Raw genomic sequence first — 133,311 nt, 5'->3', positions numbered from 1 at the left:
CAGGGTAAAAATCAACCCTTCCTGATCCAGTTCAATATGAATAGAGTACTCATTCTGAATATATCGAGATGCATTATAAGTTAGAATACTTATAGTTAATTACATGTTCAAGCTCTATAAAACTATGTCTCTCAAGCTATAAAACTTCATTGTTATACTGTTTGATGAGTATTGGTACTTATCTACATGGTTTCTGTATAATATTATCTCTACTAGTTCTCTTACGAGTACATTTACTGAAGATCAGCTACTTCATTGTTGTATCTTCTGTTGAAACTTTATGATGTTTGTTTACACCTTCATGATCGTAATGTTCAATGGTTTTTTTATGCGTATCTTCTGTTGTATTTCTCTTTACATTTTCGTCATTGCTTTTGGTTTACAAAATGTCTGACTATTGGCTTCTAAATTCTATTTCCAATGACCTTGCTCTTGGTTGCCATCCGTGCTATCCAGAATATGCATACACACTGAAGGTCGATGAGAAGAGCGATGTCTATAGCTTTGGCGTTGTGCTTCTTGAGCTTGTCACTGGAAGGAAGCCTGTAGGTGAGTTTGGCGATGGTGTTGACATTGTCCAATGGGCAAAGATGATGACAGACTCAAGCAAAGAACAAGTGATGAAGATCCTGGACCCAAGGCTCTCAACTGTGCCGCTGCACGAGGTGATGCATGTCTTCTATCTTGCATTGCTCTGCACTGAGGAGCAAAGCGTGCAGCGCCCGACGATGAGGGAGGTTGTGCAGATCCTAAGTGAGCTACCAAAGCCATCTACCAAGCAAGGAGAGGAGGTTCCAAATTCCAGTGACGGCTCTGCATCCAGTCCTCTACATCCAGCACCAGTTGGGACCAATGAAGCACCAACCGTTGAAGCAAGAGGTCAGCAGCAGCAGCAGCAAACAAGCTCCCCGTCATCGCCACCTCCAGATCTCATCAGCATCTGAGTGTGAAAATGTTACCATTCCTTGCAAAATCTGCACTTCGATCTCGCAAGCTTAGGTCGTAATTTAGGATGCAGTAAGTTTGGCCTCCTGTGCTTGTACATATTCAAGTTGGTTGGTTGGTTGTTTCCAATTTGCCATATTTCATTTGCTGCTGCAATGTAGGAGTCTGTAGCGAGTTGAGTTACATTGCTAGAGCCTTTGATTTCCCTTCTCCAATAGTATTGTAGTAGGCACTAAAGTATCAAGTGCACTCTCTGTCCAATTTAGCGCCAGAATCTTTGTTGTGGAACCAAGATCTTTTAAGTACTTTCTGCTTCTTTGTAAACACTGGAAGTGGGCCATAACTAAAGGTCTTGAAGTCAGATCTTAAGCTACATTGGTCCCAAAGAAAAAGCCTGTTTGCAAGATGAATTGATAGATACCCTACCGGAGCATCTGATTGTTGCTTTCTCTCACTTTTTTTATCGTCTTTTGTTGTTGCACAAAAGAAGTTGATCTGTATCTCTTCAAAGCAGACGCCTGGCCCAGAATTTCAAAGGAGCGCATGAAAGAAACGGCTCGGTAAGCAGATGCTTTGCCCTCTGCGTAACGTCAACAGCAGCTGCAGATCAGCAGTTAGCAGATGCTTCCGCCGTATTAAGGACTTGTTTAAATTCAGAGATAAAGTTTTTGAGTGTCACATCGGGTGTTGCGCGGTGTTCGGATACTAATAAATAAACAAATTACAAAATCTGTCATTAATCCACGAGACGAATTTATTAAACCTAATTAATCCATCATTAGCACATATATACTATAGCACCACATTATCAAATCATGGAATAATTAGGCTTAAAAGATTCGTCTCGTAAATTAGTCGCAAACTGTATAATTAGTTATTTTTTGAGTCTATGTTTAATACTTTATGCAAGTGTGATAGGATTTTGAGTAAACTTTGGGAGGCAAGTGAAAGCGAGTGGAGCATTGTTCAAAGCGAACGAACCTGATCACCTCGTCAAGTACTACTGTACTACTAGTGCACTAGCCTAACTGAGATGATGCAACTAGTTCGTACATAGGTCTGTCCATATCCTATTGTTAGGTGATCACGAGTGACTATCAGGTTCAGGAATCTGTTCAGTACGACAAATTGCGAAATAACCACCCTTCTCTGTCACCACGCGTTCATTCAAGTGCAGCAATGGCTAATGATCTTCTGGAAAAAAAAACTTTGTTGAATCGTTGTTGTTTTTTAAAAAAAAACAACGATTCAACAAAGTTTTTTTTACACGCACACACACACAAAGCAGATGACAAAAGGCAACCGAAAAAGAATTCTTTGCGAAGAAAAAGTAGTAAGGGAAATAAAGAGAGAGAAAAGGGAATCATTTGATCTGAACAATGGCCCCTCCTGCGATTTCTGCGTGCACTGTCGCTGTTTCTCCACAGCAGTGTAGGCCCTAGTTTGGCTAAGGGCTCTGTTTAGAATCCAAAAATTTTGCGCAGTAACCGTCACATCGAATCTTGCGGCACATGCATGGAGTACTAAATGTAGACGAAAAAAAAAAACTATTACACAGTTGGTCGAGAAATCGCGAGACGAAACTTTTGAACCTAATTAGTCCATAATTAGACACTAATTACCAAATACAAATGAAATGCTACAGTGAGCCAAAATCCAAAAATTTTTGGATCTAAACGGGGCCTAAGTTGGCCACCTCATTGAAGAAAAGAAAGAAGGCCCGCCAAGCCGGCAAGCCCCCTACCACGGGTACCACCACGTGAGCGCGCGAATCCATGCCGCGCTCGTCGTGTCGTCCCTGCCGCCGGGGTGGACAACAAGGGCAACAACGCTTCCTTTGCCCTCACTTCAGCCTCACTTTGATCGGTGCCTGCTATATTGCTCTGTCCAAAACACAGCTAGCTTGGACCACGGCCTTCTCCCTGGGCAGCAGCAGCAGCACTACACTACTTGCTGCTGCCTCAGAATCTGAAAAAAAGTAATACTTCCCTTTGAGAGGGGTGCAAATGGCGAGATCAGTGCGGCACATGGGAGGACTCTTCGGAGTTGGTGTGTGTTCAAAATGCTTCAGCTCAGCGTTAATGCAGGGATCCAAGGCAGTGTTGGTGTGTAGTACAGTTTGGGCTCTCCAGGACTGATGGGCAGTTCAGAGCTCCTTATGAATCCGGCAATCCCCATGACCATGAATCGAGTGTCAAGCTGTTTTTATTAGTGCGTGGATGGAGAAGACATGGAGCAGGAAAAAGCGAAATGTTTTGGCAGGAAGCTGGAAGTGGTGGAAAGTTGTACCTGTGGTAAACGGCCGTGCGGTAAACAGTGAAGGGCAGGGTTGGGTGTTGGTCTGATGCCATCCATGGACCATGGTACCTCTGACCCTATCGTCTTACCTCATATTTGGCTTGATCAGCTTATTTTTTTCAGCCGGAACAGTGTTTTTCTCTCACAACAATTCAGCCAGAACAGTGTTTTTCAGCCAGTTTCAGCCAAGTTTCAGACCAGCGAACGAGGCCTGAAAATGGAAGCGGTTCGATTCAGAATGTTTTTACATTTTAGCAATTAAGAGTATAAAAAAATGGTTGTGAAATCAATTGAAAATAACAAATTTTTATGTTTGCGAAATTCAAAAACGGTATCATAATATAGAAATGAAAGCGGATGTTTCGAGCTATTTCCGTACCGTTTTCATCCTCCACAGCCACAGGTGAAGCTGGTGTACTGTTGTTGCGTCGAAATAATGGCGGTAGGGTTACCTGCTTGCTCCACGGGAGGACCAACCAAACCAAAGCTCCATCGGAGGCATGAGAGGTTTTGATCGTTCATACTATTCCTGATTTCCTGGTTCATTTTTGTACTACCACATGAATCAACCTTAATCGTTTCGGTGATTCATGATTGGAGTGCGAAACATATGCAAATTAAAGCGAGTTGTCAGCAGCGCCGTAATTGCTCCTGTTATGACTTATGACTAGCTCCATAAATCAAATTATTTAAGTTTAATTAACTATACAAAATAATATTAGCACTATAATATCAAATAAATAGTATTGATTAATCATAAAATGCTTCAAATTAAATATATAATAATTTTAATAAATTCAGTTAAATTAAGAAAGTTTAACTTAATCTAAATCTAAACTTACATTTTTTAATACATAAATAGAGAGGGGGTAGTATATATACAATACTACCACTCCTAGTATGTCATTACTCCGTTGTTTTGATTGGGGCAATCCAGGAACAGCGAGGCCAGGTTCAGGCCCCTTTGGGTTCTGCAGTCGGCACTGATGCCCTGATGAACGTCAACCGTTGCTGTCACCCGTTCGTACAGGGGCAGACGAGGGCTTCCGCGCCAGAAAAGGCCATGCCATGCATGATGCATTGCATGCCCTATGCCCATGCTCTGGTGTTCATCTGCCTGCAGTTCTGCACCCGTCCCCGTCTTGTGGAGTTGTGGGTACGCGCGTGTTCAGGCTTTCCCTCCAAACGTTAATTTTTTCTTCGTCATATCGAATCTTTAGACACATGCATGAAGCTATTAAATATAAATAAAAAATAAAACTAATTACACAGTTTAGACGAAATCAACGAGACGAATCTTTTAAGCCTAATTAGACTATGATTGGACACTAATTGCCAAATAACAATAAAAATGCTACAGTGTCGTTTTGCCAAAATTTTCGGCAACTAAACTCGGCCTCAGAGTTCCTGATCGTCTGACGGACGACGACGCAGATGCACTGATGCGATAGTAGTGGCGCGCCTGAGTGCCTGACGAAGGCTCAGTGCTTTCTGGCTACTGGCTCCCTGATCGCGCCCACGTGCATGCATGCCGTGGGCGCAGTGGCGAGCCGCGCCGGTGACGGAGGTGATGAGCCGAGCCAGGCATGACTGCCTTGCCGTTGTCACAGGGGAGCGGAGGCAGGCAAGCAGGCACCAGGAAGGCAGCATCATCGCGCGGATGGGCTGGTACCAGGCCATTTTTTCGTGGGGATGGACGGGAAGGACGAGGGCAAAATCGTACGAGCATAGCAAATGTGATGAAGGCATGCGGATCCGATCCGGAACGGCAAAGATAGCCCAGGCAGGAGCAGGGTGCGAGTTGGTCAGAATCACAGAATGAGACATGGTTATGTGGACGTGATGATCACCGGGCAGGGCACCGGGCGCTGGATTTGTTTGCAAGTTGCGACGCGGGTCAAAAAAGTCGACCAATCTCGATCTCCCTTCTCCCGTGCACTACTCCCTCGTAGTCGTAGACTCATAGGACAGTACTTGGCCACTTGGGAGGTGTTTTGATGGGTCATGGGCATCCACGGTGATGAGCAGAGATACGGCAACGTGCCGGCCTGCCGTTGTGCACGGACACATCAGGCTGGGCAGTAGGCAGGGCTCCGGTTGGCTGCAGCCTGAGTTGGGCACCAGCAGCGATCAGTGTGTGTGTCAGGCCGAAAGCGCGGTGCAGCGCAGCGCAGTTGTGGGCTTCCGTTCCGTGCCAGCAAGGAAAGCCATGCATGCCGTTCCCGACTCCCCGTTGGCGTTCGTGGATGGAACCGTGGTGGTGTCAGGTTGCTGCCCCTGCCCGCCTGCGTGCGCGCGCTCTGGTCGCCTGACCGATCGACGACGCAGCAGCAAGTGCTCGTGGGCCCTGGCGCGGCCGCGGTCAATGCTAGCTTTCACCCGCCCCGGCTGCCTGCCGCTGCAATAGTTCGGCGAGCAGAGCACTCGGCGTCTCCGCCCGGCCCCCGGGGAGCGACGACGAAGCCAATAATGATTGCCGATGCCAGCCACCGGGGAGCGCCGGAGCGGCATCATCATCATCGGAAAGCGTAAAAGTGCACGCACCACCGAAAAAACAGAAGAGGACCGTGGGGGAGGATTCTGCAGCGTTTACAGGCCAGCCTTTGGACGATCCTTTGGTGACATGCACGCACACACTCCCCACGTCTGGACCCCGTCCAAAACGGGGATTTATTATGGCTTCCAGAGACCGGCCCCGCCGCCGTCCCGGCGATGCGAGGCACGCATGGATGCACTACGGGCTACGGCTACGAGATGAACGCTACGCGACACGAGGCCGGGTGTGCGTGGTGCGCGGCGACCTGCTGCGCGAGTGGGCACGGGACCGATCGAGCGGCGGCAGTGAACGCAGGTCAAACGTACTGTTACAAGGCCTCAAGGCCCCGGTCCGGAGCAGCTGTGTTAGGGGACGGAGGAATTCACGTGCCGGTCGGTTGGGTGTCCTGTCATCCTGTGCGTGTGACTGTGAGGTGGATGCGGCGTGAGTGCAAGCAGTTGAGCTGAACAAGCCTTCCCCGCTCCCGGCAGGGACCATATGGATATGGATCTGCCTTGCTATGCATGGCAGCGACAGCATGCAAGTGGCACGGCATGGGGACGGCAGACGGCCGTGCTGTAAGGGACTGGTCTATTGGGCGATGGATGGCTCTTCTTCACTCTTCAGCACACAAAGGATTATTCAAGTAGGCAGGCGTGTAATCTTTTGAAAGTACGTTGGAGTGCTGCCTGCCATGCCCATTATAGTCTGACTGCCTGAGAGTTTATGGACGCGAGACGCGACTTTTCTCCTCTACTTTTGCGTTCGATCGCCAGCCGGTCTGAGCTTTTAATCCTGTGGGGTTCGGTTTGGGACAGGACACATTAGCTTATGTATTGTATCAACGTACTCACATGGAAATGTTTAGTGGAAACGTGTAGTGTATAGTGTATAGTGGAAACGTATAGTGTAGGTGGGGGTGGTAAGCTCCGCGCGAGGCAGTGCATGAGGTCTTAGGTTCGAATCTCAGAGAGCGCAGCGGTGGGAGGCATTATTAGTCTCGGATCGCTAGTCCCGGTTGGGAAACCGGGACTAAAACCAGTTCCCAACCGGGACAAGATATCAAATCTGTAGTAGTGCCTTGTACACCGAGGAAAACACACCAAGGCGCTACACGCAAGGCGGGCGAGGCTTTAAATAGAAAGGTACTGCTCCCTCCGTTTCAAATTATAAATTATTTTAACTTTGCTACAAAGTAAAAACATTTCAAGTTTGATCATAATTATAGGAAAAATTTAAAGATTTATAACATTGAATAGGTATACTATAAAAATATAATTAATGAAGAATCCGAAGGTACTTATTTGGTATAGTAGATGTTATTATTTTATTATATAAACTTAGTTAGATTTGAGATGCTTTGACTCTCTAAGAAAGTTAGAATAACTTATAATTTGAGATGAAGGGAGTACATGGTTTAGGATAGTCTCCTCTGGGTGCTACAAAAAGTTCAGGATATGCGATGCCAATTTTTGGTTAGCTCTTTTTTCAAGAGAAACATGGAAATGTTTAATTTTATTACAACAACCCTCAAATACATATCTTTTTCCTAATGGAAGGAGGAATTATTACATTAAAACTTGGTACAATACATCCCTAAATTACATATGAAAATTCTAAATAAATAAGGTATAATAGTCTATTTAGATTCTTTTCATCGTCTTTTTCCCTAGTGGCTTTTTCAATGCAGCTGATGCTCTAGATGAACACAACCTTGTTGAACACCAAAGACAAAGTGCAGTTTTTATGCTAAATCCAATGATAAACCCCTAAACATTAGACATGCCGTAAGATCCAACATTTCAGAACTAGTCCAAAACGTATCTGAATCGATGAAAGACGACAGTTGCATCGTTGGCTACAGCATAGGATGCAAATTCATTACCTACAATCTTGATTTTCTCTTTGCGACTATTAACGATAAGATTGATGGCCTGGAGTAACTATCCTCTTTGCAAATTATGGCTACAAATTGACCGCCTAATGAAATCGATGTCTGCAAGCGATCTCATCGTACCAATCACCGAAGTCATTGCAAGTAACAAGATCCTAACAAAAAAGCATCTGATTTTGTCGGTAGATTTATTTGGGCTAAACCCTAAACAAACTGGGTATAAAAACCGTGGAAAAGAGAGATGGTCTCCCTCTCCTTCCTACCTCCAGCAAACGTACCAGAGAAGAAGAACGAAAGGGGCTCTAGGAGTGCTCACATTATAGCCTGAGAGAGGAATTTTTATGGACGCGACTTTTCTCCTCTACTATACTTTTGCATTCGGTCGCCGGTCTATCACCCTGTTCGTTTCGCTGAAATTTGGCTTATGCTGATATTTTTGCTGAAATGCTGTGAGAGGAAAATACGGTCCATGCGCTGAAAAATACTGCTGAATTAGTGCTTATTTCCTAATTACTGTGGTGTTCGGTTTGGCACAACAACAGCTTCTGTGTTGTATCAACGAGCTCTTCCAATGCTTGTCTAAATTTAGAATAGATGGAGTACAATTCTAACTTTGAATTTAAAAAAAAATGCTTGTCTAAATTTAAAACTAGAATTACGATGTTCTAGGGACGGAGGAAGTACATCACAAGGAAATATTTAGTGGAAATGTGCAGTGTATAGTGTGTATACCATTGTACATCGAGGAAGACACACGAAGGCGCTACACGCAAGACGACCAAGGGTTTTAAATAGAACGGTAAATGGTTTAGGACTGTCTCCTCTGAATGCTATAAAAAAATATAGCAGGATATGTGGTCCACGTTTTCCGTTAGCGGTTTTGTTGAAAAAATATGAAAATGTTTAATTATTTATGAACGGAAATATGTCAAGCTATGAAAATTTTATTTAACATAGATACTCAAATACATATTCTGAGCTGTACAAGTACACATCTACAAATCCATTACTTCACAATAATTCAATCAGCCAACATAATCATGTCCATAATGAGCATTTCGTATCTATTCATAGATTAGCAACTGAAGATAGAAATAGATTCCAGACATTCAGAAATCAGAATAGAGAATAAATATTTGTCTTGGTCACATGATGTTGGTGACCTTTACTAGAGCCTAGAGGTAGCCCTAGTTGAACCATGGCTGCAAACTCAACGGTCGAAGCATGAAATATTGGTTGTCAAATTCCTGCCAAGCTTTATGGACGGTGCCTCAACTTGTTAAGGAGTGCCACTTAAATCCACAAACTATGAAAATACCTTTTCAGCAAACTAAACTTGTTAAATAATATACCACATGTCCATATCGACCACATCAGCAATTTATCTGACACGGCATTGCCACGGTGGCGCTGACGGTGTCTTTTACTTTTGATTTTAACCCCTCACGTCCTTGCACCAGCCGCCGCATCTGCATGCCATCGCGCCGCCCTCCAGCAACACCACGCATGCAGTGCCAGTGCCATCGCTCGCGCTGCGCCTACGCGCGCGTCGTGCGGCTATCGACGGCCCACGCGCCTCGCTGCCGGCCTCACTCGCACCATGCCTATATGTGCCTCCCCGCTGTTGGCAAGCCGGCCGGGCCACACCTGTGCGCTGCCCGCATTCTGCGCCTACGCTGCGAGCTCTGGCCGCCAAGCCTCGCCCAAATCCACTGGGCCAAAACAGTAGACATTCATGATGTTGCAAGTTAGCTACGGTAGAAGCTAAGCTAGCACTTGATGCGCTGAGAAATGGAACGGCAGCATCTTACAGAGCTCCTAAAAATGGACTGCATTGCTAGAGCTTGGCAAGAACTAGGAAAATGCATTTTCATATCCCAAGGATCCAGCTATTTACAGAAAAAAAAATCGCAGCTGAGAAATTCCACTCCTCAGTTTCGTAGTCTATACAAACATGCCGTGCATGTGCCGTAGCCTAGAGACGTCATACATACTCTGTACCACTACCATGGTTGCAAAATTAGCGTTCTGAACACCACGAGCAACGTAAAGAGCCTGCTGCCGGGCCGCTGCTCCCGTGCTACTCTCCCTTGGCGCCGGCGACGTTGGGCTGCCCCGCCCATCGCACCGACACCGTGAAGCTCTGCTTCTCTTTCAGCTCCGTGAACCGGAGCATCGGGGGCTGCACGATCACCGACACGTCCTTGAGCATGTCCACCACGGCGGTGTGCACGGAGTTTGCCTTGCCCACGTTGGTCACCGTGCGGTTCACTGTGATGGGCTGGGACAGCAGGTTGACGACGAGGGACGGGTAGTTCAGCTCTGCTTCGGTGATGGCCTTGAGGCTGCCGCAGGTGACGGGCCGGTGGGCGATCTCGGTGTCCGTGACGAATGCATGTCTCTTGTCTTACTCTCAGTCTAGAAGTGACGAAGCTTTATTCGCTCAAGCTACAGCAGAGTTTTCTAGTGTTTCGCACACACGCATCCCGCTTGAAACCTAAGTACACCGAAGCCATCAGCTGGGGTCATCTTCAGGATACGTTTCTCTCCGAAGTAGTCTTTTCCTAGCGAAATGAGCAACTCCGGAAGAAAACTACGCTGCTACGTATCCTACCGTCTATTCCCTCACCGGTTGCTTGAGAAGACCCCTTTGAATTACTCAATGAAAAGAAGCTAGATATCTCTTTTTTTCTGGTTGTTTGGTTATAAATGCTACATCTATAAAAAATGGCAACACCTATGAAAATTTTAAAGACGTCATGATATTGGCTTCTTACTTAGTTATTCATTGACGTCCAAAGTATATCGAGTATTCAACCATGCAACTGGCTTGGTAGAAGAAAACATATGATGTGGAGTTTGATGAATCTAACGGTTCCTAAGGAGCACATGAGAATCTTGATAATATAGGTGATGAACCATTAAATAAGGCTATAAAGAACATGCTGGTTGGATCCATCAAACCCAAAGAAGATAAAGATGATGTGCAAGTGATTGATATGCCCTCTTCATTAAATGTGCCATAAGATGATAACAAAGATGGAAGACGACAACCAAATGAAGATCCATATGTTTCCTAAGATTAAATGGTGGCACAAGCGCAAGATGTTGATGCTTCGCAACTTCCTCCCCGTGTGGTTGATAGAAGAAGCACGTCACTACTTCAAGCTCACCCATAAGACCTTATCATCGGGGGTCTTTCAAGGGGTGTGATGATTCGTTCTCAAAAGTTTACTTCATTTATTGAACATCACTCTTTTATTTCTTGCATTGAGCCTACTTGCATAGATAAAGCTCTCAAGGATCCGGATTGAGTGAGTGTCATGTACGAAGAATTGAACAACTTCATCCGCAATAAAGTTTGGACACTTAAGAATAACTAGAAGGCTTATCCGATTTCTCATACCGTGCTCTCAGGCTGTACCTCCACTATCACACCACGAGGTTGCAGAACACCCACTGCAAGAATGAACAGGGACTCTGATTTCTTGTACCGTGCTCTCCGGGCGTAGCTTCACTAACACACTTCCTAACACACGATTGCGGAACATGTCACCAATGTCATAGCTCCTGGCTCCGCGAAAATACCGGGCCTGTTTGATATGGAGCCCTGGGCTGTCCCTGCGCTTCGGGGCTGCGACCTCGCTTGTTTGATTCATTTGGCCCATGACCGAGCCCGGCTCGCCAGCTGCAAAAGACCCTCTCTCTCTCTCATGGCTCCCAGGCAACGAAGAAAAGGTCTGTTTCTCGGTGGCCAGGCCGGCGTGAGCGCTCGCGTGCGGCTTCGAGTCACCTCCCGAGTCCGTCTGTTTCACCCACCGCTCCTTTTCTTCTCCGTTGCGCGATGCCGCCCCCGCTTCCGGCATATCCTGCTCGAGGAATCAGCACATGGTGGCCACATCCACGTCACGCTCGGCGAAGGCGAGGACGAACATGTCGAAGAACCCCGACGCGACGCCGGGCGTGGCCCAGAGGTACGACACGGTGGCGAGCGCGAGCGCGACGCCGGGGACCGTGATGGTGAGCCTGTCGTTCTGGGGGAGCTGCCTCCCGCACGCTCGCCACCGCGTCTGGCCGCGCGCCGTCAACGCCAGTGCCGAGTCCGCCGCCGCCTTCATGGAGGTGCTCGCTGCGCTGTGCCTGTGCCTGTGCGACTGCGAGCAGGGAGCCGCGGCTGCGCGTGCAAAGCGGCGTGGCTACGCAGGACGCGGTGGGGGTGGCCTAGCATGTGTTCGACGAAATGACTGAGTAAAGAGCAAGGGTAGGATGGGTGGTAACGCTACCTCTTCCTGGATGCAAGGTAGCCGTATCCACTGGTACAGGTAAAACAAACACAATCTCAACACAGCCTGGCTCATTTGGTCTAGTGAATCAAACAAAAGCATATGTGCTCTCTGGCCTGGGGCTGACCGACAGGACGAGAACAGGTCCACTATTGCAGAGCTAGAGCCATGCTATACCCGCTATCTGGAATCTTACGCGAGACGCAACAGCGGTTCATGTGAAAATTGCGAGTTGGATGAGAATTCAAAATTAGGCTTGAGAGTTCAGAATTTCTGGAACTGGAATACTGGATGGCTTTTTTTATGGTTGGGCCGAGATACACAGCAACCTCTACAACGGCCCACCAGTTGGGCCGGGATACACTACCACCTCTACGACAGCCCATAGTGGCCTGACTTACATCGGTTTTATTAGGTCTGGCAATCGTCGTCGCGTTCGCGTACCACGACTGTCCAGTCTCCACTGCTAATCTGTTGTTCCTGCGGCGCCGTGGCTCACCCACCGTCCAGCACAGCACACAACAGGCACGGCACCGTCGGCACGTAGCCACGAACTCATCCGTGGCCGGTTGCAATCGGCACCGCACGTAGGCACGTACTCAATACTCATCGCGACCATACTCAATACTCGTACGCACGTGCGGGGAGTGGAGCAGAGCAGGAGAAAGAGGAGGGAAGGAAGAATAAGACCCAGACGATGACATGTGGGCTCCATGTGTCAGCGGTTCAACCCTTCTCAACCCATAAACTAACCCCTAACCAAACAAGAAATCGGTCCAACCCATCCCTAAAAACTCGGTTAGACACAACCCAACCACTTGGTCCTCAAACCAAACACATGGCTAATGTACCACCACTCCAACTCGGCGCCTCTTGAGTCTGAGTCCCTCGGCTCGGCGAACACGCGAGACCCGACCATTTCCCGCAGGAACGAGATGCCACGGGCTAGTGAAGAAGCTACTAGTGGCAGCACCTTTGTTATATGCTAATGAAGACGAAAGATTTATTCCATGCCCTGAAATGGTTACAGTTGCTAAAGGGTAATTAGCCTTTTCTTTACTTTCGTCTTACAAAAGTGGTATTACAGGTATTAGGAGCACTATATCACAACACTCTTTAACGGATGCTTTCTCTCACAGTAAATCAGCCATGGCCGGCTTATCAGCTGAACAGTATTTTTCTCAGGGACGATCCCTTCGTATCACTTCACTTGCTCATGAAAGCGATGCCCTTCTGAATGCTCTCGCGCAGTTCCTTCTTTGCCGCTTCCAGACCAGCTCTGTTTCCCCAGAGATCGAAGAAGCATTAGGCCAATGAATTTCGGAGATCGAGAGAATTCATCATCTAACAATTTTGACGCAATGGAACCACATTATTAAGCTACTGAGTGTGTATAGCAAGGGTACCTCTCAAAATCATTCAAAGGTCCAAGAGGGAGGATCTCCTCGGCTCCACCACGGCCAAGCCTCACTTTTGTTGCAAAGAACGGCAGTTCTATAACCTGATGCCAAATGCAAAAACAGAAATAAGTACAGCCCCCCCGTGAACTAAGATAAGGTCGATGTTAGGATGGTATGTTATGGACAAAATATACAGATTTCGTGTGAGGATACCTCGGATGCAACATATGAGCATTCCACAATGCCAGCTTCGCCCCGCATAGCTCGCAAGCATGCATCAGCGAATTTTGCAGCAGCAAAAGCCTGAGGTTTTTCTTTTGTTAGTATAGAGAGTAAACTTGGTTACCTAAAGTAAGCTATCATGTATAAGTATAACCTACCATTGACAGAGTCGCAGAACCTGATCCAGCCTTTGCCTGAAATCAATGAAAACAATATTCAGTACTCATACATTTTTTTCAGTTAACTGGAAATTACTTCAGGAAGCAGGCAAAATGGACTTGTGGCAGTTTCACACATGCATAATGCATGAGGATATGCAACTCCAGGTATGCAATTTTGAGATGACATCATCAGTTTCATTGTGGTTGTTTAAAGCCATTCTGTTACATTTGTGATATTTTCCTCAAACTCATATTAAATATTGCGAAATTGTTAGAACTAATGTGTAATGCATAAGGGCATGCAAAAGGGTATGCCGTAGGCCTTCAGCTAGAAGAATCTCATTGTTTATCAATGTTGCAACCTCAGCTAGCCCTCAAAACTCAAGCATGGTCAAATACTTAGTCTTGCTGTCACGACCCCCGGCAAATAAAACAAGTGCATTCAACTGAAATCAATCAATTTATTGACATAAATCATATATACATGACAGCACTGAAAGATGGATTTGTGCTATATATTTCTCCACTAGCAACATCACTATGTAAGCTTTATGCAGAGAAAATAATACATCATAATACGTATCAGTTAGAGATGCATGTTCACCAAATGTTTGATGGACAAAAAAATCGATCATGTAAAGCTCATCTCTGTTTTGGCACAGAGAATATCAGATGAAGAGCTTAGACTAGAGCAGAGCAATATTCGTTATACCGGTTCGGTTAGACCCAACTTCAGGCAGTAAAGTCAAATAGCATTGTACCTCCACAACTTCTGTGCCACCATTCTGTATGCGGTCTGTCAAATATTTGATTTCATCCTGAGTGAATGAGCTTGGAGGTGTGACCTGCAGATAATCAGGTTTTAAATCAGGACCTAGTGTCATAGAAGCTAGATAATATTTCAATGTTAACATTCCCATGTGATGAAATCAGAATATGATCAGTACCTGGGAGAGGAGAGGCAATATAGTTACCCCAGCATGCCCACCAACAACAGGAACATTGACATCTCTTGGATCAACTCCAAGCACTTCGGCCTACAATATGTAATATGAAGCAGAAATGCAAATTACCAATTGAGAAGTACAACGACCCTACTACTACTAGAGTACACAAGTATTCCAGGTTCTTAAGAGATGCTAAGTATTAGGCTTCATACCACAAAGGTGTTGGCCCTTGCAACATCGAGCGTTGTCACTCCAAGAAGACGCTTGGGATCATAAGTTCCAGCTTTCTTGAAAACCTCAGCAGCAATGGGGACAGTTGAGTTCACTGGGTTGCTGATTAAATTCACAATTGCATAAGGACAGCATCTTGCAATGCCTTCACAAAGTGTCCGAACAATCCCAGCATTTTTGTTGAATAAATCATCCCTTGTCATTCCTGGTTTCCTAGGCAGACCAGCGGGTATGATTACAAGGTCCATTCCTGTAAGTGCTGCATCAAGCTGCTGTGCCCCAAGGAAGCCACGGACCTGAAAAGAAGTTTTACCAGAGTTATTATCTGGACTAAGTGGATGTTCACATTTGAAGTTTTTTGCACCTAGGTAATTTTGGCCAAGGAAACAGTGTATAATCAATTTAAGCTGTTTGAAAAATATTGGAGTTCAAATACATTTTTTGCACCTAGGTACTATGACACTATTTTCTTTTTCTTTTCAAACTCCAGAGAGTAATTGTATCTTTTTTCCCTTTTCTTTGTGCTCTGTTTCTTTTAGGCATTACAGACACCAAGACCTGAACTATATACTCAATTGGCATGTGTAACATAATTATAAACAGAAGTTCTAGTTGGTTTTCTTTTTAAGTACAACAACAATGTTGTGAACGGTGTTCTGAAAACATCAGTAGCCTAACAACTACAATCAGCGAAACATAATGATTCACAATAACAAGTAACATAATAATAACATAACGAGCTGGTGAATCCAACTAGTAGAAAACTAAAAAGCCGCAGAGTTGATCAATTGGGTGCCTATTGTGACAAATCAATTAACTAAGTGCCTAACCTGCCAAATCCATCAGTTGGCACATAGAACAATCAAACCCTGCTGTCTTGCTGATTGTATAGCAGCATCACAGAGGTTGTAGCCATCACTCCCGAAAGTACAGTACCACGGATCGAGTGCGAAGCACCAGGGAGGGGGAGAAAACGTTACCACAGCGCTGGTGTCCATGTGGCTGATATCGGCGGTGACCCCGGGCGTGTTGACGACGTCGTAAAGGTGCAGCACGGACAAGAGAGGATTCATCTTCATGAGCAGCGACAGCGGCTGTCCGATCCCGCCCGCGGCGCCCAGGATCGCGGCCTTGAACCCCGGCGCGCCGCCCTTGGCGCGGCACACCGCGGGCCTCAGCGCGGACGCGCCCGCGCCTTCCTCCATCTGCGGGCGCTGGGGGTTCAGGTGCGCGGCGACGCGAGCGAGGCGGTGGGAGGGAGCGCTGGAGTCGGGCTGCATGGCGGCTCCTACTTCCGCGGAAGCCGGGGGGGGGGGGGGGGGGGGGGCGCGCGGGTGGGAGGCGGCGGAGGGGAGAGCGTGAGTTGCTGCTGCAGTGCTGCTCCCGGCGTTGTTGGTTGGCGCGATGCGGGTGGGGTTTTGACGGGGAAAAGCTCCCGCGTTTTTGGATGGTTCCGCCGTGCGTTATCCGGTGCTCTGTGGCTGCGGGCCGTCGCGGAATCGGGAGGCGGCGATGGCTCCCCGCCCCCGGCTGACTCATCATCTTCTTTGTCTTTTCTCCGCACCTACTACTTGCCGGTGTGGTATGCCGTATGCGCCAGGTGTCGAGCCTCGTTTTCGGCCTCGGCCGCTGCGCCTGCACTGGGGTCATCGGGTCCGGAAGGTTGGTTTGAACTATCCGGAAGGTTGGTTTGAACTATCCGGTTTGCCGTGTTGTCAAACAAACCACTATAGTTTCTTTTAAAGAAAAAACTAGAAAGTGGAGCTTGCCTTCAATGCCTTGGGCTCCATCATTGGTAGCAAGAGAATTGTTGTCAGCCAACGTAGCAACACGGCCCAAGATGGAGCGCTCGGAAACCGGCCCAAAGGAAGAAGGCCCAGGAAGCCCAACCCATGAGTAGTCGGTGAGCAATGGGTTTGATCTGTTCGGCGCTTGCATGCGTGACTGAGGCAAAGCCTCTGTAATGATATATCAACTGGTGTGAGGAAGGGAGAGAATCATCTGATATTTTGTACTCTGAACCCGTTCCTAAAACTAAGAACTCTTCAGCGCTGCCTCTGGTTCCTTCTTCTTCTTCCTCCGATTCTACTTCCCAGTTCTTCCCGTCTCCAACTCCTGTCGCTCATAAGTGGTATCAGAGACACCGATTCTCGGCACCAGTACGGTTCGGCGCACTCTCTCCATCGATTGCTCGCACTTCACCGGATTTGGTTGGTCTAACCCTGAATCGGAGCTGTGAGCTACAGTTCCCTTTGGGGATTCTGTAATTCCAGTCCTGGAGTCACAATTTTGTGGTGTGTTCCGCCGATCTGGATCCTGCCCTTTTTTCCCACCCACGACCACTACACCCGTCTTCAACGTCACCGTGGTGCCATGGGTCCCGACCAGAAGGCCCTGCTGGCCGAGCTCGACAAGCGTTTCGCCTCCCAGGACAAGCGATTCGATGGTCTGGAGCGGAAGCTCGATTCAACTGCGGTGTCTTCTTCCACCCTCTGGATGCCTCGGAGTCTGCAGCCAAGGTGTTCGACGAATGGCGCCCGGGGGTCGACAGCGTCATCGACGACCTTCGCCTCGAAGTCACCAAGCTCGCAACTCTCAAGCTGGAAGTGGGGAAGATCTCCAAGTACATGGAATGCTCCATGGTGGACGACTCGTCAGCGACTCCCGGGGTGATCGCGGCAGCGTCCGCAACCAAGTCTACTTCGGCTCCTGCGTCGCCCTGCGCCTCGCTCTGCGACGCCAAGCCAGTCGTCACTCCGCACTTCAGGTCCGCCGGCTTCGGTGACATTCTAGCTGCCCTGCGCCCATCTGTGGGATCCGTAGCCCCTCGGCCCAGCGGGCACCGCGTCGACAACATGAACCGGGAAGGTGCATTCGGAGTGGTTACCACTCTGATTCCACCTCCCGGCAAGGGTACGTTTCCTTGCCCTCATTTTTCACCGCATCCATTACCAAGCCCTCATCCCCGCCCATCACCACCGCGTCCACCTCAGCCACACCTAGGGGGCTCTTACGAGTCCAGCTATCAGGGGGGTTCTAGGGGTGGCCATACTGGCAAGCTTCCCAAGTTTAATTTCCCTAGGTTCGAGGAGGATCATCCTAAGCTATGGATCAAGCAAGCCGTTCACTATTTTGAACTTTATCGTGTGGAGTTCAAGATTTGGGTGCAGGCGGCCACTATGCACTTTCATGGTGCAGCCAAACGTTGGCTATCTTCTATTGGGGATCAGCTTACGACAATCCCTTGGTCTGAATTTTGTTCCCAATTGCTTTTGCGCTTTGCCAGGGATGAGCACGAGCTCCTGCTACGTCGCTTGTTTAAGATTCAGCAAACCAGACCTGTCAATGAATACATCAATCGGTTTTGTTGCTCTAGTAGATGATCTAAAAGCCTATACCAAACACCTAGACCCCCTCTACTATACCCAACGTTTTCTGGATGGCTTGCATGATGAAATCAAAGCTGTTCTTCTTGTTCAACGTCCATCTACTTTGGATACTGCTTGTGTTCTTGCTCAATTATAGGAAGAGGCGCTAGGACTCAACAAGAGACCTATTCGGCATTTGGATATATCCCCGGCATATAAGTCGGGGTGGCCTAGTGCCCTGGCGCGGCCTCCACCGCCACCGAAGCTTGCTGATGGCAAGAGTAAGCGGCTACCCCAAGCTCTGCCCACCTCGGCGGAAGACAAGTTCAAAGCCTTATGAGCCTCTCGCCGTGCCCAGGGTCTGTGCATCCGGTGTGGCGCCAAGTGGAGCCGTGACCACAAGTGTTCAGACATGGTTCAGTTGCATCTGGTGCAAGAATTGATGGATTTATTTTCGAAGTCTGATGCAGCTGAGTTTTTTGAGGATTCATCACCGGACGATCAGATCATGATGCACCTCTTGGTGGCAGCGGTAGTGGGCTTAGCTTCCCCTAAGACATTTAGCTTGTCTGGACACATCCAAGGTCACCCTCGGTCTATTTTGGTGGATTCTGGTTCATCTCATACCTTCTTGAACTCTACATTGGCTCAGTCGCTCACCGGCATCAAGGATCTTCTGTCCCCAGTTCAGGTGCAAGTAGCTAATGGGGCCATTTTACAATGCACATCCTTCTTGCCCAGTGCTCATTGGTCAGTGCAAGGCTGCTCCTTTTCCACCGATCTTAAGTTGTTGCCTCTTTCATCTTATGATATGATCCTTGGTCTTGATTGGCTGACCAGTTTTAGCCCGATGCAAGTCCACTGGGCTCAGAAATGGATCTCCATTCCTTACGAGGGAGCTACAGCTATCCTGATTGGGAATATTCCAGACCTTCCGGTGGGCTCTGTCATTCAACTCTATTTGGTACAGCCTCTTGAGTCTTCCCAGTCAGTTTCCTCATTGCATTCGGCTATGTCAGCATTGCTGGATGAATATGCTCATCTCTTTGAGCCAGTTTTAGGATTGCCTCCTAGCCGGCACTGTGACCACTCCATTCCTTTGATCTCCAGGGCTCAACCAGTCTTTGTGCGGCCTTACCGATATGCTCCTATTCTGAAAACATAAATTGAGCGACAAGTTAATGACATGCTTCAGCAGGGAATCATTCAGAAGAGTACCAGTTCTTTTGCCTCTCCGATTCTCTTAGTAAAGAAAAAGGATCAGTCCTAGAGGTTTTGTGTCGATTACCGTCAACTGAATGCAATTATAGTCAAAGGCAAATATCCTATTCCTATCATTGACGAATTGTTGGATGAGTTGTCTAGGGCAGCCTATTTCACAACATTGGACTTATAGTTCGGCTTCCACCAAATCCACATAAAATCAGGTGATGAATTCAAAACCACCTTCCAAACACACTTTGGTCAATTTGAATTTCGGGTTATGTCCTTCGGACTCACAGGAGCCCCGGGTACCTTCCAAGATACCATGAATACCACACTGGCTCCCTGTCTTTGGTAGTTTGTCTTGGTCTTCTTTGATGATATCCTGGTCTATAGCAGAACATGGGAGGAGCACCTCGCGCATGTACGCACTATGTTTGAGTTGTTGTCTAAGGATCAATGGAAGCTGAAAATGTCCAAATGCTCCTTCGCTTAGACCAAGCTTTCTTATCTTGGTCATGTCATCAGTCAGGCTGGTGTGGGTACTGATCCATCCAAGCTGGAGTCTATTTCCTCTTGGCCAACTCCTAGTTCAGTCAAAGAACTCCGTTCCTTTCTAGGGCTTGCCGGCTATTACCGGCGCTTTGTTCACCACTTTGGCATCATTTCAAAACCTCTGACCAATCTCCTGAAGAAGCATGCCTTGTTCATTTGGACTCCTAATCGTGTCTCTGCCTTTCAGACCTTGAAAACTCCCCTCTGTCAAGCTCCAGTGTTGGCTCTTCCCAATTTTGCCAAACCTTTCTCCATTGAAATTAATGCATCGGAGTTGGGTGTCGGTGCGGTTCTCATGCAGGACGGTCACCCCCTGGCATTCCTCAGTAAAGCATTGGGCTCCAAGTCATGTGGCTTATCAACGTATGAAAAGGAATTCATGGCCATCTTGCTTGCTGTACAATTGTGGCGTCCTTACTTGCAGTTTCAGGAGTTTGTGATTCTTACCGATCAGAAAAGCCTGACCTAGCTCACTGATCAGTGACTGCATACTCACTGGCAACAAAGGGTTTTCTCCAAACTGCTGGGCCTCCAATACCGCATTGTATACCGCTTAGGTTCGGATAACAGGGTAGCGGATGCATTGTCTCGTCACCCCTCCCGTCCAGCTGTGTGTGCGGCCGTCACCTCTTTGGTACCCTCCTGGATCTCTGCAGTGCTGGCCAGTTATCGACAGGACTCTTTTGCTGCCTCCTTGCTGACCAAGTTGTGAGTGGACTCGGTGGCTATACCTCATTATTCCCTACAGTCTGGCTTACTCCGTTATAAGGGCCGCGTCTGGATTGGCGATGACCCGGCATTCCAACAACAGCTTATCTCCCTATTTCACTTTAGTTCATGGGGCGGCCATTCTGGCATACCAGTCACATATATGAGGATCAAGCAATGTTTTGCATGGAGAGGTATGAAAACTACAGTCAAGCATTTTGCGTAGTCCTGTGCCATCTGTCAACAGTCCAAGTATGATAGAACCAGATCTCCAGGCCTCTTGCAGCCCTTGTTGATTCCTGATTTGGCGTGGCAAGTGATATCGATGGATTTCATCGAGGGACTTCCATTATCTCAATCCTTCAACTGTGTGCTGGTAATAGTCGATCTATTGACCAAGTATGGCCATTTCATTCCCCTCCGTCACCCTTTCACTGCTGTCACAGTTGCTAAGTCGTTCTTTCAGCATGTTTATCGATTACATGGCCTTCCGAGCTCTATCATTTCGGATCATGACCGTATCTTTACAAGTCACTTTTAGTCAGAGCTGTTCAAGCTTGTGGATGTCTCCCTTTGCCACAGCACCGCTTATCACCCCCAATCCGATGGTCAGACAGAGCGGCTTAACCAGTGCCTAAAAACTTATTTGTGGTGCTTTGTCCATGCCTGCCCCAACAAATGGAGTCAGTGGTTGCCATCTGCGGAATTTTGGTATAATTCCTGCTTCCATTCGGCCATCGGTCGCTCGCCCTTTGAGGCGCTCTATGGATATCCTCCGCGTTTCCTGGCTCTTGACATTTCTGCTGTCTCACATCCAAAAGTCATTGGCTGGGCTTTAGACCGTCAGTGGATGGACCAGCTTCTTCAACATCACCTCAACCGGGCCAAGCAACAAATGAAGAAACAGTCTTATCAACATCGGTTAGAGCGCAGTTTTGCAGTAGGTGATCTCGTCTACCTTAAGCTACAGCCGTATGTCCAAACTTCCCTGGCACCTCGTTCCCATCAAAAACGTGCTTTCCGCTTCTTCGGACCATTCCGTATTCTGGCTTGGATCGACTCAGTGGCTTATAAGCTTGACTTGCCTACTCACTCGGTGATTCATCCGGTTTTTCATGTTTCACAATTGAAGAAGGCTGTTGGTGCCAATCATCAGGTAATCCCCACCCTATCGTCTAACTTTGCCATCCACTTGGCTCTAGAACAGGTTCTACAGACTCGTATGGTCGCCCGTGGTTCTTCTACTATACCTCAGGTCCTTGTCAAATGGAACAATCTACCGTCGGCATTAGCTACCTAGGAAGATTTTGAAGTTGTTCACCAGGAGTATCCACGCGCCACTGCTTGGGGGCAAGCAGTGTTCCAAGGGGGAGGGGATGTCAGCCACCGTAGCAACACAACCCAAGATGGAGCGCTCGGAAACTAGCCCAGAGGAAGAAGGCCCAGGAAGCCCAACCCGCGGGTAGTCGACGAGCAATGGGTTTGATCTGTTCGGTGCTTGCATGCGTGACTGAGGCAGAGCCTCTGTAATGATATATCAACTGGTGTGAGGAAGGGAGAGAATCATCTAACATTTTGTAAACTCTGAACCCGTTCATAAAACTAAGAACTCTTCAGCGCTGCCTCTGGTTCCTTCTTCTTCTTCCTCTGATTCTACTTCCTAGTTCTTCCTGTCTCCAACTCCTATCGCTCACAGTTGTTTCTTTGATCGATGTGCCTGAGCCACCATCAACTGAAGAGAGATCCATGCATGTGGGCACCAGACCTAGAACTCCCCACTCGATGGTGATCAAGGCCTTGTTCAGTTCCTCTCTTTAAAGTATAGTCCCTATCACACTGTATGGTGTATGTTTGGTATTTAAATAGAGTATTAAATATAGACTAAAAATAACTAATTGTATAGATTATAAATTTTTTAAGCCTAATTAGTCTATGATTTGACAATGTGGTGCTACAGTAAAGCTACAGCCAGATTAATTAGGCTTAATAAATTCGGCTCGCGAGGACTTTTGTAATTTATTTTATTATTACTATCCGAACACTCTCATATGACAACCCTAAACTTTAGCCCTGAATTTAAACACCACCCAAATATGGTAGCACACATGAGAATATAGTGTCAGATGGTAAGGTCTCACGATAGATAGAATTAAGACAAAAGATGATCTTGCTTGCTACTATTTCCATCCAAATTATAAGATGTCTTGACTTTTTTAATACATAACTTTTGTTATGAACTTAGATATATGATAGAGTAAAATGCACCAGAGGTTCATTAACTTTCCTTGAGTTGTCATCTAGGTCCATCAACTTTGAAACTGCATTTTTGAGTCCATGAACTTTTAAAATGGTTCACTGCAGATCCATGCCATTTATTTAACCTTAAATCTAACGTATATTTGTAGAAACCCCCCTACCTTTCTATGTCGAGCAAGCTCAGGTCCTGACGCCTCACGCAACGGCACCAACACCAAATGTACACTGGCGTGCGTGTGCGTGTGCGTGGTGCGTGTGTGAAAGGTCCTAATGGCTAGAGGGGGGGTGAATAGCCTAATAAAATTTCTATAACAACACTTAACAAAATAGTTAGACAATTATGAGCCGAAGCAAGTGTTGCGCTAGCCTACTCAAAATGCAAGCCACCTACCATAATTCTAGTTTAGATAGTGTCGATTCACACAAGAGCTATGACACTACCCTATGTTAGTGTGCTCTCAAAGACTAACTAAAGAGCCACACCAACCAAGCAAGCAAGCTCTCACAACTAGCTACACTAAAGAGCTTGTCAACTAGTTTGCGGTAAAGTAAAGAGAGTGATTAAGAGGGTTATACCGCCGTGTAGATGAAAGAACCAATCAATCACAAGGATGAATAACAATAGAGACTAATCACCTCGGAATCAATGATGAACACAATGATTTTTACCGAGGTTCACTTGCTTGCCGGCAAGCTAGTCCTCGTTGTGGTGATTCACTCACTTGGAGGTTCACGCGCTAATTGGCTTCACACGCCAAACCCTCAATAGGGTGCCGCACAACCAACACAAGATGAGGATCACACAAGCCATGAGCAATCCACTAGAGTACCTTTTGGCGCTCCGCCGGGGAAAGGTCAAGAACCCCTCACAATCACCATGATTAGAGCCAGAGACAATCACCACCCTCCGCTCGACGATCCTCGCTGCTCCAAGCGTCTAGGTGGTGGCAACCACCAAGAGTAACAAGCGAAACCCACAGCGAAACACGAACATCAAGTGCCTCTAGATGCAAATACTCAAGCAATGCACTTGGATTCACTCCTAATCTCACTATGATGATGAATCAATGATAGAGATGAGTGGGAGGGCTTTGGCTAAGCTCACAAGGTTGCTATGTCAATGAAAATGGCCAAAGATGGTGAACTATAGTCGGCCATGGGGCTTAAATAGAAGCCTCCATGAAATAGAGCCGTTATACCCCTTCGCTGGGCATAACACGAGCCGACCGGATGCTCCGGTCCAACTGACCGGACATAGCTCCTCAGCGTCCGGTCGCCCGATGGCGGCCACGTGTCCCTTGCGTTCAACTGTGAACGTTTGATCTCAACGGTCGACATGTTGATCGGATGCTCCGACAGAGCTGACTGGACGCTGGACCCCTAGCGTCCAGTCGTTTACAGTAAGGGTCCAAAACATGTTTTTACCGACCGGACGCGTCCAGTCATGCTTGACCGGACACTGCCCAGCGTCCGATGCTTAACCCTAATCACTATGCCGACCGACAACACAACCGGATCCAGCCCTTCAGCGTCCGGTCGCAGAGCGACCCAGCGTCCGGTCAGTTGACCGACGCCAGCATCATTGCGACCAACTCCATTTCACTTCTAACTTCTCCACCCTTGCTCAAATGTGCCAACCAACAAGTGTATCACCTTGTGCACATGTGTTAGCATATTTTCACAAACATTTTTAAGGGTGTTAGCATTCCACTAGATCCTAAATGCATATGCAATGAGTTAGAGCATCTAGTGGCACTTTGATAACCGCATTCCGATACGAGTTTCACCCCTCTTAATAGTACGGCTATCAAACCTAAATGTGATCACACTCTCTAAGTGTCTTGATCACTAAAACAAAATAGCTTCTATGGTTTATACCTTTGCCTTGAGCTTTTTGTTTTTCTCTTTCTTCTTTCCAAGTCCAAGCACTTGATCATCATTATGATATCAACATCATCATGCTATGATCTTCATTTGCTTCATCACTTGGAGTGTGCTACCTATCTCATGATCACTTGATAAACTAGGTTAGCACTTAGGGTTTCATCAATTCACCAAAACCAAACTAGAGCTTTCAGTGTGCACGCTCTGGCGTGCGGTCGTGGACGACCGAGGGCTCCTCCTCCCGCACGCACTCCGTCCATGCTCGTTCCCGGGCTTCTTCGCCAATGTCGTCTACGCCGCCACCAAACCGTGGAGGCCTCACCCTCACCCACGGCGAGCCCGTGGAGGCACCCCGCGAGGGCGGCGCCGCCGCTGCCGCCCGGGAGTGCCGAGGCCGACCTGGTCGTCGCGGCGAGCTCGAGCGCGCCCGGCCGGAGGCCCTCGGCCAGCATATGCCCAATGTGCTGCGCGGCAGGGGTAGCGAGCCCGAGCGGCGCGCTACCGCGCTGACTCTGCATGTGACCGAAAGCGGGCACCGCCGCGTGGAGCGCGCGACGCGCCGCCTTGCGAGAAGAAGCAGATGCTGCTGCATAGCTCGTGCGGCCGAGGCTATGATAGCGTGCGTGCATGGGAGGGAGGCTATCGTCTCACGTCTGGGAGGGAGTGGCCAGGGCGAAGAGAAGGAGCGAAGCTACGGGCTCGCGCAGGTGGGAAGTTGGAGGCATGGGGTGAGCGCCGACACCGTACGATTTGCGTGGTGATGAAACGTTTGTTTGGCCATCACAGCCAGGAGCCAGCGAAATACACGATCTTTGTTAATTTAATAATAGCGAATTAGCGATATATAGACGTACTCCGGTGGATTTTCAAAAGGAAAAAAAAACTCTGCACAAATCATGAAGCAAACTAGTAGTCTAATTAATTTTAATCCAAACAAAAATCTCATGCTACTGCTACATAAAGTAGCACACCCAAATCCAAGTAACAGCAAATTAACAGAACTAGTAGTACTAGAAACTGAAACTGAAGTCTTTGCAGGCTAGCAGCCGCTGCGGTCCAATCGACAAGTCTTGTTGTTGTTGGCGGCCTCCAGGGATGGGAAAGGGCTGAACATGAACAAGGGTGAAATTCGATTAGGTCGAGTCGGAAACATACAATTGGGTACACATGAATCGATAACTTCTCTAATACAAAAACGGCAGTGCACAAATGTTTCAGTGTGATCTACTTCCAGCTATATATATCAGATGTTCAATTTGCTAGTTATGGACAAGCTCGATTTTGCAGTATGTGTGAAAGGCTAAAAGTTCAAAATAAACATTGCACACGGTTTGAATTGATTTCAAATCTTGCTGCTAGTCGTTGAGCACATTTTTGTTAACGGTCTTTGCTGTGATCAGGGGGAAGAAAATGACTTCGCTCATGCGAAGAGAAGACTCACCAGGTGTAGCTGGAGAGGGCGTCGACAGTGCACGGGCGGTAAGGGATCGCGGCCTCAACATGGTCACCATCGCCCAGCGACATAATACGACCCAGGTATTGCACCTTCCATCGCTGAGATGGTACGCCACGACGTGGAACGCGCTGGCGATGAGGAAGATCACCTCCTTGCTCCGGTGACACCCCAGGATCGAGAACTGAGTCTGGGCGCCAGCCCCGACGTTGAGCACCTCATCCACCGCTAGGAGGCGGAGCACCCGTCACCCACGTCACCACTGCCAACTTCCTCGGTGTCCTCGTCGGAGAACCAGACGCTCTTGCCTCGGCCTCCACCTCTCCCTTCTCCAGTGGAGAGCGGAACGCAGTTGGACGGTGCGTGATGAAGTAGGTCCCGCATGCGCGCGTGCACGGCGAGGTCCTTGTCGTGCGTCAGCGTCCACTCTAGCTGTCCACCGCCATCCGCCGATTCTTGCAGCGCCCACACCTTCACGCGGAACGCGTCGACGCTCGCGTACCGCAGCAGCACCCTGTCGTTGGTTCTCGCGAAGATAGAGTCCACGGGGAGGCCCGACGAGACGTGGAGTTCTGCCTCGTCGGTCGGGAGCTTGACCATGTCGTACGTGCCCTCCGAGCAGTGGAGCACCACCAGGATGCGCTTCTCGCAGTGCGCATACGATGTTGGAGGCCGGTGGGGGCAGGAAACCGGGGTGAGGGTGAGGCCTCCACGGTTTGGTGGCGGCGCGGACGACGTTGGCGAAGAAGCCCGTGAACGAGCGCGGACGGAGCGCTTGCGGGAGGAGGAGCCCTCGGTCGTCCACGACCGACGCCAAAGCGTGCACATGCACCACGCACACGCACACGCACGCCAGCGTACATTTGGTGTTGGTGTCGTTGCGGCGCCAGGACCTGAGCTTGCTCCACATAGAAAGGTAGGGAGGTTTTCTGCACATATACGTTGGATTTAAGGTTAAATAAATAGCATGGACTTGCAGTGAACCATTTTAAAAATTCATGGACCAAAAAATACAGTTTCAAAGTTGATGGACCTAGATGACACCCCAACAAAAATTAATGGACCTCCGATATATTTTACTCTATATGATATGTATAGATATATGGTAAAAGCAATGGTTGTGCTCACTATAGCTTTTTTATCTGTTCCTACAGTAAGTCGTGAGAGGAGTTTATGTAGCTGCAGCCAACAGTTGAATGTATCTAGAAAAAATAAAATATCTTATAATATTTTACGATCGGAAAATATAGCCCGTTTTTCATTAAAATGAGTAAACTACATGACACAGCAGTAAGAGAGCCCTCATAGCATAGATTACAAACCACTATGCTAGTGGCGAGTAACCTGGAATACGACTTAAGAAACAATAAAAGAAGAAAGAAAAAGAGCGACTACCTTCAATACCCAAAACCTACCAACCGAGCCTGTAGGAATAAAAAACAACAACACAGTGGTTACCTATAAACTAGACAATACCTTGGTAGTAAAGTATCCAACTAATGAAGAGAGACAAGCATCTAACAACAACAGCGACGAAGCATCCGCCAACAAAGACCACGGTGGCCAAGCCTCCGCCAAGAAGAGAGCCAACTGAATGTATCTAGAAAAAATAAAATATCTTATAATATTTTACGATCAGAAAATATAGCCCGCTTTTCATTAAAATGAGTAAACTACATGACACAGCAGTAAGAGAGCTCTCATAGCATAGATTACAAACCACTAGTGGCGAGTAACCTGGAATACGACTTAAGAAACAATAAAAGAAGAAAGAAAAAGAGCGACTACCTTCAATACCCAAAACCTACCAACCGAGCCTGTAGGAATAAAAAACAACAACACAATGGTTACCTATAAACTAGACAATATCTTGGTAGTAAAGTATCCAACCAATGAAGAGAGACAAGCATCTAACAACAACAGCGACGAAGCATCCGCCAACAAAGACCACGGTGGCCAAGACTCCGCCAAGAAGAGAGCCAACACGCTCTCGACAACAAATGTGCCAGAGAGGGGACCAAAGATCTAGTTGCAGCAAAGCATCCGTCAGGATTCCACCGACGACTAAGCATGCGTCGAAGAAGAAGCGAAGGTTCCCACTGCAGCGAAGCGTCTGTATGGAGAACAATTATGGCACACTCAGCATGCAGCAAAGCATCTGCCAGTGGGAGGCCAACAACAACTGCGACAAAGTATCAGCCGGATAAACCAATAACGTCAAGTGTCTGTCACGGAGAAAGCAATAGAAGGAGTTTGGGTGCTGTGGATGGTGCTACAGTCGTCAGACATGAACAAAGGCAATGCAAACGAAGGAACATGCAGAGGTAATTACCTCATTCATCCTGGTCCTGGGTGAATCATCATCATATACGACGTTCCCCCAAATTAAAGCGATTGATTGAAGCCTCGTGGTGCTAATCTTATACGATCCAGTACTGGGTTGAGCTGGAAAGCTCTCGACAAGCTGTTCTTCCATGAGGGCACCAGCAACAGTGCTTAGCTCATAGAAGGTCATCATTTTGCTCAGGTGGAGGAGGGAGAACAGAAAAAAAAAATGAAGAGCTAGCTCTTGTTTCGGCGCTATACTCGAATGCAGTACGAGGCACGCAGGCCCACCCATGCGCACATCACACGAAGCCAGCGGGGGGGCTACCCGTGCTCCAGCCCCCCCTACGGCCATGATTTACATGGAGCCCGGGCTTAGCCCGGGCTACCGCCATGAGGAGGAAGAAGAAGGCAAGGAGGGGCTGGAGGAAGAAGAAGAGGAAGCCAGCCCTGGCTTCGTCGATTCCTGGCTTCGTCGCTGCACGAAGCCACGAACCCCCGACGACAGCGGACCGGTGGGAGGAACGAGGCCACCAGCGAAACCACGGCGGGGAGGGACGAGGCCGCCGGCGTGCAGCAGCAGCGGACCGGTGGCGGCGGCGCGCAGTATGCGAGGCGAGGCCGCCAGTGATGAACCACGGCGGGGAGGGACGAGACCGTCGGCGTGCAGCAGGCATCAGCGGCAGACCGGTGGCGGCGGCGCGTAGTATCCGAGGCGAGGCCACCAGCGATGAACCACGGCGGGGAGGAACGAGGCCGCCGGCATGCAGCAGCGGCAGACCGGTGGCGGCGGCGCACAGTATGCGAGGCGAGCGCGGGATGGCGGAGACCGGATGCGGCGCGACTGCGCGAGCCTGTGGCAGCGGCACGACTGCTCAGTGAACCGGCATGAGCACAGTGCAGAGCAGCACGAGCATGGCTACATGCCTACCAACAACCATGGCTAGAGCTTCAGGAGCTTTGAGCTAGACAGCTGGACAGGAATACATGATGTCTCATGTACTGCTATCTCTTAGGCTATCCACAGCATCTAAAATACAAAACTCATTTATTTTTTGACAGTGTTATAGACAAAATATTCAATACCCATTCGGCATCTTCTTCGACAACAAGATTTAGAAGAGTATACTTTTTATAAATAAGTTTTTAGGAGAGAAGATGTCTATATTTGGGTTGTGCCTCTTAGACAACCCAAAATAGATCTCCCGTATAGATATTCTGTTAAAGACTGATTTTGAATATCTTGCTATTTATTTTGAGTTTAGATGTCTATATAAGTTACTTGTTGGCTATCCATGAGCTAGCAAGCTGGCTCAACTATTGCGGGTGCCCTCAGACATCCTGCTCCTCCAACACCCGCTGCAACCGGTTTGCAGCCTGTTCGGTTGGCTGGTTCGTATCATTGCTGGTTCGTGAAGAAGTACTGCTGACCAGTTTGTATGAGAGAAAAATACTATTTTGGCTAGAAATTTACAATCATTTACGATAAGCCACGGCCAAACGAACAGAGCGTTTGACTCGTCCTCGCTGCTCAAACATCAGTGATGCTAACAATTAATCCAGTTGCTCCGACTCCTGCAGTATAGCACTGTGCAATGTGTAACACTATCGCAAGCCAAAAAATGGCTCTGGTTTCTTCCAAAAACATGGAAAAAAAGAAGCCACCGCCGGAACCATGGTTCTGAGGGTCCGCCAGCTCCGCTCAATGGACGCTACAGTGACGTAGCTGGAATGCGCTGTTGGTTTCTACTCTACATTCTTTTTTCTGTATCCTAAATCAACCTTTGATCACCAATTCTAAGAAATCGATGTAGTTTTACATGTAAATTATATATTATGAAAGTATTCATCCTAGTGAATCTTAAAACATAAATCTTATGGCCCTGTTTGTTTATCTTATAATCCGTCTTTTTCAGTTGGTTTTTTTAGTTGTAACAGTGTTTTTCTCTCACAACAAATAAGCCAGAATAGTGTTTCGACTTGTTTTTTCAGCGAAGCGAATGAGGCCTATGTTGTCAACAAGTACAAAATTTTAAAATTGATGGTTGAAGTTAGAAAAGTTTTCAACGCCGGTTTTTCTTTTGAATCGACAGTGAAAATAATTTTCACCGTTCGGCATAAGACCATATAGGCCTTGTTTAGTTGGGTGAAGTTTGAGATTTTGGCTACTGTAGCACTTTCGTTTTTATTTGGCAATTAGTATTCAATCATGGACCAATTAGGCTCAAAACTTTCATCTCGCCATTTCCAACCAAACTGTGCAATTAATTTTTTTTGTCTACATTTAATGCTCCATGCACGTATCGTAAGATTTGATGTGATAACTACTGTAGCACTTTTTAGAAAAAGTTTTTAGAACTAAATAAGGCCATAGTAGGTCGCCGCGAGAGGGAATAGATGCACGGTCCCATTATCCTCCCTTTCTCTCCCTCTCTCTCCCTCCCTGCCGGTCACTAGCGCATAGGGAAGGCGCCAGAAGGCGATCTCCAGCCTGCGGTCGCCTGACACACGACGCCCTAGCAATGGCTGCCCAGCGTGCGACCCTTTGGTGCACGGTTGGGGAGTTGCACATGAGAATACCCAGTCTCTACTCATATGTCTAGGCTAGCTCAGTCCAGGCAAATAAATAGGCCCTAGATTTTTGCGTATTTGACAATGCATATTTGCATAAGTTCATGGACGCATAAAACTAATTTTTTTCGCATTCTCTACTTTAAGGCCCCGTTCGCTGGTCTGAAACTTGGCTGAAACTGGCTGAAAAACACTGTTCCGGCTAAATTGTTGTGAGAGAAAAACACTGTTCCGGCTGAAAAAAGAAGCCGAACAAGCCATTTTTAAGACAAGCGAACTGGGCCTTTAGTAGAAATATGAGATGTCTAGTAGAATATATAATGTGACTATATGCAATAAAATGTAAACGAACAGACACGATTTATCGGACACGGCTTACCCGTGCAGGACAATCAAATCAAATCTAGGCTAGGTCTAATACGTACAACTAATCTACCCTATCCTATAATACACCAGTTAGAATAAATCTATAGCCACACAATAAATGTTTGCTCCACAGTCATGACTAATGCTATATCCACACCTATGAATACACCCAGAAAATATAACACCATCAAAACAGATGCACCAAATTATCTCTTAGCCATTCTCTCTTATTACTCGTCCAAATCCGACGGCTCAGGTTTAGCGTGTCTGCCCTCCGCGGACCTCCCACGCGCATGCGCCTGTAGGCTCGCGTTGATTTCAGTTGCCCCGTCGTGCTGATGCCGATCCCTCTTCTCCCCATCATCCTCTTCTCTCTTCCAGATCGACATCGCAACACCGCACGAGCGGTGGCCGCCGGCCGTGCATGCTGGATCGCCGCCACAGGGGCTCGGAAGCCGCGCTTGGCCACGCCTGGCCCTAGCGAGGAGCCGGCGCGGGGCCAACCGCAGGGGCCGTAGGGGGCCGGCGGCCGCCGAATTGGGCTGCAGGGCCGCGAGCGCGGGGCTGTCAGCGGCTCAGCTCTGCGGGCGAGATCTAGGCTCGCGCGTTTCCTGCTGTTCGAGAAGGTGGACTATCTCCGGTGGATAGTCGCCGCCGCCGCCTTCTTCTTCGTCGCCATCGTCTTCGTCGCGTTTCTCTCGCGCCGCGCGGGACCAGGACCCGTGGGAGCGGAAGCCGAGTGTAATCCCCCACCACAGCACGCCGCCAGCAAGCCCGTGACCACGGCAAGGGCGCAGCCCATCTCCGCAACGTAGTTCCTCTCCCGGAAGCAGCGCAAGGTCCTTCCTTTCTCCCTTCCCCCACTAAAATTCCTGGAAGCAGTGCAGGGACTGTTTGCTCATTTCTATCCATGCACGTGCTCATTCAGTTGAATTCTCAGGATGGGGGGCGAAATTCATTAGATTTGGGAGATAGGCAGTGTGTTTTGCATATTAAATCAGCTTGGGATCTTGCATACATTCTATTGACAGCTCTGTGTTAGCAGTGGTTCTGACCCCAAGTAAAATGTCTGAATTTTTATCATACTTCTTGATACGTGAGCACCCTGTGTCTCATGATTTATTTGTGTTTTTTTTGCTCTGCTTAGAACTATTTATAGATTGATACTTTACTCCACTGCAAATAAGAACCACAAACCAATGCAACTCTGAAATGTTAAATTTTGTCAAATTCATTGATACTGGTCAGGGCCATTTACAATTGGTATGTATTTCTTCAATTCAGATTAACCTATTGTTTTATTTGGTTCATTAATATTCTTTCATATTTCATTCGAATTTTTTTGTCTCCATATCTCTAAATTATACTAGCTTGGGATTATTCTTCATGAGTTTGCACATGGTTTATTTTTGGAGGAAAAACTAGAATGCTTCAGGTCATGAAGTATGACACTGAAGTTGAGAGTTTATCAAAGTAAGGTCAAGGACCTGGAAAGGTATAAACTCTGGCATGCCCATCCAGTATTTTCATTTTATTTTATTATTACCACTTTACCAGAGCTGAATAGTGTTATCCATTATTTGTAGTGACTTGCTTATGCTACTTTAACATGTAATTAAACTTCTTTATTTTCAGGTCCAGACCCGAACTAGGAAAATGAATTCTCAGGGTGCTAGAGCAATTGTCAGGGAAGTCCTTTTCCTTCTTTTTTGTATTCAGCTAGGAGTGGCACATAACAATGATCTGGTTTTGCAATGCTCTAGCCCTATTAAGCTCTTTCCTTGTCTGAAGCCAAGGGGTGCTCACTGCTGCTTGTTACGGGAAATCGGGAACGACCTTGCTCATGGCCATAGGCATGGTATGCGGCTAGCTCATGAGAGGGGAGGGATCACTGAATGGAAATTTCCTAAAAAAAAGGAGTGCATGGGAACGTTGCATTGAACTCTGCCATTAAGCATGGATCACTGAATGAAATTTCCAGCTTTGCAGTCATCGTCCTGGAGATCTAAACCAAGAGGTTTCAGTTCAAGATTATTGTGGTGACCAACAATGTGGTAAGCTACATAGAAACACTGCGATTAAAATTATATATTGCCTGTCAAAGTTCTAGGATATGCTGGCAATTTTTTAAAACTTTCATATCACACTGAGCCAACAAAGAGCTTGCTGACCAACTTAAGAAAAAAATTTACAAAGCACTAGAAGGACTACTCCATGATAGAAGAAAATCCCAATTAAAATTGTGTAATATGCTGGTTTAAACATCTGCAGTACCATTTCCAAGCAATAAATATCAATTGTGCTCTCTGGTTTATATATCAATTGACACGGACATATCATGATTTGCATTTTGACTTTTATTTACGTGAATGAATATAGAATTTGACGTTATTCTAATTATTGGATTATGTGTGGAGCTCTATGGTTTTTAATATGAAGACGGCTAACTAGAACTTTTTAACAGAAATGTTTTGCTCCAATTTTCTGGTAAACATCGTAGCAACAGAGAAAGCTGAGTTCAGGATCTCAGCTCAGCCAAGTCCGTCAGCACCAGTATTGCATAAAGTGAACAGGTAAGTAGCTAATCGGCTAGCCTGTATCTTCTTTGTTTAGTTGCAGCAGATTGCGTTTTGTTTAGGCCAATCATCTTGGTTTTTTCAGCTAATCAGTTCAATTTTTTATGCAATACAAAAAATTGTATGAAACCTGAACATATGTGCAGATGACAATTTTGATAGCTAAATAAATATTGAAACTAATCTTTACTTTGTGCTACACACATATCATTCCGTTCTTAATTGATTGGAATTTCCTCTGTTGATTTGTAGTGTGGCATTAGTTAATGGGACTGTACTGCTAGCTTAGTTCTGTTCGGCTGAAGAGGGGATAGTAACTGTTCTTCCAAATCCAGTCAGTTTCACAAATCCTGAAATCCATAAAGAGGGTGCACGTACTGACTAATTTACACCATGCATGTCATTATTTTTTTTCCAAGTTTATGTTGTTGTGTCCATTAATAAGCATGCTTATTGGAGTTTCTTTTTCTTAAAAAGAATCGTATCCAGTGGCTGGCTGAAGTCTAATTCATGGGTGTTCTTGGATTCAGAAGCAGGCAAGCACATGCTGTTGTTCTCTACAAGTACATGCCCAACAAAAGCTTGGATGACCCACCCGTTCTACTAAAGCTCATCCTACCCTTTCTTGGAGATTGTGCCGTACAAGGTCTCGAATACCTCCACGAATGAGTCTCTACCAGTATATAATGCACCGGTCGGAGATCGCTTTCTTGCTGCGTAAAGCTCCCATTCATTCATCATATGGAAATCCTGGATAAAAGTATTCGCTTGCTGCTAACCTACTCTTCTTTGATTGGTTGGTGACGGCGAAAATGCTGACCTCTTGCTGCATGAACTCAGATCAATGTGCTAGAATTAGATCAGTGCATTCTAACTAGGATTCCTGTGGTCCTAATCAGTGGTGTTAGATAATTTGAGTTTTGATTGCATACGAAGTTTTATCATAAAAAAGACTTGCAAGGTTTGTTAGGAGGGTGGGGTTGGTATGCTTTTGTGAGATAGATGTCTTTGTCAAATAGGTGCGATTGTTGATTTGCATTAAAACGACAAATCCAGACAGTTTTAATTTGTTGAGTGCAGGTGCTGAATGTAACTTTGAGGATGACTCTGTTACCTGTATTCCTGCAATGTCATGAATCATGATCCTAATGTCAGTAGAGTTTCCAAAGTAGACCATTTCAGATGACTTGGCTTTCTTTATTTATGAGCAGATTGTGCTTGATGCAGGTGGTCACTTTCTGAGGAAACTTTTGCTGGATGGCAGGAGATGCATCTCGATCTACAGCAGTTTCTTTAGGTATGAGTTCTCTCTCAAGTTGTGTTGCTTATAATTTGGCTTTCAAGTTCTCAAAAAGTGTGGTTTCTTGATTTCAGTTAATCTATGGAACAGAAGTCATAGGCTCTCAATTTTTGTCTGTGTAGGTTGTTTCTCACGGTGAACAAGTATTCCCCCGTGTGACGGAAAAAATGTGCGAGCAAGAGTTGGTTCACGACTGGAGATATAGCTGCCTTTGGGAGTGGGTGTGTGCACTACCACATCGAGCTTGTGCTTATGATGGCGATTTGAGTGTTCATTTGTCTAAGCTTCTAAGCTTGTCGTTCTTAATTCAACTTTATTTTGTTTTCACTAATCTGTAGTACTGATAGAGTATATAGCCATTGCAGGTCCAAAAGGTCAGTCGAATGTTTTTGATGCCTGGACATCACCTGAAGCAAGAAGACAACATTGGCAGATCGATAGCGGTAGCTAGAATTGAGAATTTATGTTTTATAGCTGGCTAAATGTTTCTGTTGTTTTTTTTTGTTAAATTTAGCTGTATAATACACATTATCTGAATGGCGTATGTATAGGACAAATTTCTATAATATACTGAAAATGATGCAATGAATTGGAATCTCTCTTAATTGTATTGATATACTCTATTTATGTGACGAAGTACCACCGTAGTTTGGTTATCTTCATATACATCCCTGAAATGAAGCCGTGGCGTTAGCACGGGCACTATACTAGTTAGACTCTAGTAGACCTGCTTTGACCATAAGAGACTACATGCAACCAAACATGAGAGCCTATTCGTTTCGTCGTAAACGATCGTAGATTATTTACTGCTGGTTGATTTGGTGTGAGAGAAAAATAGTGTTCCAGCTTATAATCCACGATCGTATACGAGCAAGCGAACATGCTGAAGAAAATTGCACTTGACAAGTCTGAATATAGGCTAATGCAGATGTCCAATTAAACCTCGTATGTATCATCAGTTCAAATTAAAAAAAATGATAAATCCACTCTTATCATTTGTGACTCCTTTACATCAAATACTTGTGGAATTCTAAACATATCGGTCAACAACCGTTGCTCGTTGGTGAAGGGTTGAATTATAATACCCTGTTTTGTCATTTTGATGGTTAGATTTAATATAAAAATATAAAAAGATGTAGTTGATTCAAACAATCTAGCAGTTCAAACTATCAAATCATCCGGCCATAGTCATCCTAAGTTTTCTAAGGCGGTGTTTAAATCCAGGGAGTAAAGTTTTGAAATATCACATCGGATGTCATATTAGGGTGTCACATGGAAGTATTCGGATAGTAATAATAAAATAAATTACGGAAGTCCTCAGTAATCCGCGAGACGAATTTATTAAGCCTAATTAATCCATTATTAGCACATGTTACTGTAGCACCACATTGTCAAATTATGGACTAATTAGGCTTAAAAATTCATCTCATGGACTAATTAGGCTTAAAAAATTCGTCTCGAAAATTAGTCGTAATATGTACAATTAGTTATTTTTTTAAGTCTATATTTAATACTGTATACATGTGTCAAACATTCGATATGATAAGTAGTAAACTTTAAGAAGATGAACACCAGGCCTAGAACTACACACCTCACATCTAGGCGCCATTTGAAAGAAAACGCTCCAGCGTGTAGTTTATCGTGCAAGGCTAGTCCTTCGCTCCTTCCAGGTAAAAGGAATCCTTCTCTATCTCTCCAGCGCATGAAGGCAAGCCGAATTCTTGAATCTTGAGTTCTTGACACAGAATATATATAGCATGGTGCTAGATTTTTTCTAGTTAGTAGTATCCACTTGCGTATTGCACGCTCTCTAGTATTTTCTGATTTTCTCTCTTTTGCAAGCACTAATTACGCTAAGTTCAGGGGCGTCCAAATTTACACTAAGTACTACGTAATTAACAATAGCTAATCCTTTAGATAGAAAAAAATTCTTGTTACTATTTTAGCTAACTCTTTCCCGGATGTTGTTGTTGCATATAGAATTTTGTTTACAACTCCTGTTAATGTTGCATCTGCGGAAAGTATTTTTTCTAAACTCAAATTATTAAAATCCTACTTGCGATCTACAACGATACAAAAAAGACTTAATAGATCGCACTTGAAAAATGGTATCTTGGAGATGATCAAGTAGGAAGATATAATTGAATGTTTCATTTCAAAGAATAATAAAAGAATGATGCTTTTCATTAGAACGTAAGGTCAGTTTGTTGCTTGAATATATACTATTTTTATTGTTTTAGCGTCAAGATTTGATATGTTCTAAGTAGCGTAAGAACCACATATTTTGAAGTTTTAAAATCAAGTGAAAGTATGTTTTGGTTATGTTGTTTTCTTGGATTTTAGGGCTCCATCACGTATTTCGTTCAGGAGCCCGAAAATCGTAGGTACAACCCTAATCATCGACATCACCTTCACTTTGTCGCATCACTCTCTGAATGTTTAATCAAATAAGAAAATAGGATAAAGAGCAATGTGGTTGCAAAAGGCATTTGATTTCTCACCGGTCGAAACAACCATCATCAATTGTAGACCTAACTTCTGAGCTATCTTGCATGGACAATCAGAAATCGAACAAAAAGAATGGAGCTGTGTGTGAGAAAGACAAGAGGAATTAGTTACTTCACTTTGTTTTTTATTTATCATGTGGGCAGCCAGTGATGCCTTCGCATCGCAGCACTTGGGGCCTGTTTAGTTCCACCCCAAAACGCCAAATTTTTCAAGATTCCCCGTCACATCGAATCTTTGGACGCATGCATGAAGTATTAAATATAAATAAAAAATAAAACTAATTACACAGTTTAGACGAAATCCACGAGACGAATCTTTTAAGCCTAATTAGACTATGATTGGACACTATTTACCAAATAACAACGAAAATGCTACAGTGCCCATTTTGCCAAAAATTTTGGATCTAAACCAGGCCTTGAAGTGAGATTCTATTTTGTTTTTTTTTTATCATGGGACCTGATTTTCTTTGGCTTAACTCCCACGCTCCAGAAGGCCTTTGATCCATGCACATATACATGGCCGTTACGGTTGCAACTGGCCGGCCATTCCATAGGCCCAAGAGCCGAAGGGTAACCATGTACTTTCCCGCGACGGTGCGATACAAAGTTTCAAATTTCAAAATTTGAAACGGCCGGCCAACAGAACCCGCCGCTCCCCTCCATTCCCCTGACGTCCTCCCATATCAATGCTCCATGGGGCCCAAATATTTCTTTCCATCATTTGGTCCCACGTGTCCGTGTCACAATATCCACGGCCGCCGGTAAAAATCGCCGAGACCCCGAGCGCGCCGGCTCCGCGGGACCCGCCCTCCACAGCTCATTCACACCGTTGCCGGCCGCTGATCACGCAAGCCTCAGAGCCGTTCGAAGCCAAACGGTCGTTAACCCCTCGTTGTCTCCGCCCCGCCCACCACCCAGAGGCTGTGCCATGGGCCACCATCACGCCGTCAGCCCCGAACCAGACGGAGGCTAGGTCTACCGCGCCGCGCCACACCATCACGGGCCGGCCGCGGCCGCCTCTCCCACGCTGCCTATAAAAGCCGTCGCGGGGCTGGGCGGCACTTATCGCTTCCCCTCGGCGTCTTCACAAACGCCGGCGCTTCCACTCTCGATCGATCGATCCTCGACCGCCCTTTCCGTCCTTCCCTGATCGATCCTCGACCATTCCCCTTTCCGCCCTCCCCCGATCGACGCGCGGTTGTTTGAGAGGAGAGGAGGAAGATGAGGGAGTGCATCTCCGTCCACATCGGGCAGGCCGGCATCCAAGTCGGCAACGCGTGCTGGGAACTTTACTGCCTCGAGCACGGCATCCAGGTGCGATCGCCTCGTATTCTCTTCCTCGCTAGGCATCCCCATCATCGTCTTCGATTGATTTCTGATTTGTTGTCGAGGAGTTCTGCGATTTGTAGTCGCAGGGCGCTATACTCGAATCGGGGTGAAGTGGTTAGGGTTTTTTTGTCAGATCTGTTGGTAGTACTAGTAGAGTAGGGTTCGAAATTTCCTGCGCGATTTGAACTGCGAATCATCCTGTGTTTGGGCGTATTGTGGATTTCGTTTGCGATTAATACTTTGCGGCGGAGATAACATGCCGTTCCGATCGAATTTTACATCTCGTATGCACCCGTCTGTTGCTGGTCACGCCTATTCTCAGACGGGTTGCGATGTCGCAATTAGTCATCGGCCTTTCGTGGTCGGTTTGGATCTGTTCTGTGCGTGGATGAACTGCGCTATCTCTGTATCTGTTATTGTCGAATAGGAGTTGATTGAATTCTCCTTATTGTTTCGTGAATCAAGCTCTGATTCTGTAAATTTTACTCATGTTGTTTCATTTCTTTGATCTGATTCCAAATTAGTATAGGAGAATCATGCTTTAGTTTGTGCTGTGCAACTGTAATAAAATGTCTCCTTGAACGGCGCTATCTCTGTATCTGTCTCTGTATCTGTTATTGTCGACTAGGAGTTGATTGAATTCTCCTTGTATTATTTCGTGAATTAAGCTCTGATTCTGTAAATTATAGTCATGTTGTTTTCATTTCCTCGATCTGATTCCAAATTGGTCTAGGGGAATGAAATTTTAGTTTGTCCTGTGCAACTGTAATTTGACTGTAATGAAATTTCTCTTTCCTATGAACTGCGATATCTCTGTTTCTGCTGTTGCCATCTAGGGGCTGTTTGAATTCTACTAGTATTATTTCGTGAATCAAGCTGATACTGTAAATTTATCCATGTCATTTCCATTTCTTCGATCTGATCCCAAATGAGAATATGGGAATGCCGCTTTAGTTTGTGCTGTGCAACTATGACTGAACTGAAATTTCCCTTTCCTATGAATTTGAGTTGCCATCATCCCTTTTGAATCAAATACTAATTAAATTGATGGTATGCTGAACCCTTGCAACCAGGCTCCTTTGATCCTTTCACGATATGATCTGAATTGCATTTAACACCTTTCTGTTCTATGCAGCCTGATGGCCAAGTGCCTGGAGACAAGACTGCGGGACACCAGGATGACGCCTTCAGCACCTTCTTCAGCCAGACTGGTGCAGGGAAGCACGTGCCCCGTGCAATCTTCGTTGATCTTGAGCCCACTGTGATCGACGAGGTGCGCACTGGCACTTACCGCCAGCTCTTCCACCCTGAGCAGCTCATCAGCGGCAAGGAGGATGCTGCTAACAACTTTGCCCGTGGCCACTACACAAGTAATTGCCCATCAAAAAACTTTGTGTTCCACAGAATAAGCTCATCGCAACTCATTTATGTTTTGCATACTCTTGTTCATGCAGTTGGCAAGGAGATTGTTGATCTGTGCCTTGACCGCATCCGCAAGCTCGCTGACAACTGCACTGGGCTTCAGGGCTTCCTGGTCTTCAATGCTGTTGGTGGTGGAACCGGCTCTGGCCTTGGTTCACTCCTCCTTGAGCGCCTGTCTGTGGAGTACGGCAAGAAATCCAAGCTGGGCTTCACTGTGTACCCATCTCCCCAGGTGTCAACCTCTGTTGTGGAGCCCTACAACAGCGTGCTCTCCACCCACTCCTTGCTGGAGCACACAGATGTCTCCATCCTGCTCGACAATGAGGCCATCTATGACATCTGCAGGCGCTCGCTCGACATTGAGAGACCCAACTACTCCAACCTGAATCGCCTTGTGTCTCAGGTAGAACAATTGCATTACACTGGGTGGGGATGTGCTGGTTTTGTTCATACATATGTGCTCTGGTTTTGTTCATACATCCTTGAAACCGATGCTAAAATGTATGCCTTGAACTGTTTTGGTGTGCAGGTGATCTCATCACTTACTGCTTCCCTGAGGTTCGATGGTGCCCTCAATGTGGATGTGAATGAGTTCCAGACCAACCTGGTTCCTTACCCGAGGATCCACTTCATGCTCTCCTCATACGCGCCAGTGATCTCTTCGGCGAAGGCCTTCCACGAGCAGCTGTCGGTGGCAGAGATCACCAGCAGCGCGTTCGAGCCGGCTTCCATGATGGTCAAGTGCGACCCGCGGCACGGCAAGTACATGGCGTGCTGCCTGATGTACCGCGGCGACGTGGTGCCCAAGGACGTGAACGCCGCGGTGGCCCTCATCAAGACGAAGCGCACCATCCAGTTCGTGGACTGGTGCCCGACTGGGTTCAAGTGTGGCATCAACTACCAGGCACCGACGGTGGTGCCGGGGGCCGACCTCGCCAAGGTGCAGCGCGCCGTGTGCATGATCTCCAACTCTACCAGCGTCGTCGAGGTGTTCTCCCGCATCAACAGCAAGTTCGACCTCATGTACGCCAAGCGCGCGTTCGTGCACTGGTACGTCGGCGAGGGCATGGAGGAGGGGGAGTTCTCCGAGGCACGTGAGGACCTGGCCGCCCTGGAGAAGGACTACGAGGAGGTTGCTGCTGAGGGTGGCGGTGATGACGGTGAGGAGGACGAGGAGTACTGATCTGCTTGCATGAATCTGTTCGGCCATGATATAGTGTTTTTCTCTCGCAACAAAACAGCATCAGTCGACTTATAAGCCATAGAAACGATCAGCGAACAGGGTGTTGGGTAATGTTGGTTTTTGCTTTCATGTCGCTTGTTGAACTGCTCTAGTAGTTGCATGTCATAATTGAAGTATCTCGCTTAAGCCCTGTTGGTTTTAAAGATATGTTGTGTGTACTTTTGAGGGTTTGTTTGTTCCTCGTTTCCTTGATGGGACGATCTCCTTTTTTTCACGTTTGATCGGGCCGAACCACCCTTTCGACACGAGCGGACGCGGCGTCATGTGTAGCGTGCCTGCGACGCCCGTCGCCACTCTGCCAGACTAGCGCACCTCCTTCCCCGGCCGCCGCAGTCAACGCTACACCCAAATCGCGCAACTCCGAACTCCGTCATCGGAGCGAAGCGCGCGGGCGACTGTACGTGCGCGGGCGCGGCGCCGCCCAGCACAACGTGGAAGAGACCCGTGCGGGCGGAGGGTGTGGGGTTGAAGCATCGAAGAGATAATGTTAGGGGCTTTGGGGTCCACGTGCGATTAATGAGAGTGGAAGAGGTGGTCACCAGGGGTCCAGAACACATGGGGCCAAAAGCTCATTTACCTTTTTTTTTTTAAAAAAAAGTTACCTCATATAACTTTATTTTAGGACCTGTTTGATATATAGGAGCTAATTGCCAGTATAGCTAATTAAAAATTAGCTCAAATTAGCCCTAGTGCATTTATAGAGAAGAATTAATAGGTGAACTAATTTCTTAGACAAGTCTTCAGCTAGCTCTTATCTAACTAGCTAGCCAACCATAACTAATTTTGACTAATTTTTAGCTCCAACTAGTAAATAACCATGTGTATCTAAACAAGTCCTTGGTCATGGCCAATGTGATTAATTAATGCAAGAATTTTAATTTCTAAGTACAAATTGCGATTATGACATTACTCCCTCCGTCTCCAAAAGAATGCAATTTTGAAACAGTGTCATATTTAAGTACATCAAGTTTGATCAATTTTAGAAAAAAATATAAATATTTATAATATAAAATAAATATCATTAGATTAATTATGATATATTTTTTCATAATAAATTAATTTGGGACCATAAATGTGAATACTATTTACTAGAAATTTAGTCAAACGTGAATTGCTTTAACTGGCACGCAACTAATAGTTGCATCATTTTAGGGACAGATGTAGTACGTGAGAGATTTAAATAGGGTAACCTTAATAATTTGATGAGGAGGTAATCACATCTAGCGATACCGTCATCATCCTTTTATCCAAACAAAAGACAGATCATTCCATTCCTCGCCATCCCCGACCAAGCAGAAAAAAAGAATCATCCCATCTATATATATGTAACCAAACCAGAACTAAACCGACCATTCCATAAAACTAGAGACATGACTATCACACCTCACATTGTCTCCGAAACAAAACAAACGCAACACTATGTTGCTTTTCCTTGTACAATTGAAAATTGATGCTCCAGGTATAGAACGTAGTACTAGATTGTCCGGTCTGCCTTGTTAAATACCTCTTTCCCTTTTGAAAACTAGTTCTTTTGCTTAGCGCGTGGAACGTAGGACTTGTTTGGTCGTAGGCCACGATAAGCCAAGCTAAAATTTAGCCAAGGCTAAACGGGGCAGGGACAAAACAGTGTGGTTTAGTTAATAATCATGCCAAATTTTGGGCAGGACGAGTTAAAATATTGTTTCGATAAGAGCCAAGCCAAATTTTATCACAACCATGAGTATGATGTGTAGAGTTCATGTCATTATTTTTTTCTTCATCAGAATATAGACATGGATGGTCTTGTTTTGTAGATAAAATCTCGATAAGAATACAATGGTGAAATCAAACTGAAAATCAGATATTTAGTTTAAATAGATATTTCTATTTAAAGTCTCATAACGAAAAAACATTCGATGCATGTGCAACCAACCACAGCTTGACACCTCAAGTTGGGGGTGGGTGATCCATGGAGCGAACCGCAATCGATCCAGCGATCCAACTGATTTCCGGAGGAGCACTGGTTGCTCCATCTGTATTAGCCGCTGACCCAATGGGGCCCAATGGTTATTATGGATAGCTCCAAAATTACTCAGACGCACGGCGAGGGGTGAGAACAAAAGAGAAGTCGCACACTTTGGGAACCAGTACGGCGGGGGCCTTGGGCGGCGCGGTCCCACTCGGCATAGGCGGAGTAATAGACGAGCTGGTAGAGCTCGTGCGAGTGCTCCGGCTGCAGCACCTCCGCTGCCGCCACCGCCGCCCATACGGCGTCCCCGGCGGCACCCGCGGCGGAGCGGAGCGCGGCGAGGAACGCGGCTGCGTCGGCTGCTACGGAGGCTCGGGTGCGGCGACATCGGGACGGTGTACCTATCCGAGCTCCGCGGCGGAGGCGCCGGCAACAGCGGCGTGGGGAGGCCCTGCTGGTTCCCGATGAAGGTGATGGACAAGGCGGCGCTGGAGAGCCGGCGGAAGCTGAGTTGTGCGCAGACAGAGCGGGAGATCCTCCAGCTGCACCCGAGCCATTAGCATGGTGGCTTGTGTCCTGTCGTCGCGCCATGCGTCCTGGCCGCCCTGGGTAGACCACGTACGATGACAGCTCACCGGCAGCAACTACGAGCGAGAACGAGCAGAGGAAGCAGCGAGGACGGTCACTAGCGAGAGCAAGGTTGTTGCACCGGCCGCAGCGCCCTCATCGGCGGCTGGCCAGGGTCCGAGATCCGAGGTACAAGCACTGAGCCAGAGGTTGCGCCGTATGTACTGCCAGACGGGGAGGATCGAACCGTTGGATCTTTCGGTTCTCTGGTTTCCGATCCATCGATCCAAATCCTTTGACTGATATTAGCATGAGCATGTTCGGCTGGAACTGAAACAACGATCGTATATGATCATGGATTATTACTGTCGGCTGGTTTAGTATGAGAGAAAAATACTATTCTGACTAAAAATTTATGATCGTTTACGACCAAACGAACAGACTGTTGGTTAAATTTTATGGACCGGTTCAATGAACCGCTCCACTGATCCGAACCACGCCCATCTTTATTGACACCCCACCCAGGTGCATTGCATTCAACCGACCAAAAGGAGGCGGCCAATTTTGTTGCCCGCGTGAGTGCCCGTATCGGCAGTTGACTGTAGCTGGCGCAGTGGCGCACGCCAAAGTTTCTAGGCTAACCAAATATGAGCCTAGAACTAAATGATGGCTAAATTTCTATGACAGACTAAAATTTGGCTTGGCTAACTCTGGTCTACAACTAAACATGACCACGCAGAGCTTAGCTCAAAGAAATCCAAAAAAAGATAATTAATTTAGTTTTTAGTTTGGACTATATATAAATATATTTAAACTACTTTAGATTAATTTTGATCTACGAGCTACAGATACAAGAGCTACAGCTCTACAACCTTTTAATAACCTAAAGCGAACACTTACAGCCAATGACGATGCTAGCAAGATTACGAAGTTATCGATACTCTATTGATTTTGTGTAAATGTAGTCATGACACTGGCGGTCTATCAGCCAGAACTGAGCAGAACAGAAAACTTTGCAAAAGGTTCCCAAAAGGCCAAAACTTCAGCTGAACTGCCGAGAAGAAAAGCAAAAAAAAAACTCACATTTCAGCTGAACTGCCAAAAAGTAGAGCAATAAAGAAAAACCATTCAGCTGAACTGCAAAAAAAGGGGAAAAAAGTTGAATTAAAAAAAAACAAAGTTAAGAGCAATAAAGAAAAACCCTTCAGGTGGACTAAAAAAAACAAAGTTGCAAAACAAAGAAAATTGCTTGAGCAATAAAGAAAAACCCTTCAAATGAACTGAAAAAAAGCAACGAATAAAAACCCTCAGCCTGTTCGTTTCGTCGTAAACGACCGTGGATTATTTACTGCTGACTGGTTTGGTGTAAGAGAAAAATACTATTCCCGATCGTATACGAGCGAGCGAACATGCTCCTTCAGCTGGACTGAAAATAAAAAACAGAGTTACAAAACAAAGAAAATTGCTTGAGAAATAAAAAAGTGTATATCTCCTCAGCAGGTGACTGATGGAAACTTTATCCATCAGTCACCACTCCTCCTCATCGGACGAGTGGACAGGACAAATAAGGCGAGCGGGTGAGCTGATGTAGATTTATGTGTGACGCCGGCGTGCTTGACCTTGACCTGGATGGTGGGCACCGGCTTCATGTTGGGCGACGGCTTGTCGTTGCCTGCCCCCCGCCGCCGCCCCTCTTCTGCACGAGCATCCCGCCAGGCCGCACCGCCCATACCTCCTCCGCCGGCACCTCCTACGTCGACCCCAGATTCACCGGTGCGCCCTGCTCTTGGGATTTGCCCTCAGCTTGCGGGAGGAAAAAATCGGACGGAGGGGTGAGGTGCCTGGGGGATTCCTGCTCTTGGGATTTGTAGGATAGCAGGCAACTGCCGTCTGTAAAGAAAAACCCTTCAGCTAAACTGAAAAAATGGCCAAACCGAAGCTGTAAATCTGTTACGAAAAACCCTTCAGCTAAACTGAAAAAATGGCCAACCGAAGCTGTAAATCTGTTACGAAAAACCCTTCAGCTAAACTGAAAAAATGGCCAAACCAAAGCTGAAAAAACAAATTATTTGCTTTCGTTGAGAGTCGAACTCAAGACCTCCCGCTTACTAAACGGGTGCTCTAACCAACTGAGCTACGAAAGCTTTTATTTTAGGTTCTTAAAATATTTTATAAGTTAGATACTTTCAACAGGATTTAAAATAATACGAAATAGATGTTATATCAGAGACACGACACTCAGATTTACCAGTCAAATTTTGAAGGACATAGATAGGCAGACACGTATAGACTCTCCAATATATAAAAATGATATTTATGTTCCTGCCGCTTCATGATCTGCAAGGTCATAGATAGGCAGACACGTACATAGACTAACCCTCCAGGACCCAACGGTTTCCTGCAACATCCCAAGTTCAAAAATTTGGTACTACCTCCGTTTGTTTTTAAATAAACGACATTTACAGCAAGCTAATTAGTTCAAACGTTGTTTGTTTAAAAACAGAGTGAGAAACAAGCATGTTAACATTCACCAAATCACTGAGCCGTGAGCACAGTGTCCTGTTTCATTGTATACAAAATAAGGTCTGACTGAAAACAGTTCAGTGCTACAGAAGGAATTTTCCCACTAAACAACATTCGGTGCCACCTTTGGCAAGGCAATGAACAAAACAGACAGATGGTGCCGAGGTACAAAAACATGGTACCTGGGATCTAAGTTATGACACATTGTGTGCTTATTCATCAGCTAGTTGAGCAAAATATGGAAAATGGAAGAACCCAGTTTATCAACCACAATGGAAGACAGATTCAGCGATAAAGGCTCTCAGATCTCAAGTTCTCAGCAATCTCAGTCTCCCAGCGATCACCATTCTCAAGCAATTTCTCCTTGTCGTACAGTAGTTCCTGCATCGTTGTATGTCAAGGCTTAGCAGCAAGACATCAAAAACTTGAGATCAAACCTACAGTGGAATCAAGTAGTTTACCTCGTGTGTCTCGGTAGCAAACTCAAAGTTAGGCCCCTCAACAATAGCATCGACTGGGCAAGCCTCTTGGCAGAACCCACAGTAAATGCATTTGGTCATGTCAATATCATATCTGTGATGAGATAAAAGCAACACAAGTTCAGATTGTTAAAGTTTAATTGCAGAACACAGTAAATCATAGTTCTATAGACAAAAAGAGAGAGAAAAAGCTTCATTTTCATTACCTTGTGGTTCGGCGACTGCCGTCTTCACGTTCTTCAGCCTCAATTGTAATTGCCTGAGCTGGGCATATCTGGACATCGTTCATATCATGTGAGCAATAGTTTTTTCTCAAATAGGCAGAGTTATATCAATAAGTGCCACCTTAGTTACCACAAGAACCATCAACAATCCAACCATCATAAGCCAAACCTACCCCACTACACTAGTATAACAAAGGCCATTTCACTATACTTAATTACTCAGAAACACCACATGTTGAAGCAAGCATATACCAAAGTGTTTGGTAAATCTAGTATGAGTTAGTGGAGACAAGGAGCCTATAAATTTTTATCTCTATATCATGAATTGCTGGTATTCAAAATTGAATGTATAATGCTGGTATTTCACAATTGAATGTATAATGCCCCCTCCAAAATTTTCATAGCCACCTTATATGAACTTGCTATACAACCGCAAGATGATAAGGAGCACCTAAAACATTGGGCAGCAATATGACAAAACTGATTTTGCTTTCAAGTGACTTACATTTCAAATATATTTTTATGACAAGATACATTAAAATATTAAAATCATAGTAACTCTTATGAACTCAAAAGGACCCACAATCAGGGTTTTGCGTTCCAGTTTAGCTAAAAATCTCAGACCCTGGCAGCACAGATACCAGTAGGTAACTGGTACTTTTGGAATTTGATTTGACAACTATTATTCGGGTAAGATGGGAAAACAACTGGTTCCTAGCTGTATTTGATGTTCATCGTCTAAAGTAAGAAAACTTTAAACATAAGTACAACTTACAGCTTCACATAGTTTACAAGCAATGCAACGCTCTTCCCCAGATTCGTAACGTCTGAGAGCGTGCTCACCACGGAAGCGGGGACTCAGAGGACCCTTCTCAAATGGATAGTTAATCTGCAATGTGGTGAGATAAAAACAGTCAATGGAAGCATACAACTACAGTACAGATAACGTCATATGTCAAATTCACCACTTACTGTAACGTTTCTATCGAAGAAGTACTTGAGAGTTAGCATCAAGCCACGGACCATTTCAGTTAAAAACAATGTATTGATGCTCCTTTCAAAGACTGAAACAAGAAAATCACAATGAGAGAGGGAGAACAACAATATATCGGCAGCAATGAACAAAATTGCCAATGATCATACTCTTGTCCAATGCACACAAAAAAAACATCATCAGAAACTCACCAGCATTCCAATCTTTTGCGACATCTTTTGCAAGCTGTTCTTTCTCCTCATCCTCTGGTCATTAAATAGGATTAAACACTCAGAGAACAGTAACACTGAGCAAACTCAAATTATGTATGTAAACACATAGGAGGACATGGAAATCTAAGTGTGAAGAAATACAACTCATATAGTAATCTGCCTAATCACTCATCAACTTCAAATGTGAAGTTCAACAGACCATCCTAAAAATAAACCAAGACGGCAAGGCACAACATCATATTTGAGAATTTCGTGTTGGCTGAAACTTGAAAGTCGAATTTAACTGGTAACCAAAAACTCATCCTGAAAAGTTTCATATACTGCTCTTTCCGAAGGTACCAAAACCCATCGACAGACAACTAATTGCAAACCAGACGCTCATATAGAACTGCACCGAATTATCCTCATCAATTTCTGATTTCAAATTCACCAGTCTGTCCTATTTGAGCATGTCATGTTGACTGAAACTTGAAAGGCATACAATCAATCAATAACCCAAGACCAAACAGTTTCATGCATCCCTCAATTCAGTGCTCTTGCAAACTACTCGTAACATATACAACATATAGGAAACCAGCTCAACATGAATCGCATTATTTTTTGTGGTACCGATACTGGCAAACAGCGCAATAGAAAGGGGGACAGCAGTGACCTTTGAACCGCTTGGGAATCCCCGCGTTCATGTAGGTACGGAGGTGCCCCTGCATCGCCGACGCGGCCGGCCCGAGCTGCGCCTGCAACAACACCGGCACCACAGAGTCACACACGCATCCGCAACGCCAGCACCCAGGAATGACAAGGCTCTCGATCTGAGAATCCGCGAGCGGATAGAGGGGATCTGGACTCTGGAAGCGCCGGGCACGGGAGGATACGGCTAGGGATTCGTACCGTCTGCCTCGCGCGGAGCGCCTGCGCTGCCTGCCGGGCTAGGAGCGCCGCCATGGTGGTGCGACCTCGACGGCGACGAAGCGGCGGAGGCGATGGGCTCGTCGGACCGAAACGAGGGGGGTGGAGGCGTGGAGCGGCCGGTGCTGGGCTGCGGGTTAGTGGCTGCGGAGATGGCCGGGTGGACGAGGAAAGGAGGAGACGCGCTGCGGGTCGCGAGTGGGCTGAGCTGTGTCGGAGAGAGCGGCAGGGGGCCCAACGGATCAAGGCGGTTCGTTCCTGGGGTCGGTTTGGAGTTGGGACCCTGTACCCGTAGACCGTAGCCGTAGCTGGTTTCTCTTCTTGGTAGGGAGGGCCTGTTAGGCTCTAGTTGGTAGAGCTCTCAAAGTTTTCTCAGCTGAATCCAGCATGAGCTCTGCCAAATAGTTTTTTCAAAGAGAAGTGATTCTCTGCTAATTCTATAAAGTGATTCTCTGAAATATACTAAGAGGCTGGGAGAGATGATTCTGATTCTCTGAGAGAAGTGATTCTGTGGCTGAAAGTAATTCTCTTTGATTCTTTAACATAAACTCTCAAAATCACGATGGGGAATCACTTCACGGAATCAGCAGAGAATCACTTCTCTCTGATAAACTGTTTGGCAGAGCTCCTACTGGATTTAGCAGAGAATCAGCTCTGGGAGCTCTACCAAACAGTGCCTAGACACATCTATAAATGTCCATGCAGCCCGAGGCACGACGACACGGCACGAAGCCTATTTTTTTAGCCCGACACAAGCATGGCCTAGCCCGAGGGTGCAGGTCATGCTGGGGCGCTGCTTAGGCCCGTGGGCTGGCACGGCATGGCCCGGCCTTCGACGGTCGGCCCGACCTGCCCCTCCCCCTCCTGGGCCTCCTCACTCCTTCCTCCCCTCCCCACGGCCCAGTGCGCCCCACCGTCCCCGCCTCCCCCCTCGGCTCGGCTAACCCTAACACCCCATCGCCTCCACGTCCGCGCAGCCTGGTGCCGACTAACCCTAACACCCCCTCCCGAGAAGCACGGGCAGCCACGCAGCCGCAACCCCTCGGCCCTCGCTCCCTCCCCGAGTCGTCGGCCGGCCTCAACTCCTCCCCCCTCCCCAAGGCCGACTGGGTCTTCCCCCTTCGGCCCTTCTCCATCCTCTCTCTCTGAATCCGTCACCAGCCATGCCCGAATCTGTCGTCCCCTTGGCCGGATACGGCCTGTAGGCACGCAGATGTGTGGTGCCATGGTGAGAGGCGGCTGCGGTGGAGCGGTGGTGCAGTGGCAGGGCTATGGTGCAGCGGCAGCGCCGCGGGAGCCACGCGGGCTACTCCGGTGGCCCTACTGCGCCGTCCGTGGCCCAGCTGCTCCGGTGGCCGTAGCTCATGGAGCTGCGGGCGGCATCGAGGCCGGTGCCGCGCGGGACGCCCCTCCCTCCCCTCGGCCCTCGTGCACGGGCGCCGATGTCGCGCCCCCACGCGGGCGCCCCCTCCCCGCCTCCACTCCGGCGGCCCACGCTTCCTCCCTTTCCCCCTCTCTCTGGCTGCTCGCGCTTCATCATGGGCCTAGGCTGGCCCGGCATGCTGGATTGACCGTGCTTCTCGGGCCGGCCCGGCCCGATAAACGGCCCAGCAGGCCGTGCCTGGGCCGTAGGTCAGGCACGGCCCGGTAGGCACGACGTGTCGTGCCGGCCCGAACACTGTTCGGCCGTACCTGGCACGGGCCCATGCCGTGTCGGGCCAGGCCGGCCCGTTGAACATCTATAGACAGATCCAGCAAGAATTCCGGTTCTAGGTCATTCTAAGTCTCAGCCATAAATTATATGATTTATATGCCCATTAATTAATGTATTAATAACTATGTAAATTGTTGATGTGCATTATAGGTCTTGTTTAGCTGCAACTCGCAGCACTTAGGGTCCCTTTAGTTGGATTTTTAGGAGTTGCTTTTGCTTAGAAAAAGCGAAAAGACAACCAGAAGGGTGGGAATCTTAGGAGCTGAGGCAAAAGTAGCTTTTTCTCTAGTGCAAAACACATAACAACTCTCTCCTGCTTTCTCCATCTGTGAAAACGGTAACTTTAAAAAAATATCCACCTGCCACTAGTTTACGAAGGTACCCATTCATTTTCCCTCTTTCTTTTATCATTCGTGTGAACTGCCTTACAGAAGCCTTGCGAGGAGCGAAGAGAGTGTCGGCGCTATGGTTCCTCCGGTTGCTGCGCTCCCCACCGGTGGGCCGTTCCGCTGTAGGGTCGGTCCGCCGCGGCCATGATGCTCCACGGTCGGCCACTCCGCTCTAGGGTTGGTGCCCGTAGTCCAGCGCGCCTACGCCGGCAGCCCCCGGAATCTGCCCTAGGTGGAAGAGGCCCCTGCGCCTCTCTCCCTCGTCGGTGCACCCTGCAAGACACATAGCGCCTCCTCCCCGGGAACAGACACGCAACGCCATTTGGATGAATATGAGACCCAAACATATTTTAAGGTCGAATGACATGCTTTTTGGGTTCGGGGACCGGGATGACACACTCCAACAAATTCGAGGACCGGCTATGGCCCCGTTCGGCTGGCAGAATTTTGGCTGAAACTGGCTGAAAACACTGTTCTAGCTGAATTGTTGTGAGTGAAAAACACTGTTCCGGCTGAAAAAAGAAGCCGAACAGGCCGAATATGGGGTAAGCCGAACAGGCCTATGAACTTTACTTTATATATATTTATTGGCCTATGGAGAATAGCAGTGATCGTGACACATCCTAATATACACAAGTAAGCCCCTACCATTGTATCAAGCACTAAAATTCTCTTCTTTTGACATTCAATTGCAGCATTTTCTCTTGATTGCGCCCATCGATTAAGCTTCACGCGCTGACACTACATATGGCGACTTCGTCAATCTCAAGATCAGTCGGCTCAGTCTCTCAGAAAATGGTTATAAAGTAAGTTATGTGTTCATATGGGTGAGCGCGCATACATGTATGTGAGCGTATGCTATGTTTTAGAGAGAAAAAAAAGATAAACTCACGTGATCGAGACATACTCACACGCATATATGCAGTAGTGTGTGGAACACTTTTTTGTTGTGGTGTGTGTGAAACATGTTTGTACAGCTATGTGTGTAAGACACATTTGTAGGAGTGATCGTTGTCTTTTCTCTTTCGCACGCATATGCAGTAGTGTGTGGAACACTTTTTTTTTCTACGAATGTGTGTGAGATACACTTGTATAGCTATGTGTGTGTGACACATTTGTAGGAGTGACCGTTGCCTTTTCTCTTCTACGTGGCTTGTACTTTTTTCAATTACAGGGATGACGCACATGTTTGAACACCATCACGAACGCACAACACACTCCCACACCCCACAAGTCTACTACTTATCGCGCGCTTGCAAATAATATGTAGTTTTCCCATCGTGTTAATGAAAATAGGCTTCTCTGGACCGTTGCGTGCCTCTTTTTTACGTGGTTTGGTCTTTTTTCGATTACAAGGATGACGCGCACATTTGCACATCATCACAAACGCACAACACACTCCTAGACACCATAAGTCTACTACTCTTATCGCATGCTCACAAATAATACTCATCACTAGAGTTTATATCGGTTAAGGGGGGGTGGGGGTGGGGGGGGGGGGGGGGGGGGGGTTGAATATTTAAATCCTGACAGGTGAAGTCAGTGCCCTCTCAAGCACACAAAGAGGGGTAACCGGACAAGCACTCAAAGAGGGGTCCTTTGCTTCGGGTTGAAACGCCACCGACTTTGCAACGCTAACCTTTGAAGCTGAAAGATTAAGTCAGAAGTTGCCACGTTGTGCGTACTAGACCCCGTTCGCTTGTCTTATGAGCCGTAATATTTCAGCGAACGAACAGTGTTTTTCTCTCACAATAAATCATCAAACAATACTTTCAGCCATAACTTTTCAGCGAAGCGAACATGGCCTAAACAAGCTTTTTTCAGCGAAACATCAGCCTGACTTGCATGCTAGCAATGGTTATGGTTGGGACACTTAACAAAACGCTGAATTCAAAATGTTCACTCCAGACATGATTGGGACTGCTTTCCTTTGCCTCCTAAACTAGTTATGGACATATTTATATACAGGTAAAGTTACTGTTATATGTAGAACTGTGGTTACTATAGTTATACCTTCGCTCCTTCACAATGGGTGAAGCTTTCTGTCTATAAATACGGAAACTACATTGTCACAACTAAAATCACCCTCCTATCCTGCTGCGGGTCAATTACAACGGGTAACTCAGAGCAGCAGCAGGGACTGCTCCTACAGCCCAAGCACATCAAACTCGTGGGGCATGTAATCTTCGCTCGGACGATAGTACTTATTGGGGGAATACAAACCGAAGTTTGTAACCTGGCTGCTGTACAAGCATGCAAATCTCTCAACCTGCGGAAACAAGTGAAAATAAAATCTTGTGTCAGTCCACACATTGCTGCCCGTAACATTCTAAGCACTCACTGTCAAGTATGGTTGAACGTTCTGCCACCTGATGAGCAAATCTGGAATTTTGGTACCCAGTCTTCATGAGCTGTCCCCACACCTTATGAAACTGAACTCAAACGGAAAGCAAACAATTAGAAAGATAAAAAGCGCAGGGAACAAATTCAGCAGTCGTGTAACTGAGAACATTACCTTCTGATGATGTTGCCTCTGAGCCTCCTGATGAAGGCGGCGAACATGCTCTCTCTGTTTCTGCAATTAAAAATGAAAATAAAAAGTCCCCATCAAAGAAAAAAGAATTTTTACCAACATGTACCAATTGTTTTAAGGAGCATGAATCATTTTTTTTATCTAGTGTATGTGTATGGAATGCACATATATGTCAATGCTTTAACATTGTAGAGCTCTACTCTCTACTCTCTCACTCTCTCTCTCTCTCACACACACGTGTTACTTACACGTTGAAACATCCAATGTCATTTGTTCAATTCGACCCTTTCTCAGAATAACTCCCACTGTGTTGCAGACATCTATGCCGACAAATATACATAGACGTTTACAAACACACGCACACGCATAACCAACCCAAGACCATCATACCTCTGAAACACATAGAGCATGTTTTCTATGTTATTCGTGCGCAAAGGCTTATTTTATCCTGAATTCCTGATTGCTTTGTTATTTTTCTGTCTTCCGATTTCTTTGTTATTTAGCTCACATAGAGTATGTTTTGGCCCAATTTAAAGTGAAAAAATAGCCTCCGTGTTATATTCTTGACTATCCCCATCTGTGACAATTTTGTTGTTCCGCTAGTACAACTTAATTGTTCCCCACATCTTTGTTTGTACTAAAAAGCAGAAGCTAGATCCTCTTCTCTATCAATATATTTGCCTGGCATAATCGTGCCAGCAATTTTTTTAAAAAAAACAGAAGCTAGATCAAAACAACTTAGTCGTACTTTTTCTATGCTTGTGATTGCTACCAAACAGGGCCATGGTGAACCGATTATAAGCGAAAACAAACAGACGGCCTATAAATATTAAAGTAATAGAAGATAAAAGAAATTAGACGCTCTAACTGGGCCTAAATCCTATTAAGATTCGAGCCAACCACACTCTCGGTTTGGACCTGAATGCTGAGAACTCTCCTCTCTCCCTGACACACCCTCCTCCCAACTCTCTCTGGGCGGCTAGGACGCTGCCCATCAGGCCATCAAAGCCTAGGGCAGCTGGGTTATAACGGCCGCCAATCTCCACCGAATAATTGCCCATTCTCCCGTATAGGAGTCCACACTTTGCTATATCAAGTAGGTATAGGAGTCGATACTTTGCTATATCAAGTCGACACTTTGGAATGGAGGGAATTGACAACGAAATGAATCAAAATAAGGACCAACCAGCAGATTGTCATGTTCAGAGAACAACTTCTCCTGATTTTCTGTGACATCATCAAGTCTGAACAAAGAGCGGCAAATCAATTAGGAAACTACAGCCATCAAGGAAAACAACACTTGTTTTATATACCACATGGCGAATAGTAGTGGATGGAACACAAAACCAGAGCATAAGAATGTGTTTGATCAGCGTAACTTTCTTGTAAGCATATTGCATGCATTTTGCAGGACCACTGGAAGTGCTAACAGCAAATGTGGCTGAGCAAATTTATTAGTATAAAATCTTCCTGGAAATTCTCCTTAGAAAGATCCAAGGCTACTTTGATGCAAAAGTACAATTATGTTAGAAGATTCAAGTTAGTTCTTCAAAGCTAAAGCAATAGAATGTGGAGTAACTGCATAACAGTAAAAATAGAATTTAACTTAAATAAACTTTCTCAACTTACTTAAGAGACCATTCAAGATGATGGATTCTGTCTTCAATTGAATCACGCTCCATTCTAAGATGTCTAAGCTCCTGAAATAGATAGCACGTAAAAAAAAGGCCACGAGCATGTTTGTGACAATAGACCACATGAACTTGGCAATATCAGTATGTCCAAGTCTGAGAACAATATCACATAATGAAAGGGATATGAACAAGCCGCTAATACTTTTTTGGTCAAGATAGTTTCTACTTACATAACATGTTGGCCTCAAGTTGAGTATTTTTTTTTCTGAAAGAACTCAAGTTGAGTAGGTAAACCTCAAATATTTTGGCAAGCTGCTTCTGCTACAATATTTTGGTTTACCTTCAGTATAACTAGTCCTAGAGAACAAATCTCAATAGAAAACAACCATGAAAATTATTGGTTTTAGGGAAGTGCTGATCATGCACAGGAATATCTCAAAGCCTGAGCCCAGTTGATAAATAATATCTCATTGTTAGGAATTAATTTGTTACAAGCAACTGAGCGTCATTCATACCTTCCGAGTAGACTTTGATTCTGAGAGAAGCTTCACCTCTTGTTCTAGTTCTGGAATCACTAGCATAGTCCGCCAGCCTTTAAGAAATGGATGAAATATAGTGGACAAATGCAATAAGGAAAGGGAAGTGCCCCACAGGAAATATAGATAATGTGTAAAACTACTACAACAAGAAATAACTAGTAAAAAGTGTGTGTGACACACACACACACTATACGTTTTGACGTTTTTTGTGTCTGTTACATTAAATGCTTTAGATGTCACGCAGTGCACGGCGTCAATGCATGCATTTGGATGGATCGGCACCGCGCTAGTTGGGGTTTGGACGCACAAAAGGAGAGGGATGCCAGCAGCAGCAGCAGCAGCACAACAAGACCTGTGCCCGTAAAAACGAGTTTTACTATTTGTCTGTATCATATACTAGTACTGTATTGTATAAGGTGTCTTGTCCTTTATGAACTTAATTGCAATATCTGAGGATGAAGTTTGGACATGTGTTATGATGGATCAAATCCTATTAAGATTCGAGTCAACCACACTGTCGGTGTTTCGGACCGGCGGGCCCTCAACCAACTAGTAAAAATGCACTGCGTGCCCCTAATCCCGGATGGTGATGCAAAGAGACACAAGGTTTATACTGGTTCGGACGATGGGTGCCCTACGTCCAGTCTGAGATATCGATCTTGTATTCCTTGCACCGAAATGCTCGTAGTAGGGGGTTACAAGCAAGGCGAGAGAGGGAGTTAGTCCCAGGCCTCTGCGTGGAGCGGTGTGAGTTGCTTGAGATGCTGATCTCAGGCAGCGGGTAAACGTGCGTGTTACAGAGTGTTGCTTGCGCGTGAGTGAGTTCGTCCGTCTGCCTATGCGTCTCCTAGAAACGGCCTCGGTCCCTCCCTTTTATAGTTGAAGGGGGGTCAGGGGTGATACATGCGTTCGCTATGCGGCGTCCTGCGAACAGAGGCGGCATGTCCGAGCCCTATAGCCTGTTACTGTGGCGGTATGGTCGACGGAGTGGTCCTGTCCTTGATGCACTGGAGCAACGCGCCGGCCACGCCCGATCCTGTGCGACGTGGGAGCTCCAATGATAGCCTGACGCAGGGCATGGCGGACGACGTGCTGGTTGCTGTGTGCTGATAGTGTAAAGAGCCGAGGCTCAGTTGGTGCCGAGGCCGAGCCGTCGTGGGGGGCTCGGCGGGCGCGAATCCCGAGGTTGCCGAGACCCTGAAGTAGACTGCCGAGGCGTGGAGAGAGCAGTTGGTCTTGTACACTGATTCCGAGGCTATAGTAACCCGGACCTGACTCCGCACGCCGCGTTGTCCCTGGAGTAGGAGTTAGGTAGCACAGCGCAGTACGGGCGCCGGTCGTGGGCACAACACCGAGCATAGTGGCCGGTAACCCCCGCCCTGTCCTGTCCTGGACGGCATGGCTTCGATGTGACTGGCATCCAGTCGGCCACGCCGCTGTGTCGAGCCGTCGTTCGGCTGATATCGCGGGAGCGGTCGAACGCGCCGGGCGGACGTGACATCTTGTCCGAGAAGTTGGTCGAGGCGGAGGCGGCGGGGTTGTCTTGCCGAGCCGGCCTTGAGCGAGGCGGAGAATCGGCGTCTCGTCCGAGGCTGTACGCGCGGGGCCTCGGGCGAGACGGAGAATCGGTTCCCCGGCCGAGGCCTTTCGCGCGAGGCCTCGAGCGAGGCGGAAAATCGGTAGGCCGTCCGAGGCCTTCCATGCGAGGCCTCTAGCGAGGCGGAGATTCGGTAGGCCGTCCGAGGCCTTCCGTGCGAGGCCTCTAGCGAGGCAGAGAGTAGGTGGCTTCGGACATGGCCGGGGTTTGGCCAATAGTTGTCCCTCGGCTTTGACTTTGACGGGGTCTAAGCGATTTTTTTCGATTGTTGCTTAGGGGACCCCTTCTCGTGGTACCCGGCACACACTCTCTCGGTTTGGGCCTGAAAGCTGGGAACACTACTCTTGAAAACCTCTCTCTGGGGCTGCCCATCAGAGCCAGCTGGGGCCGCGCCGCTGCAGGGTAACACTTGTAACGGCCGGCGAATAATTCCCCATTCCCAAACCCAATTCCTTAACTATCTGACAGGTCACAGTCTCTCTATCGCTCGCATCGCCGATGGAGAAGCCCCCCCAGCCCGGGGCAGTCACCGGTGCCCTGGCTCTGTAGCGCTGAGACGGCTGGTGCATCGACGATGACACGACGGGAAGCACCATCGGAAGGAGGTGCACTCCGTAAGGGAAAGTACTTGTTGGCACGTGCACGGCGTTGCGCCAGTCTTTGCAGACGCCCGCAATGCTCATGAGCTCGGCGAAGCACTGCAGATAGGTGAAGATGAGGACGAGGATCTCTACAGGGACGATGGCCAAGGAGGCCATGGCGGAGGGAGCACATGGGCATTGGAGCGTGAGGTGGGTGGGGACCAGTTTCTAGTTCTCCCTTCCTCGGTGTGGGTGGTGGGGCCGTGGGGCTATAGATAGAGACTAGAGAGATGAATAGGGATTTGCCGAACAGCTAGTGGTTTCGGTCTCCCTTTCTCTGCTGGGACTACTTACCGTAGATTTACGACACGTGTCGTTTATAGTGAACCATAAGCTGCAATATACTCAAACTTGAATACATGGTCAAGATGTTCTGATCAGTATGTTGTCAAATTCGTGGATGCTATATTAGCCAGTACTTACGAATTTATGGTCTTATGCTATTGAAATTTTGTTTTTCTGATCAATATATATAATGAATGGATGTTCTTCCTCAGTTGAAGAAAATAAGCATAACATACTAGGCATAATCTTTGTAGGTAACATGATATTGGCTGCAAGAACCATTTGATGTGGGTGAGAGCTGAGCTGTCTCAAGCATTTGCTGGAAATATACTGCAAGAAGCTGATGTTAGTAGTTTGCTTCAAGTTGACAAATTCTTTTTGAAGCAAGCCTACATACTGCAGTCCCATTTTTGAACAAGGAGGGCATAGAGAATTAATTGGATGCCACTTAGCTTCCATTTCACAGTTCAGATTGGATTTTGTTTAAGATGAAATGGCACTTGATTCCCGTTTTTCACCTTATTACTCTTACGGGAAGCAACATCGGCAGGAAGAGGTGCGCTTCGTAAGAACTAGTAAAAGTACTACCACAAGAATAACAAGTACTTACCACAAGAAATCACTAGTAAAAAGGGTAGCGTGAGTGTGATTGTGTGATTTTGTGTGTGTGTGACACACGTTCACCTTTTGTGTTTGTGTTATGTTACATGCTTTACATTAGACACAGTGCAATGGCGAAGCACCGCAGGCAGGTGAAGATGAGGATCTCTACAGGGACGCTGGCCAAGGAGGCCATGGCGGAGGGAGTATGCGTGCAATGGAGCGTGAGGTGGGTGGGAATCAGTTTCCAGTTCTCTCTTCCTCGGGGTATAGATAGAGACTACAGAGAGGAATAGGGATTTGCTAGAGACTGGAGACTGGAGAGGATCTGGGAGATGGCGGCGGCGAGAGCGTCATCGTCTGCGGGGAATCTAGGGAGGTCGTGGCAGTCGAGGTAGAGCAAGGCGGAGCGCCATAGGTGCTTCCATCGTTTAGCTAGGGTTGGGACACGACCGGCGTCCTTGGTGGGCAGAAGGGAGATGATATCACCGAGAACGCCGTCGGGGAAGGCGCTGATGTAATCGACGAGAACGCCGTCGGGGAGAGCGCTGATGTAATCAACGCCCTTTCCTTGTCATCGTCTCTCCCAGCTGACGACAGTTTGTGTCGACAGGAGGTGATCCGAAGGAGGGAGATTGACAGGCCGCTTGCCAGCGTTCTCGACACATACCAGCCAATCCGGTTCTGTGTGTTTGGGGAGAGCAGTGGAACATCTGGACGGAGAGGATTGGGCCCGTCCACCTCAACCTTGGGACTAAGAAGGCCCTAGTGCTCTAAAGGAACAGTGAACACAACAGCGATGCTTCACAGGCACTCTTGTATGAGATTGACCTGATATCTGTTCTTAGATGTATCGGATCTTCCTGAATTTGCTTGTTCCAAGTACTTGTTGGCACGTGCACGGCATTGCGCCAGTCTTTGCAGACGCCCGCAATGCTCAAGAGGTCGGCGAAGCACTGAAGGTAGGTGAAGATGAGGACGAGTATCTCTGCAGGGACGCTGGCCAAGGAGGCAATGGCAGAGGGAGCGCGCAAGCAATGGAGCGTGAGGTTGGTGGGGATCAGTTTCCAGTTCTCCCTTCCTCGGTGTGGGAGGTGGGGGTATAGATAGAGACTTGAAAAAGGGTAGTGTGTGTGTGTGACACAAGTTCACCTTTTGTGTTTGTGTTATTAGCTCAGGGTCGCTCGAGGAAATCATGTTGAGGGCCGTGCTTGTTCCTGTTGTGGATGTCACGCCACAGCGTCTTAACGTCCAAGCAGCCGAGCTCAACAAATTCAGGCTGCAATCCAGTGGGAACCGTGACTTGATCACGTCGTTCGAGGAGCCCACGGTCGATTCGCTCTTGTTCTTGTATTTCTCCACATTATCTCGTTTCATTGGATTTGGTCTCAATTTGCACCTTATGAGTTTGTCCACCTCCATGGAATGGAGCAGCAAATACACAGAGCTCAATAATCCTGCTGGCTTACGCATCCGTGTGCTATGCATGGTGATACTTGCCAGCGGCTATGTACGTGTGTTGATCTACTGCACAATTTAATTTCCCAACCTTCAATGAATTTTGTCATTTTTATTTGCACAACATATGATAATCACATTGTTTAGCAGGTACGTCTGTAGAAGCAAGACGGAGTTTTACGGAAGAAATAATACGCCCTTCCAATAAACAATTTTTCTATTTCTATGCTTCATCTCCGAATGGAGGACCGGTGTGCTTTAGCTTTTGGAACACTTGTGTTGGAGCTGCTCAAGACTCTGAATGTCATACAAAACCTCCAGCTCATCCTTCCTCAAGTCAGTGTATATAACTTCACTTCATACACCTTAGCTAAGTTCTCTAGCTAGCTAATACTAAACATCAGTGGCTAATGTGGTGTACTTTATTGACTCTTTTGTAGGAGCGTGGCATTTGCTCAACTAAGAAAGAATATGGCCATTACATGGAGGACATCAGGAGAAATCGACACATCTCATTGACTAATCTCGAGGTGGTGGAAATCAAAGGATTCAATGGATCACGACCTTGGTTTCTTAAACATTCCGATCAAATCTGCGCCAATGCTAAAGATAGTGCGGATGGAACTATCCAAGGGGGTTCGACGCATACCAGCCAATCCGGTTCCGTGTGTTTGGGGAGAGCAGTGGAACATCTGGACGGAGAGGATTGGGCCCGTCCACCTCAACCTTGGGACTAAGAAGGCCCTAGTGCTCTAAAGGAACAGTGAACACAACAGCGATGCTTCACAGGCACTCTTGTATGAGATTGACTTGATATCTGTTCTTAGATGTATCGGATCTTCCTGAATTTGCTTGTTCCAAGTACTTGTTGGCACGTGCACGGCATTGCGCCAGTCTTTGCAGACGCCCGCAATGCTCAAGAGGTCGGCGAAGCACTGAAGGTAGGTGAAGATGAGGACGAGTATCTCTGCAGGGACGCTGGCCAAGGAGGCAATGGCAGAGGGAGCGCGCAAGCAATGGAGCGTGAGGTGGGTTGGCATCAGTTTCCAATTCTCACTTCCTCTGTGTGGGCGGTGGGGGTATAGATAGACTTGAAAAAGGGTAGCGTGTGTGTGACACACGTTCACCTTTTGTGTTTGTGTTATTAGCAACGGCCGGACTAGAGAGGATCTGGGAGATGGCAGAGGCGAGAGCGCCGTCGTCTGTGAGGAAGCCAGGGAGGTCATGGCAATCAAGGTTGAGCAAGGTAGAGCGCCATAGGTGCTTGCATCGTTTGGCTAGGGTTGGGGACTCGCCCAGCATCCTTGGTGGGCAGGAGGGAGATGATGTCACCAAGAACGCCATCGGGTAGGGCGCTGATGTAATCAACGGCCTTTCATTGCTGTCGTCTCCCAGCTCCTCCACCTCCATACGGTGGTGTTTCTTGGCGACTCCGAGATCTATGCCCTCCGGCCCCAAAAGGTTTGGAGTCGAGCACATCTGTCATCGCCAAGAGTGGCGAGATGCTTCCCATCTCCTCCGATTGCTAGCCGTCGGTGTCGGGTGCCTCCGACCTCCTCTTTTTGTTTCTGGCATGAGGAGCCACCTCCACCTCAGGCTTCATGGCCGGCAGCAAGCAGCGTTAGTGCTAGAGCTGCTGAATGCTAAGAGAGTGGCTCAGCGTCCCCGCCGCAATCGCTCGTATAGGTCAAATGCGCAGGCTGCTGCACCGCTCTGTCTGCTCAGACAGACTGCAGTGCCCTAACCGAGGCTACATGATTATTTTTTCCGGCCATGAAGCCTCCATACAATCATCCAGCATTCATATATGTTATATTATATGTGTGTCTATGATTAGGTGTGGGCTAGTATGAACTTAATGAAATGGGGGCAACATTAAAAGTTGTCTGCACAATTAAAACTGCCATGCTTAATCATAGATTTATATATCAGATCACAATACAACTAACAAGTAGAGGATAAATAAAACATACCCAGAACTTTCTTGCTCCGCAGAATATCTCCATATATGTGATCACCAACATAGAGAATCTACAAAATTGTAAGATAAGGAAATATTATGTTTGATTCAAACACTCAGATACATTCAGTGTAGAGTATTGGATTGGCTTTAGTCCAATATCCTATGGGATTTCGGCACTTCTATATGGATCCAATAGCTTTGGATTCTGTAGGATAAAAAAATGGACAATTCAAATTCTATTGGACTTATACTTGGTAGCAGGAAACTGGTCACGGTGGAGGTGGCGGCAACGGCGGTGGAGCAGCCGCGCAGGTCTTGCGTCCGGCTCTGCTAGTCCTGCGCCGTGGCCTTCTTCGCATGAGCAACAGCTGTCCCGGCAGTAACGGCAGCGGATGCGCTGCAAACCACTCGGCAGGAACCTGTTGGCTGGGTATGCCCGCTCAAAGTTGGTCAGAACGGTGGTGAAGCACCCAGGCTAGCTACCAGGCGCTTGGGGTTGCTGCGGACATGGGCAAAGGATATTGGACTAAAGCCATTGGATCCAATAGCCTCTAATTGGATTTGAATGTCCGTCCATTCACATGTGCAATTTAGTGCTAGTGAATCTCTGCTAAGTGTATAGCCCATACCTGTGAACTAGAAGCAACAGAAAGTAATCTGTGGAGATGACCAACATTGCCTCCCTGGAAAGGATATAGCAATAAATAGGATATAGCAATGGTAGAAAGTTGCATTTACATTATATATCAGGAAAATAAGTACCTGGTAAACTTTCTGAACTGGTGTTGAGTGCTGATGACTTGATCTTGGGCTTACGATCTTCACGAAGGATTGCATATATTAGGGAAAAACATATGCCATGAAGATAGATTAGAATTGACAAATTTACTAGCCTGAATATCAGCATTCAGAAGTTTTCCAGAATCAGGCTCAACTTCAAAGAGGCCTGCACGGTTATCATCATGGAAGAAACTTGGCTTCGAACTGAAAGAAAGTTCATTAAGGACTGGCTACTAAGTTGAGGGAGCTGATACTTTCACTAATAATAAATAGCAACAAAATAATCAGGAACCAGGGAACATAAGACACTAACCTGCCTGTTATTACAATATCAAAATATTGAAGCCAGTTGTGGTTGAGACCAGAGCCTACATCTGAAGTGTATGGCCCACAAAGGTAGTTCATGACAACATCGGTGTAGTCCCACAAACTGCATGAATGAGTACTTGTCCAAATAGTAAATAGATTGTAACAAGAAGCTTGAAAATGCAGAATGCATCAAGATGAAAAACCTTAGTTTTAACAGATGGGTTCGTTTTAGGAGAAACTAGATAGGACACATTACAGAAATATGTCATCACACAAGTCTCAAGAAGCCTAAAATTATAAAGGCACCACCGGCCACATACCTATTCGTCACTAAGAATGTTGAGCGTCCAGATTTCCTGATCATTTCAAGCATTGGTACAATTGCCAAGTCCTCATTGATGTACCTGCAATGTTCAAATTACACAAATTAGCAGGATTTTCTATAACATAATTATAAGCACAAGTATATAGAACTGTAAAAGTTGGGAATGACATAATTAGCAGGATCCTCTAGAACATAAAAGTGGAAATAACACATGGATGCCAATTTGCATGTGGACCAAAATAAAAACCAAGGCAGACCTATAGCAAAAGTAAGTATGTCTTTATGAATAATATCTAGCACTGAATTGTGTCAGGTGACTGGTATTAAATAGTTAACCATGAAATAGGAAATGAGTTACCTGGCAGGATCCTTCGCCACCATGCGCTTTAAAGTTCCATCACGATGACACAAGTCAACCGCAGACCTCACATCTCTGTACATAAGTGGATAGCTGTACCAACATAGTAACGCAAGCTCAAAAAAACTCCAGTCAACTCCAGATCAAACAATGAAAGAAAAACTAGAGAGCAACAAGTAAACAACAAATTTGTTTTCTCCTTGTAATAGTAAGGCTCTACTGTCCTGTTGCTAAAAAAAGATAGTGCTCTTGTCAAGGACGTTGGTGCTCAAGGTAGCTGGCCCTCGACTATGAAGCTCGTAGCTTGGGTTGATAATGGCGTGGGGTTTATCCCCTGGACGCCCTATGTTGAAGGGGATGAGATTAAGATGAAGGGGGATGAGATTAAGAGAGACAAGGGAGATTAGGAATAGGTTTGTTCATTGCTTAACTTCATTCAACTGAGTCCTGGATACATATAGGAGTCGGCTGGCTCCTTGGTTCTAATTCCTGCATTAACTCTATACTCTCAACTACTTCTTAATTGCTGAGACAACCAGCCACCTAAACCACCTCGGGCTCCTGCTGGCCTGTGCCCTCGGGGGCAGCCCTGGCTGCATCTCGTACTCTGGGCCTGCAGTTATACTGCTACCCCCACATGACAACTCTCATTTAGGCCAGTCTCAGTAGGGGTTTCATCTCCCAGTTTCAACACACCCATATTTTGAAAACAGTGCAGAAGAGTTTCATCCCCATAAAACTCTCTCTACTCCCATGAAACTTTTATCTTCTCTCTCTTCATCAAGACAGTGCCATGTCAGCGTATTTAATGCCCATGAAACTCTATGAAATCCCCATTGAAACTGGCCTTAGGCCTGGTTTAGTTCCCAAAAATTTTCACCCCAAACTATCACATCGAATCTTGCGGCACATGCATGGAGTATTAAATATAGACGAAAAAAAACTAATTGCACAGTTTGGTTGGAAATCGTGAGACGAATGTTTTAAGACTAATTAGTCCATGATTAGCCATAAGTGCTACAGTAACTAACATGCGCTAATGACGGATTAATTAGGCTTAATAAATTCGTCTCGCAGTTTCCAGACGAGCTATGTAATTAGTTTTTTTATTAGTATTCGAAAACCCCTTCCGACATCCCCGAAACATCCGATGTGACATCCAAAAATTTTCATTTCGCGAACTAAACGCAGCCTTACATGCTTATGCTTTTATTGTGTGGTGTAAGACACGGTCATGTGCAGACAGGTCTGATTTTGTTGGCCACATGAGAGAAAAAATGGAAAAGGTAATGTGCCATCCATAATAGTGTTAGCGTGCAGGCAACTTAATAATTTGAAATAATTACAACTGGAACTTACAAAAAGCCCTGGCATTTTATTGAACAATTCATTCATTGACACAAATAAAGTTTGGTGGGACTATATGCATGAGGGCGTGTGGATTTATGACAACAGCTAGAACAACAACCTCAAATTGTCCGAATTGTATGCAAGTCCTAGTGCAACAACAACAACAACCACAAAAAAAAAAACCCCGAGTGCCCACAAAAACCTAAACTAAATTACCGTGATTGGTGTCAAAAGACAAGGGATATATGCCATGGTACAGCACAGAAAGGATATCAACAAGGCATGGCATAATAATATGGTATGACTCATTCAATCATCCCAACATATAGGTAACTTTGAACCTCACTTTTGGCGGGAACACGGGAACTGTAACCCAAACATGGACGTGGGTGTAAGAATCTAGCCCAGGTTTGGATGCCTGATTTGACAAAAAAAAAATGGCTACCACTGGAACTTACAAAAAGTCCTGGCATTCTTATTGAACAATTCACTCATTGACGCAATTAAATTTGATGGGACCTATATGCATGAGACCTGTGGATTTATGAGAACAACAAACACAACCACCTCAAAATTTCCAAATTGTGTGCAAGTCCTAGTGCAAAAGAAGGAAAAAAGATAAAACTTAACGAGTTCCCACAAAAACCTAAATTTAAATTACCATAATTGGTGTCAAAAGTCAAGAGATAGTATGTCATGGTACAGTACAGAGGATATCAACAAGGCATGTCATGATAATTAATAATATGCATTCAATCATCCCAACATCTACGTGCCCTTGAACCTTATTTTTGGCGGGAACATAGGAACTGTGACTCGAACATGAACATGGTGTCAGAATCTAGACCAGGTTTGAATGTCCGATTTGACAAAGAATCGACATGGGTGTCAAAACTACAGAGTTAATGAATATACAAGCATGGTCCAGCAATAAAAGGTCGAAGAGGTATTGACATGGATCAAAGTGCATGTAGACTAAACTCATGATGAAAAACAGGCCGACATGAAATGAACAAAGGAAAAGGTAATTGCTTAGGCGATTCAAGATAGTAGATTTAAATTAATGAAGGAATAAGGAAATGACAGAAATTTGGAGTATTGTGGACTTGTGGTGATAGACAGTTGTGTAGTGTTGGCTACATATTGGTTAATTATCAAAAATAAGAATCAAGAATCATTCAGAGTGGATATGCTCTTCAAAATGTAAAATAATTTTTAATAATTTGTATCAATCAACTTATATTTAAATGATGTCCTAAAAATTTCAAGCCCCATAAGTATGGTAAACATGTAAGATGGGAATAATCATACTCTGTGCCTGCAGGTACTTTTCCAGGATTCTTGTCCATGAAATCAACAAGCTGAGCAAATAGATAAGCTTCACCCAGTGAGAAAAGCGTATCTATAAGGGCATAATCAGGTTCATCAAATGAATCTCTTATCAATGTACTCCCATAAGCAGCAACTTTTTCTTCTTTCGACAGTTCCTTAAAACCATGGTATGCAACTTTTACATACTTGTGTCGATCCATCTGATAATCCATCACCAAAATAGTTAAAAGGAGTTAATTTAGTTAAAAATTACTACCTCCGTCCACAAAAAGGTAGCAACTATGGTATTTGTGCAAGTCAAACTAGCTTAACTTTGATCAAGTTTATAGTGAACAGTATTACCATTTATGTCTACAACTAGGTTTACTACGAAAATATATTTCTTAGTTAATTTAATGTTACTTATTTTGTATCATAGATGTTACTACTTTTTCTATATAACTTTGGTCAAACTTCAAATCGTTTGACTCCTCACAAAATGAGAATTGCATCCTTTTGTGGATGGAAGGAGTACAAGTATTGAAAGTCCAGCACAAAAGTATGAAACAATGAGCTATAAAACAAATTGAGAGCAGAAGCAAATATTTCATTTAAATTTTACAATACAGATCGTATCAAAATTTATGATGAGGCCTAGACCTGTTTTTGCCATTCCCACTAACCAGTAGAACTTTTCACATTGAAAACTAACACTTGATACTTCCAAAATGACGACGATGCTCAGCGAGTGATTAATATTAATATTGAGGAACTGCAAATGCTAGCTCGAAAAGAGTGATTATGGTTCAAACTATAATATTATAATAAATAAGAATAGGTAGAATAGTTAACAAAAAAAAATGCATCAATTAGTTTGACAAGACGCCTCCTACTGATTCGCAATCATGTAACCACCAACATCACATTTCAAATAAGAATATGAAAAAATGTGGAGATCTGATTATTGTAAAAATATTGTGGTTGGGCACTTTGCTGATAATACTCCTACAACAGAGCCTTTTGTTTCCAAGCAGGTTGGGCCCTTCATTGATAACAAGATAATTTCTTTTATGTTTTGGACAGTTACAACAGAAAACTTCCAGCAACTTGGTCTTGTTTTACTAAGTGGCAGTGTAACAGTAATATATTATTTCCAAAAAAACGAGGGGCAAGTTTAAGAAATAATAACTGACCTTCAAGATATTTCCTCTCTTCTTATCAAGAACTAGTCCTCTGACCATATATTTCCAATCAAACTCCCAAGTCAGCAGCTGCATGATCAAAGAATAGTAAAATCGAATACTGAACCTAAACAAGCCAACATGGAATATGTTTTGTTGCTTTCATAAAGATTCAGTACGTAAAGGTGAATTCTGAAATCAAGGCAAATGCACTTCAATAGAAAATATTTCTGCTCAATAAGTGGATAGCAAATTTCATTCTCCAATGTGTTCGACTTTATGAGTGCAACACTCAGTGAGGCCCCACTAAGATAAAAAGCAATAACTCCAACAAGGAATTTTAATCAAGAACAGCACCAACATTATGCAGCCAAACTCCATAAAAGTAAAAACAGGTATAGAGTGTACTAATTCATCTATGCTGTCATAACCAGAAGCCGATGTGCTTCCTTGCCGTCGGTATAGAAATGCTGCCACACACTATCAAATCGCATGCTAAACTCAATAAGTAGAAGTCCAGCCTCTAAAAGCATAGTATATGATAGACTAAAAGTATAAAAATGAAGCATAATGGCTACGCTAACTTCTGGGACATCCAAATGGTACAATCATAGACACATTGGAAAACAGTTAAAGCAACTATATGGAATTTATGTGCCATTAACTCTCTTTCTTGCATGCATTGAAAGGTCAATGTACAAATAGATTCAAAACCAACACATCTAGTATGAAAGTGATCAATCTGGATATTTTATCTTGGTGTATTAAGCAAATTTGCATTCCTTAGCACTAACCTCTTCAGGGTAGCGCAGATCCTTCACAAGCTTCTCTATTGTACCATAGTAAGCAAGGGCCTCGAAGGTCTCAGGCTTGTACTGTGCCAGAGTGTAGTCCATATCAAATCCCACTGCCCTAATGTTCCTCATGTTGAGTGACCTATTGCAGAATACCTCCTTCCCGACAGAAATGCTTCTCGGTTCTGCCGAAGGTGTTGACCATACTGCCCCAGTGGACGCTGTGTCCACCGCACCGCTGTCCATCCTTACAGCAGTGCAACCTGATAGGAGACCAACACATCTGTATTGTAAGAGCATACAAGCTAATAAACTTAAAAATGCTAACTGTACTTCACGATCGGTGGCGAAGCACGTTGTTTCAATCAGGAATTATGTCCGAGTTGGTTAAAACGTTAGATGATCAACGTATTACAAGGACATACGGGCAAAGTTGCAGCAGTAGAACGAGTAAAACCGAAATTCCTGCATCTCATGAGAATAAATAAAACACACTTAACGCTGAATCACAAAACTATGATGCAAAATGCAGAATCCATCAAATTCCAACAAAAATCCACAATCTCTGCATGCCATCACGACTCGCCAAAGTGATCCGGGTAACCCAATGAAATCCACAAACTCTGCTCGGCAAAGGAGTGGAGCCACGAACTCCCTTGGAAACAACCGAGTGAAATCGGAGATATACAAGACAGAACATCTCGCGCCAGTCAAACCGGTCAAATAGCACAGGAATCGTACGGCGCACAAAACAGCACGAGAAGAACGGGCAAAATTCTCATCCCACCGAGAAAATCTTCACGAATGCACGGAAGAAGCGCGTACGTACCTCTGGAGCCGGAGGCCGACGCGGCAGCGGCGGCGGCGGCGGCGGGCGAGAAGGAGGAGGACGCGGACGCGAAGAAGAGGAGCAGCGGAGGCGAGAGGGGCGCGAGGTGGAGAGCGGCGGCGAGAGGCCTCCTGGAGAAGAGCATTATCGCTGGCTCCCAAACCGGCGCGCTTTAAATAGGCGACGAGGGGGAGCGCCTGATGCGACGAGGGAGAGAAGACCGGGCGACGGAAGCGTGACCGTGGTCGTGCGAGGGAGGGAATAAATGCGGCGCTAGGTGGGAGGATGGGAGGAGGAATCCCGACGGGGCCGGGTGGTGGTGCGCGTGAGGGACGGGAGGCCGGGCACCGCCGCGCGGCGGCGTCATCTCATCTCATCGCGCTGGCCTGCGCCGAGCAGCGGGCGGAGGCGCGGGCCGCGAGGGGGTGACGGGGCAAGTGGCGCGGGGATCGTGTGCGGATTCGGATGCGGATGCTGCGGAGCGGAACGGAGCTCGCGTGCGTTGGAAGCAGCAGCGGGGCGCGGACGGGCGGACGAGGGCGGGCTGGGCTGGTGGTGGAGGAACTCCTGCTCGCTCTGGCTGTGGATGGATGCGTTTGAGTTTGTGGTGATGTTGCTCCGCTGGCCGCTGGTAACGGATGACGTGGCGCCGCTTTCCCTCCCGCGGCTTGGCTCCGGCCACACGCGCCCGTACCAAGAGACTAGCAATAGTGTTTTTTCTTCTCACAACAAATCAGTATCAACTAAGCTTATCAGCCCAGAAATCAACCAGCAAACAAGCTCTGGGACATGAGGGCATGCTACCATGCGGCGCAGGTGGTTTGACGCAAATCGGGAAGAATGGAGGATGGATTTTTGCTAGGTGAATCTTTTAGCTAGTTAAATATAGAAATCTTGTTAAAATAGAAACTGTGTAGTGCTATAAGTGTATAACATTAGGGTTAGCGTAGAGAGTTTATCTCTACGAGCGATAAAGAAGACGATGATGACCATACAATATGGTAGCTTTCAGAAGACACTGAAGACGCCATAGAGAATAAACAAGATATTTCGGATGAAGACGTTTGTCGGTGCGAAATTTAACCAACAAGTAAATATTTGTAGTTTTGCCGTGCGTTATGATTGGATGTGGCCTAGCCTAGCACTCAATGACATAGGATTTATACTGGCAGTGCCGGTCCTAGGATTTTAAGGACCCTCCGACGATCTTGTCGTAACGGCCTCTCTTGACCATGTATAAAATCTTATAATATATAGGCGCTGATTTTACTTACAAAACGAAAACAAATTTAATAACATATTTTTAATTTAACATGTCTGATAATTATCGAGGAACAATGTAGATTAAGGAATATATTTGTAGATGTATGATAATTATCGAGGAACAATGTAGATTAAAAAAATAATATATTCGTTTTCTTTTCTCACCCATGACAAATGTTTCTTAGATAACATTCTAAAATTCTAACACGTAAATTAGAAGAAAAAATATGACTATATGGGTACAAAGTACTAGAAGTCTAGAATATTATACAAATAATTAATTTGGATTAAAAATAAAAAGAAAAAAATACCTTGGGCCTAAATAACTAATCTGTTATCGCAATTCATAAGAAGCAAAGAATCAAGATGTCGTCGTCGTGGAGCCCTGCCTGGTCGCCGTCCTCGTGCGCCGTGTCCGTGTCTCTGGTAGTCTAGCTCTTCACGATGGCGCGGCTCGCCAGCTCCGCGCGTGTAAGGCACACATCCCAAACTCACGATCAGAGTGTGTTGTGTGCAGCGTGACTCCTCGCCTCTTCTCTACCCGAGGGCCGTGAGGAAAGAAAACTAGAAAAGAAATGCCGATGTTATCTTTTTGGATCGTCTGGCTAGTTCTATGTATCTCTTCTTATTAGTTTGCTAATGCCTAATGGACTATAGGACCTGTGGTTTTGTATACCTGGGCTTGGGCCCCTCCTCCGCTTGAGCCCTCGGCCATCGCACCTCGTGCCCTACCTTTAGGGCCGACACTGTATACTAGTTCAGGCAACGTGTCCTACGTTCAGTTTTAGTCGGTCAGTGAATTTATTCCTGAGCCCGGGTGCTCGAAGTTTGCTGTAGGTTACAAACGAGTAGGAATAAGAAGAGGGGTGTTAAAGGCCCGGTCGGACTCTGAACCGAATGGGTGAGAGTGACGGGTGCTCTAACGTGAGCTAAGTATTGAAGCGTATGCTCTATATAGATGTCGAGTTCTAGAGCTATTGAGTTGTCTGAGTCCTCAAGTCGTTGAGTCCTTGAATCGTCTAGCCTTCGTCGGAGAGGCTTTTAGGAGAGAGCTCATCTCCTTTTATAGTTGAAGGGGGTGGCCTTACAAGTCAGAGAGAGAGAGAGTGAATATATACGTGTGCTACTTAGTCTTGTTGCCCACACTGTCGGGTACGAGACGGTCGTCGATGCCTACAATACTATTTATGTTCACACGCAACTAGTAGGTTCTACCGTGTTCGCCTGGTACGACAAACGCCAGTGCCTACAATATTGTTTGTGCTCTGACGCGTCTGGAAGGTTGCATAGTGCTCGTCTAGCATGGCCTAGAGGCACCGTCCTGCAGGTACGCAGGGCATGGTAGGGTACGGTCCTCGGTATTGCAGTTGACTTGAGCGCCTTACCTTATCTACTCCGTCTAATCCTCGGAGCCTTACCGAGTGGGCGTCCCCGGTCGATCGTTCCTAGTCGGCCCCGACCGTGTCAGTCGAGAAAGAGCAGCGAGCAGAGGTCCGACGTATCCTTGGTCAGAGAAAGAGGTCGAAGTCAGACCGCGATTCCACCTTGGCCAAGCCCTCCGGTCGGGGATCGGATCATTGTCCCGGCCTATCATTATGTATCTAGGTCAGCCCAGGCACGTGTTGTCGCTGTGTCGCCTGCTAGGCTGAGTTTTGTAGGAAAGCAGGTCTATTGGGGACCCCGGGTTTATGAACTCGACAGGAGCCCCCAAACCCCTTTGGAACTTCTATGAAGTCATGAAGGGGTAGTTTACACTCATTTCACGTGCGCACCCGAACAAGACGGAGTGCGGACCCAAGGGTCGGGCGAGAAGGAGCCTGTGGCCGAGGGGTTGGGCGAGACAGAACGTGAACCCAAGGGTCAGGCAGACGGAGCCCATGGCCAAGGGGTCGGGCAAGACGGAGCGTGAACCCAAGCGTCGGGCGAGACGGAGCATGCGGTCGAGGGGTCAGGCAAGACAGAGCGTGAACCCAAGTGTCGGGCGAGACAGAACCTGCGACCTTGGGGTTGGGCGAGACGGAGCGTGAACCCAAGTGTCGAGCGAGACGGAGCTCATGACCGAGGGATCAGGTGAGATCGAGCGTGAACCCAAGTGTCGAGCGAGACAGAGCTCGTGGCCTTGGGGTCGGACGAGACAGAGCGTGAACCCAAGTGTCGGGCGAGATGGAGCCCACGGCTGAGGGGCCAGGCGAGGCAGAGGTGGACGTAGCCCCCGAGCCTACAACCGACTAGAGAGTTGATCGGAGGTTGAGCACTTTGGTACTCTTTTTATGAGGCTATGGATTCTTGTGTTCCTTTTGGTCAGGGTGTTCGCCCGTGTCTGTTCTGACCGCAACCTATGCGGTCGGCTGGACTCCCGAGTCAGGGTCAGGTGGCTCGAGCCCCCGAGCCCCATTGGGCTTTGTAGGGGTCGGTTGAGTTTCGTGTGTCACCCCATTCATAGTTTCCGCAACCAGAGGGGTTGAGCTAACGTTGCTTGCCTCGATGGCTCGAGTGACACGCTCGATGAGCTTAATAACAGACATGTCCGAGTGGAATCTGGGTATATCATTCGTAACGGGGTCGGCATTGCCCTCATGTGGCATTCCACTTCTCCTTAACTCGCCTCCCGACAGATGCCCGAGCCATTTTAGAGACCGACTCAGGTGGCCCGCTAGCCTCCCCTCGATGGAGATTCTGTGAGCATGGCTCGAGGTCAGGATCAAACGAGAAGGTCAAGATGACCCTGTCCACTTCTGAGCGGATCGGGCGAAGGCCGCTGAGGCTCATCTGCATTTTCTCCCCTGACTCTGTTTGACCTTTGCGGGCCCTTTATGGGCCGAACTTCAAACCCTGGTCGGTCGTCGCTCATATCGAATGAGACAACTTCCACTTCGTGACACGACACGAAGCGTTGTGATGCAACAATTGCATATGTAATGCTTGGATGTTTGGAATGAATGTATGGATGAACATGTGACTGAATGTATGAATGTATATATAAGGATGGATGGATGAATGATCATGCAGTGGGAAAGTAGAACAGGGGTTGGTAAAGTTACCTCGATGGCTCGAGTGACAGGTCTGGGGAGCTCTTATCGGATATGTAGGAGTGGGATCCATGTCCATCGTTCATGATAGGGTCAGCATAACCCGCATGGGGCATCCCACTACTCCTTACCTATCTCTTAGCAGCCGTCCGAGCCGTCCAATTGACTCGGGTGACCCGTTGGCCTCTCCTCAATGGAGATTTCGTCAATGGGCCCCTCCAGACCCTGCCTAGGAAGGTGGAGGGTCATTCACGTGCGGTTGTGCCTTATTTCACATTCCTGGGTTGTGGTAGTGGTGGGCCCTACCCAGGCCACGTCCCATTAACTAGGCAACCTTTCATCGATCAGGCCACATCCTATCTGCTAGGCCCATGTCCCACCGCACGCCTTTCCTCCTTAAATAGGGGGAAGGGAGAGAATTTTCCTTCTTTTCTTTTGCCTTTCTTCAATCGCTGCCATTTCTCCTTCCTTCTATTCACCAAGCCTATTCATGTGCCGCGACAGTTTCTAGGAGAGAGGAGGGTAGAGCGAGGGAGAGAAAAACTCATAGATTCGTTTGTAAATCTAAGGTGCGATGTTGAACTAGAGGCCTTCCAACATGGATGAGGAGGTGGTTGCCGCCTTTGCCGAGAAGGGGTTGCTCCCATCGAAGGAGGTGGTGCATTGGAGGGCTCCTGTGCTAGGGGAGGTTGTTCCACAACCCTGGGCCAATGAGGTCGTGTCCTTCCTTGCCTTCCATGAGCGTGGGCTCAGGTATCCCGCGCATTAGTTCCTACACGGGCTCCTCAATGAGTGGGGCCTAGAGTTGCAGCACCTCAACCCGACTAGGATACTGCACATCACTGGCTTCATCACTGTCTGTGAGGCCTTCCTCGTGATGAAGCCGCACGTGGACCTATTCTGGCAGATTTTCAGCGGGTGAGCCCTATTCAAAGGGAAGCCACCCAGAATCACACCGGTTGGGGGGTTTGCCCTATAGAAGAGGTCGAAACCTTCGGTCCCCTACCCCACGTACTCCTCCTATGACTCCAATCGGGGGTGGCATGGTGGATGGTTCTACATTAGGAACCCAACGGAGGCGCCATTCCCGATGTTCACTGAGGAGAGGCCAGAGAGGAGGGAAAGCTAGTTGTGGGGTCCCGTACATTGGCAGAACAAGCTGGAGATTATCAAGACGGAGCTTCATATGCTTATGTGGCATGGCCTCGATGGGTTGTGGGTCTTCCATACCTTCTTCCACCGTCGGGTCACCCCATTGGTGGAGAGAACACGGCCGATGTGGGAATACTCCTGCCCGATGGATCCCGACCGTGCGTCGCCGGAGGAGTTGCCAAAGGATGAAGTCTAGAGTCATCATGATCGGGTGCTGTAGTTGAGGGATGAAGACTCCCTTGAAGGGACGCTTGGACCCCTTCATGCCGCGAAGCTATCCAATTTGGTATGTTTTTCCCATGACCTTTTCCTTCTTGTTTTGATGTTTTGATTGATTTCGAGTTGCCCATTTCAAAGGGGCTCGCGGGCTATAAATCCCCCCCCCCCCGCATCTTCTGAGAGGGCCAAAAGGCATGGTTCGGCAAGCTACCTAGAGGGAGGTCACGCTTGCCAAGAAGAAGAAAACCAAGAAGGCCCAGAGGAGGTTTGATAAAGAGAAGAAGATCAACCGGCGGGTCCATGGTGGTGAGAGCGAGGGCGACATGGAGGTGGAGCTCGAGTTGGAGGAACCCAAGGAGATGGGTGATGACATGAGTTCCTTGGAGGACAAGGAAGATATGGCATTGTTGTGACCTTGGTGGAGCATTGTAAGCCCATGGCTACACTCGTCAGTGGTAGGCATGGTACAGAGGTGCGTGGTGACGTTCCTGAGTCGAGGAAGCATGTCACAATTAAAGACGCCGCCCTCGAACAAGAGGCAAAGCGAACACGGTCGCCGCGCCCTTTAGAGGCGTCGTCAGCTTCGTGGCCCCCTGCTTCAAGTGTGGTAGAGCACGCTGGTCAGTCGGGGGGCCATGATCATTCCCCTATGTCTCTAGGGTCAACGCATGTGCACGACCCCCAAAAGGGAGATGCCCCACCAGTTGCTCTGGTAGTTTCGCCATGAGCCGGCGGTCGTGACCGCTCATGGGCCGATCTAGGACCAGCCAGGTCACCTCCTCCCTCGATTGATGTGAGGGGGCATAGGTCATGACCCTCGAGCGATCCTCATCTAGTTGGCTCATCGTCAGCCAGTCAGAGCTTCAGGGTTCTATCGCTTTCGTCTGGGTATGTATTCATGCTCCCTTTTGTTCTCATAGTTGAGTTTTTGAGTATGACTAACCTGCGCTTATTTAACTACGGCCAAGCGCTGGCAACACTAGGGATCTCCCCACCTCTCATGTGAGAAGAGTGGAGACTCAGCCTGTAGCGAGTCATGACGAGCAGGGGAAGCAGGTTGGCGGTGGCATGACCTTCCTTAATGGGGGTTGCATCTTCCTAGCCGGTTGTGAGCATGGCGGTAGTAGCGGTGGCGGTGATGGCGGTGATCCCCATGGTGATGGCGAAGGTTGGGTCAGAGGTGACTCTTGTGGTCGCTCCCTTGATGGTTGCGGAGGTGGAGAAGAGGGAAACTGGGCTCCCTATCTCACCCGGCGGAGGAGCGCACGGTTCACCCGCCTGGTCAGAGCTAGAGGGGTCTAGAGGAGCCATAGCTAGGCTAGACATAGAGCAACCATCGGCGAGCCATGGAGTCCTGGTGGTGGACATCCCCTCCGACGGTGAGGAGGACACCAGGGTGGAGCTGCCAGCGATTTTATCATCTTGGGAGTTGGTGATGATCCGGTCGTCGTAAGATACTATGATGGTTGGATCTTCTAGCGAGTCGGGGGTGACCTGCGAACTGGTGTGGCCTTGCCCTAGTGAGCCAGGAAAGGCTCGGTTTGTCCTCCGCGACGAGGAGGAGGTGAAGCTTTGGCACCTGCTCAGGGAGAGAGGACTGTGGATGGAGTTCGATCTTGCCCTTACCAAGGCGAGGCTCAAGGAGGCCTTGGATAGGGTTGAGCTCATCCATCAGGCCATGACTGTGGACCTGCCATGTGTCATAGAGGTAAGTTTTCTATGTTCCTGGTATTGTCTTTGATTCCTTAGCATTTAAATGATTGTCTTAGCACATCTACTTCTTGTCTCGCAGGACCTAGAGATGATGTCAATCCAAGAGTCCCAGTTTCTTCGAGAGGAACATGGTCAAATGGAGCAAGAAGCGGTGGCGTCATGGTAGGTCGACAAGCTTAGGCACTAGCTAGAGTCTACCCGCCATGAGTCCCAAGACTGGGCGGCCGAGGCGACAGGAGCATGGATGGTGGAACTACGTGCGGTTGAGCGGGCAACCGCTGCCAAGCAGGAACTTGATGCGGTGATGGCCCACTTGGCGGTGACCATGGTAGCACTCTAGAAGTCCTTAGAGACTCTGGAGGCGGAGCGGAAGGCCCAGTCGAATGCCGAGCAAGAAGTGGTCGCACTCCATGGGCAGATGCTCGGGGCAGAGGAGTCGAACACCAGACTACTCGAGAGGGTGACCTAGCAAGAGGAAGGGCTCTCCATTCTTAAAAGTGCCTACCTCAGTATGTACCTATTTTGCCTTGGTTGATGCCTTGATTTTTTCTTTCCTTTGCTTCTGAATTTGTTGTCTATTTCTAGAATTAGGTGGAAAGATTGGCTCTCTAGAGCAAGAGCTGGAGATGGGCAAAGTGGTGGTCGGTCAAAGCACGAAGGCACTAGCTCAGTCCCTTGAGGTGCGATGCGTTCTCGAGGAACAGCTTGACTAGCTTCACAATATTGCACAGGTGGTCATCTCTGAGGTGTTTGGGTCGGGACCGAGCACCAATACGCCCGCCATCTAGCTGGCGGAGGTCCTGAATGAAGTTTGGGCACTCATCTCTGATGGCATGTTCTACAAGACGTCGGGGGTGTTGACCTCAGGGGTGACCCACTACCCCAATCTAGACTTCGTGGCCATCTATAGAGGATACACTGATGGGTGGAGCACAGACGAGATCCATGCGTTGGGGGAGAGTTTGGTGCCGCATGCACAGATGGTCGCTGAGCAGGTCACTACGCATTGGGTGATGGACGCTCATTGTTCGCCCATGGCTGAAGACATGCACCGAGAAGATGTCGTCCAGCCTACGGAGGGAGCAGAGGCTAGGTTGGAGGCGAGCATTGTTCCGCCCCCAACAGAGCCGCACATCGTCCTGACTGCAGCCGAGCTAAGCGCCATCATCCCGACCACCACCGAGCTGGCTTCGTCCTCATCAACCGTACTGTCAATCGATGCCACCGGGGGCCATAATAGAGTTAGAGTAGAAATAGTCAGTTTGTGTAAATGATAAATTCATGGGGGAGCCCCCGTGTAAATAGTTTAAATTCATGAACATTTTAAGTTCGTTTTTTTGTGATGAAATCACTTATGAGGGAAAGCTTGTCCCATCTGCCCATGTTTTATCCTTGCGTAGCTTTGCTTTTGTCATTTCTTTTTCACACCTGCCCGTTGACCCGTAGGCTGCAACCTTAAGAACCCGGGCGTGACCCGCGAGGCTCAGCTGCTCGTAACCATTGGTTGTGGCGGGGTGTGATCGATTGGGAGGTTTAAAGCGCAAGTTACGTAGGGCAATCAAAGGAACGAAATGCCCTTTTGTTTGGGCGATGCCCTTTCATTTGGGCAAAAAGTATTACTACATGATAGTGAAAAAAGGAGGGTGGTATCGCACCCCCGTGGAGCCCCCGAGCGACCTAGGATGAGATGTGCTCAGGCTGGGGTGCTGTAGGAGCAAATGTTGAATGGAAATAAGCGGTAAGACTGAGCTTTTAGGGAAAAAATGACGTAATTGTTCGATGTTCCATGTGTTGGTGAGAATGTTGCCGTTGTCATCCTTCTACAGATAGGCACCCGATCGGATCACCTTGGCCACCGCGTATGGTCCTTCCCATGGTGGAGAGAGCTTATGTTTGTCCATGGTTGACTGGGTCCTCCTAAGTACGAGATCACCGACCTTGAGGGTTCTCCCCCTAATTTTTCTTTCATGGTACCTATGGAGAGTTTGCTGGTAATGAGCGGAGCAGATGACGGTCATCTCATGAGCCTCCTCGAGTAGGTTGATCTCATCCTGCTAAGCCTCCATGGCTCGGTCTCGGTCGAAGGCCTTTACTCTTAGGGCACCGTGATCAAGGTCGGATGGCAACACTGCTTTGGCTCTATATGCTAGGAAGAAAGGGGTGAACCCTGTGGACCGGTTTGGGGTCGTTCTTAGACTTCAGAGGATTGTTGGGACCTCTATAACCCATCGCCCGGCATACTTTTTGAGTCAGTCAAAGATGCGGGGCTTGAGTCTTTGGAGGACCATGCCTTTAGCCCGCTTGACCTGACCATTAGTACGTGTGTGTTCGACCGAGGCCCAATCGATCTGATGTCATATCCATTATTGAAGTCTAGGAACTTCTTCCTAGTGAAGTTTATTCCGTGGTCGATGATGATACAATTAGGAACACCAAACCAATAGATGATGTCAAGGAAAAACTTGACCGCCTCTTCCGAATGGATATTGGTGATGGGCTTCGCCTCTATCCACTTGGTGAACTTGTCCACCACAACGAGTAGGTGAGTGAAGCCACCCGAGGCTTTTTTGAGGGGTCCAACCATATCGAGGCCCCAAACAATGAATGGCTAGGTGATGGGGATGGTCTGAAGCTCCTACGCAGGTAGATGAGTCTGCCAAGCATAGAACTGGCATCCTTCACACCTGTGGACCACTTCCTCTGCATCTTGGAGTGCAGTGGGCCAATAGAAATCTTAGCGAAAGGCTTTCTCAACTAGCAACCTCGAGGCCACATGATGTCTGCATGTTTTGGCACGGACCTTGAGAAGGAGCTATTTTCCCTAGTCAGTCGGGATGCACTTCATGAGTACTCCCGACAGACTCTGTTTGTAAAGTTTGCTACTGATGGTGGCAAACATCTTGGCGCGTCAAGCAATTCATTGTGCTTCAGTCCTTTCCGATGGGAGAACCTCCTTAAGGAGGTAGGCGAGCAGTTGTGCTCTCTAGTCGATCGGATCGAGTGCCATCACGGTGATGTCGCTAGGCGATGTTGCTATGGAGGCACCAAGGTCGGAGCCCCCGAGCACTTGATCAGGGGCGGGGCACCTCGGGGGGTCAGCACCCCTGAGTGCTAGATTGGTGTTGGAGTGTGTCTGGGTCGAATCCTCCAAAACACGGGTAGATGGCTCATGGAGATCGTTGATGAAGACCCCATCTAGAGATGAAACCCGCATAGCAGCCAATTTTGTGAGGAAATCAGCGACGGTGTTGTCCTTTTGGGGACATGATGCAGCTCGATCCCTTAGAACTTGTCCTTGAGCTTGCACACCTCCTGGTAGTATGCTGCCATGAGAGGGCTCTTGCAGGTGGACTCCTACATGACTTGGTCAACGACCAACTCCGAGTCACCATGGACATACAGCCATGTGGCGCCGAGCTCAATGGCGACGCGCAATCCATTGATGAGGGGTTCATACTCCATGACATTGTTTGAGGCTGAAAAATAGAGATGGATAGCATAGCGGAGCCTTCTCCCATCTAGGGAGATCAGAACCACTCTAGCTCTCGAGCCGAGCGCCATGACCGACCCATCAAAGTACATTGTCCAGTACTCATGGGTTATGTCCAGGGTTAGGAGCTAGACTTCTATCCATTCAGTGTTGAAGTCAGTGAGAGCTTAAGACTTAATAGCGATGCAGGGGACAAACCTGATGTGTGGCCCATGAGCTCGAGAGCCCATTTGGAGATTTGTCCCATGTCATCACGGTTGCGGATGATGTCTCCCAGTGGGTATGCAGTGACGACGATGACTTGGTGATCGATGAAGTGTAGGAGCTTCTGGGTCACCATCAAAATGGTGTATAGAAGCTTCTAGACCTAGGGGTAGTGAACCTTGGCATTGGCGAGTACCTCACCGACAAAGTACACCGGTCGTTGGACCTGCAGGGAGTGTCTCGGCTCCTCCCTCTCGATGACAAGGGCGGCGCTCACAACATGGTTGCTTGCCATGATGTAGAGGAGGGATTCTCCCTATTCGGGAGCGACAAGGATTAGGGCCGACATCAGCAATGCTTTGAGGCTTTCCAAAGCCTATTATGCCTCCTTTGTCTAGACGAACGTGTTTGTCTTTTTGAGAAGTTTGTAGAGAGGCATCCCCCGTTCGCCTAGTCGGGAGATGAACCATCTCAGGGTGGCCAGACAGCCGGTGAGCCTCTGTACGCCCTTGATGGTGTGTATAGGGCCCATGTTGGAGATGCCCATGATTTTTTGAGGTTCGCTTAGATGCCGCGCTTGGACACGATGTATCCGAGCAGTTTCCCCTTTGGAACCCCAAAAACTCATTTTTTGGGATTCAATTTAACACTGAACCTTTGGAGGTTCACGAATGTTGTAGTCAAGTTTGCGATCAGGTCGCTAGCTTGAGCCATTTTTACTACTATGTCATCAACTTAGACGGCGATTGTTGGTTTTGGCTGCTCGACTTGGTCAGGTTGGTCAGGCGGGTCGATTTGGTCGGTGAAGCATCGCTTCATGCACCGTTGATAGGGGATGCCAGCGTTCTTCTAGCCAAAAGGCATGGTCACGTAACAGTACGAGCCATATGGGGTGATGAATGAAGTCATGACCTAGTCGAACTCTTTCATTGCGATCTGGTGGTAGCCTGAGTAGGCATCTAGGAAGAAGAAGATTTTGCATCCTGAGCTGGAGTCGACTATCTGGTCTATGCGTGGTAAAGGAAAATGGTCTTTTGGACATGCCTTGTTGAGGCTAGTATAATCAACACACATTCTTCATTTCCCATTCTTCTTTTTCATAAGAACAGGATTAGCTAGCCAGTCGGAGTGGTATACCTCTTTGATGAATCCGGCTGCCAGGAGTTTGGCGATCTCCTCGCCTATGGCCCTGTGCCTCTCGTCGTCAAAGCGACGTAGGCATTGCTTGGCGGGCTTTGAGCCTAGGAGTATGTGAAAGTGCATCTAGCCCTTTAGTGGGTTTTGGATGATTGAATGACAACATGATTAAAGGTCTAACCTATTTGCTAAGTGTGGATGGGTAATAAGTTATCTCATAGGTACTTAATAAAAGCCAAAATGATGTGTTGTTGTATAAACAATCTAGTTCAAGCATAAGACAATAATACAAATGGAATTTATGCAAAGGCTTATTTATTGTAGGATTTCCATGTACTGTGTAAAAGCAAGCTCATAAGAATTAATTAATGAGACATGAGGGATTGCATATGGAATGGTCTTATATTTGAAGCTTGCTAAATTGAAATAAAAAAGATAACAATACAAATGAATGAATGATTCAACACAAGATGTGACTTGATGGCTTGAGATGCTGAAGATAGCAAGGAAAGGCTTCGAGGTACTAAGCAAGGGTGAAGGGCAAGCGATGGCTTAGTGGCTGAAGAACCTAGCTAGGGTGAAGAAGGAAGTACTTGCATTTAGTTTAGGTACTAATCAAGCTATGATGGTCATGTCTATGTGGAGGATCAAATCATTATTGGAGTGTTTGATGGAAGTGACTTGATTGTCAGGGACCTAATACCGGGGTACCCCAGAAGGTGGAACCAATAACCACCGAGCGTTAAAAACTTCTAGACGGATATGGGCGCCATAACGTCTCTTGCTCGAATGACAGGAGTTTGGTTCTACCTCGCCCGACGCCTTTGGGGCGAGCTCAGTCTTGCCCGAGGGCTGAGGGATAGACTCCGCCTCGCCTGACACCTTTGGGATAGCTCTGCCTCGCCCGAGGGCTAAGGGATAGACTCCACCTCGCTCGATGCCTTTGGGATAGCTCTGCCTCGCCCGAGGGCTCAGGGCTAGTCTCCGCCTCGCCCGACACCTTTGGGGTGAGCTCGGTCTCGCCCGAGGGTTGAGGGATAGACTCCACCTCGCCCGACCCTGGAGGGGCGAGCTCGGTCTCGACCAAGAGATAAGGACTGGCCTCTGCTTCACCCGATGGCCAGGAATGAGCCTCGCCCTGCTCGATATCTAAAGACTGATTTCATCTTACCTGACAACTTCTCCCCGTTCCCTCATGGTGATGGGTACAGAGCAAGACAAGACATTCGGGTCAATCATGGCTCCAAGGACCATACCCTACGCCCTGGCAGGAAAAGTACTGCTAGGGAACGACGGGACATGTGCTTTAGACCCTTCTAGGCGCTGCAGAGCCTGAAAGGTATTTCAGGTGCGTGCCCCTCACCCTATAGAGTTGTAGGTGCCGCCTTCAGCTTTGGGACATGGAATCCGACAAAGATATATGACAATCGCTACACTCCAGAAAAGGATTTGCTACCTCCACGAACGACGGATATTCCGCCACCACGCTATGGACCCAAGGGGGCGGCGCCCGCTTCCCGACCCCTCAGGTCCACCAAGTCAGAAGACCTTGACCACGGTGCTACTCCGGACCCCAATCCCGCATCCCTCCGACGAAGACTCATAGGAACCAGAAGGCATGTGGAGCAAGGCTGGGGGAGACTCATAAGTCAAAACCACTATACTGCAGCCCATACCCTACGTAGGGCAGCATTCTATAACCAACCTAACATTCTACAGAGGCATCAACAATATTGTAGGTGCTTATCTTCCTTCGCACTCATCAGGATGAAGGACCAGACCGAGTAGACGTGAGCCACAAGACTAGGTAGAGTACGCATCCTAAAGCTCTCACCCTTGTAAAGCTGGCCCCTTCATCTATAAAAGGGGATGCGCTTCCTCCATCAAAGGGACCGATCTTTGACGGCATAGTACACAACACTCACATAGTCAAGCTGCGATCAAGCTCTTGGCCTCCTTTCAACCCTTCCGAGAGAGACTTGGGACCAGTCCCTCTCTCGATCATTTGTACCCCCTATTACTAACCGTTCACGGTGCTAATAACATGAGCAGCAACAAACTGGACGTTGGGACATTCGGCCCGAACCAGTATAAATCTTGTGTCCTTTAGTGCACCATCCGAGCCTAACGCGCATTACTATAAATTTACTTGTCGGTGCTTGTACAAAACACCGACAGTTGGCGCGCCAGGTAGGGGACTTGCGTATTCCAGATCAGGCCTCAGATGGCCACCCACGCAATTAGCTGGGCCCCAGGCACACACGTGCGTTTCGGCGACCTATATTTTATCGTCACACTAGGAGGAGAACTAGCGCTGACCCACACGGCTGCACAGTCTCTCCCTTCCATCAACCTCAGCCGTCTGAGGCTTGAGGGCCTGTGGGGTGACTCCCTTGGACCCCAGTTATCCAGGGAGCCCCCGCACAGCATCACCCTTTTTCCGGAAGGCCCCGTACGAAGCGCCCCGATAGCGTTTCCATTCGGTCCCCGCAACGCCACGGCGACCGTTGGCCACCTTCTGGCTCTACTCATGGTTCAGCCGCCTATGGATAGTGAGTTCATGGGGGTAATCAAACATGATCCGGAGACACTCTATGGGCTGCTCGTGGAGGAACCAGAGTCATCCTCTAGCTCTGACTCCAGCAAGGGGAGCCATCACCCTTCCCGGGAATGCTTCATGACGCAAACCCCCGAGGGGCACGTCCAAAGCATCTCCGGAGAGGAGACAACCCCAACAGGCAACCCCGATGCCAGGATCGAGGCAGAGACGGTGGCTCCATCTCACGTAAGGATGGAGCAACTAAGAGCATGAAAGCTAGAGATCGATGATGCCGGACAACAGCTTGTTCAGGAGTACCGAAACATCGAGGAGGAGATCAAGTGTCGCAGAGACGGTGGGCACGCACACGCCTCGGCCCATGATGTGCATCGGAGGATCCTCACCAATGATGGGACTCTCCCTCACTTCGCTCGGGCAAGCCAGAACATCGCCACCGCGACAGCCTTGCTTCACGGCCTCCCAAAGGCCACAACGTCTGAGGATCGTCGGGCCCACAGGGAGATTCACACGTTGCTTGAGCGTGCGGCGGCGCAGTAGGTGGAAAGTCATTGTCTTGACGACGCGAACCCAACACCAGCCAGCGCATGCCCTTAGTGCGTCCCACCAGGGACGCGTCCGTTCACCAAACACCGCCAGGCTGCAGGCAGCCCTCCACCGTCCCAGTGCATCAACGCCTTGGCCATGGCCATGACGTACATAGCATCATCGACGCTCGGAAACACACCCATGGCGACGATGGAGAAGCAGCACGCCGCGGCTACCATCCCCGATGTGGCGAATGCTATGATAGCAACGAGGACCGAAGCCCGAGCCCTAGCCTGCTAGGTCCTCAGGCCTTTGGTCGACACATCCTTAATGCTACGTTCCCCCTAAGGTATCGACTGCCTACCAACATCCCTAAATATTCTAGTGAAACGAATCCCGGGCTTTGGCTCGAAGACTATCGGCTTGCATGTCAGGCCAGTGGAGTGAGTGATGATGATTTCATTATTCGCAATCTCCCGCTGTTCTTGGCCGATTCGGCGCGAGCATGGCTGGAGCACTTACCGTCCAACGCCATTCAAAGTTGGGCGGATCTGATAGAGATCTTCGTGGGCAACTTCCAGGGCACGTACAAATGCCCTAGAAACCCATGGGACCTCAAGAACTGCCGCCAGAAGGCCGATGAAACCCTCCACAGGTACATCCGGTGCTTCTCTCGGCAGTGCAACGAGCTCCCTAACGTCGCTGATGCCGACGTGATAGGAGCCTTCCTATCCGGGACAACCTACGAATCCCTGGTTCACAAGCTAGGACATAGGGGCCCATGGACTACTAAGGAACTCCTGGACATTGCCACTAGTCATGCCTCTAGAGAGGAGGCGGTCGGAGCCATCTTTGATCGCTCCGATGGAAAGACGAGGCGAGACAAGGACGCCGGCGAAGGCACCTCCAACCGTCCCGCTAAAAGGAAAAATAAGAAGCAACGGCGCGACAACTCGCTCATGGCCGCTGCTGACCGCAAAGGTGGCCGGAAGCCCATGGAGGGCACTCTGAACCACTTCAAGAAAATGCTCGAGGGGCCATGCCCAAACCATGCCTTCCCGGCGAAGCATCTATACAAGGATTGCGGCCTCATGCACAAATACTTGTCTGGGGGCCTTAACAAAGGGGAGCAGGGGAAGGCGCCTGTTCCCGCCACAGATGACGTAGAGGAGAAGGACAATGCCTTCCCAATGCCGACCGGTGCCCTCATGATCTTCGAAGGATCAATGGCCTATGACTCCAAGCGTCGCCAGAAGGTCGCGTGCTGTGAGGTCTATACGGCCGGACTGGCCACGCCTGCCTTCCTCCGGTGGTCGGAATCCACCATAACCTTCGATCGAACCGACCATCCGGATGCCGTCCCACACCTGGGAAGGTACCCGCTTGTCGTTGATTCGATCATCGGCCCAAAGCGGCTCATGAAAGTACTGATGGACGGAGGCAGCGGCCTCAACATCATGTACGCCAAGACGCTCGACGAGATGGGCGTCGACCAAATGAACCTCCGTCCCATCCGAGCACCTTTCCATGGCGTCATGCCTGGTAGGCAAGCCATGCCACTAGGGCAGATCGATCTGCCCGTCACTTTTGGGGATCGGTCCAATTACCGGACTGAGACCCTCACCTTCGACATAGTGGGGTTCCCGGGGACTTTCCACGCCATCTTGGGACGACCATGCTACGCGAAGTTCATGGCCATCCCCAATTATACGTACCTTAAGCTGGAGATGCCGGGCCCCCACGGGGTCATCACCATCGGCACCTCCTTCCAGCGCGCTTACGAGTGCGAAGTCGAATGCTGTGGACACGTATCCACAGTCATCGCCTTCGAAGAGCTCGTCACCCTTAGGGAGGAGGTCATTGAAGGGGCACCCGACGTGAAGAGGTCGTCCGGGTCATTTGAATCGGCGAAAGGACCCAAGGAGGTCCTCTTGGACCCCAGCAACTCCGATGGCAAAATAGTCCGTATCGGGACCGCGCTCTCCTCCGAATAGGAAAGCGCGCTCGTTGACTTCCTCCGTAATAACAAAGACATCTTTGCGTGGAAACCCTCGGATATGCTGGGCATCCCGAGGGAGGTCACCAAGCATACTCTCCAGATCCTCTCGGGCTCCAAGCCAGTGAAGCAACGCCTGTGCCGTTTCGACGAGGAAAAACGCCGAGCCATCGGTGAAGAAATAGCAAAATTGTTAGCTGCTGGGTTCATCAGAGAAGTACACCACCCAGAGTGGTTGGCAAATCCTGTTCTTGTGCGAAAAAAGTGCGGGAAATGGAGAATGTGTGTCGATTACACAGGCCTCAACAAGGCATGTCCAAAGGATCCGTTTCCTTTGCCATGAATAGACCAAATAGTCGATTCCACCTCGGGGTGCGAAACCCTCTGTTTCCTTGACGCATACTTTGGTTACCACCAAATCACGATGAAAGAGTTCAACCAGCTTGCAACATCTTTTATCACCCCCTTTGGATCATTTTGCTACATTTCAATGTCGTTCGGTCTGAAGAATGCTGGGGCAACTTACCAGCGCTGTATGCTCAATTGCTTTGGAGACCTCATCGGGCGAACCATTGAGGCCTATGTCGATGACATCGTAGTCAAGTCCAAGCGAGCTGACCACCTTGTCGCCAACCTTGAACAAACCTTTGCGAAACTCCGGGCAAACGGCATCAAACTCAATCTCGAAAAATGCGTTTTTGGGGTCCCGAGGGGCATGCTGCTTGGCTTCATCGTCTCCGAGCGTGGCATCAAAGCCAACCCGGAGAAGATATCAGCCATCACAAGGATGGACCCGATCCAAAACATAAAGGGGGTTCAGCGGATCATAGGGTGCCTTGCCGCCCTCAGCCGATTTATTTCACGCCTCGGCGAACGAGGACTCCCCCTTTATCGACTCCTGAAGAAATCTAACCGCTTCGAGTGGACAGCCGAGGCTCAGGAGGCACTTGACATGGTTAAACGGTTTTTAACTAAACCCCTGGTCCTAGTTCCTCCATGCAACGGAGAATCCCTCCTACTGTATATATCGGCCACCACCCAAGTGGTCAGCTCCGCCTTGGTGGTAGAGCGAGAGGAAGAGGGGCACGCCTTCAAGGTGCAGCACCCTGTGTATTTCATTAGCGAGGTGTTATCCGACTCTAAAGCCCGCTACTCCCAAATCCAGAAACTCCTTTACACCATCCTCATCACCAAGAGGAAGCTATGCCACTACTTCGAATCACACCCTGTAACACTAGTGGCATCATTCCCCCTCAGCGAGGTCGTCCATAGCCATGACCCTATGGGAAGAACCGCAAAGTGGGTGCTTGAGCTGATGGATCAGGGCATTTCTTATGCCCCCCGAACAACGATCAAATCTTAGGTACTAGCTGACTTCATCGCGGAGTGGACCGAGGTCCAGATGCCACCAGCAGTCATCGATCAAGAGTACTGGACAATGTACTTCGATGGATCGCTAATGAAGAAGGGCACCAGAGTAGGATTAGTTTTTGTATCCCCCCTCAGGGTCCACATGAGGTACATGGTTCGGCTCCATTTCCCCTCATCAAACAATACTGCAGAATACGAAGCACTCATCAACGGCCTACGAATCGCCATCGAGCTAGGCATTCGATGCCTCGACGTTAGGGGCAACTCTCAGCTGGTCATTAACTAGGTCATGAAGGAGTCATGCTGCCACGACGCCAAGATGGAGGCATACTGTCAAGAAGTCCAACGGCTGGAGGACAGATTCGACAGCCTTGAACTCAATCACATCCCAAGGCGCCTCAATGAAGCAGCCGACACCCTCGTGAAAGCAGCGTCCGGCCGAGAGCCAGTCCCAATAGGCGTCTTTGCCAGCGATCAATACAAACCCTTAGTACGCTATGCGGGGTCGGAACAAGCCGATGATGGCCCATCTAGTCTGACCCTAGGGGCCGATCCGCCAATTGCTCCGCCCAACCCCAAGGTTATGGAGCTTGAAGAGGGCCCATCAGCGGAGTCTGACCCTCCCGATGACTGGAGAACGCTTTACCTCGACTACCTTCTCCATGACATACTACCGGCAGACAAGACAGAAGCCCGACGGCTCGCGCGACGCACCAAGTCCTTCGTTCTGGTAGAGGGCAAACTCTACAAACGGAGTCACATCGGTATTCTACAACTCTGTATCCCTGGCGAACAGGGGAAGCTCCTGCTGGGCGACATCCATGGTGGAATCTGCGGTCATCATGCCACACCAAGAACCTTGGTTGGAAATGCATTCTGACAAGGCTTTTACTGGCCCACCATAGTAGCCGATGCCGAGCAAATTGTACGCACCTACGAAGGGTGTCAGTATTACGCTTGGCAAACACACCTCCTAGCCTAGGCACTCCAGATGATCCCCATCACATGGCCCTTCGCGGTCTAGGGGCTCGACCTGGTTGGGCCACTCAAAAAGGCGCCCGGGGGCTTCACCCACCTGCTTGTCACCATAGACAAGTTTATCAAATGGATTGAAGCTCGACCAATTTCCATGATCAAATCTGAGCAAGCTGTGCTATTCTTCCTCGACATCATCCATCGCTTTGGAGTACCGAACTCCATCATCACAGACAATGGCACACAGTTTATTGGCAGGAAATTCGTTCAATTCTATGATGAACAACACATCCGGATCGATTGGGCAGTCATCGCACACCCCTGGACGAATGGGTAGGTCGAGTGTGCAAACGGCATGCTCCTTCAAGGCCTCAAACCCAGAATTTTCAACCGGTTGAACAAGTTTGGCGCGCGCTGGCTCGCTGAGCTCCCAGCCGTGCTTTGGAGCCTAAGGACAACTCCTAGCTGGGCCACCGGCTACACACCTTTCTTCATGGTCTACGGTTCCAAGGCCATTCTCCCAATGAACCTCGACTATGGAGCACCAAGAATCAGAGCATACGACGAACAGGGGGCCGAGGCATCTCACCAAGACGCCATGGACTAGCTAGATGAAGCCCGCGACATCGCCCTCCTCCGTTTAGCTAAGTACCCGCAGGCATTGCGACGGTACCACAGCCGACGGATACGGGGTCAAGCCTTCAACGTCGGGGACCTCGTCCTCCGCCTTGTGCAGAGCAACAAGGATCACCACAAACTCTCCCCGCCCTAGGAAGGGCCCTATGTCATCGTGGAAGTACTTCACTCGGGCGCCTACAGGTTGAAAACCATCAATGGCGAGGTCTTCACCAACGACAGGAACATTGAGCAGCTATGTCGTTTTTACCCTTAAAATAAGCATAGACTCTTCCTTATCAGTTTTTGTCATTACAAAACCTCGATCCTTAGTGACTTCTGACCCCTACAAGTCATGAGGGGCCAGACCTCACTCGGGGGCTGAAATGAGTAACACAAGTATTACGCTTGCAAAAACCTCCTGTGTTATATTTGCAAACATTCTCTAATTTTTCCATTCTTCTCATAAACAAGTCCTAAGGGCTAAGATTTTGGGAACAAATTCTGAATACAACTGGTAGGACTGCGGGAGACCCACGCCCCAGCGGCTGCAACCTCTTTGCTCACCAGCTCAATCAGAATTAGTTCACCGACGTTCCTAGTTTCTTACGACTTAGACCGTGAGAAGGGTCGGAGGACACTAAAACCATTTCTACAAAAAAGAGAAAGATAAAAAGATTGCTTGCCATAAGCAAAAGATGAAAATTTGTTCATTTTTTGCATAAATTCGCCACTTACAAAGTGATTTTGTTACAAAAAAAGACTAATATACTTATAAATTCAGAGGACTGTTTACTCGGGAGCTTCCCCACAGAATTATTCAATTACAGTCTCTGCTTAGCTTTACTAAAGTACTGCTGCGGTAGCCGCGCCATGCTCTCCATTGGCGACGCCCAGGGCATGTACACGGGCCAGCTCGTCTACTGCGGCCGCCGCACCACGCTCTCCATTGGCGATGCTTGGGGTGTGTACACGGGCCAGCTCGTCGACTGCGGCCGCCGCGCCACGCTCTCCATTGGCGACATCCTGCCGCTTCACGGGATCCTCGAAGGCGCCGTCATCTGCAACGCCTCTGCCGGGGCGTCCGGGGACTACGCCATCGTCGTCAGCCGCAACCCCGATAGCAACGCCTCTGCCAGGGCGTCCGCGGACTACGCCATCATCGTCAGCCACAACCCTGACAACGGTGTCAGAGCAAGAAATGCCTCCCACCAAGGGAGGAACACAGCAAACGACAGTGAAGTCGACAACGTACGGCGCCCGCCAGTGCTCCTTCTCCTTCGACAGCAGCGGCTCCTCAGCAAGGGCGGCACGCACCATCTCATCTATGTTGGATGACCTTCGGCTCGACATCACGCTCTAGATTCATGAGCAGATTTGTGAGTTTTCTATCTCTTTGGCATTACTCTTCCTCACTCAGGAACCGCCACGACGCACGGACGCATTTGGCGGAAAGGGAGAAGGAGAGGTAGCGGCTCAGAGGTAGAAGAAGAGGTGGGATGAGAACTCCCCTCCCCCTCCCTATTTAAAGAGGAGACACTACAGCTAAGGAAAGGCGAAAGGTTGGACGAAAAACCCTCTCCCTTCCCCTCCTTAAATACGGAATCAATGCTGATAGACACATGAGGGGATGCGCCGGAACTGACGAGACGCGCCCCGGTCGACGAGGCATCCCCCATGGTCAAACTGGACACTGCCTGGGTGGGGCCCGCCACTAACCCGCTCTGGACGCGGCAATTAAGGCACCTACATGGGCAGACGACCCTTCACCTCCCCATGCAGGACCATGGAACGATCCGACGATAGGACCTCTATAAAGGGGAGCCCCAATGGCTCTCCTGGGTCAACCATGCGGCCTAGGAGAGACGACGAACGAACATCCAAAGAAAGATAAGCATCTCTGCCTTCTTACTTTACGCGTTAAAAATTTATTACCGAACTTCCGACCCCGTCAAACGGCGGGGACACGAACATCACTCGGGGGCTGCCAAGGATGTCTACCAGTCTAGACATCCTCTTCACCCGACCCCTCCATACGCTTGAAACCAGGGGTGCGGAATACGGGCATAGAACTTTGAGTAAAACTGGACGAACTAGCAGACCCTATGCCTCGGTAGCTATGGTGTTTCTGTTCACCAGAAAAATCATACTCAACGCCCCTCGTGTCTCCAGCTTCGACGTCTGCCTTCTCAAGAAGGGTTCGGAGGGGTCCGCCTACATAATCTCCCCCAAAGGAGAAGCTATCAGGTTGCCCAAGTTAATTAAATGGCTCGGACCACCATCGAGATACGAAAAACAAATAATAGAGATTCTTATGCAGGTTACTCCAACCTCATCGCAAACATCAGGGCCCGAACACCGCATGGACACATCTAGTAGGAGCTTTCCATCACTCATACCGCCAAGGTAACGTTACTGACCCCGCCTTCATTTAGATTATATTTTACATATGCAAAACATTACAATGCTTCGTGTCGCGTCACGAAATGGCCATCGCCTCATTCGATATAGGTGGCAGTAGGCTGAGGTTCGAAGGCTGGCTCGTGAAGGGCTCGAGGCCGCCTCGTGCCAAACAAGAGCCAGGGAGAAGTAACCGAGACGAGCCCCAGCGGCCGTGCCCAACCCTGCTCAGAAGCGGATAGGGACGTCTCAACCTTTTCTCGTTCGATTCTAACCTCGAGCCAAAACCACAGAATCTCCATCGAGGAGAGGCCATTGGGCCACCTGAACCTATCGAACAGCTCGGGCATCTGCCGAGAGGCGAGTTAAGAAGTTGTGGAGTGCCACCAGAGGGCTCTACCAACCCCATCAGCAAATGATGGACCCGGATTCCACACGAACGTACCCGTTAGCGAGCTCATTGAGCGTGATACTCGAGCCATCGAGGCAAGTGTCGTTTACTCAGCCCCTCCGATTACGAAAATCGAGGACGGGGTAACACGCAAATTACGGCCGACCCCTATCAGACCCTGACAAGGCCCGAGGGCTCGAGCCGCTCAATACAGGGACATAGGTTCAAAGGCCCTACCTTGCCAAGCCCATAGAGTCCCCATTTGGGGAATTCTGTTGGAAGACAGGGCGGGGAATATTGCAATGCCATCCAAGGACTTCGCCGACTGTAACACCCTAAAAATTGCTTCTGCTGAAATAGAGCTAAAATGAATTATTTATGAATTTTGTGCACATGAAATATAGGAAAATAAAAATTTTCATTAAATTAAAATACATCATAAGGTAGCAACATGTTTGAGCATACATGCCATAACATTGGATTTTATTTGATTGAGTGGTTTTAATTGAAAAGTCAAAATGGTTAAAATGCTTTTGAAATGAAACTGAAAATGGCTTTGAAATAAAAGAAAGGAAAGAAAAGAAAATTAGGAAATAAAAGAATTTAAAAAGTTGTATAAATTATTTTTGAAAACTTACTAAAATTTGCTCACTTTTATTGGAATTGAAAAGTATATTCAAAACTCTATTTGAATTTGCATTTGGTATTACATTTGAATTTGGATTTGAAAACTAAAAATAGAAAAGGATTTTTATTTGAAAATCTTCTTTTCTTCACTGTTTAGCCCAGCCTGCTCCACCTGGCCCACTGCTGGCGGCCCAGTCCAGCGCATCTCCCCCTTCGGCCCGCTCTTCCCCCTCCCACGCTTGGCCCAGCCGCCCCTCCCTTCCCCTCCTTCCCGTCTTCCCGGCCTCGGCCCGCTGCTGGCGGCCCAGCAGCCTACTTCCCTTCCTCCCCTTTCTTCCTTCCTCCCGCGCCGGCCTGCTGGCTCTGGCCCGCTGCTTCCTTCCCGCTTTCTCCCGCACCAGCCCACTACCGCGCGGCCCAGCTTGGCACCACGGCCCGCAGCTCCCGCGGCCGTCTGCTCCTTCTCCCTCTCACTGCGCCCTGGCCCCATTCGTCAGCGCGCACCCGCACTCGCGCGCGCAAGTCACCGGCCGCTCTTCGGCCTACCCATAGCACCGCTGGCCCGCGCGTCAGTCGCCCGCGCCCGCACGCGTTTTACCCTTCTCCCTCACTGCGCTGCCGGCCCCACCCGTCAGCCGCCACCACCCCCTTTCCTTCTTCCCCGCGCTCCTTCCCTTCTCTGCCCCGCCGATGGCGCGCGCCCGAACGGCAAGCCACCGCCGCTGTCTCTCCCACAAGCAAGCGCTAAGATCTCGCCCGAGTGCCCCGCTCCCTTTCCTTCTACGCCGCAGCACCCCTGGCCTATAAAGCACCGCGCCATCGCTTCTCCCACTCCCATCCTCTGTTCTCGTTTTCCAGCAACCGCCGCCGGCAATCTCCCTCACCCGCGCCTCAATCAACGTCACCGACGACTCCCAAGGCTCCGCCATCGTTCACCGCGCCCATAGGTGCCGTTCAATTCGCGTTTTTGCCATGGATTGATCGGGTTTCTTGCTCAGCCGCGCCCTCCCTCTCTCCTCAGATCGCGGCCGCCGTCGACGACCCGCTTCGGAGCCCTCCCGGACGCCGCGACCACCTCCAAGCGCATCACGGTGAGCTCCTCATCCTACCTCTGCCCTCCATTTTTCGAATCACGCACTGGAACGTAGTAGCACCGAGCGTCCAGGTGCGCCGGCCATGGCGCCGCCGTCGTGTCTATCTTCCCCGGCGACCCGCAGCCCCCATCGCGTCAGCACCGTCAGATCTTAAATGAACGGCCACCATTTGATCATACCGGTTCGGTGAGTTATCAGTCCACAATGGACTCGTGGACGTGGTCCACGGCGCCAGCGCACTGCGTCCACCGCACGCGTGGCACACCACGCCAACCAACAGCCGCCACGCGTCAGCACAGTCAGCAGCCGAGTCAACCCAGCAGTCAACCGCGCCCGTTTTACAGTTAAGCCCCCGCGTTTTCTAGTAATCAACCCGCAGTCCAGATTAGTTCAAAAGAATTGTATATCAGTCCTGATTTTATTCACTTTAAACCATGTGTTTTCCAGAAATAGTGTGCCCAGTCCAAAGTACATTTAAATTCAGATTTTAATTGTTTTAATTCAAATTTGAGTTTAAATATTTACAGGAATGCCACTGAATCTTATTTCATGCGTAACTTTTGCGTTTTAAGTCCGATTTGATCCGTTCGAATTGCGTTAGGATCGTATTTACGTTATCTACGTGTTTATACAACTGTTAGGCATGTTTTCAACACTTGAAATTCATGAGTAGGTTTAATCTATTATTTAATTAAAGTAAAACTTGTTTAAATCATAACTTATTTATTTAAACTCCGATATAGTCCGTTCCAGTTGCATTAGATTCGTAGTGACGAGATTTACACGTTAGTAATAGTGTTTACTATATTGATATTTCTGAAATAACGTGATTTAAATCATATCTTGATTAAAGATTATGCAACTAGGTTTTATACATAAAATATAATTTGTTTTACTTTTGTTTTATAATTTAAATCTAAGATTGACTTATTCAATCCATATCGTTTATAAAATATCTTTTGTATATGAATTCATATAGTTAACATAAACGAAGCCTATAGTTTATTTTTCCACGTATTAAGCAAATCTTTCGGTAGATGTATCTTTTTCACCGTAGCTTCGATTAGCGTGCTTCTCGCGACTGTGTGTTCGTAGTGATACGTAGAATCGTATATCAATCTCTTTTACTTATTTTTCTATGATTGGTGTACTGTTCTGATATAGATACAACTGTATGCTATGCATGTATGTGTATGGATGTTTGTGTGGTGTTCTACGATTGTCCAGTCGGTGAGATATACGTGGTGATCCAGAAGAAGAAGAAGGACATCAAAGAATAAAGCTTACCGAAGGATCGGTGTGTAAGGCAAGTATAGCATGGGACTATCCTTGTTATCTATTCACATTTAAACACTTAATTCATATTGCATGTGTCTCCCTTGTTACCATTAAGGATATCCTAGATATTTGATATCTTGCACCTTGAAACCTTTGGGATATTGCATTGGGTAGTTTTTGCTAGTGCTTAATCAAAACCATGATCTTGTAACTTGACTAATGATATATGCAATAAACATTAAAATATGACTTTTTAGTAACATGGAATCAGGGGGCTGAAGTGTTTATATGCTTCAGATTCCTCTCCCTAAGGACTTATCTGTAAGCGATCATCCGGGACTTACAGTACAGCTGTGAGGGCCATATGGCTCTGGCTTTAGCTTAGTATGAGGATCTTTTCTAGCTTGTTAGTGGTTACCTTTGAGGCGCGGGGTATGTTTCCTTTGCTGCTAGGAAGTGTGTACCGTGCTGCGATGCCCACGCTTGCCACTCCTTGAGATAGGCCACATACGCCTGGCGGCCCTAACATGTTAGACAAATTCTTTGAAAGGCTTCATAGTGAACCCTGCCGACCTTCCTTGGAAGTGGGTCAAGAGAATAGCTACCTCGGGCGAAAGGGTAAATCACAACTCACAGTGAACGTGTACAAACTCTACAGAGTATAAAACTGTTATAACAGCCGTGCTCATGGACACGAGCGGCCTTGGACCCTTATGGAATAGAGATGATCACTGATGGATAATAATGATGATGCTAATAATTGATTGTTTATGCTATACATTATTCATGTTTACTTGATCATGAGTTTATGGGCTTATGGATAAACTTATTGCCAGCCAATTGCTAAAAAGATGATCTATTAAAGCTAATCGCAGTAAACCAGTGTCAGCCCTTTTGAGCCTCATGAACCCCATGATATAATTGTTAAGTACGACATGTACTTACACTTGCTTTATTTTCTATACATTGGATAAAAATCCCGGATGGGTACCAGATTGCTGGTTTTGGAGGAGTTAGGCTTGTGGTCAACCAGTCAGTCGTCCCTGTGGATTTGGAGTCTTCGCCAGAAGATCGGAGTCAACTTTCCGCTGTCTATACTCTGAGGGTACTTTTCTTTACTAATACGTTATGTAATAAGTATTGTCTCTTGATATTATCCTTATTTGTGGCTATATGTGAGATTTGACTTCCTGGGCTCACATATAGTGTGTATCTGGTTTTGTCTTTAAAACCGGGTGCTACAAAGTGGTATCAGAGCAATGCTGACTGTAGGACGCAAGCCTAGATAGAACTGGACGTTTTAGCATGCTTTTATCTTGCTTAGTTCTTGTTTTCTCTCCAACCTTGTTATTTGCTAAAAGTTATGCTCACATCAGCCTCTGTCTGTTATGAAAACTTTGTCTCTATTCTCAATCTGCTATCCTTGTCTATATAGATGGATCGTAATGAGGAAACCACCGGTATCAAAGGTCAGGAGGACCAAGCTATGTTGTCCTTGACTGCATTCAACAAGGAGAAGTTTGTAGCTATGCAACAACAAGCACCAGAAGGTATGACTCAACCTAGGAGTTTTCAGCAGTGCTTGCCACAAGGTCAAACCAACATACCAACGGGACCAGTGAAGAGACAAGTAGTAGAAGCTTGGAAGAATATGGAGTCCAATAAAGATATTGACAGAATGGCACATGAATGCCAGGATCAACCACAGCAAAAGCAGGAACAGAAGGTCCAGAAGAAACAGGAGCAAGGAAGTAAAGCAAAGAAAAACTACATCCAAGGAAGATTGAATAATGTGGATATGACTACTGCTCATAGAGCTAAGGAGGTTGTGTATGGTATCATTCTAGTAAACTCAGCCTCCACCATAGTGCTGTTTGACCCCAGAGCTTCACATTCATTTATCTCTAGTGCATACGTAAGGGAACATAAGATAACTATGCTTCCAATGAGGAGACCAGTGATAGTTAAGACCCCAGAAGGAGAAATGAAGGCAGACCACATATGCCCAAGAGTTAGTCTTAACATCAAAGGAGTAAAATTTGAAGCAAACCTTATTGTATTAGAGTTAGTGGACATTGATGTCATTCTTGGAATAGGATGGCTATCTGCTTGTAAAGGAGTGATCAAGTATGCCCAGCGTTCGGTGCTTCTAACCGCACCGTCAGGAGAAAGAATTGAGTATGAAGGTATTCAGCCTGTACCTGAGGATAATGTGGATAAGAAGAGAAAGGAGATTTCACCAGAGTCAGAATTGGAAAGCAATCAACATTCGAGTTCTATTACATTGTCACATCCAGCTCCAATCCCTAGTCAGTTAAACTCAGACTCTAAAGAATTAGAAGTTTCTCAAGCTAAGGTTACTCCAGTCTTTCCACATGAGGTATGCATAGATGGGTGGACAATCACCTACACGGAGTTTCAACCCCAAAAGATCAAGCGAGCTAAAAAGCGGTCCAATCAAACAAAGATGAACTTACAGAGTCAGCAAGCTAACAATACTCTAAGCAACAATTCTGTGGAGTATGACATCACTAAAGATCTAGCTAAGAGAAAGTGTTATCATTGCCAGCAGGAAGGACATTATGTTAAATCTTGCCCACAGAAGGATCAACAATTATGCCATGGAGGTAGCCAGAGTTAGGTCAATACAGGACTACCACCAGCAAACGATGGTGACACACAATACAAGGGAAGCCCATGATGAAATTGATGATGACGTGTCACTCCCATGTGAGAGATGTCCCTGTAATCATGCCATTTTTAAGAATTAGGAATTTGTGCCCCTTATGTAATAAAAACGATAGTATCGCAAATTGAGTCGATGAATGAGTTATGCATTTTTAAGTGCTTTATCGAATTGTCATTATGTTTATGCTTGTTTTGCATCTTTGTAATGATTGCAATGATCTTGTTGGGTATTCCCGCAATTTCATTTAGTTTATAGGTTTAAGGTATAAGGATTACTGAAATAAATAGTTGGGTTACGATTTTCTTCTGTTTTCCCTATCTTGTCTTTAGAGCAGCTTGTCTTTACCGGTTCATATCTCTAATTTTGAACGATCAAAAATCCTGAGGAAAATTCTGAACAACAGTAGACTGCAATCACAAGAGGATGCAAGCTATACTTTGGTATCCCCTACTTTACCTTATCTTAAGGGGGGTAGTCAAGTTGAAGAATTGGTAAGATGAAGTATCATATGTTCAAGTTTGCACAACAGAAATCAGAGTGCGCAGTGGAAGCGTGGTGGTACTCAAGGATGTAAGAGAGAACTCAGAGTTTCAATGAGTTTTGGTTAGAAGTCCAAGAAAGGTCTATCCAAGACCAGCAAGATGTTGATAAAGTTACCGAAGAAGCTTTTAAGTTAGTTTGGATCAAGAGACTTTAGCCAAGTGTTTGAAGGAGTCTAAGAGGTCAAAGTAAAACCTAAGTATTAGTTTGTTAGATCAGGATGAGAGCTTTGTATCTACAATAATGCATCTTGTGAAGATATTGGATATGTCCTTATAAGCGTGAGTTGAACTAACCTGTTACCTGGAGTTATCCATTACGATGCATGGAAGTACCATCTTCTTGAAGGTAAAAGTAATATCTAGAAGGGTCACAAGAATATATAGGATATCTTCACCAAGTTAGTCTTTGAGCTTGTGATAACCTCGTTGGAATGAGATTGATTATGACTTGGAAAAGTGCTATCACTTCGAGAAGCGAAGTCATGGTCGATACCCTTAGCAACGGAGAATTATGCTAAGAAGGTTTGGAAGACACTAAGGATTAAGAGTTGTATTCCCAGTTCGAGCAACATCACCAGGATCATTAATATCTTGGAGATTGGTGGTAGATTCTCTTTAGGACCAAGAAGATAAGGAAGCCTTGTTGGATGGTAAACATATGAGAAAATAGAATTATAGCCTAGTGATTAGGGTTACCAGAGAGTTGTTCAAGGCACCTATCAAAGTTTTGGAATTAGTTAGGCAAATTACTTGGAGTAAGAGTGACAGGTATGCAAGTAAAGTGGATCTTTATAAAGACGATGGAACTACATGAGGAAGTAAAGAAGAATCCAAGGATAGAGTATTCCCATCTCTTAGTCGACGTCTTTCGAATCTCGAGGACGAGATTTATCTTAAGGGGGGTAGAATTGTAACACCCTAAAAATTGCTTCTGCTGAAATAGAGCTAAAATGAATTATTTATGAATTTTGTGCACATGAAATATAGGAAAATAAAAATTTTCATTAAATTAAAATACATCATAAGGTAGCAACATGTTTGAGCATACATGCCATAACATTGGATTTTATTTGATTGAGTGGTTTTAATTGAAAAGTCAAAATGGTTAAAATGCTTTTGAAATGAAACTGAAAATGGCTTTGAAATAAAAGAAAGGAAAGAAAAGAAAATTAGGAAATAAAAGAATTTAAAAAGTTGTATAAATTATTTTTGAAAACTTACTAAAATTTGCTCACTTTTATTGGAATTGAAAAGTATATTCAAAACTCTATTTGAATTTGCATTTGGTATTACATTTGAATTTGGATTTGAAAACTAAAAATAGAAAAGGATTTTTATTTGAAAATCTTCTTTTCTTCACTGTTTAGCCCAGCCTGCTCCACCTGGCCCACTGCTGGCGGCCCAGTCCAGCGCATCTCCCCCTTCGGCCCGCTCTTCCCCCTCCCACGCTCGGCCCAGCCGCCCCTCCCTTCCCCTCCTTCCCGTCTTCCCGGCCTCGGCCCGCTGCTGGCGGCCCAGCAGCCTACTTCCCTTCCTCCCCTTTCTTCCTTCCTCCCGCGCCGGCCTGCTGGCTCTGGCCCGCTGCTCCCTTCCCGCTTTCTCCCGCACCAGCCCACTACCGCGCGGCCCAGCTTGGCACCACGGCCCGTAGCTCCCGCGGCCGTCTGCTCCTTCTCCCTCTCACTGCGCCCTGGCCCCATTCGTCAGCGCGCACCCGCACTCGCGCGCGCAAGTCACTGGCCGCTCTTCGGCCTGCCCATAGCACCGCTGGCCCGGGCGTCAGTCGCCCGCGCCCGCACGCGTTTTACCCTTCTCCCTCACTGCGCTGCCGGCCCCACCCGTCAGCCGCCACCACCCCCTTTCCTTCTTCCCCGCGCTCCTTCCCTTCTCTGCCCCGCCGATGGCGCGCGCCCGAACGGCAAGCCACCGCCGCTGTCTCTCCCGCAAGCAAGCGCTAAGATCTCGCCCGAGTGCCCCGCTCCCTTTCCTTCTACGCCGCAGCACCCCTGGCCTATAAAGCACCGCGCCATCGCTTCTCCCTCTCCCATCCTCTGTTCTCATTTTCCAGCAACCGCCGCCGGCAATCTCCCTCACCCGCGCCTCAATCAATGTCGCCGACGACTCCCAAGGCTCCGCCGTCGTTCACCGCGCCCATAGGTGCCGTTCAATTCGCGTTTTTGCCATGGATTGATCGGGTTTCTTGCTCACCCGCGCCCTCCCTCTCTCCTCAGATCGCGGCCGCCGTCGACGACCCGCTTCGGAGCCCTCCCGGACGCCGCGACCACCTCTAAGCGCATCACGGTGAGCTCCTCATCCTACCTCTGCCCTCCATTTTTCGAATCACGCACTGGAACGTAGTAGCACCGAGCGTCCAGGCGCGCCGGCCATGGCGCCGCCATCGTGTCTGTCTTCCCCGGCGACCCACAGCCCCCATCGCGCCAGCACCGTCAGATCTTAAATGAACGGCCACCATTTGATCATACCGGTTCGGTGAGTTATCAGTCCACCATGGACTCGTGGACGTGGTCCACGGCGCCAGCGCACTGCGTCCACCGCACGCGTGGCACACCACGCCAACCAACAGCCGCCACGCGTCAGCACAGTCAGCAGCCGAGTCAACCCAGCAGTCAACCGCGCCTGTTTTACAGTTAAGCCCCCGCGTTTTCTAGTAATCAACCCGCAGTCCAGATTAGTTCAAAAGAATTGCATATCAGTCCTGATTTTATTCACTTTAAACCCTGTGTTTTCCAGAAATAGTGTGCCCAGTCCAAAGTACATTTAAATTCAGATTTTAATTGTTTTAATTCAAATTTGAGTTTAAATATTTACAGGAATGCCACTGAATCTTATTTCATGCGTAACTTTTGCGTTTTAAGTCCGATTTGATCCGTTCGAATTGCGTTAGGATCGTATTTACGTTATCTACGTGTTTATACAACTGTTAGGCATGTTTTCAACACTTGAAATTCATGAGTAGGTTTAATCTATTATTTAATTAAAGTAAAACTTGTTTAAATCATAACTTATTTATTTAAACTCCGATATAGTCCGTTCCAGTTGCATTAGATTCATAGTGACGAGATTTACACGTTAGTAATAGTGTTTACTATATTGATATTTCTAAAATAACGTGATTTAAATCATATCTTGATTAAAGATTATGCAACTAGGTTTTATACATAAAATATAATTTGTTTTACTTTTGTTTTATAATTTAAATCTAAGATTGACTTAATTCAATCCATATCGTTTATAAAATATCTTTTGTATATGAATTCATATAGTTAACATAAACGAAGCCTATAGTTTATTTTTCCACGTATTAAGCAAATCTTTCGGTAGATGTATCTTTTTCACCGTAGCTTTGATTAGCGTGCTTCTCGCGACTGTGTGTTCGTAGTGATACGTAGAATCGTATATCAATCTCTTTTACTTATTTTTCTATGATTGGTGTACTGTTCTGATATAGATACAACTGTATGCTATGCATGTATGTGTATGGATGTTTGTGTGGTGTTCTACGATTGTCCAGTCGGTGAGATATACGTGGTGATCCAGAAGAAGAAGAAGGACATCAAAGAATAAAGCTTACCGAAGGATCGGTGTGTAAGGCAAGTATAGCATGGGACTATCCTTGTTATCTATTCACATTTAAACACTTAATTCATATTGCATGTGTCTCCCTTGTTACCATTAAGGATATCCTAGATATTTGATATCTTGCACCTTGAAACCTTTGGGATATTGCATTGGGTAGTTTTTGCTAGTGCTTAATCAAAACCATGATCTTGTAACTTGACTAATGATATATGCAATAAACATTAAAATATGACTTTTTAGTAACATGGAATCAGGGGGCTGAAGTGTTTATATGCTTCAGATTCCTCTCCCTAAGGACTTATCTGTAAGCGATCATCCGGGACTTACAGTACAGCTGTGAGGGCCATATGGCTCTGGCTTTAGCTTAGTATGAGGATCTTTTCTAGCTTGTTAGTGGTTACCTTTGAGGCGCGGGGTATGTTTCCTTTGCTGCTAGGAAGTGTGTACTGTGCTGCGATGCCCACGCTTGCCACTCCTAGAGATGGGCCACATACGCCTGGCGGCCCTAACATGTTAGACAAATTCTTTGAAAGGCTTCATAGTGAACCCTGCCGACCTTCCTTGGAAGTGGGTCAAGAGAATAGCTACCTCGGGCGAAAGGGTAAATCACAACTCATAGTGAACGTGTACAAACTCTACAGAGTATAAAACTGTTATAACAGCCGTGCTCACGGACACGAGCGGCCTTGGACCCTTATGGAATAGAGATGATCACTGATGGATAATAATGATGATGCTAATAATTGATTGTTTATGCTATACATTATTCATGTTTACTTGATCATGAGTTTATGGGATTATGGATAAACTTATTGCCAGCCAATTGCTAAAAAGATGATCTATTAAAGCTAATCGCAATAAACCAGTGTCAGCCCTTTTGAGCCTCATGAACCCCATGATATAATTGTTAAGTACGACATGTACTTACACTTGCTTTATTTTCTATACATTGGATAAAAATCCCGGATGGGTACCAGATTGCTGGTTTTGGAGGAGTTAGGCTTGTGGTCAACCAGTCAGTCGTCCCTGTGGATTTGGAGTCTTCGCCAGAAGATCGGAGTCAACTTTCCGCTGTCTATACTCTGAGGGTACTTTTCTTTACTAATACGTTATGTAATAAGTATTGTCTCTTGATATTATCCTTATTTGTGGCTATATGTGAGATTTGACTTCCTGGGCTCACATATAGTGTGTATCTGGTTTTGTCTTTAAAACCGGGTGCTACACCGACCCTGTCACCAAAACCACAAAATGGGATTCCATCTGAACGTTCTGGTCTCTAGTAACCCCTGACCCCAGCAAGTGTAGGGGGTTAGACCTTACTCGGGGGCTGGTTAAAGTACGGCTACCTCCCTTCCTTCTTTCGAAACAATCTCCTCGCATCAAGACCAGCGGCAAGATTCGAGGGAACAGATTGGTAAGATCGCAAAAAATCAAACAAAACAAAATTACGAAGCAAAATCACAAAACTACGTCCAGACTCGAAAATACTGACACTTGTTCACATATTACATATAAGTTGTTCTCAAAATTATTCGACTAACTTCTCCCGCGAAGGGAGAACCATCTCTTTCAGATTATCCGCCAGGTTCTTCGTAAGGGGAGCAACCATCTTCTCAATTGCCTCCAGCTCATCATCCTCATAGGTAGACAAGAAACCTTCGCTCATCACCTTCAGGTTGATCTCCTTCTCATAATGAGCATGGGCGACGGTGAAGGCCTAGGTGATCCCGGCGTGAAAAGCACTCTCCTCAAGCTGGCCCACCTGAGCCGTGATACCTGTGGCACGAGCCGCGAGCGGGCTGGTCTCCACCGGCTCCACCACCTTCAGGGCATCAAGGACCACCCTGACCGTAGCTTGCAGAAGATCGTGCTTGTCGCTCTCAGTCTAAAGGGTCCTTCATACATGGGCAAGCTCCTTTTCTAGCTTGATAGAGACGTTTTCGACGCTCAACCTTTGGCTCACTGCATCACTGAGATCTGCCCAGAGAGAACATACCACCTCGATGTCCTTGTCCACCTTCTGTTGGAGGGCCATGGCCCTACTCTCGGCCTTCCACCTAAGGTCCCGCTCCATCTCCAGCTCCTTCAGGACCTCGCCGGCCTTCTCATTAGCCACGGCATTCCTCTGTAGTAGCTCGTCTCGCTCCTTTTAGAGCCTGGCGATCTCCACCTCATCTAGCTTTGACCTCGCCGACAAATCCTCAAACATACCATGGGCCTCCTCCACGTCCTGACACACCTGGGCCTCTTGCTCCTAGGCAGCAGCAAGCTATGCAGCCATGTCTGCTCGTAGCCGGGCCTCCTCGGAAAGGTGATCCCACTTTGCCTTCTGCTCGCGGAGGAATCGAGATTTATTTTGGCTACGAGCAATAAGAATCTGAAGAGGAAGAAGACTGGTATCAGAAATGCGAAAACACAAAAACATGCGAAGAAAGAAGAAAACCAAGCGAATACCTGGGTAGCAGGAACAACGATTTCACGCAGGGCTCCTCTGGCCTGGTCCAGGGCATCCAGCATGGTTGAGATTCTGATGTCAAGACCCTCCCGCTCCATGCTCTTAGCATGATCATCGAGCGAGAAAAGAGCCGACGTCGGATCCTGGGTGGCCATCCACTAGAGCGGCGGCTCCCCCCACGCGGGGGAGCGGCTTCCTCCCGACAAAGGGGCCGGGGGCAGCTCCCTCCTGACCCTATGCGGCACCACCGCCGTGCTCGAGGACCCTCCAACTGGACCCTCCTTCATCTGGGCCACTTTGAGTGCCACAGGCGGATCCACCTAGGCCCCTGGTGGCGTGGATTGCACTACGCCCTCGAGCGCCACCACGGCTGTGCCTGGCTGATCCTAGCTTGGCGCGGTCATGACCACCTCCACCGGCGGTATGTGGCCCTCAGTCGGCTGTACCATGTCCGCCATGGAGGAAGCCGCCTGCTCGGTAACCACCGCGGGCGTGGGCGCCACCATAGGCGCCGTCGGGTCGGCCAACACGGCTCCAACGTTGGCACCACTCCTGCCCGAAACAGGGGTGACGCCAGGCGATGCCATCCATCCCACTTGAATGGTGAGGCTCTTCTTAGGCGCCAACCCCAGGGGGTGACCCGTCCGCAAGAACCTACACAAAGGTAATAGCCATTAGGTCAAAATAGAAATGGAAAAAGGATGAAAACAGGGGAATCAGTAGCTTACGTTGACGCCCTCGGCCGGCGGAAGCGTTTTCAGGATGGATCCCCAGATCCCTGCCTCGACTCGTCTAGGCGGGACCATTTCGAGCCTGCCCCCTGCTTCGAGGTAGTGGGGCTCATCTCCCTCACCTCGTGGGGCGCGGCACCAGAGCCGCTCCCCTCCATCGTCTCATGGGGCGCGGCATCAGAGCCACTCCCCTCCACCATCACCTCGGGGTCGGTGGCGGCAGGCCCGCCTTCCCCCATCCACCGATCCTCGGCCGGCACGCCATGCGAAGCGGCGGACTCTCCAGCCTCCACCGACCGCACCGACTCACTTCCCTCCGCATTGAATGGGAAGGGTCCCTGCATGGACGGGTGGGCACTTGTCAGTGTGTCCTCGTCCTCCAGGATGCCCCAAGCCCACAACTCTGGAGCCTTTTCAATAAGGCGCCCGATGTACCTCGGTAGGGTGGCACTCACATCATCCCTGACATAGAACCACTGCGAGTGCCATCCCTTGTTGGAGGTCGCCAGACGCATGAACGGGTAACCATTCAACCGGGTATGGCGTAGATGAACGCTGGAACATCCCATCGGCATGCTCGCATCCTTCCCCCCAACCTTCCTCTTCGACAAACTAATGGTAAAGAAATACCACCACAAATCGAAATGGGGATCGATCCCTAGGAAACCCTCGCACAGAGCAACAAACCCCCTTGAAAAAATATCCAGTTGACAAAAAACTAAGTCCTTCAGCCTTACCCATGAAGGATCCGTTACAACCCCCTAGGCGACCCTGCTCGAATCACCCGGGGGCTCGGGGGCTACACCCATCGAGTGCGCTCGAGCGCACCCTCTGGCAAAGTAACTCCGGCGAAGTCAAAAACACCCTCCAGGCAGTTCTATCCGAAACACCTAGAGACACGGAACCCAATGAAGATATACGATAACCGCTACGCTCCAGAAAAGGATTTGCTACCTCCACGAACGACGGATATTCCGTCACCACGCTATGGACCCAAGGGGGCGGCACCCGCTTCTTGACCCCTCAGGTCCACCAAGTCAGAAGACCTTGGCCACATCGCTACTCCGGACCCCGATCCTGCATCCCTCCGATGAAGACTCATAGGAACTAGAAGGCGTGTGGAGCAAGGCTGGGGGAGACTCATAAGTCAAAACCACTGTACTGCAGCCCATACCCTACGCAGGGCAGCATTCTATAACCAACCTGACATTCTACAGAGGCATCAACAGTATTGTAGGCGCTTATCTTCCTTCGCACTCATCAGGATGAAGGATCAGACCGGGTAGACGTGAGCCACAAGACTAGGTAGAGTACACATCCTAAAGCCCTCACCCTTGTAAAGCTGGCCCCTTCATCTATAAAAGGGGATGCGCTTCCTCCATTAAAGGGACCGATCTTTGACGGCATAGTACACAACACTCACACAGTCAAGCTGTGATCAAGCTCTTGGCCTCCTTTCAACCCTTCCGAGAGAGACTTGGGACCAGTCCCTCTCTTGATCGTTTGTACCCTCTACTATGAACCATTCACGATGCTAATAACATGAGCAGCAACAAACTAGATGTAGGGACATTCAGCCTGAACCAGTATAAATCTTATGTCCTTTAGCGCACCATCCGAGCCTAATGCGCATTACTATAAATTTACTTGCCGGTGCTTGTACGAAACACCGATAGGTCCTTCAGCCTTACCCGTGAAGGGTCCGTTACAACCCCCTAGGCGACCCTGCTCGAATCACCCAGGGGCTCAGGGGCTACACCCATTGGGTGCGCTCGCGCGCACCCTATGGCAAAGTAACTCCGGCGAAGTCAAAAACACCCTCCAGGCGGTTCTATCCGAATCACCTAGAGGCTCGGGGGCTACTGTTAGGGACCTAATACCGGGGTACCCCAGAAGGTGGAACCAATAACCACCGAGCATTAAAAACTTCTGGACGGATAAGGGCGCCATAATGTCTCTTGCTCGAATGATAGGAGTTTGGTTCCGCCTCGCCCGATGCCTTTAGGGCGAGCTCGGTCTCGCCCGAGGGCTGAGGGATAGACTCTGCCTCGCTCGATGCCTTTGAGATAGCTCTGCCTCGCCTGAGGGCTGAGGGATAGACTCCACCTCACCCGATGCCTTTGGGATAGCTCTGCCTCACCCGAGGGCTCAGGGCTAGTCTCCGCCTCGCCCGACGCCTTTGGGGCGAGCTCGGTCTCACCCGTGGGCTGAGGGATAGACTCCGCCTCGCCCGACCTCGGAGGGGTGGGCTCAGTCTTGACCAAGAGATAAGGACTGGCCTCCACTTCACCCGACGGCTAGGAACGAGCCTCGCGCTGCTCGATATCTAAAGACTAATTTCATCTTACCTGACAACTTCTCCCCGTTCCCTCATGGTGATGGGTACAGGGCAAGACAAGACGTTCGGGTCAATCATGGCTCCAAGGACCATACCCTGCGCCCTGGCAGGAAAAGTACTGCCAGGGAACGATGGGACAGGTGCTTTAGACCATTCCGGGTGCCGTAGAGCCTAAAAGGTATTTTAGGTGCGTGCCCCTCGCCCTGTAGAGTTGTAGGCGCCGCCTTCAGCTCTAGGACATGGAACTCGATGAAGATATACAACAACCGCTACGCTCCAGAAAAGGATTTGCTACCTCCACGAATGACGGATATTCCGTCACCATGCTATGGACCCAAGGGGGCGGTGCCCACTTCCTGACCCCTCAGGTCCACCAAGTCAGAAGACCTTGGCCACAGCGCTACTTCGGACCCTGATCCCACATCCCTTCGACGAAGACTCATAGGAACCAGAAGGTGTGCGGAGCAAGGCTGGGGGAGACTCATAAGTCAAAACCACTGTACTGCAGCCCATACCCTACACAAGGCAGCATTCTATAACCAACCTAACATTCTACAGAGGCATCAACAGTATTGTAGGCGCTTATCTTCCTTCGCACTCATCAGGATGAAGGACCAGATCGGGTAGACGTGAGCCACAAGACTAGGTAGAGTACACATCCTAAAGCCCTCACCCTTGTAAAGCTGGCCCCTTCATCTATAAAAGGGGATGCACTTCCTCCATCAAACGGACCGATCTTTGATGGCATAGTACACAACACTCACACAGTCAAGCTATGATCAAGCTCTTGGCCTCCTTTCAACCCTTCCGAGAGAGACTTGGGACTAGTCCCTCTCTCGATCGTTTATACCCCCTACTACGAACCGTTCATGGTGCTAATAACACGAGCAGCAACAAACTGGATGTAGGGACATTCGGCCCGAACCAGTATAAATCTTGTGTCCTTTAGCGCACCATCCAAGCCTAACACGCACTACTATAAATTTACTTGCTGGTGCTTGTATGAAACACCGACATTGATACATTTGGGATTATTCAAATTTGATGAATGGAATCAAGTCACGTGCTCAAGATGGCTATGCTCAAGTGAAAAGATCAATATCAACATGTTGGCACCCTCACTTGATGAAGAGTGGAATACACGGCTTTGGTTGGAAGAGATCAACTCAAAAGGTTTAAATTCATTATACTTTTAAATTCGGGTTAATAGGAATGTCATACTATTAAGAGGGATGCATCATGTTGATAGATAATGTTTCATAAATGCTCAAGCCAACCCATGTGAGTTTTTAGAGTGTTTGAGAGCCAAAAGAGCTAACTGATTTTTCTAGTCTGGCAATACCGAACGTGTTCGGTGTTGATACCGGACATGTCTAGTATTTGCCCAACAATAATAATATTGTTGATCTTGGGTTGGTTCGTTAGGATTTTTGACGTGAGTTGGAAGTTTCGACAGTCGGGAGTTCCAACAATGGTCAGGAGTTTCGACGTCTCATGCTTAACTGTGGGGGGTACGACCCGGATACCCACGGTAGACCACATGGGCTGCGCCCTCAGGGGTGGTCCAGCCCACAAGACGAAGCCTTACGGGGCATGATCCTGGTCGGCGCCTTCCATAAGACATCTAGCTAAGGAGTTCCAGGACAAGAAGCTGGACGACGATGCTAATGATGGAGCTGGAGGTCACCGATCACCTAGGGGCAACAACAATGCCTTTTAGGACCATGACAAGGTGGTCGCCACCATCTTTGGGGGCCTCACCTCCACTAAGAGCAGAAGAGAACGGAAGCTCGCCGCACGGCGGGTGCTCTGCGTCACTACAGAAGACGCCACCGCCAACCTCAACTATCACCCATGGTCTGAGGTCCCCATCACTTTCAACAGGGCTGACCAGTGGGTGGATATTCCCTACATAGAGTGTTTTCCCCTTGTCCTCGATGCAACCGTACAGAAGGTGCTCTTCCAAAAAGTGCTCGTCGACGGTGGGAGCGCTTTAAATCTCCTCTTCATCAGAGCCCTAAAAGAGCTGGGCCTTGGTTTGTCAGATCTCACACCTTCCGACTCCTCCTTTTGGGGTGTAGTACCTGGCAGGGCCTCCAAACCGCTTGGAGAGATTACCCTACTAGTACAGTTTGGCACGACAAGCAACTACCGCGTCGAACATATCAACTTCTACGTCGCCGACTTTGACACCGCCTACCACGCCATACTTGGTCGGCCAGTCTAGCGAAGTTCATGGCCGTGCCACACTATGCCTATCTAGTGCTAAAGATGCCTTTGCCTGCTGGAGTCTTGGCCCTACGGGCCAACCACTCCATCACCTACGCCTGTGAGACAGAGAGTCTTGCCCTCACCAAAGCTACCGACCTCTCCATCCAGATGACTAGCATGGTCACTGAAGCCAAGACGGTGCCTGCCAAAGACATGGAGATCCTAGAGCTAGAGCCTCCTCATGCCTCCACCAAGTCAAAGGAAGTCAAGGTGGTCGGCCTCAGCCTCGATGACCCTCCAAGATCGTGAAGATTGGGGCTCACCTTGAGCCCAAATAGGAAAGTGTGCTCGTCTCCTTCCTACGTGCCAACGCCGATGTGTTTGCTTGGGAACCTACAGATATGCCGGGGGTACCATGGGAGAAGATCGAGCACTCCTTGAATGTCTCACCGACCACCAAACCGATTAAGCAGAAACTCCGCCGATTCATGCTAGACAAGATGGAGGCTATTAGGGTAGAAATAAAATGGCTCTTAGCTACCAGATTCATAAAAGAAGTGTATCATCCAGATTGGTTAGCAAACCCTGTTCTCGTTCAAAAAAAGAATAAAGAATGGAGAATGTGTGTTGATTATACTAATCTTAACAAACACTGCCCTAAAGACCCCTTTGGCCTGCCTTAGATAGACAAGGTTGTAGACTCCACCGCTGGCTGCGAGCTACTCTCCTTCCTTGACTGTTACTTCAGCTATCACCAGATTTCCCTAAAGGAAGAAGATCAGATCAAGACATCTTTCATCACGCCCTTTGGTGCTTACTACTACACAACCATGTCCTTCGAACTCAAGAATGCCGGAGCAACCTATCAAAGGGCCATCTAGATGTGCCTCGATCAACAGATTGGCCGCAACATTGAAGCCTACATCGATGATGTGTTCATCAAGACCAAGGCCGCCGACAATCTTATCACCGACCTTGAGGAAACTTTTGCCAACTTGAACAAGTACCGATGGAAGTTGAACCCTTCAAAGTGCATCTTTGGAGTTCCATCCGATATACTGCTGGGCTACATTGTCAATGCTCGAGGCATCAAACCTAACCCTAACAAGGTCTCCACCATCACCAACATGAAACGTCCGACATGTGTCAAGGATATACAGAAGCTTATAGGTTGCATGGCTGCCTTAAGCCGCTTCATATCATGCCTCAACAAAAAAGGGCTACCTTTCTTCAAGCTCCTTAAGGCCTCCGAACACTTCTCTTGGTTGGAGAAGGCAGACACAGCTTTCGAGTAGCTTAAGATGTTCCTAACAAAGCCTCCAATGATGACGGCGCCATGACCAGATGAAACTCTGCTGATCTACATCGCCGCCACTTCTCGTATCGTCAGCACGGCTATTGTCATCGAACGCAAGGAAACCGAGCATGCCTATAAGGTGTAACATTCAGTATACTTCATAAGCGAGGTACTTAATGAGCCCAAAACTCGTTATCCTTAGGTACAAAAGTTGTTATACACAATTCTGATTATGTCACGCAAGCTCCGACACTACTTCGACTACTACAAGATCGCCGTGGTCACTGAGTTCCCTCTGGGGGACATTCTTCGCAACAAGGAGGCCAATGGCCACATCATCAAGTGGGCTGTTGAGCTCGGCACTTACTCCATCGAATTCAGAAGCAGGCCTACCATCAAGTCACAAGCGCTCGCCGATTTCATCGCTGAGTGGACTGAGATCCAAGAGCCCATCGCTGCTACTTGCCCTGAGCACTAGGTGATGTACTTTGACGGTGCCCTTAACATTAACGGTGCTGGTGCGGGCATTCTATTCATTATGCCGACCAAGGATAAGCTTTGATACATTCTCCGGATACACTTTCTGGCCTCCAACAACGCTGCTGAATATGAAGCATGTCTCCACGGACTCCGTATAGCCATCAAGCTTGGCGTCAAATGTCTCATGGTGTATGGGGACTCCGCACTGGTCATCAACTAGCTCAACAAAGATTGGTCTTGCTCCAGTGAGAAGATGGATGCATATTGCGCTAAAATCAGGAAGCTTGAAGGAAAATTCTACGGCATTGAGTACCACCACGTGGTATGTGACCAAAATCAGCTCGCTGACCACTTATCCAAGTTGGGCTCTTCTCGCACCGTGATCCTGCTGGGGGTTTTCATTTAGGATCTCCTGGTGCCCTTCATCAAAGAAGATAAGGAAGTTTAGGAAGTTCCCTCCGCCGAGCAGCTAGTACTTACAATACCTTCGCCGGCCGCCGATTGGAGGGAGCAATTCATCAAGTACCTCATCAGCACTGAGGTACCTACCGACAAGACTGAAATCGAATGTCTAATTCATTGAAGCAAGCATTATATGCTGGTGTATGGCAACTTGATGAGGAAAAGTGCCAAGGAGGGGATACTGTAGAAATGCATCACCTAAGAGGATGGTGTGAAGCTACTTCTCGAAATTCACTCTGGTTCCTACGGCAACCACGTGGCCTTGAGAACACTGGTCGGCAAGGCTTTCCAAGCTGTTTTTTATTAGCCCACAGCTATCTCTGATGCAGAAGTCCTCATCTGACGTTGTGAAGGATACTAATTTTTCGCTAAACAAATACATGTGCCGGCGCAAAAGCTGCAAACCATCCTAGCTTCCTGGCCCTTCGCATGCTAGCGATTGGACATGATTGGGCCTTTCAAGCCAGCGCCAGGTGGCTTCCGGTATGTGTATGTCGCCATCGACAAGTTCTCCAAGTGGATTGAATATAAACCGCTCGTCTTGGCTACTGCAAAGAAAGCAGTCGAGCTCTTCAAAGATATCATCCATAGATTTGGTCTCCCGAACAGCATCATCACCGACCTCGGAACTACATTTACTGGCCATCACTTCTGGGACTTCTGTGAAGACCATTGCATCTCCATCAAATATGTCTCCGTTGCCCATCCTAGAGCCAACGGTCAGGTCGAATGGGCAAACGGCATGATCCTTGACGCCCTCAAAAATCGATTATATCAGAAAGAAGAGAAGCACCCAGGTAGATGGCTCAAGGAGCTACCAGCTGTAGTCTAGGGACTACGTACTCAAGCTAATCATAGCATCGGCATGACTCCGTACTTCTTGGTTTATGACTCAGAAGCCAGACTACCAGCGGACATTGCTTTCCGAGCACCTAAGGTGGAAAACTATGATGAAGAATAGGCCGCAGCTATTCGGACAGAGGACGTCGATAGGCCTGAGGAAGAACGCGTAATCACCTACGTCCGCATAGCTAAATATCTGGAAGGCTTGCGAAGGTACTATAATCGAAACATCAAAGGTCGTTCATTTGCTGTCGGCGATCTTGTTCTCCGCAGAAAACAAAAAACTGAAGGGATGCATAAGCTCTCTTCCCCTTGGGAAGGGCCTTACGTCATCAAAGAGGTTACCCGACTAGAGTCTTATCGCCTAAGTGACTTAGAAGGAATCGATGTTCCCAACTCATGGCACATCGAACACCTTATACATTTCTATCCTTAAAATGCTCTAGATATGTACTCTCCACTTTTACGTTGAATAAAGTTTTGGTCTGCATAACTTGTCTCCATTTTGTCTCTATTGTGGTTTAACATCCACTCGCGGTCGCCGAGCACTATGCTACTTCATAACGAACTCCTATATGAAATCGCCATAACTGCGCCAACCATGTTCCTCCAAATCTCTAATGTTATCGCCGAACCGTTTTCTCCAATATCGCCGAACGATTTCTCCAAATCGCCGACACATTTTTCGCCAAAAATCACCAAATAAGTTTTCTCCAAATCACCGAACACGTCTCCTCTAAATTGCCAATGTATTTCGCCAAGCTTTTTCTCCAAATCGCCGAACACTTTTCTCCAAATCTCCAAGATATTTCGCCGATCAGCGAGCAACATACTTTCTTTTCTGTTCTCTTCGGAGAAAACCCAGTCTCTGATCTCTCCTTACACATGCTATAGGCTCTGTGCTCTGTGTTATGGGTGGTCGGCTGTGGTTCCTTGGTCATGCCTGTTCATCCTACAAGTCTACGGGCTCCACACTCGACGTTATGGACTATGGGCTAGCCAAGGCCGAGGGCTCAGCATAGAATTAATTGCTCGGACGCCGCTTATATTACCTATATCTCCAAGTTATTTTGATAACCACCATGCAACCCACATTCCGTTCTTTTCTCTATGGAGAAGACCCAGTCTCTGATCTCTCCCTACACATGCTACGGGCTCCGTGCTCTACGTTATAGGTGGTCGGCTATGGTTCCTTGGTCATGCCTGTTCCTCCTACATGTGCACAGGCTCCGCGCTTGATGCTATAGACTATGGGCTAGCCGAGGCCATATGGGTCAGTAGCGAACTAACTGCTCGGACTCTACTTACACTACGTGGTTAAAACTATGAAGATTTTTTTTGCCGAAATACAATCTAACCGCATCCACATGCACCTTATAATATTTATCGTATACATAAGTGTTTCTTACGCCTTCACGCGTTCTAACTACACTGTCCAGAAATTACAGATGATATCCACTAGGTAGATCATTGTGCTCCGCCATTGCCATCCATTTCACCAAATAGGTCTATATCGCTTGCCAACTTCTTCGCTATGTCCTCCACCTCATCCTCTAGCTGGTGGGTCTCTGCCTCGCTCAGTCCTTTGGCGAACCTACCACCTATTGCCTAAAGGTCAGTGGCTGGATAGTAGGACTGAACCACAGCAAGGGTGTGGGTAGCGGCGGTAACAACAGCGTCGTGGTTGAAGCCCCTGAAGCTCTCCCACACTGTCTTGCATCTTTCAATGACGATGTCCAGGCACGGCAACCTGTCATCAGGCTGAGGAGCCACTTCTAGTTCGATGTAGTCGAGCACTGGTTTAATTCTGGTAACTATGACATCAAATTTGTCCCTTTGGGTCCGGGCGTCCTGCTCTAGCACATCGAATTATGCCTTGACCCTCTGACGGTAGTCTACAAGCATTACAAAGTTTCATCAAGCAAGAAAGTTACTTCAACGGTAACCCCGACCAGGGAATACTCACCGTTCAGCTCCTCGGCTAGCTTGCTCGCTCGCTCTATCTCCTTTGCCTTCTCCTCTCAGAGTTGCTCAAGGGCCTAGCGCAGCTGGCCGAGCTCTACATCTTGTTCTACAAGTACAACAGTCAGCACCAAAAGTAAGCGTATCCAACTATGCAAAGCACTTTCATCGATCACACATACCTTTCTTCTGTTTGAAGACTTTCTGTAGCTGTTCCAAATGCTCAGAACCATCCTTTAGTTGTGTGGAGGCAGTGGCCAGCTGCTTGGACTTGCTTCGCAGCTGTTCTTTCATAGTCGCCAGCTGTTCAGATAGGACTCCCTTCTGGTGTTCTAGGTCCCATGTGTTGGATTCAACAAGGTCTCGCTTGCGCTGGGCCATCTGGGTGTGTCTCTCTGAGAGGTTCATCGCCTCCTTGAGTTTTTGGTTCTCCTTGGCAAGGGGTTCCATCCTCTTTATCAACTGGTACCTCTACTCGACAGTCTGGTTTATTCCCTGAAATTCACAAGGACAATAATGGTATTTGATCTCCCACGTCAAAACTGAATACTCAGGATTGAGTACTAACCTCGATTTGTTTTATTACTCCAGCAAGGGCAGATTTTAGCCTCCTTATCTCCTTGGGGGTGTCCTCTTCCTCGACAACTACCACCTCGTCACCGTGCCTACAGAGGATTCAGACAGATTGGGTTCGAGGTTCAGCACGAATGATCTCCTCCACCTCATCCTCCTCTTCCGCAGCAGTGGGAGAAACCGCCAGGGGGCTCTGTGGCCGGACAGTGGGTCCGACCATGCCCTATGATGCCTCCAGGGGCGCCGTTAGCTCCTCGGGCACCATTGGTTTCACCAACCCAGACTCTGGTGCTTCGCTGACAACTCCAGTTTTAGCTCTCGAGGGCCCGGCAGTAACCGCCATTGCTTCAGGTATTATCGCCGACCCATCCCCCGCTGACGCCGACCTCTTGCTGTCTCCAAGTCCACCCGCAGTGGTGGTTGACTCTTCCACCAGCTACCGAGCACCCGAGGACCCCGACATGGGAGCTAACAGCGCTACCTCTGCTCCGGGATCAGCCCGAGGTTGCTCGTTAGTCTGGGCGGACGGGTCTGGACCCTCCATATGACTTGCACTGCATCATATCATTTGGTCAAGCGGCAAAAAAGCTAAGACAAGACTGCAAAGTGACTCCAACATGAGAGTACTTACCATTTGGTCTACCGGTGCAATTTTTTGAATCAACAATGCCTGCCTGAGCCCCCAGGCGCGGCTGTGGGGTTGACTCCCTTATTCTGGGGCGAAGGTCTCGCCTCCTCCACAGTCGGCCTCTGCTCCGCCTGCTACTCTGGGGTTTTCTCCGCCCGTTGCTCTAGATTTACCTTCGCCTGTTGCTCGGGGACTCCCATTGCCTACCCAGCAGGAACCTCTATCACCTGGTGCTCGGGGACTTCTTCACTTCCCCTTGGTTGCTCCTCCATGCATGTGCTACTTGGAGGTGCTTGGGTGCTTGGAGGAGGAGCAACTGGATCTTCATTGTCATCAGACCACTTGGGCACCGCGGTCCTTCACGGTCGAGTGGTCTAGTCACCACCAAGCGAGATGCCGCCTCATTTGAGAGGAGCGACAGCCACCATTTTTCTCTTCTTCTAGGCCAGCTCGTCTACCGCTGCCCTCTTTCCTCAGACTTTCTCCATCACTAGGGGCAAACTCTCTGTCTGACCAGCGTCGTTGCCTCCGGATTCTAATGGGGCACTGGCCACATCTTCTTCAGACCAAGCTAGTGGTTGGGCATCTACTCCCCTTGGCCAATCACCCCTCGAGACACTAGAGAAATACACCGCTCTTCCCTACGAATGGATCTTTGCATAAGCAAATTGGTTCACTGCTCGTCAATGCTTCAAGATTAAAAGTATTAGGAATAAAAATCGAGATGATTACCTCTAGGGGTGGATATGTGCAATTGAAGGCCCTCATTTGCTTTGGCTAGGCGAACAAAATGTTGGGAGCGAACAGCTCTACGGCCCGCTCCAAGACATTCTTTTTCGTCAGTTGTTCTGTTCTCTCCTAGGTCCTGTCGTCATCACCTCTATAGTCAAAGCCCGGGTGGGCCCTCTCCTTGCAGGGCTGGACGCGGCTTACTATGAAGCTTCCTGCCACCAGTTCACCTCTAATTTCCACGCCTCTAATTAGGTCGAGGAGCTCCATCACTTGTTCTATGTCAGCACTATTTGGTTTCTCCGACTAGCTCCTCTGGTTCTTCGGGATATGGTGGATGTCGCAGCGGATTGCAGGGTGGCTCTGTTTCATGTAGAACCACTTGGAATTCCACCCTTTTAGAGAAGTGTTCAGCAGTATGTTAATATACTCGCTGGCCATTCTATCCTAGAGCTGTAAATAGACACCGCCGACCACCCTAGAGCCACCACTACCTTTCTTCTTCAACTAGAAGAGATGTCTGAAGAGGTTGAAGTGCGGTAGAACCCCCAGAAATGCCTCATAGAAATGGATGAAGATTGAGATATGAAGAACGGTGTTGGGATGGAGGTTGCACAGACTAACCACCCAAAGCTTCAATAGATCCCTCAGGAATGGATGAATAGGGAACCCCAACCCATGCTAGAAATAATCTTCAAAGACTACAACTTCATCGGTGTTGGACATTGGAAAGGGCTCACCACTGGCTGGCTGCCATCCGACGGTGACACAGTCAGGAAGCATGCCCGCTGCCACTAATGTCTCGAGCTCCATTTCTCCCATGTGCAACGGCGCCCACTCTTCGTCATGATTGGCTCTGGCACTTGCTTTCTTTGGGCTCTTTCTCTTTAGGTTCGTAGCTCTCCTCTTTGGTGCCATCTTTCAGATCTAGATGGGGGCTGGCACCGGCAGTGTGCGTGGGTGTGAATCTAGAAGTGTGAGGACTGTGGAGGAAGACGAAATGGCAAAGTGGCAAAGGTGGAAACTTGGGTTATGGCGGCATAGTTAAAAAGAACTTTCCCCACCTCTTCCCAGTCGAGGGTTTTTGGGAAACCATTCCCGCGATTTGCACCTCTCTGAATCCTCCGCAACAGCATGGTGGACCGCAACATGGGCTTTTATGCAACTGTAGCCCACGTCGCTTATTTATCGTCGACGTCAGTAGCTACTCGCTGAATAATCACCGACTTCTCTGCCATTTATTGAGGCTCAGTAACCGACACTGTATAACCATTACTCTGGTTTTTTCTCCATAGTTCCATTTCTCAGATAACACCGCTTGTAGCTCGGGGACTAGCTGCCTACTCGGCTGGTCTTTAACTGCTTCTCTATTTCTGACCCTAGCACCACATGACTACATCATCTACTGTCAGGCTCGGGGACTAAGTGGGCATGCTTCACCTTGCGGTGAATGTGCTTTGTCTCTTTTAGGGGCCACGCCCGGGGACTGGCTACCTGCTCGGTTGGTTTTCTACTATTCTTCTACTTTCTAACCCTGGCACCACATGACTACATCATCTACTGTCAGGCTCGGGGACTAAGCGGGCACACTTCACCTCATGGTGAATGTGCAGGATTTTTTCTCAAAGACTACAAGCCTCTTGAAGAAGGTTGACTCATTCTCCCATGGTCGGACTCTAAGTGGGCACACTTAGTTCACTGTGAGGAAATTTTCTATTTTGAACTTGAGCTCCTTACACCCTTATGGCAAGCCATGCTTGGATCTTACTACTTGGTTGTGGTCCTCACTGCTCACAACTGCTCGACAACTTGTCATGGTGGTCGGACCGTGAGTTTGACTGCTCTTTGTTCGCACCTGCTCGGACAAGCATAAGACATCATTGTTCAACGGGTATAAGGCGCTCGGGGACTAGCTGTGGGGGGTAAGACCCTGGATACCCATGGTAGACCACATGGGCTGCACCCTCAGGGGTGGCCCAGCCCACAAGACAAAGCCTAGCGGGGCACGATCCTGGTCGGCGTCTTCCGCAAGACATCTAGAAGATATCCTAAAGATACTACAAGATCTGTTAGGGTATGTATGATCCCAAGATTCCTGTAATCAGTTATTACTTTCCGGTTATCTCTCAGATCTAACTGACTTGTAACCCTGCTCCTTGGACTATATAAGGCGGGCAGGGACCCCCTCCAAACACACGCAATATCATACGATAGCTAATATAAACCAACAGACCACAATAGTAGGGTATTACGTCATACTGATGGCCTGAACCTGTCTAACTCGTGTGTCGTTGTTGCCTTCTTGTTCTTGATCTCACGCTCCCCTACCGATCAATCTACCTTCGTGGGATACCCCTCAGAGGACTGCTGACGATATTTTGTCGACATTAACTGACTTAGGAGAGTTCACTGTGGTGGTCATACCAGACGTGTTTGGTATGGATGGCCAGAAACCAATGCCTTGAGGGTCAGGAGTTCCGACGTGAGTCGAGAGTTCCGACGGTCGGAAGTTCCGGCATGAGTCAAGAGTTCCGACACCTCACATACTTTAACTCAGTTACCTTAGTTTTCAAATGTGTTGAGGGTCGGGAGTTCCAACGTAAGTCGGGAGTTCCAACGGTTGGAAGTTCCGACATTCATCGGGAGTTTCAACGCCTCACAACGTTACTATAACTCAGTTACCGTTGGTGCAGTGTAAGTCATATTGTACGTGTCTGGTATGCACAAGTATGCAATGGCTATAAAACAGCTAGTTTTTCCATAGGGTCTATAAATACCCCCAAGCCTTCACCTTTGGAGGCTGCTAATTCTGCTGACACACATACACGTTTTTGAGCCTTGCCAACTCTCCCAAACCCTCTCTTAGTGAGTGTGTGATCCAAATTACCAAATCAATTAGTGGGTTGAGAGAAATTCAAAAAGAGAGCCATCCAACCACTTGAGCACTTGTGCATATTGTCAATCTCATGATTCGCATTTGTTACTCTTGGACTCTTCGGTCCTAGACGGCTAGGCATTACCGAAGAGCACTCGAGAGATTATGGTGTGCCTCAAAAAGTTTATAACGGTCGATTTCACCGCTTCGGAATCAACTAGTGGAAGGAGGACAGGGAGTTGGAAAAGACTTCAGCTAGAGTGACCTTCGTGGTATCCTCTAGGGCTGACCTTCGCTGGGTCATCCGTAGCCCCCTCAACGGAGAGTAGGACTCGAACGAGTCCAAACTTTGGAAAAACAAATATCGTGTCTCAATTCGCATTTCATTTGATATTTGTGTTGCTCCAGCTTTTGTGCAGGCTCTCTATGTATATTGTCATCTCTAGTAGGTGCCTACAGTTTGGTTTGAAGATAGAAATCAAAAGGAACAAGTTTAGAGCTGCTCTGTAGAAACCATGCATAATAGACATGTCCGGTATTTCGTACTTGTGCTGAAAATATTTATTCTCTATTCTAACTTTGTGTTGCAGGGTTATAGCTTCTAGATATATTCTTTATACCTTGCTTACTCTGTGGTTAACTTGTGAGGGGTGGTATTACTCTTAATTTGGAGTTTCCATTTTGGAAACTTCCTTTTCTAATTGTTTCCGCATTTAAAGGTGTTAATTTTCAGAAACGCCTATTCACCCCCCTCTAGGTGGCATCCTAAGTCCTTTCAATTAGTATCAGAGCAAGGTTCTCACCTAAAGCTTCACCGCCGTGAGAAAAGGATGTCGACGCCTATCGAGTTGGAGCCGGTGCTTCTCCAAAATGATGATTCAAACTTTCTATCTTGGTCAATTCATGTACTCAATGCTTTTAGGGATATTAGTCCTCTTGTTGAGCATATTGTGGATGCAAGCATACCTCTTTCTATAGTTGATTGGAGCAACTACAAAAATTTGTCAAAAGAGGAAGAGATATGTGTGCAACTCAATGCTCAAGCTATTAATGTCATTTTGAGTGCATTAAGTGTAGAGGTTCAAGATGAGGCAATCTTCAATGGACAACCACCTCCAGAGAGTGCTCATCTCATTTGGACTAGACTTTTTGATTTATATGGTAAATCCAAATGTGATGATGCACTTGAGATCGAATCAATGGAAAGTATGTCCATTGTGTCTTCATGTAGCGAAGAAGCCTCACAAGATCTCAAGAGTGCCAAGCCAGAGCAAGAAGTGCAAGCAATGCATGACATGCTGTCTGCCTGCACATACCAAACATGTCCGGTATGCCTACCAGACATGTTCGGTATGGCCGTGGCAGCAGAACAGCAGGCTGTCTATGATGATGAGGCTCAAGCCTAGTGGCGACCAAGTGATGAGTCAACCACAGTATCACATAATACTCATCACTTGTGTCTCATGGCCAAGAAAAGCAAGAAGAAGAGTAGCAAGAAAGATCAAGAAAAGGAGAAAGAACAAGTAGATGATCAAGATGAGAGTGATGTTGAAGTTGAAGACAACTACAACCTTAATCATCTCAACCACAAAGGCAAGTTCATCATCATGAAGATAGTTGAAAAGAATGATGAGCTTGAAGAAGAGATTGAGAAGCAAGAGCAATCACTTTAAAAGCAAGAATTGTTTCTCATCTCCAAGATGGAAGAACTAAAGGCTCTAAGTGAAAGGTATGAAAAATTGTCAATTGAACATGCTTTAGTTACTAACTCCTTCTATTGTTTCACAACTAGAGAAGGAAAACTTGGAGCTCAAGGCAAGGATAGATGAACTATCAAGCAAGTATAATGTGCTACAAGCAAACTATGTTCATCTAAAGTGCTCTCATGATGAAGTAGTAGAATCAAGCATCATGCTTGAGGTGGCTCATGAGGTTGTGATCACATCGGTAAAATTTTCTCAACCTCTCGCACATTCACTCACTAGTACACTATCTCAATTAAATATTTCTTGTATTAATGAATGTGCTCCTCAAGCAAGCCAATCTTCGATTGAGCTAAATCTCATAGAAAACATAGAGCTCAAAGAAGAGGTGGAAAGATTACAAAAAGATGTGATTCAGTTGAAGGGTAAGGAGAAAGCACAACCTTCTCAAGATAACCGTGATAACATGGTGAAGAAGCTTGAGAAGGGTTCAAATCTTGCTTCCTCCATAGCCCAACAAAAGAATCACATTTCAAGTAAGGCCAACACAACCAAGAGCAAGAAACATGGAAAAAGGTTATGCTATGGTTGTGGATTATATGGACATGAGTGGGCTATGTGTCCACACAAGAGTTGGGCCGACAAGTGTGAGGCGGTCGAACAAAAGGCCTCAAACAAGTTGGCCAACCAAAAGAAAAGTGATGGACAAAGCACTTGTCTCATGAGCAAGAAATTGGGGCATCCTACCAATAAATGTCCAATGTACAAAGAGGCAAGAAAGGAAGCCAAAGTTGCAACAAGAAAATGCTATGGATGCAATGAGATGGGCCACAAGGTTGATAGATGTCCATACAAGCAAAGCAAGCATAGAGCAAACAAAGGTCGCATATGCTATGCTTGTAGAAGAAAGGGGCATTTAAGCTATAAATGCCCAAATGGTAACACACCTAAGCCGAACACATTCGTTTATAATGATATGCTTAGGAAGACCACAAATGGAGTTAGCACTAGCAAGGTGATGTGTTCACCACAAACTAGTACTAAAACCATTTGGGTGCCTAAGCACTTGTTGACTAACTCAAAAGGACCCAACAAGAGTTTGGTACCAAAGTGTGCTTAGGTTAATGATGTAGGTACTTGGTGATGAGATGAAGGACTCGGGTGATTAAGCAAGCAATTTGATAATATTCACTCAATCTATCAACCAATTCTTATCACAATCTCTTATATGGTTGACCCGAAGATAATTCAATGAATATATCATATATTTCATCCTCACCATTGGTAACAAGTACCTAAACCTTATAGGATAGCCACTTTGTTCATTTTGTGTTCAATAGTTCACAAATAGGCATATTTGTGAAATATTAAAAGTGGCTAATTAGATTCAATTGAAAAGTATTTTATTTTGCCATATGATGCTTGTAATGGCTCTCTAGTGGAGCAATTATTTGTTGAGATGCAGGGCATAAAATAAATACAATCGCTAAAACAAAAAATCACAAGCAGCGGGTTATTTATTTCTGTCCTGCACCTATCGGACGTGTCCGGTATTACTATCGGATGTGTCTGATATGGATAGAGACAGAAAGCAAGTGTTTCTGTTCTGCATATTCTGAACGTGTCTGGTATACCTACCGAACGTGTTTGGTATTGCAGGAACTAGAACACTAAAAGAATTGCAACTGAGTCTTTGATCCATATATTTTTATATATCCTCAAGTAACTCAGAAGCTTGTGGTTTACCAAATCTAAGTGGATTGTGAGCATCACTTGAACTCAAATTTAAATATGGCAAATTGTTTGGTTGTGGTTCGAAATAGAAAATCGACTCCCAAAATTCTTAATAGAATAAAGTGCTAGTTGAAAGTCATTCAAATTACTTAAAGCACTTATTTAGGGGGAGCTCAGTTTCTATTTTGCACCTTGTGGACTAACAAATTTATCTAGCATTCTTTGTAGTCCTTTGGATGAAAAATTGATTTCGTATCTAGCATGATTATTTGGCAATTAAGGTCAACAAAAAGATTATCATGCTATGTATTTTCTTAGTGGTATTCTTGTGGGCTCAAGGCAAAGGTATATTTTTACATACATGCATTGTAAGTGCATCTAAGGCCCTTTATATGTTAGAATGTGCATTTGTGTGACATAGGAGAGATGTTTTTAAAGAATCCCTAACTAGCATGCATAGGAAGTGTGATTTTGGAAAATCTATTTGGATCTTGGTCTTTGTGACCAAGCCTTGTCATGTGATAATTATAGCTCTCCTTGAATGTTTGATTGGCTAATTACACATGACATGGCTTTCTTAAGTCCACATTCTACTATGTCTCACTATATCTCTCTCAAGTAAGCAAAATCATGTTTAGGCCAAATATTTGGAAAAGAGAAAATCAATTCATGGCATTGGATAAGAAAAGTGATGATACTCAGTTTGGATCAAGATTATATACCTTTTGGACTCAGAAATAACATAGAAGGGGATTGGAAGAGAGAAAACACCTTTTGGAACAACTTGGGCCAGCCCGCGTATACCGGACGTGTCCGGTATGAGCGGAGCTAAAAGACAGAGCGTACCCCTTCGGCCAATTTAGTTTTATCTATTTCCAACCAACCTAGCCGACGCCCTCCTCCTCACCTAGGGTGACCGAGGCTTTCACCTAGAAAAGGGAGAGAGGGAGATTGCATTGGAGAAGGCTTGCATCAAGGTTGAAGTCCCAAGGATTTGGATTTCACATCGCTTTCTCGTCTCTTCTCTCAAGGACAGCAGTTATGAGCGAAAGACAGGAGCCTAGGTCCAAGCATAGGCATGATCTAGCTTTAGAGAAACACAAGAAGGCAAGACAGGAAATGCATCCTAGATTTAGTCAACGGGAGCAGGGCAGTAGCATGGTACTCTCTAGGGCTACTAGGGGTGCTCCACAGTACAAAGAGGGAGACTACAGTTCCTCCTCTAACATAAATACTGATGAGTTCAGAGTGGAGCCCAGAGAAGATAGAAAGAGAAAGAGCACTGATCGAGGATCAGTTGGTGATAGCTCAGATGAGGAGCAGGAGATTGAGGAGGAGGATCTAGTACCTCCATTTCAGCACCAACCTGATCAGGGTATGCATTATGGTATTCTTGAGACATGTCTGCCTAATCTGCCCTCTTATGTTTTCAGTGTTGACTACAGGAGAAAGGGCATGACTAGGAAAGCCAGAGATGAGAGAAGAGTAGATCTGAGAGGCTTACCTAAGGTTCAATATGATCACCGCTTCCAGACAACCTTTCACATGGACTTCTACTCCAGTGTGATTCTCACCTAGAACCCTGTGGTAGCCAAATTTCAATGGATAGACTAGCAGTATGTCAGAGAGTTGCAGAAGGCCTCAGTTGATCATGCTATTGCCATTTGCCAGCGCATAGAAGTTTATGAGATCATGGAGTTACAGCATGACTGGAACACGGAGGTGGTAGCTCAGTTTTATACTACTCTATTCATTGAGGAGGATGAGAGGCGGATGCATTGGATGCTTGAGGGCTAGTGGTACAGTGTTGATTATGATGTATTTGCCACCTAGCTTGGCTTCTCAGAGGATGATCTCTAGAGGGATAAGATTCACACAGAACATGTACTTCCTCTAGAGTAGCTGGCCTACATGTACTCACCAGGAGGTGAGAGAGGAGCAGTGGGCAAGGTTCTAGGTCTTCACCCTACTTATAGATACCTAGGAAGACCATTGATTGCAAGGGTGGAGATAAGGGAAACATTGTAGATTACTCCAGGAACCTGCTCCATAGGATGGCACCTAATGCTCGGCCCTTCAGCGTTTTTGACTTTGTCTGGTGTGAGATCTGGAGTGTAGGTGAGAGGCCCCTCAAGGGCTATGGATTTGCTCCTTATATCATGTATACGATTGAGCAGGTCATAGGGCACACATTCAAGTATGACAAGATTCACAAGGCCCTAAAGATTATTGTAGACTTGCCTAAGATAGGGATACCTCTAGTAGGTCTAGGGGAAGCAGCTGCTGTAGCTATGGCAGATGCACCTGCCGGTGGTGCACCAGCAGGAGGACCTTCCCTTCTGCCATGTGGTTCTCACTCACGTTCTTCCTTGAGCCATGGCATTCATCCCTCGCCTATCCATAAGTTTTTCAGTTGCATCTTTGGGATGTGCTAGGACATTTAGGTTAGGCAGCGGGGCATTGAGTCTAGGTAGAGGAAGGAGAGGGAGGCTAGGAGGAAGGACACCAGGACTCTAAAGTAGTTAGCTACCAGACTTGAGCTTGATCCTCCTAGGTCTCCTCTATCAGATGGAGCAGTCTCAGCAACTAGTGAGCTAGAGACTGAGGAGCAGCAGTAGGCCAGATATGATAGACAGTTTGCTGAGTTCTTTCAGCGATAGCAGCCTCTGCAGGAGCAGGCACAACAATAGCCATGCCCTAGTGCAGGAGAGGAGATGGGTTCTGCTTTCTAGCAGGACATCTTCGGTAGTGACCCTAGGTACTCTACCAGTGACTATGGCTTTGGTGACTAGGATCTCTATGGGGGTATTGGTGCTCTAGGACAGAGTTCTTCTCACCCACTCGGTGCTTCATGCTCAGACGACGAGGGGAATGGTGATGGCGATGAGTGATGTTAGAGATTAGATACAGCTTACAATCCCTTTGTCCTTAGTATGTCATTGTTGGACCTTTGTGGTGATATATGACAAAGGGAGAGAGAGACTGATTAAAGCTTCAGGATATTTGTTTCATTTGCTTATCTTTGTACCTGAAGATGTGTACTGTAGGCTATAGCTTTAGCTTCTTTTCAGTTTTTAGCTTCATTGATGTATATGTTGAGTTCGAGATAGATTGTATCATGTTTGAGATAGAGACTTACTTATCCTTTATCTATGTATCTCTTGAGACATGATCTTGATTTTTATATATCAGTGGCTTGTGGACTTGAGAAAATGTGTAATGAGTGCTATGTGTGACATACATGTGTTGTATTGATTTTCATAAGGACTATGCATGTTAGAATGAAAATATTTGATGTAATGCCTTTATATTTATTCTTGTGTGATATATCTTATCATATGCATCATGGGTTTACTTTGTCATACACACATGCACCCTATGGATGTAATGATTTAGGGGGAGTCTCCTATATGTTTTAGTATGTGCAATTAATATTTGAGGTCATTTTGTGGATTCTAATCATAAGCACATATTAAGAGGGAGCCTCTCATAAATCATTGAACCCAAAAGCTTAAAAGTTTATATTCTTTTATAAGCTTTAATCAAGTTGTCATCAATCATCAAAAAGGGGGAGATTGAAAGTGTATCTAGCCCTTTAGTGGGTTTTGGATGATTGAATGACAACGTGATTAAAGGTCTAACCCATTTGCTAAGTGTGGACAGGTAATAAGTTATCTCACAGGTACTTAATGAAAGCCAAAATGATGTGTTGTTGTATAAAGAATCTAGTTCAAGCATAAGACAACAATACAAATGGAATTCATGCAAAGGCTTATTTATTGTGGGATTTCCATGTACTGTGTGAAAGCAAGCTTGTAAGAATTAATTATTAAGACATGAGGGATTGCATATGGAATGGTCTCATATTTGAAGCTTGCTAAATTGAAATGAAAAAGATAACAATACAAATGAATGGATGATTCAACACAAGATGTGACTTGATGGCTTGAGATGCTGAAGATAGCAAGGAAAGGCTTCGAGGTACTAAGCAAGGGTGAAGGGCAAGCGATGGCTTGGCGGCTGAAGAACCTAGCTAGGGTAAAGAAGGAAGTACTTGCATTTAGTTGAGGTACTAATCAAGCTATGATGGTCATGTCTATGTGGAGGATCAAATCATTATTGGAGTGTTTGATGGAAGTGACTTGATACATTTGGGATTGTTCAAATTTGATGAATGTAATTAAGTCACGTGCTCAAGATGGCTATGCTCAAGTGAAAAGATCAATATCAACATGTTAGCACCCTCACTTGATGAAGAGTGGAATACATGGCTTCGGTTGGAAGAGATCAACTCAAAAGGTTTAAATTCGTTATAATTTTAAATTTGAGTTAATAGGAATGACGTACTATTAAGAGAGATGCATCATGTTGATAGATAATGTTTCATAAGTGCTCAAGCCAACCCATGTGAGTTTTTAGAGTGTTTGAGAGACAAAAGAGCTAACTGATTTTTGCTAGTCTAGCAATACCAGACTTGTTTGGTATTGATACCAGACGTGTCTGGTATTTGCCCAACAATAATAATATTGTTGATCTCAGGTTGGTTCGTCGAGAGTTCTGACGTGAGTCGAAAGTTTCAACGGTCGGGAGTTTCGACAATGGTCGAGAGTTCCGATGTCTTGTGCTTAACTAACTTTGGAGAGTTCACTGTGGTGGTCATACAGGACGTGTCTGGTATTCATACCGGATGTGTCCGGTATGGACGGCCAGAAACCAACGGCTAGTTTTCAAATGCCTAGAGGGTCAAGAGTTCCGACGGTCGGAAGTTCCAATGGTCAGAAGTTCCAGCATGAGTTGGGAGTTCCGACACCTCACATACTTTAACTCAGTTACCTTAGTTTTCAAATGTGTTGAGGGTCGGGAGTTCCGACGTAAGCCGGGAGTTCCGACGGTCAGAAGTTTCGGCATTCATCGAGAGTTTCGATGCCTCACAATGTTAGTGTAACTCAGTTACCATTGACGCAGTGTAAGTCATACTGGATGTGTCTGGTATGCACCGGTATGGCAACAGCTATAAAATGGCTAGTTTTTCCATGGGGTCTATAAAAATACCCCCAAGCCTCCACCTTTGGAGGCTGTTGATTCTACTGATACACATACACATTTTTGAGCCTTGCCAACTCTCCCAAACCCTCTCTTAGTGAGTGTGTGATCCAAATTACCAAATCAATTAGTGGGTTGAGAGAAATTCAAAAAGAGAGCCATCCAACCACTTGAGGACTTGTGCATATTGTCAATCTCATGATTTGCATTTGTTACTCTTGGACTCTTTGGTCTTAGACGGCTAGGCGTTGCCAGAGAGCACCCGAGAGATTGTGGTGTGCCTCAAAAAGTTTGTAACGGTCGATTCCGCTGCCTCAGAATCAACGAGTGGAAGGAGGAAAAGGAGTTGGAAAAGACTTCGGCTAGAGTGATCTTCGTGGTACCCTCTAGGGCTAACCTTTGCTGGGTCACCCATAGCCCCCTCAATGTAGAGTAGGACTCGAACGAGTCTGAACTTCGGTAAAACAAATATTGTATCTCAATTCGCATTTCATTTGATATTTGTATTGCTCTAGTTTTTGTACAGGCTCTCTATGTATATTGTCATCTCTAGTAGGTGCCTACAGTTTGGTTTGAAGATAGAAATCGAAAGGAGCAAGTTTGGGGCTGCTCTGCAGAAACTGTGCATACCGGACACGTCCGGTATTTCGTACTTTTGCTAAAAATATTTATTCTTTGTTCTAACTTTGTGTTGCAGGGTTGTAGCTTCTAGATATATTCTTTATACCTTACTTACTCTGTGGTTAACTTGTGAGGGGTGGTATTACTCTTAATTTGGAGTTTCCATTTTGAAAACTTCCTTTTCTAATTGTTTCCGCATTTAAAGGTGTTAATTTTCAGAAATGCCTATTCACCCCCCTCTAGGCGGCATCCTAGGTCCTTTCAATATGCGTAGTGCGTGCTCACCGATCTCCCTTGGTATGCCTGACATGTCAGAAGGTTTCCACACGAAGACATCGTGATTGGCGATTAAGAAGTCGGCGACCTCGCTTTCCTATTTGGGCGGGAGCTTGGTCCCGATTCGCACCGTCTTGGTGGGGTTGGTGGGGTCGATCTCCACTGCCTTGGTTTCCTCAGTTGGATGGAAGGCACTTGAGGAGGTCGGCTCGTTGCAGTCGGGGACTGCTTGAGTCACCAAATTCCTGAGCTCTGAAAGCTCGACGGAGTTGATGACAACAGTGGCGAGCTCGTAATGCTCGCGTTCACACGCGTAGGCATGCAAAAAGGTGCTACCCACAGTGATGATGTTATTGGATCTCAACATCTTTAGCTTGAGGTAGGTGTAGTTGGGGATCGCCATGAACTTGGCATAGTGAAAGGTCCTAGTATGGCTAGAGGGGGGTGAATAGCCTATTTAAAAATCTATAAATCAACTAGAGCAATTTGATTAGTATGACAAATAGCGTAATGCAAACTTGCTCTAGCTCTACAAGGGTTGCAAGCCACCTATCCAACAATTCTAGTTGCAATGATTACTTAGGCACACAAACTTGCTACTCTCAAGAGCTCAACTAGATGAATGTAAACAACAAAGCAAGCTCTCAATTCTAATTACTCTAAAGAGCTTGTATCAACTAGTTTGCAAGAATGTAAACAAGTATGTAGGGTGATTATACCGTCGTGTAGGGGATGAACCAATCACAAGATGCAGATCAAACCAATCACCGGGAGAATGCAAATGACAAGAGACAATCGATTTTTCTCCCGAGGTTCACGTGTTTGCCAACACGCTAGTCCCCGTTGTGTCGACCAACACTTGGTGGTTCGGCGGCTAAGAGGTGTTTCACAAACCTCGTCCACACGATAGGACACCGCAAGAACCGACCCACAAGTGAGGTAACTCAATGACACGAGCAATTTACTAGAGTTACCTTTCGGCACTCCGCCGGGGAAGGTACAACTCCCCTCACAATCACCAAAGGCGGCCACGAACAATCACCAACTCGTGCCGATCCTTCACCGCTGCTCCAACCGTCTAGGTGGTGGCAACCACCAAGAGTAACAAGCGAAATCCGCAACGCAACACGAATACCAAGTGCCTCTAGATGCAATCACTCAAGCAATGCACTTGGATTCTCTCCCAATCTCACAATGATGATGGATCAATGATGGAGATGAGTGGGAGGGCTTTGGCTAAGCTCACAAGGTTGCTATGTCAATGAAAATGTGCAAGAGATTTACCATGAGCCGGCCATGGGGCTATAAATAGAGCCCCAATCAAATAGAGCCGTTATACCCCTTCACTGGGCAAAACGCGCTCTGACCGGACGCTCCGGTCATACTGACCGGACGCTGGCCCTCAGCGTCCGGTCGCCCGATGGACGCCACGCGTCACCAGCTTCAAACGCTGTTCGTCAGATCTCAATGGCTACGAAGCTGACCGGACGCTCCGGTCAAAACTGACCGGACGCTGAAGCCCCAGCGTCCGGTCGTTTCCAGTAAGCTCCCCGAGGCATGTTTTTTCGACCGGACGCGTCCGGTCCACCTTGACCGGACACAGACCAGCGTTCGGTGCTCAACCCTACCCACTGTGTCGTCTGACAGCTCGACCGGACGCAGCCTTTCAGCGTCCGGTCGCTGAGTGACCCAGCGTCCGGTCAGTAGACCGACGCCAGCATCATTTCGACCAACTCTATTTCAACTCTAACTTCTTCACACTTGCTCAAATGTGCCAACCACCAAGAATTTTGCATCCGGCGCAATAGAAAATAGACACTTCATTTTCCCGAAAGCGCCGAACCCTGCAAACACCTTGTGCACATGTGTTAGCATATTTTCACAAATATTATCAAGGGTGTTAGCACTCCACTAGATCCTAAATGCATATGCAATGAGTTAGAGCATCTAGTGGCACTTTGATAACCGCATTCCGATATGAGTTTCACCCCTCTTAATAGTACGGCTATCAAACCTAAAATGTGATCATACTCTCTAAGTGTCTTGATCACTAAAACAAAATGGCTCCTACATTTTATACCTTTGCCTTGAGCCTTTTGTTTTTCCCTTTCTTCTTTTCCAAGTTCAAGTATTTGATCATCACTGTAACATCCTAATGGGCCAAAGTGGGCCCAATTCAATCCAGTCATGGACCAGAGACACTGTAGCAGAACACGGGCCGGTTGCTGCACATCCGAATTCTGGGGGTACTGTACACCGAGCACTGTTCATCCAAAAATGGACCGGCCAACTTCGTTTTTACTGTTCACGGGGGGGGGGGGGGGGGGGGGGTACTGTAGCACCGTGCAAAAACACTGCACAACCAGTTAGGCCCCGTTTGGGACAGCTTCAACCGGCTTCGGCTTATCTGACAAAAACACTGTAGCAAAAAGCCGGTTTTCTCTCTCCTACTTTTCTCTCTCACTGTAGCAAAAACACTGTAGCGCGCGGGGAGAAGCCAGGGAAACTGGCTTCTGCGGCTTTGATGAACAGCGACGGCGTCAGTGAGAGGGGGAGGGGAGGAGAGAGAAAACCGGCTTTTGCTACAGTGTTTGCTACAGTGTTTCGTCGGGTGAGCTGAAGCCGGTGCGAGCCGTCCCAAACGGGGCCTTAGTACCATACTAGAAACTCTGAAATTCGCCGAATCGACTTAAATACCAGGGCCAGGGACGCGTAGTAACCTTCGGTTACCCGTTTTGAACGAAGCGAGGATGAAAGTTCAAGCGGGTTGCTACGCGGGTGGGACCACTCCTAGGAAGAGTGGGCCTGGGCCATGTATGTCGGGACTGGACGTTACAATCACCATGCTATCACCATTGTCATGATCTTCATCATTGCTTCATCACTTGGAGTAGTGCTACCTATCTCATAATTACTTTGATAAACTAGGTTAGCACTTAGGGTTTCATCAATTAACCAAAACCAAACTAGAGCTTTCACATAGCATGGCCGCCCCAAGATGGCATGATAGGACCCCAGAAAGTCCACCACCTCGAAGGTTAGGACCTTGGA

The 133,311-nt window shown here is 47.4% G+C and overlaps 8 protein-coding genes and 1 non-coding gene across 18 annotated transcripts; 3 read left to right on the top strand and 6 right to left on the bottom strand.

Moving 5' to 3' along the window:
• The first annotated feature begins 386 nt into the window (after nt 1-386).
• Nucleotides 387-944, top strand: LOC136536104 (leucine-rich repeat receptor-like serine/threonine-protein kinase BAM1). The gene has a single exon (XM_066528506.1). The coding sequence runs from the start codon at nt 387-389 to the stop codon at nt 942-944; it is 558 nt and encodes a 185-aa protein (XP_066384603.1).
• Nucleotides 945-12,986: 12,042 nt separating this feature from the next.
• Nucleotides 12,987-16,241, bottom strand: LOC136517193 (malate dehydrogenase, glyoxysomal-like). The gene is made up of 8 exons (XM_066510724.1): nt 15,898-16,241; nt 14,899-15,213; nt 14,687-14,776; nt 14,501-14,584; nt 13,737-13,772; nt 13,570-13,659; nt 13,363-13,457; nt 12,987-13,235 (listed from the first exon to the last, which is right to left on the bottom strand). Exons 1-8 carry the CDS (start codon nt 16,195-16,197, stop codon nt 13,163-13,165), a joined length of 1,083 nt encoding a protein of 360 aa, XP_066366821.1. The 5' UTR covers nt 16,198-16,241; the 3' UTR covers nt 12,987-13,162.
• Nucleotides 16,242-26,223: 9,982 nt separating this feature from the next.
• LOC136537944 (uncharacterized) lies at nt 26,224-28,883 on the bottom strand. Its single transcript, XM_066529920.1, has 3 exons — nt 28,677-28,883; nt 27,821-28,526; nt 26,224-27,273 (listed from the first exon to the last, which is right to left on the bottom strand). Exon 3 carries the CDS (start codon nt 27,170-27,172, stop codon nt 26,573-26,575), a length of 600 nt encoding a protein of 199 aa, XP_066386017.1. The 5' UTR covers nt 27,173-27,273; nt 27,821-28,526; nt 28,677-28,883; the 3' UTR covers nt 26,224-26,572.
• A 2,806-nt stretch (nt 28,884-31,689) lies between these two features.
• LOC136537943 (uncharacterized) lies at nt 31,690-36,186 on the top strand. 7 transcript variants are annotated; one of them, XR_010779173.1, is made up of 5 exons: nt 31,690-33,101; nt 33,242-33,464; nt 33,596-33,660; nt 34,713-35,479; nt 35,605-36,186. XR_010779173.1 is itself a non-coding variant. In XM_066529918.1 (4 exons), exons 1-4 carry the CDS (start codon nt 34,073-34,075, stop codon nt 35,639-35,641), a joined length of 330 nt encoding a protein of 109 aa, XP_066386015.1. In that variant the 5' UTR covers nt 34,026-34,072; the 3' UTR covers nt 35,642-36,186. The 7 variants fall into 7 exon arrangements, 1 of the variants encoding a protein (XP_066386015.1); XR_010779172.1 differs by having other exon boundaries at nt 33,588-33,660; XR_010779171.1 differs by having other exon boundaries at nt 33,242-33,660; nt 34,713-34,828; nt 35,410-35,479.
• Nucleotides 36,187-39,047: 2,861 nt separating this feature from the next.
• On the top strand, nt 39,048-42,141 carry LOC136517182 (tubulin alpha-3 chain-like). Its single transcript, XM_066510714.1, has 4 exons — nt 39,048-39,303; nt 40,454-40,688; nt 40,773-41,143; nt 41,270-42,141. Exons 1-4 carry the CDS (start codon nt 39,211-39,213, stop codon nt 41,921-41,923), a joined length of 1,353 nt encoding a protein of 450 aa, XP_066366811.1. The 5' UTR covers nt 39,048-39,210; the 3' UTR covers nt 41,924-42,141.
• Nucleotides 42,142-46,568: 4,427 nt separating this feature from the next.
• On the bottom strand, nt 46,569-46,642 carry TRNAT-AGU (transfer RNA threonine (anticodon AGU)). Its single transcript has one exon. It is a non-coding gene; the product is annotated as a tRNA-Thr (tRNA).
• A 361-nt stretch (nt 46,643-47,003) lies between these two features.
• On the bottom strand, nt 47,004-50,012 carry LOC136537942 (uncharacterized). The gene is made up of 8 exons (XM_066529917.1): nt 49,819-50,012; nt 49,583-49,664; nt 48,910-48,963; nt 48,697-48,788; nt 48,500-48,613; nt 47,707-47,774; nt 47,483-47,594; nt 47,004-47,402 (listed from the first exon to the last, which is right to left on the bottom strand). The coding sequence occupies exons 1-8, from the start codon at nt 49,870-49,872 to the stop codon at nt 47,307-47,309; spliced, it is 672 nt and encodes a 223-aa protein (XP_066386014.1). The 5' UTR covers nt 49,873-50,012; the 3' UTR covers nt 47,004-47,306.
• Nucleotides 50,013-53,785: 3,773 nt separating this feature from the next.
• LOC136517136 (uncharacterized) lies at nt 53,786-71,002 on the bottom strand. Of its 4 annotated transcripts, none has more exons than XM_066510656.1 (17): nt 70,427-71,000; nt 69,598-69,860; nt 68,816-68,893; nt 67,623-67,843; nt 64,962-65,054; nt 64,599-64,682; nt 64,283-64,399; nt 64,083-64,173; nt 63,952-64,008; nt 63,819-63,872; nt 63,200-63,257; nt 56,622-56,698; nt 56,102-56,172; nt 55,659-55,716; nt 54,455-54,514; nt 54,309-54,371; nt 53,786-54,208 (listed from the first exon to the last, which is right to left on the bottom strand). In XM_066510656.1, exons 1-17 carry the CDS (start codon nt 70,569-70,571, stop codon nt 54,086-54,088), a joined length of 1,713 nt encoding a protein of 570 aa, XP_066366753.1. In that variant the 5' UTR covers nt 70,572-71,000; the 3' UTR covers nt 53,786-54,085. The 4 variants fall into 4 exon arrangements, with proteins under 4 accessions (XP_066366753.1, XP_066366759.1, XP_066366766.1 ...); XM_066510662.1 differs by having other exon boundaries at nt 70,423-70,529; XM_066510669.1 differs by lacking the exon at nt 55,659-55,716 and having other exon boundaries at nt 54,073-54,208; nt 70,427-71,002.
• A 59,355-nt stretch (nt 71,003-130,357) lies between these two features.
• On the bottom strand, nt 130,358-130,663 carry LOC136536103 (uncharacterized). The gene has a single exon (XM_066528505.1). It carries the CDS (start codon nt 130,661-130,663, stop codon nt 130,358-130,360), a length of 306 nt encoding a protein of 101 aa, XP_066384602.1.
• Between the last annotated feature and the right edge of the window lie 2,648 nt (nt 130,664-133,311).

This window comes from Miscanthus floridulus, chromosome 2, assembly GCF_019320115.1.
Source record: "Miscanthus floridulus cultivar M001 chromosome 2, ASM1932011v1, whole genome shotgun sequence".
Lineage (NCBI taxonomy): Eukaryota > Viridiplantae > Streptophyta > Magnoliopsida > Poales > Poaceae > Miscanthus > Miscanthus floridulus.
The sequence above is the reverse complement of the archived record's forward strand: the minus strand, read 5'-3'. Positions and strand labels throughout refer to the sequence as shown.

Bases quoted from the DNA above. Each gene is read 5' to 3' on its own strand.
- LOC136517182 (XM_066510714.1), top strand. From the start codon at position 39,211: ATGAGGGAGTGCATCTCCGTCCACATCGGGCAGGCCGGCATCCAAGTC. The intron at 40,689-40,772 runs GTAATTGCCCAT...TTGTTCATGCAG, and splicing joins TGCCCGTGGCCACTACACAA to TTGGCAAGGAGATTGTTGAT. The intron at 41,144-41,269 runs GTAGAACAATTG...TTTGGTGTGCAG, and splicing joins TGAATCGCCTTGTGTCTCAG to GTGATCTCATCACTTACTGC.
- LOC136517193 (XM_066510724.1), bottom strand. From the start codon at position 16,197: ATGCAGCCCGACTCCAGCGCTCCCTCCCACCGCCTCGCTCGCGTCGCC. The intron at 14,777-14,898 runs GTATGAAGCCTA...TACATATTGTAG, and splicing joins CAAGGGCCAACACCTTTGTG to GCCGAAGTGCTTGGAGTTGA. The intron at 13,773-14,500 runs GTACAATGCTAT...CATTGATTTCAG, and splicing joins GTGGCACAGAAGTTGTGGAG to GCAAAGGCTGGATCAGGTTC.
- LOC136536104 (XM_066528506.1), top strand. From the start codon at position 387: ATGTCTGACTATTGGCTTCTAAATTCTATTTCCAATGACCTTGCTCTT.
- LOC136536103 (XM_066528505.1), bottom strand. From the start codon at position 130,663: ATGGCGATCCCCAACTACACCTACCTCAAGCTAAAGATGTTGAGATCC.
- LOC136537944 (XM_066529920.1), bottom strand. From the start codon at position 27,172: ATGTGCACGCTTTGGCGTCGGTCGTGGACGACCGAGGGCTCCTCCTCC.
- LOC136537942 (XM_066529917.1), bottom strand. From the start codon at position 49,872: ATGGCGGCGCTCCTAGCCCGGCAGGCAGCGCAGGCGCTCCGCGCGAGG. The intron at 47,595-47,706 runs GTAATGAAAATG...ATCTCATCACAG, and splicing joins GGCAGTCGCCGAACCACAAG to ATATGATATTGACATGACCA. The intron at 47,403-47,482 runs GTAAACTACTTG...ACAACGATGCAG, and splicing joins TTGCTACCGAGACACACGAG to GAACTACTGTACGACAAGGA.
- LOC136517136 (XM_066510656.1), bottom strand. From the start codon at position 70,571: ATGCTCTTCTCCAGGAGGCCTCTCGCCGCCGCTCTCCACCTCGCGCCC. The intron at 65,055-67,622 runs GTATGATTATTC...ATGTTGGTACAG, and splicing joins AAAGTACCTGCAGGCACAGA to CTATCCACTTATGTACAGAG. The intron at 56,699-63,199 runs GTATGTTTTATT...CATTTCTTAAAG, and splicing joins GCGGAGCAAGAAAGTTCTGG to GCTGGCGGACTATGCTAGTG.
- LOC136537943 (XM_066529918.1), top strand. From the start codon at position 34,073: ATGTTTTGCTCCAATTTTCTGGTAAACATCGTAGCAACAGAGAAAGCT. The intron at 34,829-35,409 runs GTCTCGAATACC...TGCTTGATGCAG, and splicing joins TGGAGATTGTGCCGTACAAG to GTGGTCACTTTCTGAGGAAA. The intron at 35,480-35,604 runs GTATGAGTTCTC...TTGTCTGTGTAG, and splicing joins ATCTACAGCAGTTTCTTTAG to GTTGTTTCTCACGGTGAACA.